Below are 110,089 nucleotides of genomic sequence, written 5' to 3' on the forward strand. Positions count from 1 at the left end.
AGCGTGTTCCATGTACATTTTAAATCATTTAGGAAACACGCTGGATTATCTGAGCTGCAGAAACTCTGCTTTAGGGCTGAATTATTTCAGTTGTAGAACACGACTGTCACTGCTCATCACACGTTCCCTAACCACTTAATACATGCAGATTTTGTTAACATTTCTCATTACAATTTTAGTAAAGGGAAACATCTGTTTCCCCCCCTCCTTAGAAAGTTACACTGCATCTTCCAAGCTGCCACATGCCTTTGAAACTCTGTGTTTAATCAATGCCATAAATCTCCTCTTCCACAAAAAATCTCCAGCACTCAGATAAGCAGCCTTGCAACAATTCCCCCCAACATTTCAGCACGTTTAAATGTTTCCAGTTTTCCTAAAGAAAAGAGCAGCACTGAAAAATCCACACCAAACCCAAAGGTTTTGCTGTAATGAAACAAATAACAAAGCAAACAGCACAAATTTTGAGAATACAAAATTTATTTCAAGCTTATAAAAGTCATCAGCATTGCAAATTCTGTCACAAAACTCAAACTGTACAATGGGTATTTTCATTAAAGTTTAGAGTAATGGTAATTACTACCAGATCTTCCCAGGTAAGATCATTTCAGATCCCACCCAGCCTCTCCCAGATGTACCAGTCTCACATGTGCCTCGCAGATCGCTGCTCCAGAGTAAAATATTTCAGTGCCAGCTCCCTGCTCAGGACAGGGAGGTTGAGAAGTGGGACCATGGAGCTCTCCTGGCTCCTGCTGAGGCAGGCTCTGGGCTCCTACTGCCTGCAGGTGTCGTGGAAAGCCTCGAGGGTTCGGAAGTCCCTCCACGTGGGCGGCAGCCCGTCCTGCAGGAACTTCCCGCAGCGCTGGCACGGAGCCTGGAACAGCTTTATGTAACTCCTCAGCCAGGTCTAGAAGGAGAAGGGAGAGAAATTAAAGTGAACTGGATGTGGATGTTCCCCTTGCTCATTATTCTTGTCCAACAGGAGCAGCAAGGACAGAGGATGTGCTTTGGACAGGCCCCAGTGAGGTGCAGGGTGATTTTATAAACACAAGCACACTGAAGGTTACAAGGTCACTGTAGAGATGAATTCCCACTTTATCAATCATCTCTTGCTTTTTTAGTCACTTAAATTTGTTAATAGAAATTCCTGCCCTGTGAGCAGGAGGCATTTGCAGCTCCAGAATGGTGAGGGGAGGTGAGTGCTGCATATTTTTCCTGGGATATAATTGTTCCTGATGGTGCCTTCTCCAGCTGAGTTTTGGTTTGTCTCTTGCCATGACCATCTATCACCCCCTGCTGCACTCCCACTGCAGGCTGAGCTGAAGACAGAAGGACTCCCACATCCAGCTAATGAACTTCCTCTCTAATGTGATTTTAGGATCAATACTCACTGGTCATAAAAATACTGAGCCATTTTAAACCTGATTACACTGATGACTGCACACATATATATAAATAAAAGGCTGAACAACACAGGGCAAGTTCAGATGTTCCTTCACCAAGTTCCTGCCTCTGGAATGGGTTGTTGCCATCATCACACGCAGCAATGAGCATTGCATAACCCAATTCCCCACTCAAGGAGATAACACAGCTAAAAAAGCCCTAGACCAGCAGATTTATACTGTGAAGGATGCACATGAATCTTGTCATTTCAAGTCCTATTGAATTACATCGATAAGAGAAAATTGTTCTCTGCAGAAGAGGTCAGCTGAGTTTATTGAAACAAATCCTTCCATCTTCATCAGAGTCTTCTCTATAGCAACCAAACCTTGGGCTGTCAATAACTCTCCTCCAGAAGAACTAGATCTTGTCTGGGTTGAGCAGTAAATATGGGGACAAGGGCAACACAACTCTACAAGTAAATTGCTGTTATTTACTTCAGCTTGCCTGGGTTTTGCTTGCACTATCAAGAAATCGAATTTTCCCAGCCATAATACAAAAATAGGTAAATGAAGTTAAATTGTGCACTTGAGATGTGTGTTGACAGAAAAGACAGGAATGGGTTCTTCCCAATCCCATCAGAAAAATTAGGGCTTCAGAAGATCCTGTCATGTGGATTGCACAAGTGACAGGTGAAAGGCCCAACATATTGACACTTGTGCTGGTTTTGCTTTGTTGCAAGTTTTAGTGTTTTCTCTGATCAATACAGCAGGGCCTTGGCTCACACAAACCACTTGTTCTATTAAACATTCATTTTCAAGACCATGTTGAACATGGATCTGACCAGTAATGGTTGCTTTCACCTTTCAAAATCTATTATTTTAAGATGCACTTTGCAAATCTCTCATCTCAGTGGCCTTTTTATTAAATAACCAATCCAGCACAGCAGAGAGGACAGCCTAGCTGTTCTGTTCTGAAATGAAGGATGTAGAAGAACTGGTGCTAAACTCCTAAAGATAGTGAATGGCAAAATGAGATTTTTGTTTCCCAAAGTCTCAGCTGCATTGCTCCAGGTGAAGGGTAACATAAAGGAAGGACATGGAAGAAAAAGCCTGAATTGTAAAGAAAATCTGTCCACAAATCCTCCACTGGGAAACTGTAGCAGAGAGAACAGCAAGAGCCTCCACTGCCAAAATTCATCTTGGTAGAAGGAATTCTGAATCTTAATTCTTTGTTCTCACCCTTTGATTAACAGGACTGCTTCTTATGCAAGTTTATTTCACAAATACCATTCTAAATACAAACAGAATTAAAGGGGATAAACTTAAATCTGTATATCAACTGGATTAATTTTATTCAGTAACAAAAGATCTGAATACTCCAGTATTCCCTTGCTTCTCAAACACCTGCTGCTGAGCTGGGTGAGTACACACAATCCCACAGGAACAAAGTTTGGATACAGCAAAATGGAACCTTCTGTAAATAATGCCTATCCCTTCCCAAGCTGCCTCAGACTGGGAATTCCAATTTCCTCCTAGCAGGGAACTTCCAGTGGAGCAGATTTTGTACCTGCAGAACTTGCACAGCAGGAAGAGTCAAAGGGCTGGGCCATAGGACAGGGTTTGGTTGAGGGAGTTTTTCCTCTTGTCATGACCCAGACCTTTGCAGAATCATCAGGCCAATGTTGAGACACAAAGAATCCCAGACTCCAGCTTGTTTGAACTGGGGAGATTAAAACTGCAGCAGAACTGCCTGATGTCAGGCACTGCAAACACACTGAAACCTGGCTGGAAAATTTTCCAAGACACTTACCATGAAAGACCTGACCACCACATCTGGCATCTGGGGCAGCTGGTAGTGCAGCAGGGCAGTGGTTGCATGATCTGTCACCTGCAAGGAGAAAGAAAATACCTTTATTCACTCCCCATTTCAGACAAAGCAGGGTCAACATGCAGGAAAATGATGAATTCCATGGGGAGGTGCAAACCAGGGAGTACTCAGTTTCATTTCCTCTGACATCAGGAATCAATTAATACGATTATGGTTTATAAATACTTGCCTTACTAAAAGATTTCTGATAAAAAGCATTTTAATTTCCCAGACAGAGCCATAACAAGATCACACATCTGGGAATTGCACATGGACACAATGCATATAAAATGTGTATTTATAATAACATGAATAATTAAGGAAAAATACGGAAAACTAACCAATGCTGACAGATTTTATTTTTTTAAAAATAACTACTGTTTTAAAAATTATTCTGGAAGGGGCAGTTTCTGACAGTTATGATACAATTTTCTAGCAGTATTCAGCCTGTCAACTGTTATCAACACTGTCAACAGCTTACTGCTTCTTAGAAATTCCAGGCTGAATGCAAGAAATTACTGGAAAAACTCTTTAGGTTGGACAATAAAGAACTCAAAACAACAACACAGCCACAAGAGCTCTTTCATAGATTTCAACTCCTGAATCTCAGTGGTCCTCATCAGTAATGTCAAAGCTTCCAATAAAATAGATGACTTTATGGAGAGTATTCAATTGTATTTTCTAGTTCTGAGATGGAGGAGTGGAGCTCTTCTCAGGGCCAGTGTGCAGACTACAGCAAACTTGGAGTAAGGAAAGTGAGAACTGAAATTGCCACTGCTATTCCCAGCTAACTCCAGTTGTTCCCATTTGCACTGGAGAAAAGAGAGGCTCGTGCTTGAAGCTATTCAGGGAGGTGGTTTTGCCAAAGATATATTCCTGAATAAATCCATGTATAGCCAGGCTCTCATTCACACCATCCAAACTTCCTCCATCACCTCAGCCTGTCTGAACCCAGCTCTGAGTTTTTCTGCTATTTTAGACACAGGATCTGCTCCCCATCATTCTCACACACCCAGCTCCATGAGCAGGGACTCACATGTGATTCTGACATTTGGAAAGGAAAACTTTCAGGACTTTGCACATTCTGGTGAGTTTGCAAAAATATTCACAAAATGGACCTCAGCCCATTTTAGCCATTCCTGTGTTAGCATGTAAAAATAAATATGAGAAATAATGTGATGAACTGTGCATTAACAGCACAGCAGAACTCAAAGCAGCCTTTTCTTTTAAACACATCTCATGTAGTGCTCAGAAGCCAACCCTAGCCCCACCAGCTATCTGAATTTCTTTTTGAGATGGTGCTTTTATAGGATAGTAGCAGACATGTCAAAGAATAGGAAGTTCTGAAGATATTTATGAGCAGCCGTTCTCCTTCTGCTGTATTTCTACTTCTAACAAACTGTGGTTTGTTTGTTGTTGTTGTTGTTTTTTTTTTCCCCTCCTGAACAACAAAGTTGTTTTCTCTTGGCACCGAAGGAAGTTGCTTAAAAAATACTGCTATTAACAAATTTAAATTGACTGGCCACTTTGGCAAAGCTGCCCATATGCTGTTGCTATTGTAATGTAAAGATAATGAGATTCCTTGGGGAGATAAAAGCCATCCCAGCATTGCTGGAACACTAATAATGCCTTCTGCACTGAAAAAAAGGCCATTTCTACCCTAAGCAAGAGCTGATAGCTAAAAAAGATTAAAGTGGGTGTCAAATTTGAGGAAGAAGAGTAAAGGAATGACCCCCCTCCCCTTCCAACCCAGCAGTGATGTCAAACAGGAGAGAGCTGGGCCATGGATAAACTGCCCAGGGCATGGGAGTGAGGGAGAATTTAACACCCCAAGGTAACAGAGATGATGAGAGAAAACACAAACTGATCAAGATTAAAAAAAGAAAGAGGAAAAAGGAAAAAAAGAGGAGGGGGAAAAGAAAAAAATCCCAAAAGATCAATACCCAGCTTTCCTAATGGCAATACAATTTCACACTGAAGCAAAGCAAAACAAACTGTGGATGTGCCAGCTCACTTAAGGGACACACTTTTTCTTCCAGCCAAGCTGGAATCAGAAACTAATTTATTCTGGGTGTGGGATGATATTCTGTACATCTCAGGGTTTTATTTTATTAACTCCACTTTTATCGTTGTGCCTTACCTACTGCTATCTAAGTTATCAGTCACTTTCTAATTTCTCTACTTCTTTTTATAGGGAAACATATTCAGGGGAGCACACATCGATTGGGATAGCTCTGCTCTGGACCTTGAAATGGATTTTCAAGAGATCTTGCAGAAGAGCTCAATATTTCACAATTAATCTATTGAAAAGCACTTGTGTTTCTTGTCTAAAAAAAAGGAGAAACAGGGCAATCTCCTGCAGCAAAATTCTGCTAAATAAAATTGCCATTGTTTAACTAAGCACTTGGAGACTGAGGAAAAGAGACTTCAGTGACAAGGAAAAAACAAATTTGGCAAAGAGACTCAATTTTCTTACAGGAAGAGTTGTAATGCATTGGAACTGAGTTTTCCAGAGGTGACACATCCAAAAATGGCTTTATTGGGCTTTGATGACACTGGTTAGTCATACACCATTCCCAAAGCTGGAAAATCCATTTTAAAAAGAATAAATTATTCAATTTACAGGTGGAGAAAGGCTGAGCAAGTGCTTCCTGTAACTGGGATAAGCAGCACAAAAGCAAAGAGCAAAGGCACAGCTTTGCTCCACCCCAGGCCAGGTGAATGAAGCTACACCTGGTCTAATAAAAACATCACATAACTCAATCATAAAAGCTCTCCCTCCCTCCATGTCTTTTATCTCACTGCCAGGAATATCCTTCTCAAAAGTAGGTGCAGAACTTCCTTTAAGAGCCACAACTTTCCTTGACACTTACTGGTTTGTTCCCTCAAGCATGACACTGACAACTCCATCTAATATAAAAGGATTCTTTAAATCCCCTGAAAGGTTTTAAATTCTTTTTTTATCAAACCCTTGTAAGTTCATGGCCTTAACAGTAGCCTGTAGCAATGAGCTCTAGAGGCTGATCACAGCACTAAGGGAAAGGAAAAAAAGGAAGTTATTTTATTAGTGTTTAGATCTTTTATAGCATGGAAAACTGCATGAATGCCTCTGTTCATTTCCAAGGATTCCCATTACTCAATCTTCTCTCCAGGAACACATCTGAGTCTCTCTGGAGGGAATGTGGAGCACAGAACGAGGTGCTGGGAAGGATGATGGATGGAACAGGCACTGATGAACTCACACAAATCTTTACACACCTTTCTCCACTCCAGGAAAACACCACCACACTTCTCTGAAACACAGGATTTATCAGAGCTCACAGAGTGTTTAGTTATTATTGTTATTATTTGGCTTGCTCTGCTTATTTGGACTGGCTCACAGAGGTTTTATTTCACTCAGGGAGGTCTCTGAAGGGAGCCAGGGACTGATGCTGCCCAGGAGAGCTGTGCAGGTGACCCTGGCACAGCCCAGCTCCTCTCCTTGAGCAGCAGCAGCAGCACAGCCCACGCTGTGTCTCATGCATGCACTCACCCTGCACGTGATCTCCCCGAGATTATTGACAGGAATACATCTTCATACATTACAATACTTATGTGCCCTTGTGGTGGTGAACATGGCATCACTTTGGGATGGCTCACAGCTTCCCAAAGTTCTGGGTAAAATCTGCTTTGGGGAGAAGCAGACTAAGCAAAAAATACAAGCAGTTTGTATTTACCAGCTTTGCTAAAACTGGTAAAACTGTTTAGGTGAAAATAAGGATGGGACTCTGAGATCAGAATGAAATATATGAGTTTAAAGCCTTTGCACATGATTTAAACTGCCAACCTCACCACAGTACCCAGCAGCACCAGCTATGCTGCTCAGAACTGAGCAGCTGCTTGACTCCATCTCCCAGTTTGAGCCACTCACAGCAGCTCCAAAATTCTCTGTTCTTCCCTCTTTTTTGAATGCAAAGTTATCAACATTGCACCACTCTTTATAATCAGAATTTTGAATCCTTTTCACAATGAGTGGAATTATGCAGCCTTCATCTCTACCAGGATTTAAGCCCCAAAATCTTTCCTTATTTCCTGTTTTATTCCTCTTCTTGCATTAGTGGATCAAGAGGCACAAGGTGTTAAAAGAAGGAGGTTTAAGATGAAAACATTTGCTGCTCCTGTGGAGTTTAAATGTCACACCAACATGGAAGCCTGAAAAACCTTTTCTTTGCTCCTTGTGCTTCTGCCCTTTCAGCATTCCCCTCTCATTTCCCAGCTCCATTCTCAGGATCTAACCCTGCTGCTGCATTCAGTGCCATTCAGAAGGCTTGCTCACCCCAGGAGCAGATTCAGGGAGTCTCCAGGGAACTGGGAAAATGACTGTACACTTGAACAGTAATGGGCCCTCCAGGAGCTGCCCCCCATCAGATCACACACACTCTGCTATCCTGCCTAATAAGAAGGAGAGAGAAAAGCCCTGCTGACACAGCCAACGTTTGCAAACAAAAAGTCAGGACAAATTTAGCTTCGTTTGACAGGGTTGGATTGAAGATCAGAGGTCTCTGGTCCTTAACCTACAAAGTTGTGCTGCAGCCCTGTGAGAATTTGACAGGCCTGCAGCTCCCCCAGGCAGGATCTGGGCAGCTCCAGATGTTGTTCTGTTATCACTGAAGACAGGGTTTGGGAACTTGGTCGGGGTTTTAAAGCCCAGCCTCCATGGGGGGAGCAGTTACTCATCCCTATTTTTCCTTCTTCCACATTGCCGTACTGGTGACTGCCATGAGAAACACATTTCAAGAACATTCAGATGTGCTCTGACACATTTACTCATGATTCTTTAGTGGCATGAAAACATTTGTTCAGAAAATCCTGCAGTACAGATCCTACCCTGGTAACAGAGTGTGATAGTTTCTCTAACACTATTTTATCTATTTCCTTCATTTTGCTCCTGCTAAATCACTACTCCTGGATATTACAAATAGACACAGGTGCAGCTTTAGAGAATAAAGAGGAAATCAAACCAAGCACTGCACCACTGAGAATTTACTATGCTGAACCACAGCACTTTGCATCATTTCTTTGAAAACTTGACGTGGGTCCCAGCCTTAACTTCTTCAACTATCAGCTCAATCTACACCACCTATTGATTAGAAAGTGCCATCACCTTGCATTTTTATCACATTTCTCAGGCAAGAATCTGAGAGCTCTATGGAACCAATTCAGTGAGAGCTCCTGTGAAGTCAGCAAATATTACCCCAGCCTAAGGGATGAGAAACTCAGCCAAAGAGAGGTGAAGTTGTCCAAGGTAACACAGTGACAGAGTCAGCAACAAAATCTATAAAACTACTATAAAACCCCCCACAGTTGTTCAGCAGGTTACAGGACACTCTTTCCATGAAGTCTTTCTGGGTTGATTTATATTTTTTGGTAAATATTAATAATTTGGTATTTACCAAGAGAAAACTGGACAACAGGAACTTAGGAAGAGAACAAAGATTCTCATTTATCCATGCTGCAGCCACAGAGGCAGCAGGAAGAGGAGTATTTTATGTTTTCTCACTGATCTCTTCCAGCTTCTGCTCTGAAAGCATCACCTGGACACGAAGGGAAATTTATTCCACTTATTTATGCACCCTGAGTCCTTACCATGGACATCTAAGCAAACAGGATATTTACTCTACTCTGTTATCTTGCTATAGACAATTATATCATCAAAACCTGATTATCATTTAACACAAATTTCAGCAATATGACTTTACCCTTTCAAGTTATTCTAAACCAAAACATCCAAGAGGACAACCTTATGCCCAAATGAGTGCACAACCAAACACACACACTGGGAAATTGAGATGATGCAGAACATTTATTCCACTGCAAAAAAATCACTTTAAAGCAGGCTGATAAACAAATGCAGTTTTACTTCCTGCTCTATTACCCTACTTGATGCTAAAATAGAAAGAATATTTAAACCACTAATCTCCGGGGTAAAGAATCAACTGCAGCAAAAATTCACTTTAATGCCAGACAGAGAAGGGAGAGCATCCCCCCAAAAGCTGTCCTTTGATCTCCAGCAGGGTAATATCCCAGGTCAAACACCTCCCCTCCTGACTGCCTCTGAAACCTTGGAAGGGAGCTGCACAAACACAGATTTGACCCCTGTTTTTCAGCCCTTTGGAGTCCCTGACCCCCAATCGTTTCACAAAGTACAAACGTGGATGAAAGGAGCCAGAGCAGCAGCTGGAGACTCCAGCTCCTTCAACTGGGGCTTGAGGGTAAGGAAACTGGAATTTAAACTCAGATCAATCTGAACTTACAGCATTCTGACAAGAGGCCTTCAAAGAGAAATCTTCCCTTCCTTGAAAATAGCAAGGTATAGATCTTTCTAAAATACACTTTAACCTTCTTAGCTGTTTTATTTTTATTGCTGCCATTCTCTCATCGGTCTTCTCTTACTTTATGGCATAACATTCATTCCAGTAAGTCCCTCCTCTTGCTTGCACCATCATGGGAAGAAGAGAAGGCAAAATCATGGAAATTATTTCCAAACTCGTTTTGGAAAGGGGGGTTCCACTGATAATTAAACTCAAGCCCTCAGGAATGTGAGGCAACCAACACCAATGAATACAACAAAGCAGAATCCAAATGAACCTGAATCACTCCTTTCTCTCCCAAAAGATTTAAACTGAAGAAAGAATGCTCAAAGATTCCTCATGAAATTTTAAGACTAGTGTAGTATAATCTCTGATTTCCTATTCCAAACCATGGACTGGAACTCTGATGGGAAATAAATCCAAATTAAGTAACACCAGAAGTGATCTTCTTTTCTACTCACAGTTTTCCATCATTACAGATTATTGTTTGCTATTTGCAAGTTGTGATGACAAAGAATAAATTCTGAATTATTTAACATAAGGGCCCAGATATTTTAAATCAATTCCAAAACCCAATATTTAAAATCAAAAAACATATGTGCCTTAGGCAGAGAGAAATGATGTGAGACTTACCTTCTGAAAAACTTGATAGCTGGATTTAGACCATATGTCAAGCTACAGTAGGAAAAAAAAAAGTTATATATTACTACAGATAAAGCAGCAGCTCTGGAGAGAAAATGGATTAACAATGATGTATTTCTGAGTTCACTCTTTTGACCCCCTGCCCTCAGCTGTTGCAGTCCAAGAAAGGGAATTAATAACAAAAGATTTCCTTTGTATTGCAATGAAGAATGAACATAGTTCAGCACAGTTTCAATAAAAAAAATTATACATACAAGACCTGTTGAATTAATGAGTTCTCTTTAAAAAAGCAAAATCTTCATTTGTATGGGGTTGTGGCTGATCTATGCAAATATTCATCAGCTTGAGTGTGTTTCTAAAATGAGGGCATTTTTATTAAGTTTATGCTTGTCTTGTGTTGAATAAGTGATTCAGTTACAAACGACACAAAGAGCGTTTAGCTGAATTAAGCCAAAGCTTTGGGTCTACTGGGGCTAAATAAAACATCCCTCAGGAAACTGCATTTACATTTGCAGACAAAAATCCCACTAAGAGAGACTGAAGGCTGTAGATAAGTGCACACATCCATGACTTAAACGTGTGCTCAGCTACAGGCAAACGAAAAGAACAAAACTGAAATTTGAGATTTATTAGCCCCCAGGGTGGAAGGTAAGGCTGTCCTTGCTGAACAGCCCAGTGGATCTGGAGTTTAACAATTCCTACTGACACCTTCATGCTCTCTTAGCCCAGCCCTGTGCAACATCTTGGTCTCTGTCAAGGAAAAGCAGCAGGGAAAAACAAGAGGAGCTTCCATCAATCCTGGACTTGCAAATCACTTTTTTTTTTTAACGGATCCCAGTGTACTCAACAATTCTGTATGCACAGAACTTGTCATGGGAAAGGTGTTTGATAGAGCATTAATCTCAGGAATCTGAGTTTAGACACAAGAACTTCTGAGTGAGTTTCTGAAGCAGGAGTAGCTCCTCCAGTGCCTGACACCATGGTGGGACACAGGTGTTCTCACAAGGGGAGTTCTCTCTTTTTCTGGTACAACTGATTATTTTCGTTCTGCCTTAGGTGCCCATACATTCTAACTGGGGGGATGAAACTCTTCAAAGACAGAAAAAGAGTCTGAAATGAAGGAAGTCACATGAAGTGAGTAGAACACATTAGAGGGAGGTGAGGGAAGCGAGGGGGGAGGATGCTGAGCCCAAGGATTAATTCACCATGCTAAAAACGCCAGAATGCTAAAAGCTCTCACTCTTTCAGGAGCAGCAGTGTGAAGTGGCCCATGTCCAAATCCTGCACAGCAGTGACTCCTGAGTGCCCAGTGTGGACAGGACATGATGCTAAAACTTCAGAAGCCACTCCAGGATCGATGTTTCACAGCTCAGCACTGCTGACCTTGCTGTGAGACAAAAGGCAGCCGATGTCTCAACGCCTTTTCCAGGCTGGATGGAGACATGAGTACCCTGAGGCACCTCCCTACAAACCTTTTAACATTTCCTGGCTCTTGGGGTGAGATCAAGAACCTGTGTGAACACCAACATTCAGGGTGCAGCCCAGGATTGGACCCAATTTACATGGTATGATCCCACCTGTGCCTGCTGGGAAGGCAGCACTGCACTTCCAGATTAGAAAAGCTTACATGTGAAAATAAAAAATTAATGTATTTTCTTTTTTAAACCTGGTGTAATGTAATTTACAGCTTTTTTTGACTGCAGAGTTGCTGTAATTGGAATGTATAGATGGTTTGCTAATCTCCAGTGATCAAACCAAGTATGTGATCCTCCCTAGTTAGGCTCAAAAGAAAAGTCCACTTTAGATGCTGCTTTAAGATGAGTCCAACAGGTTCTGAATGTTCATTAGTTGGCATGCAGATGGGAAAGCTGAAAAAGTAATGAATGCCTGTCTTACAGACATGATGTTATCCATGCTAAAACAGGAAGAAAGAAAAAAGGAAAAAACCACTAGCCCCTGCTCCATGCATACATCCTGAATGAGTGCCCACCTTTCCCCCCTGAAATCGAGGATTAAGGCACAGGCAGATTAAAGAATGCATCGTTATAGGTCTATTATTCTTCAACTTTTCACTTTCAATCAAGACACACATTTGTAACTAAAAAACTGCTGAAAGCACAATTTCAGGGCATCCTGTGCATGTGAATGCTTTCCCCAGTGCCCCTCTCCCCAGCCAGCCCCAGCAGCTGGAACAAGAGGCCGTTTGCTGAAGGTCGTCGGAGCGATTTCAAAGGCGATAACAAACCAGGATGTTCCCTGCATCCCATATCAAACAGGTCCGGTGCCAACACTTATTAGAGAAATCAGATTCAACCCCCCCTTCACCCAAACACACACACAGAGCCAGCTTTGAAGTGGTGAGAATGCAGGGATCAGAAATTACCCGAGAGACAGCTCTGCCTGTCTTTGAAGCTTTCCTTTGATACTACTATTTCTTCTCCTCTCTTACGCTAGGAGGCTAAAAGCTGCCTTTTCTTATTGATATGGGGTAATTAATGAAGCTATAGCATTAACATAAGCCAAGTTCCTGAACATGAGAATTCAACAGAGACACACTCATGTTGCTTTGGTTGAGTCTAAGGGATGCAAAATAGGAATTTGGCTAGGCAGTGATGTGAAGTGCCCACATGCCCTGTCAAGGTGGTTCTTGGTCTCTGCATCCAAAGAAAAAAATCCCAATTACCATGCCAAAAAAATCCCAGTATGATTTTGTTGTTGGCAGACCAATGGCTCAGCTGCCCTGTGAAGATGAGCTGCATAGCTTCATTTAGTCAGGAATCAGGAAAACACTGGTAATTAATTACTATCCATGCTTAAATTTCAATGCACAACAAGCATGTCACAATCTGAAATTAAAGGTGGCACTGTGCCACCACTAAAATCATGAGGGTAATTAAAATGCATCAGTCTGTGGTGGACATGAAGGGTTAGGATGATGAGCAAGAGCAACTGTGAGCAGGTCCAGCACCCACGACGTGTCAGAGCCTGCCAGATCTCACTTATTGTTTTTGCAAAGTGGCACCAAAAATGTCCAAGTTATGCAGCTGGCAGCTTGGCAAAGACATTTTCTGCAGGGTCTGTGAATAATTCACGAGAGAGGTACACAAGGCACTTAAGAAATGCCATGATTCTGTCTGTATAAGCAAAGCTTGAAAACAAAACCCCAGAATGGCTGGTCTTGTTTTACTCACTGCAAGCTTAAAACTTCTGCTTTTTCACCTTAATTTGGAAAGTATTTAAATGCTTGAGAGGGAGGACCCAATTTAGGGAGACTTCAGCAGAGACCACGTGAGGCTGTCATGTAAGCACCTGTCAACCTGCACAGCACAACACAGCAAGAGAAAAGCAACCTGGAAAATGCAATGTCAGCTTTCCTGGGAAACTGCTGGTGTGTCACTGTGCAGCTCCACAGCCAGGAGAAACACCAACATTTGGGGTTTTCTGCCAGACTTGCCTGACTGAGGGACCAGAAGAGTCTCAACAGCTCTGCTGTTTGCACTTGTCTCTTCCTTTTTTCTTCCCAGCAATGTAGAATTTGCTAAAAAACCTGTGTCTTTTCAGTAATAAATTATGACTACCCTGATCAGAGGGGAAATCTTGGGCCTCTTCTGTGCACAGTCCATTTCTCACTTACTGTCTGTGTGACCATTCTCCCAGTGATGGCCAGTTCTCCATTTTTAAATACCACTGAATCTGGCTGCCCCAAACTCCTCTCTCTTGGAAAAAAGTCTCCCACTGAATTTCACTTTTTGTCCTTAAAGGTCTTTCCAATGTGTGCAGTTTGGAGGGTGGCTCAACAGACCCTCATCCAGTTATTTAAGTGAAAAGAAGTACAAAGACTTATCCAGTGTCCCCTCTTCAATGTGCCTTACAGAAAAGAGGCACTTCAGCATTGCCATATTGCATGTTAGCACCTAATTCCTCATCTCCCTGTTGTTTACAAATATTAAATGTTTCCTAGGAATACATAAGCTAAGTCCCAAATCAACAATGACTGTGTAAACTGCTCCCTGGAAAAATTATCACCTCCTACTGTGTTCCTGAGGATTCTCCATATTTCTGTTATTTAATAAGGATGATACTCACTGATATTTTTCTTACTTTTTTTGGTGTGTTTTTCCTTAATGCTGGTGCATTTTTCATGCTATTAGGCTAGCAACTGAGAAGCCAGAATTGTGCAGAAACCTCACTGAAGTAACTTCCCAACAGCATCTGTTGTGTCAGGGAAGGAATTGCAATGGACTCTCTTTGTAACTGACTGCAATCACTCATTCCCAGCAGGCACAATAAGGAAAGCAAATCATTGTGAGAGCACAATCTTAATTCTTATTCTCCAATTACCAGAGTAGTTAATTAGTGACAAAAAAAAAAGGAGCTCACTGTTTGTCAATATGTGCTCCAGTTGGCAAAACTAGCAAACTACGCATTTATTTAATCTTCCAAGCCAAATTTACTCGTGATTTAAGTGACTCCAACTCCAATCCTACTTCAGTCAAATGAAATGTTCCTGTTTATACCTAAAACAGAGACCTTCAGGTTTGCAAAATCGCTGGGATGCCCACTGGAATAGCAAAGTGCCACGTAAAGGTCACAGGTTGGTGCAGCCTTGCAGGAGCAGTCACACAGCCCAGGTTTGGACACAAAGCTAAATGAGTAGAGAACAGACTCCCCTGCAGACTGGCTTAAAGCAAGAAATAAGCCAGGTGTTAACAGCAATGCTCTGGAGGAGCAGAACTGCTCCCCACTGACAGCAGGCAAAGGTTAGTGCCCCATGCCCAGAGCTGGCCTTGGCAAATCCTGCTGTCCCCTGGCAGCAATGATGGCACAGGAACAATGTGCAGCTCCCAGGAGAGTTCACCTTGAGCTGAACAGAATCCCAATGCCAGATGCTGAGTTTCAGAAAGGAACTCCTTACTTAGCTTTTCAGCATATATAGCATTATTGTATTTCAAGGGAGCTTCAAAGGAAACTGGATTCATCAGAGAAAACGAGCACACCCAAATGAAGTGTGACACGGGAATCCATCACACACTGTCAGTGCTCTCTCAGCAGACCATCATTTCACTTCCATGCAGAACTTGGGGTGAAGAGGGGCTGCTGCTGGAGCTCTGTATTTATATGCAAATATACAGGGAGTAGAGAGAGCAGCTGCTTCTGCAGCAAACTGGTATTTAAAACTACCTAGCTGAAAAAGGCAAATCAAAATTAAGCAATTTTATTTTACTACTTCTTAGGCCAACCCCCCACCCTTTGAGGGAGAATGTCTCACCTGGGAAATAGAGCTGCACTATTCCTTTCAGCAGCTCAGCTCCTGGCCTTTCCCAGAGAACAGAGGCTCAGACTCAGAGCTGCTGAACTCTGGGTCAGCACACAACGTGCTTCTGTGGACTGAAACACAGTTATCACTTCTGAAAGGAAAAGAAGTCTCACCTCATTATAACATGGCCTATGGGTGCCAAATACTCATCTTGATATAATGAACTTTTTATTTTAATAGGCTTCATAATCAGAAGAGAAAGCTCCAGAGAGACAATGTGAAACATGGAGGTATTTAGTGCTGTTCCTGGCAATGGACAGTCCTGGTGGATGTCTTGGGAACAGAGACCATTCCACCCTGGAAAGAAACCTGAGCTGAGCTAAGGCCGTCAGGTCCTGTTAGCATCTCCTGATGTGCTGAGGAGAGCCATATGGAGTGTGTGCAGGCACAGGAAATCTCAGGGTTCAAGCAGGGTGAGCTATTCACAAAACAAATCACTTGTGGAAACAGGTAACACTTGCTGTAGTAGCTGCTGTTCAAGATGTGCTGCTGCTGCTGCTGGCAAGCAAATTCTTGAGGAGCACCTACCAATGATCCTCTCTGTTGTGTTTATCAAGCCAAAAAAAACCAGCCCAAGATTTCTCAATGGCTCTCAGAAGAGAGAAAGCTGAACCTTGGGCTGTTGATGTGCTGGTACACTGCAAAAATGTTTTCTTAGCAGACACCACAAACACAGCAACTGAGGTCTAAGGTGATAAATCAGAAATTCAAGCAAAGGCTTCAGAGCTTAGAAAGAACTCAGAAATTGGGGATGCAAAACCCAAGTAAAGCAAGACAGATTTAAACTGGAACATTCTGCTGACACTCCAGTGCAGTTGCAGTGGGCTCCCAGTTTTGTGCCAGAACAGATAAAATTGAGATGCAGAGCTGCTGGCTAACCCACCTTGCCATCCTCGGTGTAGACGTTCTCGTTGTAGCCTTTGACGATCGTGCGGTCGATGAAGAGGCTCCGCATCACCACGATCACTTTTAACACCTTCCCCAAGGTGACCTGGGAGCAACAGCACAAGGACAAAAACGAGCTCAGGTCGAGTCCATGGTGTCTGAATTCATAAAACCATCGAGTTAACAGCTTAAGGTGATGCAATTCCAGTTTTCAATATTTTATAGAGAGACCGAAATAAAAGATCTAAAAGCAGTGTGTGTTATGAGGAGGAGAGAGACTATAAAGTGCAGAACAAACAAACATTCATTTGCAACTGAAAATGTATGAGTTCACAGAATTCCCTTGTGCAGACATGACACTGCCAAGCAATTCCCTCCATTTTATTAACACCACAACTCAATAACTTGTCAAAAACAATGGGCAAATGTGATTATTTTCCATGAATTTGATATTCTCCGATATAAGTCCACTTAGAGAAAAACAATTTGAAAGAAGAATCGGACTCTCCTAATGCTGGCTTGTAAAAGCATGCCATGAGTTTAATGGGAAACATTTTCTGTCCAATAAAAAAGTAAAATTATTTCAAAGGAAACTACAGGTTAAAGTAAAAATGTTACATTTTCAAAGGTTTCATTTCCTTCTGTGAAAGTGTTACAGGGCAAAGAATAAAACCAGTATAAAGGAAAACACAGAGGGTCAGTCAGAGTGTAACAAGAGAAACAAGCCTAAATTATATTATTGACAAAAATGCAATAATGAAGGCATTTTAATCTAAAAATCAATTTACATTTCAAAGATGAAGTTCTACTTCAATACAGTTAAGATGTGTGTCTAACAAGAATCCTGTCTTTGTACTTTGTTATGCAGAGATTATTAGAGAGTTTTTCCTCACCCACAAAAGCATAAAGCTGAGATAAAAAAGAAACAATTAGTTCATTTTAATATTTCCCAACCAGCAGCAGCTCATTTTCTGCCAGTGTTCCAACAGTTCATCCTGTATAGATTAACACCCACTAAAAACAAATGTGTTGTTACTGCTGACCTCAGCAGACAAATCCACACCTAAAGAAATCAGTCAATATGCACTTTGATTGATCTGTTGGATGTTATTCCTTTGTAACTTCTGTTAATGACTGCTGCCCATCACCTTGTTCCAACACCAGCAGCTCCAAGCTGAGCTGATTTAATCAGTGCAGAGCCACAAAGCCTGGACAGAACTGATGCCAAGCCTTTGGCATGGGACACAGAACTCCAGCAGGGAAGAGTCTGAACAGCAGGGCAGGACAAGTTCACAGCAAGAGAAAAGACAGGGGAGCAGGAAGGAAAGACAGTGACAGCCATCAAGCAGACAGGCTGCCAGGCAGAATGCTGCAGGAACATAAAAAGTGGGTCAGAAGAATGGGTAATTTCTGAAGAAAAAAAAAAGTGAAAGGCTGAAGGACAGGAACTTGTACCAGAGGCTGAGCCATGCACACACCAGGAACCATGAACATGCATGGAAACACCATGCTGTGCTGTCAGGTGCTGTGAATTTTGGTTTAAATGCAGTATCTTGCCAGGGTACTCTTAAACAAGACCTACTTGGTCCTCATATACAGAAAATTGGCAGAATTATTTCAGCACCTGACACTGTATTAATTAATTTAGAAATGCAAAGTCATGACCCAGAGGTGTCCAAGCTATGATGCTGATCATCCACTGGAATCACAGAGTTTTGTCATAATTGCTAAGAGGAGCAAATAAATAAACTTTGAGAAAAGCTGCCAGCACATTAAGAGTTAGTAGTTTTCAATTTATTTTTCTGCCTTATTAAAACTGGCACTTCAGTGGGATATTGGTCTGCTGAGAGAATTGACTCTTATTTATAACTTCACACCAGGCATCAACCATACATAATAAAATTGAAAGGAGGAAAAGACATTTTAAAGAAAAAGAAATCTTAATGGAAGAAGGATAAAGCTGCCCTACAAACACCCAGACCCAGCTTTCTGATAATATTTCCTATCCCCACTGCCTTCACACACTTCAGTTGATGCTCCCTTCTTTCCTCTTTCTCTTCACATTCTGCATTCACAGCATTTCCCATTGCTGCCAGGTAGAAATAAATCTGAGGTTGATCTGAAGCCTCTGTGGGATGTTCCTGAAAATCCTCAGAGTGAACAGTGGAACATAACTCAGGAAAAATCCTGTGTGTGGCACTCCAGCTTGCTGGAATGAACTTACTGCTGGCCTCAAACCTCCTCCCCACGATTTACCTGCACAAATATTCCTGCATTAGCTCCCTGCCCTTTTCCAGGTGATCTGACTTCCTACCCCTCCCTCCCCACCTCCAGAATCCATCCCAGCACTGAAATGTCACATCCTGCCCCATGTCCAGGACAGCACCTTGATCACCCACTTGCCTGACCACCAAAACTCAAAATTTCTGTCTCCCACACCTGTAAGGAGCTGTGAAAACCCAACCCTAGCTGGGCACCTCAGTGAGCTCCCTGAGAAAGCTCCTACTGCTGCACTCCCCCTTTTCAGGGGGCACCCTGGAAATCCAAACTTGGGCTGGGATGGTGCTGGGTTGTCTGAATTAGCTCTTACAGTGCTCTGGTACTGAAAAAAAAAAAAACAACTTTCCTCTTTTGTACCACTCTTGTTTTGACAAGGGATTCCTGCAGATTTTATTCAGGCTGGAAAGAGAGATCAAGACTTTGAGATGATTTCTGTAGGACTGTATCATTAGTTAAGTCTGACAGAAGCATGAATTTTGTAAAAGAGCAGCTCAGAGAAATTACAGTTCATGGTTTTAACAGCACTGAAAGAATGAGGGTAGTAGTACAAAGAATGAACAACAGCCTGCACAGACTGGAGGGTGCTGTGAGATGTGAACTTTGCTCCACAGCTATTTTCAGGGTGAAGCACGTTCCATATTGTACACAGCAAATGCAATACCCTTTATTTTTTCCTCCAGTAATCAAGATTTGTAACTATTTCCAGGGCTTAATGTTTATGTTCGACTCCAACATATTTTACAAATCATGCTTTTCAGCAGACTGTTTTATTCCAATCCCTACACAACCTGGCTACTTGGAGGCTGTGTTCAGAACAGATCTATGTATGGAACATAATTTACACTCAGTCATACAACTGTCCCTACAGATCACCTGAAAAAAGGTAATAAAGCACTAATGGCTCTGCTAAATCAGTAATTTGATAGTTCTACTCCAAGCTCCAAGCATACAGGTCTCTCCTGGAGGTCCAGACTCACCCAGATGGTCCCTATTTAATGGGCACTGAAATGTCCCTGCATTTCCACATTTCCAACTGAGACAAATTCCTTCCCTTGTTCAGAAAAGATACCTTTCAATTGTGACAAAATGGTAACAATTCCCTTTCTAAGCCAAGTTTTCCTATTAAATTTCAACTTCTCCTGTCGATATCCTGTTAAGACAGCACTTGGCTTTTTAATATTTTGCCTGAAGGATATATGCCAACTCGTCCTTGATGTTGAAAATTTTAATTCAAATCAATACATGTACAAGGTCACTTTAAAATTCAATTAATATGAATGAAAAAATATGCCCCACAGTTCTGTGAGCTGAAAATGGAACAGTTGCAAGTTAAATACTTCTGTAGCTTCTGTTTTGGGCTGTGTAATAATGTGCTTCTAACTTCCTTTTAACTAAAGTCTACTAAATTCAGACAGTTAAGTTATTCATAAATCCCCTGCTTCCTAAAATGGCAAGCCCCAGAAGAAGGTAGGACAGGCAGCTGATTGAAATCTGCAATATTATGCAGCTTTTCTGACAAAGACATATAAAATAAAAATCTTCTTGAAATATCCCAGTTTTAAAAATATTTTGTCTATCACCAAGATAAATCTCAAGGAGCATCTGACAGACACAGTATGCCAAGAAAGGGAGAGGGGGAAACAGAATAATCAGGGAGAATGACTTAGATAATTTCTTGTAAGGCTGCTAAAAGAAGTTCCCATTTAACACCAAGTATAATCAGAAAAGAAGAAAGGACCTTTCCAAGTAAGTCAGAATCAGGGTCCAAATGAGTTTACAAAATGAAAAGGATCAAAATTCATTCACCATGCCAGAACTCTGCCTGGAGGAAACAGTTTGAAATCCCCCCTTTAATTTTGTCTCCTCACTGAAACTATTATCAAGTGAAAAGCCCTTTTATGAACCATTTAAACAACACTGTAACAAAGATTCTTTCTTAAAATTTATTTAAGTTTGATATCAGGAAAATGTACGCTGACAACACCAAGCTCCCACACTTTGTGAAATGAAAAATTCCCAAAGCTGCAGATTCCCCCTCAGCATTCCAGGGAATTTGCTGCTGATTTGAGCTGCAGATGCTCTGCAATGCAGAGCTAAAAGAAAGAAAACATTATTTTCAGTTAACATGGGCACCTCCCTGCTTCTATAAAAAGGAGCACAAGTGTGTGTGTGGTTTTTATTCACCTCAGAAATAAGGCAACATCCAAAGCAGAGATGTAACCAAGCTACAGACTTCCAGCAAAAGGCCAGACAGCTGCTCCTTGCCATGGAACCAGCCATAAGCTCAGCCTCCCACTCACAGATCCTTCTTACTAATCAGTACAATGCATGGAAATCATATTTATATATGCTGGGGAAAAAAAAAAAAAAGAAAAAAAAAAGAAAAGGTTTTGCATTAAAAATAAGGTTAAAAAAACCCAAAAAACAACACACAGACTTTCAACTAGATTTTTTCCATTTATTTTTTATGTCTCATCTGCTGCTGGTATGGCTGCATTTTCCCTCACATGCTCATTATTCTTTAATGATGCCTATTTGTAAATAGCAAGATAAGATGCAATTAAGCCATTAGAGTCTAAATAAACAAACATACTAATTAGGTTCTTTACAAGGATTTCTTTTTTTATGCAAGGGCTGGAATTTACCTTTCATTAGTCTAACCTAATTGCAATAGTGCCTGATAAAAAGTCAACATAAATGAAGGACTTTAAATGCTTCCACCATATTAAGGATGAGCTGGCTCTTCTCCCTTGGTAACATTTCCTACTCTGTTAATAAGGCCAAAAAACTGGCACAGGAATATTGTTCAAAGGTTCAAGGACACATTTTGCCAGTGGCCAGTCACACTCAGGGAAGGGTCACACCAGTCCAGCACATAAAACAGATTTTGTCTCTTTTTTTCCTTTCTAAATTAGAGCACACCAGGAATTTCACAAGGATGAAAATGATGAAAATGATGTCTGATTTTCCACAACATAAATCTGTGGGAATATCAGCACACACCTGAGAGTTTTGGGCACAGTAACTCTGTGGAGGGAGCAAAGCTGAGGACATTTCTCACAGGTCTTTCTCTACTTCTCTCTGCTCTTGTTCCCCTTTCCCAATGGAAAAAGACTCTTCCTCATCTTCCTCATTCTTCATTAAACAAGCAGAGAATATTTTCCAATTTACTTGCTAACCCTTGCTCATATACTTTGTTAATTCAAGGCCCCTGCCCATGTCACCTCAAACACTGACTTAATGCCCTTTGAATGCTGATTTAAATGCTTTTAAAATGCTTTTTAATAGCACAAACTGTGAAGCCACTGCAGTCCTGAGTCCCACTGTGAGCTCAGGAGTGATTCCTGCTCACAGCAGATCCTGAAACATCCCAGGAATTCCCTCAAACACCAAAACCAAGCTGCTCTCTCCTGGGCAGTAAATTAATATTCATCCTCCAGGTCTAAAAATGAGGTGGCCAAGCCACCAAACGTGAGCAGCAGAGCTCCATCCCTGCCAGAACCTGCCTGCTTTCATCCCCTACTGCTGGGCACTGATTTCCTGATAAACCACCCAACACTGCAAACCACTTTGGAAATAAGGAATTGTTTTGGAAATAACAGCACTGAATTGTTGCTAATCAATACAACATCAATACAGACTTCAAATACTTTGTAAATTCTTCCTCACTCCTCCCAGTTCTCCACCATCAGGGTTTCATGCACAGAAATCAGTCTGGTGCCTTTCCTAATGGGCAAATAAGAAATTTCAGCATCCATTTCCCCCACAAAAATAAAAATGGTTTTATGTAAAACACTAATAAACAACAATGAGACACGAGGAATTATTCAGTTGCAGGGAACAGATGTCTGGCCTATTTGCAATTAATACAACCCACTGCCACACAATCACTGCTGCAAATGCTGGGAACAAGATCTGAAAGATCAAATGCAAATGTGGCTGGTTTTAAGGAGAGGGAATAAAACTCTATAAAAATCTGCTTCATATTTTTATATGATAGGTCTATTAAAAATCTAGGCAGCAGTATAAATTTATAAAAATTAATTTAAAAGCAAAAATTTGGAAGCTGGGCTGGAAAGAAAAAATGATGATTTCTATCCGGAGTTTGGCAGAAAGAATTCAGTTTTTCAGGTTGGAAGTTACTTACACATACCATTATGTTCTAGTAAGAGAAATACAGAAAACAATTCCATTATCTGCAAATATATTTACCCAGTGCTTGTAATTTCTGTAGTATTTCTTTACAAATATTGGGGATAAAAAGAATTTAAAGACAAAATAGTTCCCAGACATAGATAAGAAAATAAGCTCTTCCCCAAGTAGGACTGGCTGGGTAAATGATGCTAAGGAACTCATATTTCTGAGCTGAAAAAGTAGGGCTGAAGTCTACTGTCTTCTAAAATATTTCTATTATTACTGAATAAATTGTACAAAGCATTTGTTTCACACAAAAAATATTCTGAATTTTGATAATGGAAACAAAGTATATGAAATAATCACAAAATAATTTGATTCTCATAATAGATATATAATTATAAATTACTGTAAATAAATAAATAAATAAACATAAATATAAAAATAAGTATAGATTATTAGAAAATCTATTAGGAAATATAATGTATCTAGGAATACAACTAATCATTCAAGGAAAAAAAACCCTAGGTATTTTCATTCATGAAAAATTTGTTACTGTTTTCCAAATACACAAGATAAGGTTTATCTATTTACAATTCCTGGCATTTAACCAACAAAATCTCACAAAAACCTTAAGGAGCCCACAGTTCCCTGTGCTGCTGCTGGAAATTAATTTTGCATAACACAGTTATTAGAGCTGATATAATTCTATGTTTAGTCTATTTTATACATAGTGCTATTAAAAGATTAATTGAAAAAAATCACTGGTGAAGATTGGGATTAAACAGCACCTTGAAATGCCACAATCAGCTGCTTTTAAAATCAGCTGAGGATCTCACACAGCTCTGAAAGGTTTCAATTATTTATGTGTTTGGCCTGTGTAGCATAAATCCAGACTAATGAGGGACAATTGCTGTGTATAAATCCAGACATAAAACCCCTCCTCATTGTCTGGAGGCAGCAGTTCATTTTTCTCACTGAACTTTGCAGCTTCTGATCAGGGAGAGCCCAGCTGAGCACGAGGGTTACACCAGCAGAGTTTGACCAACAGGCTCACACAGCTCCTGATTATTACAGAATTCCAGAATTGTTGGGGTTGGAGGGGACTTGTGGAGATGATCCCATCCAAGCCCCTGCAAGGGCAGGGTCACCTGGAGCAGTGACACAGGAATGTGCCCAGGTGGGTTTGGAAAGTCTGCAGAGACAGACTCCACGCCCTCCCTGGGTTCCTCTTCCACCCTCCATGGGAAGAAGTTGATCACAGAACATTCTCAGTTGGGAGGGACCCAGCAGGATCAGGGTCCAGCTCTTGGTGAATGGCTCATGAGGAGATCAAACCCACAAACCTGGCATTGCTGGCACCATGCCCCAGCCAAGGGAGCTCATCTCAGGGTTCTTCCTCACGCCAAAGTGAAACTTTCTGTGGTTTCTTTTACTTTATGGCTGTTACTCCTCCTGTCCACTGAAGAGGGTCTGGCACTGATCCTCATCTCCCTCCAACCATTTACACATTTTTAAGACATGTACAGTGCTTACCAGTGCCTTTGAAGATGAATGGATGGGTTTTCTCTGGTAGATGGAATGACTGTTTAAAGATGTTATAAAAACTGCATCTTTGCATCAAGGAGCTTCCTAAGACACCAGGTGTTGTATGAACAGCCCAAGGATGAGCATGGTTGAGATGATAGAGTTAGTTAATTACCTCTGGGCAAACAGTATGGCTGTGAAATATTTTGAAATAAAATGAGCATTATCTGGAGCCTCTGGCACAGAGGTAAACCACAGTGCTGCAGGGGAGCAGCTCCAGATGTAACTTGGGCTAAGTTCAGAGTGAGAAATCACAAGTGCTGAAGAAACTTCCCTCCTTCTGGGGGAGGTGCTCTTCACACTGCCCATCCTGCAGCACCTTTTTCACAGAAGGATCTGTGGCTGAAAACAGCAAAAGCTTTTGTAGCAGTCAGGGCCAGATGGAAAGTGCCATATTGGCAACATCAACTGAGACAGATGGGGAAGAGGGAAAACCTGGCTAAAGGAAAAAATGATAAACCCATCACACAATCACACACAAAAATACTTTAAAAACAATCTTTCTGATCTCTGATCCAAGGAAAATATGCACACCACTGGTTCAACATGGGGCTGGGATCTTGTAGGAACAAAAATGTCCTTGATTCAGAGGAACTGCCACATGGAATTCACTCTGTTACTGCTGCTGGGGAAAGGCACTTCCTTTAGTTACCACCCAACCTTGTTCCTTGGCACTCACACCCAAGGTAATTTACTTTATTTTCTAATTGTGCCTGGTCTTGAAAAACATCATCTATTTCCTGAGCACCTCAAACAGCCACCAAAAGTGGAAGGTACTTCAGTATGCAAAGAAGGGCTCCAAGAGAATGGAAAGTGTTTCAAAGCAAGGAAGCAAAACCAGACATTTTTCTACAGCAAAATAGATAAACCAGTCAGCTTAAGAGGAAATGCAAAAACTTCTGAGACTTAGAACTTCTTAAGACTCCACTGATGAGTTCCATTCTTTCCTGGAATATAGTGTTCCACTTGGTGAATCCAACAATTGCAGATTAAATGTTTTAATGCCAGCTGTTTATTTTAACCTCTGACTCAGTTAATCTCTTGTGAATTTGTGGCTGTTCAAAGAAAGTTAATAATGACATGTTAGACAGTTGATTAATTAAAACTAAATACAATTAAAATACTTAAAAATTCAAAATAATCACAGCAATAGTTGATTGGGAAATTTCCACGAGAAATGTCAGATGGAAGAGACTGAACTGGCCTCAGTTCTTCATCTGTGTATGTGGTGTATTTTCTAGTTTTATTTAAAATTTGGCAAAATATGTGACTTCTGCCTTTCCCTAGAAAGAAATCAGCATCCAGTGCCACACCATGGACTCCTCTCCCACTGTGCTGTCTCAGAGCTTTGAAGACTTCTTTTGCTGTAAGCCCAACAGCTGCCTGTAAAAATGGATGTGAACAATAGTTCCTCTGCAATGAAATCTTGCTTGGTCAGGCAGAAATAAGTCGAATGTATTGGACTTGTTTATCTCAAATCCAGCCTTTACTGCTCATTTACTTCAAAGGCAAATTCTTAACTTCATCTTATAACAGAAATTCACTGACCCAAGAGCAATGTGAACAAATTTAAATCATATTGGTTTCCTTCTTCTTTTCTTCTTCACAACAGTCTCTTCCTTCTTAATTATCATGATTAAGGTACACTCATTGCCAAGTCTGCTGAAAACCACAGTGAATATTTGAGTGTGTGCTCATATTTCTACAATCACATTTAACAATAAAGCAATAGATCTTCTATTTAAAGGGGAAATTATTTTCATCACTTATTTGCCTAAGAGCAAGAAAGATGCTGCACTGCTGTGGCAAATGAAGAATGATATGTTTCTGGGGAAAAAAAATAAAAAATCTTTAATGATCTGCATTTTTGGGACAGTAATTCAATCTCTGGAGAAAATCAGCTGAAGGGATGAAGTGATCCAACTTACCAGGAGCATTGCAGAGGTTCCATTTGGCCGGGAGAGCTGGATGGACATTTCAGGGAACATCCTGTCGATGCGATTGATCACATCGTCAACGTACCTACAACCAAAGCACACAGCAGCATCAGCTCAGGGGCTCTCTCACACATCAGCTTATCAAAACTATGCTTTTCAAAAACATTTATCCTTTCTAGAAATTAGCCTTTAAAAAATATCCTTTTTAACCCTGTTCATGGGACTTTCCTGAATCAGTCTCTCTCTGATACCTGCATATCTTTCAAAACTACACGCAAGTAATAATTCAAAAAGTTATTGATAATAGGAAGCAAACCAAAGCCCTCTGCAAGTTATTTTGAAAATCAATTATTCAGCCCTTAAAAAAATGCACCCACTTAAATTTTACTCCAAATCTGTCAGCCTCAAACTCCTGCCACTGTATTTCTGTACTTTCCTCAGGAGGACTGAAGGACACACAATTAAAATTACTCCTCAAGTGTAGGAATTCACAAGCTGTCATGTCCTTACTCTCTCTTTGATAAACTTAACAGATAAAGGTTTTATCAAAGTCTTTGGATGATTCTTAGTGGTGATTTTTTTTCCTCCTGAATCTTTCCAATTTATTTCATGCGCTGATGGCTCTGAAATTGGCTGGTAAATTCCAGATGTTTCTCTGGAGCAATCAAACACAAAGGTAAAACAAAATCATTTCTGCTGGGTGCAATCCCTGTTTCTACAGGCCAAGGTGAGCTGGCACAGTGTTGTCCTGTTCCCTGGGATCAAATTCAGAACTGACCTCCACTAACACAAAACCAGAATTACAGAGCCCTTGTTTCCCAGGACACATCACCCCAAACCATGGACATGCCACTCCAGCCACACCTCTGAACACATTAAAATCCAAATATTTGCTTTATCAGAGTTTCCAGGACAGTCTGTATCATCTGTGCACTGATCTGTCCCCATTTATAAACTCTGTAACTCAATCAGATCCATGAATGAATTCATAAATAAAATTGTTTTCATGCTAATCCACATATGTGCTCTGCAAAAAAAAGACTTTGGGAAAATTGGTTGCCTGAGTTAGATTAACAAAAAAACTCAAAAAAACCCTCAAAAAACTTTAAAAAAAGGGCACTAATTATTTCCCTTTAATCTGCTTAAACAAAGGCAAAAAAATGTTGAATTCTTCCTCTTCAAAGTAATTCAGTTTTAATGTTAGTGCTAAAACCTCCTGAACAACAATAGGGTGCTATGCTCCAACTGCTACTTTGCAGAGGATTAAAACAATCAGAAAAAGTAAAATCAAATCAGGAAAGCTACACCTCCTCAGCTGGTAAAGTCAGCTTTTAAAAGTAACCAAGGAATGGAACGAGTTATGACAATTTTGCACAAAAACCTTAATTCACACTTGTCATTGTGCAGAAGAAAGCTCCCCCATTCACTGCAGTGACTCATTAACACTTGCTGCTGATAAGCAAAGCCAAAACCATCCAGAAGCCAAGAACTTCCTCAGCACTGGGAGAGAGGAGGAACATCAGCCACTGCTCCAGGAGGAATAAACTACACATGAACAGCACCAACCCATTTCAAACACTGCTGAACCCCAGACTGATTTCATACAGAGGACACTTTATGTTGTTTCATAAATGCCATTACTCCAGGATCTGCAAATAAATTAATCTTGTGCTTGTGGGGATCAGGGATGACTGGCTGGGGTACAGCAAGGAGAGATTCTGTTTTTCTGAATGTGTCATGATGCAGATTTTTGCATAGATTAAGTTTTTCCAATTTGCCAAGCTTTAGGCAATAAGTTTAAACAAGCAAAATAAGAAGTTGAAGAAAACAAGACACTGCATAGTCAATGCATTAAGGAAGGAAAATTCAAGTAATTTTAAATCATGTGCACAACAGTTGGACGTGGGCACTTAATCTGCTTAAGTCCTTCTGAAAATCCCAGGGGACATGTACACTCATCCTTTGAAAATGGGATTCAGGCTGGCTGGAAGTCATCCATTCTTTGAAGTCTTTCTTAGAAACGATTATTTTTAAATGTAAAACTTGTCTTGACCATGAGGCTTACAATCTGACTCAAACCCAACTGTCACCTTGTACCATGTGAGCATTGTAAGGCAGGACAGAGAATTCACAGGGCTGTAAAATCTTCCCTTTAAATGAAATCACACATACAGCAAACCAGAAATCTTCTAATTTGCATTAACCACCTTCTGAAAGCACTAAAAGGTGAATTACTGTGACTTTTTGGGCTTAGATGCCTGTTAATTTTGTACCACTTCTCATAGATCAGTTGACAGAAGAAGGAAAACGAAAACCACGTGCTCCAGGAAATGTGATGTTTTACTTTGGCAGCTCTATCAGAACCAGCACACAGGGAGCCTTTTCCTTCTCTTCTCAATCCATGGGATGGCAGAGAAAATCCAGACCAACAGGATAAAAGATCATTGATGTATTCAGCATTATTTTGTGTCCCTGTGCTTTTTTTCAAGCAGCCATCAGGTTTTCCTGGCACTCACCAGAACAAAGATTCTTCTAAAATACATATACATAAAATTCATATATATAATTACTTAATTAGCCTGACTAGATTGTGGCCTCAAATACAAAATGACAAACAACCTTATCTAAGGCAAAATTCTTCTGCAGATTTGCCCTTCTGAGAGGACATCTGGTAATAAGGGATGGACATGAGAAATCAGATGCAATGTAATCAGAGGTAAATGTAAAAGTGTAACTGGTGATGACTTCAGAGAAAACTGAGGAACACATGATAAGGAAGAGATAAAATGCACTCCCGAGGCTGTCTGGAACTTATTTTGTAGAACTGAAATACATACATTTACTGCCAAAATAAGCACTTACAAAATTTACACATCTCTGTCCAGTTTTAGCTCAAAAATACGACAGTTCCTATTTATTTTACAGAACCTCTTGCCCAGTCTGAGAGAAGCAAAGCACTTGAGGATGGAGAAAAGTCTAATTTTACTTTGCCAACAAGCACTTCTAACTTCTGACGTCCTTTGCACATCTCACTTTTCTTCTACATTCAAAGATGATGGTTGGAACAGGCATTGACAAACCCAGATGAAATAATGCAAAGTGCAGAAAAGCAAATGGCAATCGATTTGTTCAGACATTTGGCCTATTTTCATCTCAAGAAAAAGAAATTCATGGAATGTTCAGAACTAAATACAAGCTGAAATTCCATGTCCTAGAACAGGCATTGTTCCACCTTCTGAAGAGTGTCTAGACAAACTCCCATTGCTTCTCCTGGATGCAAAGGTGGTTTTAAAAAGGTCTGAGGCCAGATTGCAAAAGATTGTACCAAATAATCCCCATTTTGCAGCACAGTTTTAACTCTTTATAGACAAAATTTCATATTATGGACTATCCTAAATATAAAAAAAATTTAACAAATCATTGCAACACCCTGAGTTAGTCCCATTCTATTTAAAAAGGCTTTAAGTAAATTCATCAATACCTGCATCCTAATCCAGATCCCTGAAAATCCTACTGAGGAAAGAACAACAGACTCAACCAACAGGTTTTCACCTCATTAAAACTTATCAAGTACTAAAACAATTCCCCCAATGGAATTTTACTGGTCTGGGGGGAGATTTTTAAAATATCTTCAACAGCAGGTTTGTACCAACTTCCCCCTCCCATTTTTTCTACTTCTTTCCTTCATTATTTTTCAGGAAGTATTAAAATTGTATTTTAGACACAGAATCTTTAATTTTAAAAATGCTAATATTATTATTCAGAGGTTTGCATCTGAATGTGCAGAGCCAGCCAGTCCATCAGATGCTCTCAAAGGCTGTCAACACTATAAATCAGTATTTTTATTTTAATGTAGAAGAGTTATTTTTTTCCACAAACATGCCAGATTAATACTACAAAAGTCAAAACAAATCTACTTCATGAACATCAGCAATGACTAAAATTAATTCAAAATATTACACTTCAAATGAAGCGTTGTTATGAACATGCAGAAAAATCAGCATTAGAACAAAGTAATAGAGAGATTAGCTGAAAAATCTCTCTGCCATTTTGCCACTTAGTGCACACATAAATCCTCTAGTCCTAATTAGAGAAACAATGCCTGGGACATGCAGAAGACACCTCTGAAGCAAGTTAGAAAATACTGTTTAGAAAGGCCCAATTATCTATGCAAAACACTCACTGAAAAGTTTCACATTAAAACATCAGGCTGACAATGTAGAAATAATTCAGGACCCATTTTTGTAGGTAAATGCTCTTGTACCATCTCTTTGATTCACATAAAGGCCCCCCCAAAGACAGCAATATAGGAAAGTAATTCATTATAAATGCCTTTCAATTCCACACTGGACAGATGGCTTCACTCTCTAATGTGACCTCTCTTTTTAATTTTTTTTATTTTTACTGGATTAGATCCAGCAATCCAGTGTTAGTGTGATGTTTAACAGCTTAGACAAGACTTAAATAGCATTTATCCCACACAGTGTTTCACTTGGGTGCTGTTCATTTTTTCCACCTAATACAACAACTTAAAAATTAGAAATATAGGTATTAAGAATAATAATTTTCTTTTGGAAGAAAGAAAATTTTGCTAAGTGATCTTGGGAAGAAGGAGAGAAAAAGAAAAGGGATAAAAATACACATTTGTAACATGAAAGAAGTTAATCTTTCCTATACACTCAGCAGAAAACACCACACACAGGACAAAAATAAACTCTACAATTCTGTCGAATTTGGAATAACGATATTCTGGAGAGCAACAGGGTAAACTCTCCACACATCCTTTCACTTACCAGCACAGTATTTACTTGCTGACAGATTTAAATTTTTTTTTTTTTGGCTTTCAGTTAGTATTTTCAACCCAGTTAATAATTTCTTTTCACATGTGTGATATTTCAGAAGCATGAGCTGGCCCTGCTGCACATGTTGGGTTGGTTGATGGAGCCATCAGGGGACAGCATTTGCCTGCACTCATTCCAAGACCCATGGAACAGCTATTTTTGGCAGAACCAAGACTCAATAAAGATTTTAGCAGCAGCAGAATTTAAAGTATTATAGACTTATAAAGAGATTTAATAGTTTTCAGGCAGTCTGATTAGAGAAATAGTATATTTTAACACATACAGGGTAATCACAGTTCTGGTGTGATTTATTCACCACGGAATTTAAGTTTTAATTTGATTCAGCTACCTGCTAGGCAAGTCTCTGCAGGTAGCAAATTTGAGTTGATAGAAGGCTTTTCAGAAGCATCAATTAACAATAGTTATTAAAACAGTGACCTCTGCCAGCTTTGGTGAGATGACACTTCCTGCTTGGATAGGCAATGAAGAGCGTGAAAAGAAATTCAACACCACTCACGCTGAGAACGCGACTTCACGTCTCAAGACTAAATTAGACAGCTGGCACCATCCCTGACATCTGCACAACAATCCTGGAAGTCTCTGCCTCCTCTGCTAAATTCCACAGGTTGGTTTCTTATTTTTTTTTATTATTATTGTTAACACAGGGCTCTTGCTTTTCACTTCTGCAGAACCTCTATAAAACGCTCATGGTTTCCCGGCTCTTGTTTTGAGCAACTTCTCCTCCAGCTATGAGTTTCCTTGCCAGGCTGTTTTCTCACACAGTTGTTAACACTGTCCTCTTGTCCTTTCTGAACAAACTGCTTCAGCAGTTTCCTCTGTCTTCTCACTCCATTTCCAAGTTTCTCGTGGTGGAAGATTCCAGCCAGGATCCTCTTGGCTCATTTTTCTCTTCCCTTCTCATCTGCACACTGGCTTGGTCTCTGCTGCTCCTGCAATGCCTCTGCTCCCGCTGGAAAATCTTTATTCATGACACATCAGAAAGGAAAAATGCTCTTTCAAATAACTAACTGATTTCTAACTACCAGGAGGTGAGGAGAGGGCAGAAGGAGCAAATCTGAGTTGTGCACAGCTCTTCAGTCTTGGGGCTAAAGCACAGAATGAGCAGGAAGGAGTTTCAGCACTGGCTTGGCAGGATGAATCCACAGGTGAGGGAAGAAATCAGGATGTGTGGGCTGCAAGGAATTGATTTGCTAAGACACCTTGAACAAAAGTCCTAAGGAACAAATATGCTAATTTTTTTTGCCCAATTCCACTCTATTCCACCTTCAGAGAAGTGGAAGCACTGAAAGATCCAAACCTGAGAGAAGGCAGACTTCCATTGATTCTTACAAATCCACTTGTCTTCAACTCTGCTGCAGACATTATTTTGGTCATAGGGGAATTATGCTTTATTACTGAGTGGATGCAAAAGATTAAGTTATGTGCCTAAATAGTCTAGCAGTGTTTACATATAAACACAGGGTGGTCTGCTGCAAAAGCATATGCACACAGAGCTGTATCAAACACTCACCATCTGCACTTCTCACTCACAAAAGGCCAAACCTGGTACAGCACTTAAGGACACATGTGGAATCGTTTGGACAGTTCTCCAGAAGCCAAGACAGAGTGTTTAAGGGTTGGATTTAGAAAGACATTTAGAAACCTGAGGCTGTGATTCAACAATTTTCAGGCTTCAGCAGCAATAGTGACATAAGGCACTGACACATCCCCTCCTGCACAGCATTCAGCCCCCTCAGCTGTGCTGTGCTGGAGGAGCTGGAGCTCACAACTGAGCTGGCTTGGGAAAAAAAAAAAAGAAGTATTAGTTTAAATCTACACCAGTTTCATGATTCAACTCCCTGTGTGGCTGCACACACAGCCTGCCAGTACAATTCCTGCTGGCACCACACATCATGGGCCAGGAATGCTGCACACTGGGGTCATTCCATTACAACAATAAAATATTGGTTTATGGTAAAATGTTGTTACTTAAACGGCATTGTTTATAGAGCAAACACAATTCAGAATTCTTCAGTGCCACCGTGAGTCCACTGCTAAGTGACGTGGTGCAGACCTGCCTGGAATGTCCTCAAAGGTCTGAGCTGACAGTGATGGCACAAATGAACACAGGTTCTCCTGCTGAAAGCTTCTGCTGCTGAATCAAACAGTCTCTGGACATCTGCACATTTACATTAAATATGAACAAACAGCTCTGTAACACACTCTGAAAACACACGTTGTCAGTGCACACTTTGTTTTTTAAGGCAGAGCAAAAAGACATCTGTTCACAATGCTGAATTCCAGTGCACCACCTTCAAAAGCATAACTTTAATCAGAAAACTTTAAGTTACAAATAGAGACCCTGCAGTCCAATTCCCAGGGCTATTTTAGAGTAGTATCGAAATAGCTTTCTTTGTACTTATGTGGAATGCTTTTCAAAATGCCTTTAATTCACAGCAGTAATCACGAGAGGAATATGGATATTAGAATGTGTGAAAACTGGTTAACAAAACAAGCAGGCATCTACTTTACAGTCATCACCAGGATCCTGCCTGAGCCTGCACTGGTCTGTGCTTCATGAAAAAGAAAACATTAACTCCTTTATACACACCTTGGGAGGAAAACCAGCCCTGCCTTAACCATTCAGCATCAGTGGTAAAATAATTCCAGAACCAAAACTCCACAGCACAAATCCATTGTTCATATTTCCACTTCATGAAACACAATGTTGCACCACAACAATAATAATATTGTTATTATTAACAATGAATGCTAACAGGAGTAATTTTCAGGGGCCTGGGTAAGATTCAGAATTATTACATCAGTGTTTACCTACAAAGATGGTTCTTGAATTATTCCTAACTTTTCAAGCAATTTGTGCCCCACACATCAACCTAAATTTACATGTACACACACATTTCCATACAGCAGAGCTGTGTCAGAATTCCAAGGCAGAGTCCTTTAAAAAGGAAAACCAGAGTTTGCACACACACAGAGCTGTCCCCCATGGGGCTCCAAAGCTGGATAATGTCCCCAGCCTCTCAGGAACCACCTGGGGCTGTGGGTCAGTGCTGGGAGGTGTCCCCAGAGTCCTGCAGAGAGGGATGGGGGGATGAGCAGAGGGACAGGGGATCAACAGAGGGACGGGGATCAGCAGAGGGACAGGGGACCAGCAGAGGGACAGGGGATCAGCAGAGGGACAGGGGGCTCAGTAGAGGGACAGGGGATCAACAGAGGGACAGGGGATCAGCTGAGGGACAGAGGATCAACAGAGGGACAGGGGGATCAGCAGAGGGACAGGGGGATCAGCAGAGGGACAGGGGATTAGCTGAAGGGATGGGGGTGCTCAGGTGAGGGACAGGGGGTTGGGGCTCAGCAGAGGGACAGGGGCTCAGCTGATGCTGATCTCAGCAAACACCACACAGTGCTTTGACAAGGGCCACAAAGGAAGGCACCAATCTCAGTCCTGTTTCCAGGAAATGTGATGGCCTGGGCTGGTTTCTTGCCCAGCTGCCCAGCCAGTTCCCCAGGGAAGGCAGTGGGGCTGTCTCCCTGTCTGCACTGACCACCTGATGGGACCCTGGCACTGTGCATTAATCCTGAGTTCAGCCTTCTCAAGCTAGAATTCAGTATTTTATAACATTTTATTTTCAGTTCTGCTATTGAAGATTTACTGCAACAGCAAAGCCTTCTCACTCTCTTTCTTTGTGCTTTATTTCTCTCTCAACAGAGCAGAAATTACAGTACTTACCTCCTTTTATGAACAGCAACAGATGATGCATGATACCTATTAGTTATTCTATACTCATGGAAGCAGTGAGATTTTACCTTTGGGTGCAGTGACTGATGAACAGGAAACACAGGATGTTGTGCCCAGTTAGACTTTTCACACACTGGGCTTGACCATGACAGGCACTGCTGGCAGGAAGAGATCTTAGTGATCACTTCTCTTAGGCACATCAACTGCCAGAACTTAGTGAAGGCATCACAAATTCCAGAGGCTGGGAGGAAGAGGGATCTAACCCTCTGGAGAACAGCTAATATAGCCAAACAGGAGAGCAGAGCAGATCATTCCATACACAGCACTAAAAATACACAGAATTAGTGAAGATTCAAATTTCAGGCCTCATCAATAGACTTCAAACAGCCACTCCAAAAAAAAAATCATCCACTTCAGGATCTAGAGCTTTGTTAAAATTATAATTTGTGGTAGAAACAGGCAAGTGTTAATATCACTAGTTCTAAGGGTACTTAGGATACTTGATATCAGCCTTTAAAGATCCTTAAGATCAATTTGTTCTTCTGTAATTAAGAGGAAAGCAAAGGTGAAGAAAAAAAGCAGAAAAGATGATATATAAATGTTGTACAACCCACTGCAATTTATTACACAAGCTTTTACCAATTTCAACTTTTGTGATCACTTACTTGAAGCTTTCTTGAGGGAATTTCATAATTAGTCCTGGTTTTTAGCTCTTCAGAATTATGCTCTGACCAAGTACTTCGATCTGCCTGTGATACTACACAGATAAAAATCTATCTTGCAACTCAGAGGTTTATCAAAAGACTCCTTCAAGGTCATCTTCACACTTCAGTAGAAAAACTGGAGATAACAAGTACAATTAGGCATTTAGAAACTCAAGACTCTCCCAGTACAAACATCTAGGAGAGAGAAGCCCTTCAAAACACTATTTTATAAAAAATATGCTTTCATCACTTCTTCCTCCAGCATGACAAGCTGTTCCTTAGGTTGAGATTTTTTATAGGGCTTATGGAAATTAATTGCGTGGCTTCCGCTGAAAGTCACCGTGGGGGAGGAGGGCGAATTCCCTTGAGGGAACTCTCTGAGAAAAACTCCTTGAACAAGAAAGTTGGTTAAAGGAAAGGGCTCATCATGGCTCTAACTCCTGGGCTTGGTGAACACAGTGCAGACATGGCAGTAAAGTGACAGCAGAAATTCACTGCACCTTTCTGGCCATTTCCCCACTCCTGTAATTCCCTCTCATTTGTTATTTCCACTCACACAAGGATTATGTGCAGCCCCAACAGAGATCACACAGGTTTTAAGTTCACTGTGGCTTTTGAAATGTTGGAGCCTCTGAGCTGGAGTTTAAAGTCTTTCATGGGGTTGAGAGTTGGACTAAAGCCAAGAACCAGAGTAAGAAATACAGAAATTCAGAAGTGCAGTCCTGTACCTGCATCACTTGACATCACCTGCAGAGTTTCCCCAGAAAATAAAACCTAAGCTAGCATTAATGCCAAATACATCTAAAGTAGAATAAGCCCTGCAAAACTACCATGTCTGGAGCAATCTGGGAGAAAAGCTCAGCCTACTGAAAAATAATAAGATTCTGTTTATGTAGGCAGACTAAGAGAGAAAAGTGCCCAAGTGACATTCAGGGAATGAAAATCTCCCAAGGTAAGCACAAATATTACCATTAACACTGCCTAGCTTAGTCCCTAAATACATTGCCAGATTCTCTTCATGAATAGTGAGCTCAAAACCTGTGAAGAGCAAATTCTTTTAAGGCATGTCAAGTTGGGTATTCAAAGTCAAGAAATTTCAAGTTATCAGATAATTTCTAAGAGTGAATAGAAAAAGATTTAAAAAAACCAAAAAACCCACCAAAAACAAAAAAAAAAAAAACCAAAACAAAAAAAAACCACCCACAAAAAAGGACAATCTATGCAGTCCCAGTCCTTTCTTTAAAATAAATAAATAAATAAATGAAGCCTGTCCACTGTAATGTGACTGAGTGGTACGAAATAATCCACCTGTCCCTGGGTCTGTACTTGGTCAAAAGCCAGGGTTTGTGATCTGCCAAACATCTCCAAAGTGCTGCTAGGGAAGGGCCAATAAAACATTTCTTGCAGACCCTGCAGACAACAGGAGCCTGCTGAACCCTTTCTGATCAGCAGCCCCAGTGTCTGGCCTGTCTGTCAATGCCAGTGGCTCTCAGCAGGGAGTGGTTTATTATTCTAATAAGATGCTCCAATGAAGAGAGGGTCAGCTCTGAATCACTGCCATGAGAAGATTTAATTAGATTTTTACACTGACTAAAGACATTCCCTGCACACACACAAAATTTTAAATATGGAGATAAATGACAGTGTCTTTTAAGGCAAGGTTACTTTTGTTTTCTTTCTGTTTTAAACTCCCTGTTCATATTTTTCCTTTTCTTGAGACAACTGTTTACATTACGCAGTTACAGTGTCCAAACTTAAAGGTTTCTTGTGAAAGAGTTCAATAATTTTCTGATTAAAAACTCTCTGGGTAAACCTGCTGAAGTATTCCACCCAATACAGAGCTCTAGAATTTCCTAGGAAAAGGTCTGAAAACCCATACCCAATTAAAAATTAGAAAAAAACCCAACAAAACAACCCAAATTTTCTTCATCACAGAGTAAAACCTGCAGAACAGATTGATACTGAATACACGTGCATTATACATCAATGCATTATTGTTAATATGCTGCTTTAATTAAAAACACGCTGGATAAATAGGAGAAAGGGGCTCAGCTGTATTGATCCACACAGCTGCAAACTACCTGTATTAGCAGACAGAATGTTCATTAAGGGTAACCTCATATCAAAGATTTCTCTAAAAGCCACCAGAGGAACGTTGAAGTCAAGCACGAGGGCCAGGGCTATTAGGGCTGCTTCAATCATTAGGAAACCATTATCTCAAATTCATGCTGCTACCAGGATACAGGTTCACCCAGTAACATGACAGCAAATTATATGATTAATTAGCTCCCACATAGCTACTGTGAGTCAACCAGTTGAAACTGATGCCCTACAGAAACAGATAAAATATTACCCAATGGTAGCTACTGGCTCCAAAGATCTTCCTGCAGTTACACCCCCAAAAATCAGGGAATTTGCAGATGGGAGCTCCCCATCCATGCTCACTTTGCATTCACTACTCAATGTACAGACATGCATTTCTGATTTTTCTTTCACCACTTAATTATTTTCACTTTTTTACCTAATTGCAATCATCAAGTTTCCTGTAGATTCAAAACATAAACTACACTGGCATTCACCTAATGGTACCCACTCTTAAGAGTACTTCATAGGCATTTTTAAAAAGGAGACAAAATATTTGCTTCCTCTGGCAATTTGGCAAAAGACACAATGAGACAAACATTGCAAACAACTCTGAAAAGGATGATGGGAAAGCTGGAAGAGAAAGCTCAACTGAGAACAAAACAAACTAAATTACATCCACACTGAGAAGTTCCCTGCTCTCACTGGTGTCCTGCACTCCATCCCACCAGCTGAGTCAAGTGGTGAGAAGTCAGCAATAGCAAAAAAAACCAAACAAACATGGGAAACAAAACAAATCTCTCATTTTGTTCTTTTCAAGGGTTTTAAAAAAAACCCCAAGTACATGTGTGTACAAACATTACCCAGCATCACAGCAGTTAGTGCTCCCTGACACCTGGAGAGGCTCTGCTCACTCAGAGCTGAACTCTTCTCAGTACATTCTCTCCTTCACACTCAGGAGATGGCAATGAACTATTTATTTAGGATCTGAAAACAACAGGAGTCAACCGTGGAGAAATCTTATGTGAGAGAAAACAACTTCATCCTTGAAACTCTCCAAAACAAACCAGAGCAAGTCAAGAGAGAAAAAAATATTTTAAACAACTGAAAATCTAAGGACCATCCAATAACCAAGTTCTCTGAGTACCTTCTTCCCACCAGCATTTTAAGATATCTTGACAATTTCAGCAGAAGGTATTTGAGAGATTTGTAAAATGTAGTCCTCTAAGATCCAATATTTATTTACTGAAACTTTAACAAAGCAATTAATGCAAAAGCAAACTGTTCACTGGCATTAAGCGCTTTTTGGTGGAGGGTGATGCCTAAGACACCAAAAATTAACTGGCTTTAATACAAAAAACCACAGAAACAGATGATTCAATCATGGCACTGCTGAAAGATATAAAAGAGCAGGACAGAAAGAAGGATATTGCAACACTCAGGCTTCAATATCAGAATCTTTATCCCTATCGATGACTTAATAAAAAACTGAGGGAAGACAGAAATTGTGGAACAACAAAAAAAAATTAGTAGCAGCAGATAATATTTTAGTTGTACTGGGAAAAATTGTAATTGATTTTCTGTCTGTGGTGTTAAAGTTGCTATCTTTGCTCTGAAAATAAATTTTCATTTTAGAAGCATAATCACATGTTAAAATAGTTCTACCTGGCATTTTCTGTCCACAAGCTCATTTTACAAGAGGGATACAAGAGCCACCATTGCTCTGTCATGTCAAGAAATCCATTTCATTTCCTTAGGAATACCTAAGATTAGAAAGCATTAAATTTGCTTTTCATCTACTATGCTGTAAAATCAGCTTGTTGAAGAAGGAACCTTTTGTCTAAATGAAGAGCAACTTTCAAACTAGAAAAGATCATGGAAGCATCAACACAGAAACTGTTTTGAAGCCAAATTTCAAATTTAAAAAAAACCCATGCAACTATTACTTTAAATGCCAAGCACTCCTCCTTGTAGCACTCCTTTCAATTAACTCAGCTTCTTACTGTGGGATTTTAAAGCAGGCTACTATAATCTACATTATTACTTAATGTGGTTTCTTCAAAAAGATCTGTTTTCTTCCATCAGCCACCGCCCTCCAACCATCCTTCTCCAGGGTTCACAAGAAGTGGGCTCTCAGCTCTTTTCAAGACCTGTCTACATGGCACACACAAAATCTGTCATGAGCAAAGGCATCATCTTTGCTGAGCAACTGTCAAAATGCAAAAGTCAAAATGAAAGAAGATTCTGCATGTAAAACAGGGAAGCAGAAAAGCCTGAGTTTTGGTTTCAGGGGAGCTCAGCTTTACAGGGCTATTTTGGACACTGATATTACATTTTTACTTGAAACACATCACAACTGTAGGGTATTTTTTGCCACTCCTACAGCACATTTGATATTAATACCAAACACTGAATGCAACAATCAGCAAAAGGGTTCAACAATTTAGAGGCCACAGAAGTTCAGGCAGCTTGATACAGACTGACAGGCTCCAGCCAGGCTTGTGTGGAATTATTTCATGTGCTGGCATTTTGTCTTCCATCACTGAAATGAGCACCTAAAGGCAAGAACACAAAGGATACAGGATAATACATCAGCACTCATTTATCATAGGGAATGCTGGCAGTGGATACTGAGAGCTTCCTATCAGGCCTTGCAAGCAGGAATTATCTGGTCATTCCTTCATTCCTCACAATGTGTCATTCCCAGACTCTGGATTTTAAAAAATATTACCTGGTTTAGAACAATCAAAAATCAAGTCCAGACTTTTTCCCTGGATGAAGGCATCTGCTTTGTGGTTAATGCTTTCTTGTTCCCAGCATTCCTGCACAGCTTCCAGGAGATAAAATTCACCATTCCCAAAGGGAAACTGAGGCATGGAACAACTCCACAAATCAGTAATTTGCTCTTCAAGAACTTGTTTGGGAGTCTCTGTATCTTTGAGTGCTTTCAATCACACATGGCACAGAATGGAAAGGCTGAACAGAATTCCACAATCACATTTTGTGAGGGATGGAGTCAAAGTATTGCAGGCAACAGTGGAGCATAATGATCATACACAGAATACAATCTTCATTTCATTTCATTCCATTCCAGGTAAGCTCAGCAAATGTTAAATAAGTGATTCACTACTTCACCACAAACTCTGCCAAACTCTTACTTTCTTTCCCAAAACTGAGTTTCAAAGAACAATCTTGAGCAACACTAAAGCATAAATTTAATTTCAGTGCAAAACTTGCTGCATGGAGGTGCTTTTGGTTGCTAAAATTAGAGGGTTTACTACAGGATTCCCCTGGCCATGACTCACAGACAATAAAGACACGGTGTGCAGCCACAGAAAAAAAGCAAACCTGAGTCTCCAATGTTAACAAGGTCTTTTCTGTCCAGTTTTTACTCCCTGTGTTACCTATGCAAAGGTAAGAATGAGGTAAATTCACAAATCACGAGGTGAATGTATCTATGTCAATTAGCAATGTGCATTACACTGTTAATATTATAAATTACACTGATTTTCACAAAAACATACACACACTGCTGAGTAACATCAATGACATTGAAAGGATGGTGTTACTCCTGTGTAGGTAAAACCTACACAGCACAGAGCAAAATTAACCCATGGAGAATGGAAATAACAGCAGAGCAGCATCTACAAAGAGATGAAATCTGAGTCACTTCACCCAGTGAAACTTCTAATGGTTCAATTTTATTTATTTTTTTCTCACTATGTGTTGGGAAAATGAGATCAAAAATAAGTATCAAAATACTTCAAATCATTTTAAGTGAAGATTATATTTAGAGGAGAAAACTATGAAGTCATGAGCTGGAATTTGCTACTCCAAGCTTTTTTCATTTAACTCATCCATAGGATTCCTTGTAAACACACAAATACCCAGAGAATGCCCTAAAGTGAAATTAAAAAGTAATAACAGCTATTTTTAACTGCAGGTAAGGAAAGCAGAGCAAAGCAGTTCTGAGCAGTCAGAAAGGACAGTCAGGCATCCTCTGAGCCCCTGCACATGGCCAGGAGCTGGCACCACCACGGTCCCCAGGGATGGGAACATCCCCCTGAGCTGCCAGGACACCTCCAAGGTGCAGTTCAGCACTTGGGAGAACTGCACCCTGTGTAGAGTTACTGCTGAAACTAAAGGGGGCTTTATTGTCTTTATTTCCAGGTGAGATTTGCATTTTGGAAGTTTTTTGCTGTCATACACACCTAGAATTTCCTTCTCCTCAGAGTACAGGGGGGTCCCATTTGAAAGCACTTTTATCCCAACACCCAGTGTAGCTGTTTAGTTCTCCTCTCAGAGAGAAAAAGGTTATTTTGTAGAGAAACAGAAATAAAGCCATCAATTAATACAATCACAATGGGTTTATACCACATTACACAATGAGATTATACAATAAATCTAGTCTGGTTAAGCCACCAAAATATAAAGACCTTCTCATTCCACCTTATTCCAGCTGTGTTCTTCCTGCTCCTCATCTCTGACAAGAGAATATGCAACTAATGCAGATGGAAACACTTGCTATAATACATTTCTGAATTTGGCAAGAGGCAGTTTTAATTTATTCTTTTCAGATTGATTGTCTGCTGCAGTAAACCAGCCTCAAATCCCCATCCCCCAAATAGCAAAGCTAAAAAAAAGAGGGAATGGGGGGGTTTAAAGCAATCTTATTATAAAATCACAGCTCTAGCAAAAGCTTTGATATCATTATTAGGTTCATACAAATTTCCTCTCTTATCTAGCTTGTTCTTCACTGTCTTAATTAGTTTAACCACATGTAGTTTGTGTTCTTTTTAACTTATTTTTTGACACAGAAACAAGCAGCTAAACTAGTATTTGCAGTCTTTAATTACACATTAAAATCTTCATCCTTGTCTTTATTTTGTACTGAAAGTACAGGGATTCCCTACAGTACAGTATTAATGTTCTGCTCCAAATGCTGCAAGGGCATCTTCTAATGGTTGGGACTGTGCAACAACTTTTAATTAATTGTCACCTTTTAATGGCACAGTTTTCACACAAACATTACCTTTAAGGCAAACATACATCAAAGAGTCAGAAATTTGCTCTTTTACAACAGAGCTGTGGTCCCCAGTAATTCTAAACTCACTGTGGGTCTGCTGCTCTGGATCTGTGCATGTTTTGGGAACAGCAGATCAACACTGCTACATGGCCCAGAGTCTCCAGAAAGATTCATCTTTTTCACTTCCCAAACACAGAGTTCCACTTAATCTTCCTCTAAGTAGATGGGAATGATTTCAAATCACTGTGCTCAGTCACACAGGGCTCCACATCACACTCACAACAATCCTGTTTGGGGGGATTATTTGTGGGATATGACAACCAAATATCAACAGCCACCAGCCCCAGGTGCTTTTTGGCTCATGTCTCTGTGACAGGCACGTGCACAGAGCTCATCACATCAGTCCACAGTGGCTCACAACACACTCATAAAAAAGCTCCATACACAGTAAAGAAATTGTGAAATCTTAATTGCATGCACTCTCTTTCCACAGTACTTGGTTATAAGGAGCTGTTGAAAAGTGAATAAATAAAATAGATTTTTTTTCTCCATGTTAAAATACATCATGAATTTTTAGCTCCTAACCAATGTTTCCTGAAGAAACCTTTGCAGAGAAGCTGTGGCTGCCCTTGGATCCCTGGAGGTGCCCAAGGCCAGGCTGGACAGGGCTTGGAGCACCCTGGGGTTGTTGAAGTGTCCCTGCCATGGCAGGGGGTGGAATGGGATAAATTAAGGTCCCTTCCAACCCAAACCATTCTGTGATTCTTTAATGCATAGTTCAGTAATTTACTATGGAAAAAGCATCATCCAAGATCCTTTTGTATTGTATGGATACAAATTATTCTCCTGTTAATGAATATCATAAGGAACATTTAGTTTTAGTCAAAGTATTTCCTTTGGACAATCTGTGTTGATCAATGCCTGCTGTTTTTTTGTAATTACTTTGTAAGAAAATATGCAGCTGTATAGTACTTAATGGAATTAAATTAAATTCAGCCTATAACTACAGCCAAGAAAAAAAAAGCATTGATTTGGCATAACAAAACAAAGATGATTACTGCAGAACCCTGCTGTCAAATATATCAACATATTAGAAGATTAAATCAAGATTAAAATGCTTAAAAGAATTGTGTTTCTAAAGATGCACAGAGCAGCAAAGCTCATGTTCTGTATCTTTGGTATCTGCACAGGTTACAAAGCATCTGTAAAGTCCCAAAGTTAACATGGTACACAACCCAAGTGAACAGCACTGAAAACATAAAACAGAGACATCAAACAGTTTAACAGCACCTATTTTTAAATTTACCCGTTACACTGAAATAAAATTTCAACTGGATTACCCCCTTCTCTCTTTTTTGGACAGAATTTGGTAAGGTACCTTTGGCTACAAGTAGTGAGAGGACCATTGTTAAATCCCTGGTATGTTACTGGATTTGATCTCACTGGAGCTAATAAAGCCTTCATGAATCAGAACTGTACTGTGGAGCTTTTTCTTTCCAGCTCCATCATACTGAACCGTAAATCCACAGAACTGAGACAGATTGCCATTACATTTAACAGCAGACTGTTTCCCCCCCACCACATTTAAACAAAACACACCCAAAGCAGCAGGACAAAGCCACAGCCAGTCACAGAGCTCTGGAACATTTGTCCCTGCTGCTGACATGGGCAACTGGGAACAAAAAATACCTGTCTTTAAAAGCTTAGAATCAACTCTCATCCAAATGACAAGGACTGGGTAAAACTCACTTGTCACATGTGAAATCCAGAAAGGAACACCCACCCAAGGGAAAACTCAGTTCAATACAGGTTAATGATGTGTCACCACCTTGGAACTGTCCCTCAGAACTTGTTGCACTGATGGTCTCAGTCAGGGGAGGTGTCCTGGCTCCACAGCCCCCGAGCACACTGCAGGCAGGGGTAAAGGGCAAAACTGCAAACTCCCACTAAAACAGCTTCACTGAAGAGCACTGCAACAGCAGTTCAACAATTAACTAAAATTAAAAAGAAAACAGCCCAATGATGTGTTCCAAACCATGCACAAGACATTAAATACTAAAATTAATGTTCAACTGGCATGGTACATGGCTGCAAAGTAATTAAACTTATTCTTGTAAATACCATTGTCTTACAATATAAAGAAGTGATTTTTAATCTCTTTTTCTTTCATATAAAAGGGGATTAATTTGTGGAGCAAAAGGGTCACATGTTTCAGCAACATGTTCTTTTACAGTTCCTGTTGCACTCTCTTGCTAAAATCAAGCTAAAGAATTCCATGAGAAACTTAAACATGAACAGGGATATGAAATGAGCTCCCAGTCTTGACAGTTATTGGAAACTGATCTCTTCCTTATTAATACAATTCCCCATCATGTACCAAAAGATATCTCCATGTTCCAGAATGCAAACAGAGTTTTAATCTTTAATTATATTCCCAACCTCAGCTCTTCTGGAGAGAAGTACAGATGTGGGCCTGAGGATTATTGCTTTATTACATTATCATCTCCATGGTATTTAATGAATATTGATACTTAATGCAGCTTTGCCAGTACAGGCAAAGAAGAATTTCACAACTGCACAAAGAACTTCTGATGACTTTTCTCAAAACAGAAAATATAGCCACAAACTTCATTCTTCTACTCCTGAATACTCCAGGAGGAGGCCCAAAGTTTGGAGCCCAGTTCTCAATACTGAAATTTTGCAATAACAACAGTGCCTGTTAAATAACCCCACCCCTGCACCTTGTGTCACACTGAACTGAATCAGATTCATCAGGGAATTTGGGTTGGAAGGGACTAACAGAGCATAATTTAAACAAGTTCTCTTAAAAATTACAAAACTTAGAAACATTTATTAGCTTAAGCATGTTTTGCCATTACCTTTAGAAAAACCTGCCTCCTTCCTACATACTGAAAATCCCTGAACTTAGGAAGCAATTAGATGTTGTTTATAAAACAAAATGCCAAAAAAATGCTTTCCTCCAAAAAAGACTCTTGGCAAAGGACTCAGGATTTTTCCTTAATGCAAAAATAAGAAATTATACAAGTTAAGTTCCAGAGAATTTATACTGGCACATCTGATGACTGGGTGTATAGCTTTTTATACATACATATACATACATATATATAAATATATATATATACACACATATATATGTTAAAAACAGCAACTTTTTATTTAATACTAAATCTTTCCTTAAATTCGAGTATCCTGAGGAAAGCTCTTGACCAAAGCCAATAGAATCTGACAGTACTAATTATAAGACAGGACCATTAAACAGGTAAGACATTAATGCTGTGACAGAAGGACACTTTGAGTATGCTGGTATTGAATCAAGTTCCAATAAACACAGAGTTTGGGATATCTGCACAGTTCTGTTCCAAATCCAGATGAACAAATACCTGCTGAGCCAGGAAATTAACTTTTTATGGAATCCACTTGGAGCATCTTTAGCTAATGCAGCTCCAAAGGATGCAGAAAGTAGAAACTTCTTTTGAATATATCCTTCTTCTCTAGAAGAATCATGCAGATGAATTCTGAGATGTAAAGAGCAGATCAGAGACCTCTCACCCAGAACAATGAACAGAAATAAAGTGGCCATCCAGAGTTTCTATATCATCAAGTCCTTGTTATCTCCTAAAAGAAAAGTTATCTCCACAGAATTTTTTTTTACTCATTCATCTAGAACAGTATCATAGGCAGCACTGTCTTTTCCTTTATTAAAAAAAAACCAACAAAGAAAAGTAATTTTGCTGGCATGTTCCTAGCAATAGAGTACAAATTTGCAGAGATTTTTACTCAATCTATTACAGTATTTTCACTGTCAAGTTAGGGCATACATCAGACCACAAGAGATTTACAAGGCAACTTGAAGAGCCTTAAAACAAAGAATCTGGACTCTCTTTTACTCAAACCTCTCTGTTCATTGAGCCTGAAGTTGTCAAACAAGAACAAGACTTCAACTTGTTTATTGTTTATAGTGTGCTTATTTCTCCAAAACCACAAAGTGACAACAAATGACCCTAAAAGGCACCATAAAGGGCAAGAGTCTCAGTACCTTCTGTGGTGATCAAGTTCTTGTTCTGGCAATTTTCTTGCAGACAGAGAAGACAGATGATTAATCTGGGAGCACTGAGAAAGCCCCACACAACAGAGCTATCAAAATCACAGGGCTTCCCACTGAGACCCCTACAAATTCCCATTAAAACTGACTGACTCTTGTGTGTGCCACTGAACTGCACTGCAAGGACACAGACACACCCTGGGTTTCCTCTTTTCTCCCTTCTCCAGCTCCCAGGGGCTCACTGCTGTTGTTTTCCAGCTGGACAGTGACCCACCAGATTCCCTGGGGTCCCAGCAGGGTGGTCCAGCAGCAGGAATCACCCTGTGCACTCCCTGCTCTCAGCACTCCCCCAGAGAATTCTGCTCCCTCAGGGTCTCAGAGACAATTCCATAACTGCAAATTTGCTTTAGACATGTGGTGCCAAGCAAAACAATACCAGATTAATTAACTGCACCAATTAATACAATTCCAGAGGAAGAGAAAAGCGACGCCATCATTTTATTGTCTTTATTTCTTGATTCCCAAGCAGGAGCAGCCACCCTGGTTTTCAGCAGGGCTGCAGGCAGACGCTTCCCCAGGCACTGAGAGGAGCTGACAGCTCTCAGCACTTCAGCAAAAGCTGCCTTGAGATTCCTTAACAGAAGGAAAGAACCCGCAGCCAGATGAGAGGCATGTGAGGGAACGCATCCATTAGCACGTACAGGGAGATGTCTTGTTAATAGAAGACAGAAGGAGGGACAAAGCAGGCAGAGAAAGCAGCCAGCAGTTAGTCATTTTCTCACACAGATCATTTGGCTGGGAATGAGACACACATCAATCCAGCCTTCCTTTCTGCGCTTTCAGAGCCAGGGAAAACCGATACTGAAAAGCAAAACCGAACGCCAAAAGGGCTCTCATCAAAACTGCTCAGCACCCTCAGAAAGCCTCAAATAACAAACAGGGAGAAAATGCAGATTTTCCTCATAGTGGTTGCATAGGGCAGAGAACTTGCATTTTCAAAACCACCTTTTGGATTCAAAATCGCTGCTCTGTTTCAGATGTTTACTAGTGAAGAGTTAGAGGTTGTCACCTCCAAAGCAGAGCACATCACAAGACAGCCTAAGGCTGGGGAGGAAAAGGGGTGAGGACCCACCAAGAATCACTTTTACCATCAGCAAAACCCTTTCTCCAGCTCCTTCTGTGAGCATAAAAGAGGAAGAGATGGCTGAGCCTCCACAGTTTGCTTTGTTTGATTGGTTTATTTTAAAAAAGAAGGCATTTTGGAGGGGAAAGAAGAAAAGCAGAGCAGGGATAGACACTGAAGTCTTGGTTTTTCTGCTGTATCACCCCTTTATGAGGAGAAACACCATTTAGGAATGTTTAGTTTGTGGAATAGAACCCAAGTCTCACCCCAGCAGCACAGATCAAAGACCTGGATGAACAAGGAAATTGCTCAGCTGGCAGCACTGCCATCGAGAACGTGAAGTGCAATAGCCAAAGTTACTCATGCAGTTTCTTCAGGGAACAGGACCATAAATAAACAGACAGTAACCTGCCCTCTAATACTACCTTTAACTCAAATACAGGCATGTTTACTAGCAAACTAGCCATGTGCAAAATCTGCATGAGAATAAATTTGTTTAAGGAGATTCTTTGCCCAAATCATCACCTCTGATAATTCCTGAGCAAGTGTTTCCTGCATCCCTTTGCTGGCAGAAAGGATTTACTGCAGTGTTGATATTCACTCCAACCTGCTCTCCTGAAATGACATTTTGGCATAAAGCTGGTTTCAGCCACTTCTGTTTAAGAAAAGCTCTAGATAATATAGTTGCTCTGAACAACATTTAATAAACACTTGACTCATTGTTACTCAGCCCAATGACTTGTCACTGAACTTAATTTTAATAGCATACATCAAAGCAAAAGTATCCCTTTCTTGATGAATTAATAGAGCTAAAAAAAAAAAAAAAATCCTTGAATTGTCATGGGAATATTAGGATGCAGGATGCCCTTTCAAGGAGATCTGTAGCTTTGCATCTGGATGTTTTCTTCTTTTGCATTTTATAAAAATGAAGGGAAAAAAAAACCCCACTGCATGATTCATCACTATTTGCATGAAACTACAGCAAAATCAAGATATTAAAATCCATTTGTCACACCTTTTTTTTTCTTTTTTAATACTTTTCATAAGCCTATTTTCATAAGTCTTTTCATAATCTTCTTCTGTCCTGTGTTGGAAACAAGATATTGAGCCCAACAGGTATTTGATTTGCCTTAATATCACTATTATTCTCTTAAGACACACCAAGATAGCAAACAAGAACAAATATGGAAAGGTCAAAGAGAAGCCAGGGAGGAGGAAACCAGTGACAGATAAAGGGCCAGCTCAGCAGAAACACATTTTCCCTGTGAATAATGCTGGAAGTGGTAATAAGATACTGAAACATAATTCAACTACTGCCCAAAGTTTAGCTACCACACTAAAATTTCAGTCTGTCTGCAGATCCTAGGTAAATGCACCACTGAAGGAAAATCATCTGCAGATAACAGGACATGTAATACCTTTAAATATGTGTATTATGCATCTTAAATTAAGATTGATACAGCTGCAACTGATAAGGAACAGATTTTTCTAGGCACAAATAGAAGTTAGCTCTTTATTTGTATTTTTAGTAACCAGAGATGCCATGACTTAGAAATGAAACAAAAAACCAGCACAATACTTTAAACCTCTGAAAAAACTGTTTTAACTGATGTAACTCCAGTTTATAGACTTCCTGGAAAAGAAAGTCCAGTTGAAGCCCCAGATACCTGAACAAAGGAAAACTAAGCAGCCAGTTTGTCACAAGACTGCCCTGTTCCATCACACATATCAGAGAAACAACATCTGGTTTTCACACTACTGCTGGAGCCCCCTTCAAACCATTCTCCTTTGTCTGATCCACTGGTAAAACAACAGAGCTTTTATGGAATCCTGAATTACCAGCACTTTAAAGTTAATATACAAGGGGAAAGCTCTACTGACTCTGATTTTTTTTTCACATTTCTTTTAAGAAAAAACCATCTAAACATTGACCTGTGAAATCTGGTGACAACAGGGACTTTTATTATTGCAACTATGAGGTTTTTGGTAGCACAGTGTTTATACATCAGTGACTCTTGTTTTGTGAAGAAAAACAGAGCAGTTTCCACAAACTACAAGGATGCTCAGCATAATGAACAACTGCTTATAGCACTTCATTTTCTACATAATAATCATTTTCTTACATGGAACTAAATATATTTCAGGCAGTTTATTAATTTATAAACTTCCTCGTGTACGTCTCTGTGTTTCTGGCATCGCTACACACAGGCTGCTTAAAGTGTTGATACTCTGTGTCCTCAAACAGTTTCTAAGTGTCCTCATAATTGCCTGTCACCTGTAAAAGAGGTTTAGATCGATGCAAAATTAACATATGGTGAACAGATGGACTTGGAACAGACGTTTGCCGAGCAAGTACTCACACCAAAGACTTTTTGGCTTCAGTCTTTCAGGACCTTCAGAAAAGTCCTACTTGAAGCTCCAAGTCATAACAATCAGGTGAACATCATTCCTCAATGACAAGCTCGTGTTGCAAAAAGTTTTTTAATGCCCTGCTACAAAGAGAATGAGTACAAATGCAAGCAGGAGGTTGCTTATGATGATGATTGAAAATTAAACCAAAAAAACAATTAGTTAATAAGAAATATTGCAACTCCCCCAGTGTGGAAACTCTTCCAAATATTGCATTACTTACTGAGGAGGCAGGACAAGCGTTGTTGGCTGGGCTTTTGGTCTTCTCTTTGCAGAAACTCCCATCTGGTTGGCTGAACGTTTCAGAGACTGCTGATTCAAAAGGCCAGATGCCAGCCCAGCATGGTACTGCAACTGGATAAGAAAAAACATATATATATATCTATATATATATTAAAATACACTGCAGTACTCTCTCTGTGTCAGCTCTCTGCTACCTGTGGCACCTGATTCAAATTACAGCCAGTCAGGAAGTTAATGTGTGGCATTTCAGAGATATTGCTTGGTGGAAGACAATAGGGACAAAAGCACACGGAAAAAGTCTGCTGTGAAATGGGTGTGAGGAGAAAGTTATGCATTAGGGCAAGTAAAATGATGAATCAAGGACTTCCTCTCAAGTCTAACTCTGTTGAAACTTGGGCTTGCTTTTACATTGAGACTCTTTCTCCTCTCTAGGGACTAAACATTCTCACTTTAGGAAAAAGATAAGAGGAAGATAGATGCAGCCCTTTCACAATATAAACCAGCTTTTTAGAAATAACACTCATCTTTTTCTTCTTAAACATAAAACCACAAAACATTTGCAAAGGAGTTTCTACCACTGTAAAGAAAAATCTTGCTTTTAAAATCCCTGCTTGCACATCTCCACAGCACCGCAGAACAATTCACATTCAGCAGCTTTCTCCTCAAAACTTCTCTTTTCCTTGCCAATAAAAGACAAATTTCTGAAGGACACGACGTGAATCGGCAGGATTTGAGTGCACTCCCACAGCTCTCAGATTTAAGAACAGCTACAGGGCTCTGCCTGTCCTGCAACCACCTCCAAGTGCAACAAGTTCTGTTCTGAACACTTTCAATCACATCCTGAGCTCCCCCTTTTTGAACTGGAAGGGGGAGGAAGAGTCAGTGTCAGACAAATGTGATTTCCTGCATCATTCCAGTACCTGGATCTACGTGTTCATTACATTGTCTAAAGATTTGCTGTGAAAAAGCTGAATTGTTTCACACTTTAACACCTCTAACCCCATGGTCTGTACGTCAAAAATGGGTTATGGTCAGAAAGTATGATTTAAAATGTTCAGAAAATAAAGAGGTCTTAGACCAAGCTGAGTGAAAAGGAGGGAAGCAAAGCTTGGAATGATGATGCCAGTGTGACTCAGGTGTCACTGCCCAGCACATCCAGGATTTCCAACAGCTCCTGGTTCCTCTGGCTGCTCTGCCACGTGGCACAACATGAAGACACATCACATTCCTAATGGGAAGAGAGCTGTGCTCTGCCAGGGAAGGGGGAATTTTATTGCCCCAACCAATGGATTTTGCTCAAATGTGTTTTTCTCTGACAGTTTTCTGAAATAAAAAAAAATCAATGAGAGCGATGGAGGGTCCATGTTTGAAAGGTGATGTTTCAGTGTCAGGGGCTTAGTTTTCAATCTTCCCTGCCTGGATGTGCAGGGAGTGCAATATGCAGGGAATTAAAGGCAGAGACAGCTCTGGCAGAAGAGCCTGTTGACTCCAGAAATATGCTTTTCCTTTTCTTTCTTGCACCTATTTGTGCTGGTGACACCATTCCTGATGTTCCCTGTGCAGGTATTTCAGGTAAACAGCATTATCTCAGAGATGGAGGTAATCACCAGTACTAATCAGAGATGGATTTTAAAGGTAACCTCTTAAAAACATTTCATAACCTCCCAGCTAATGACATTTAGTGGTCAGGCATTAAAAAAACAACCAAAAAACTACAAAATGCAAAAAAAAAGAAATAGATTCTAAACCACAATTTTGTCCTCAAGGCCAAGTCCCAAGTGATAAAGTTATTTTTGTTAATTGTAAGTATTTCTTCATAATCTACCTTTGCTCTTAGGAATGCAGGTCCAACTGTCAAAACCTGTAAGGGCCATTAAATATTTACCAAACCATCTTTATAATGGGAGAAAAGGTCAAAGTTAATAAAACTGACAGGCAGCTTCTGTCCAGCTTGATTTATACATTATTAAAGCATCACACACTGTACTGCACAGAGTGCTCTCCTTTTTGGGGACAGGGGGTGTTCACTGAAGGGATCAGGAAATTGTTTCTTAATCATTTTTCTGAGGAGCAGAAGAAATACTGAAAACAGTGCCAAAGCAGGACCACAAAGTCAAAACTATGACCAGGAGATTCATGGTCTGATGGATAATCCAGGTGCCATTCAGTTCCCTTTTCCTCTTACAAAATAAACACCTTTATCTGCCAGCACTGACCATGAGAGCAAATCTCAGCTAAAAACACATCAATCCCCCCAAATTTTTGCTTGCTAACAAGAGAATGCCATTTCCAAACTCGCTTCAGGGAGAAGTGCTGAGATGCAGTGCCAGAGGATGCTGTGGGTGCTAAAAGGCTCATGCAGGGGGGCTGAGATGAGCTGGTGGGACACAAATCCTTTTTGGGGTTAATGAACACACAGAAACTACACAGGGCTCAAGGAGTCCTGAATCCAGGGAATGCTGGAAGAGCACTGGGGAGGAGGTTGTGGGCAGGTGCTACAGCTGGAGATGAGACAGGGGGTGGCAGAACTTTGGGCTGGAACAGCAGAGCTGTGTTCAGCCCCTCTGGGGGTCTGACACCCCAGGACCCAGAGCCACCAAAAATCCCAAAACTGCCGATGGTCAAACCTGCCCAACGCATTCCCAGCAACATTCCCAACAACCTCCCCTCTGCTTCTGTGCCCAGTGAAAGCAGAATGGTGAATACTCACTGAAATGAGCACTCTGCAGCACTAGGTAGTTGTGCAAATCATTCCCCTATCAGCTGTAAAGGAATTCCCCATCACTACTGCAAAGTGTCCACGTTTTCCAGCTTTGGGGAATTCCACCTGGCTTGTGTGAGGCTGAGCTCTTCCTAATGAAATCTTTTTCTGCATAATATCAATAAGATTGATCCATTTTCCCCAATACATGCAGATGAAATAGAAAATCTATTTCAGAAAACCAAGAAATCAAAACCAGCAACAACAAAAATCAATTTACAACGTTTAGCAGCCAGGACATACCCCAGTGCCAGCTTGTACAGGTTTATGATGCATCTCATGATAGCTGATATTTTTCAAAAACCTGCAGTTCCAAGTAGATGTGTGAATTTTACATTTTAAAATCAGAAGTGACTCTTCTTAGGAAAACAGGAAAGGTACTGAAAATAACACTTCAATATATACAAAAGCTTTATAGGAAGCTAAACAAAAATAGAACTTGGATTACTTCTAAATTATTTTTTTAAGATTAATTATTTTTCTACATTAATGGCCACATGGCTATATTTTCTACAACAAAATGCTATCATTAGTATTTCACATTTTTAGTGTTCCTGAGTATATGAAAATTATATTCATATATTAACAGCTTTTAATCTTCCTCACTAAGTGAAAAGCATCAACAGAGAAAGCACTTGGGAGTCACTTTTCTCACAGTTGTAATTGTAAGGAGGGCAATTTCTTCATCTACATAACATGTCTTTGACTTTCACAGGAACTATTTAAACAAAAAAAATTGTATTAAAGAATTTCAGATCTGGTTTAGCAGTGAAAGCATTAATATTTTTAAGAAGTTAGTCACATAGTATTTTTTCCTTACTCTACCCCAGTGACTCTTCTTACCAGAACTAAGGTAACACCTCCTAAAACAATGAAAATAACCAAAAAGAGCCTCCCCATCCCCCAAAAAATCCTGTCTTGAACAGATATCTTTTAGATTTGGAGCAGACAGAAAAGTTCTGCCAGAGCCAGAACCCTGCAGAAAATCCCCTTTGTTCAGCTGAAAAGCACCAAGCACATTGTGACACGTTTCCATCTTAGCTGTAGGGTTACTCTGCAGTTATGAAACCACAAACATGAGTACAGTGCTCATTTAAAACTTTGAAAACTAAAGCTTCATCATTAGAATCAAGCTGGGTCTAGAGGTCTTTAGTTTCCATAATTCATGGGCTGGAGATTTTGCATGTGCTGACTGCTGCCCAGACAAGAGAGAACACTGCACTTACTGACAAGGCCATCCAAAGTTGCAAAAATTGGTTGAAAGAAAGTAAGAATCAGGGGAAAAAAAAGAATAAGAGAAAAAGAAAAAAGCAATTGGAGCATTAGCAACTGGTCACATCAGCTCACAGTTGCACATTTACATTTTGCCATTAATTAAAGCTTCCTAAGCACCAACACTTTAAAAAGTGAAATCAGAAGAATGATTTTCTTTGTAATCACTGTTATTTCTTCCATTCTTATGCAAATACTTAGTGATCATATATATAAACAGAAAAACATTTTCTCAGATCTAGGTAATGTTAAGTTTATTTCCATTCCTCCAAGGAATGCCTTTTAGAGAGGTGGCTGCCACACACTCACCCACTGTGGCATTTTCTGAGTTCACTGCAATCCTGCACATTTGCCTCCTTTAGGATGCACAGTGCTCTGCCCCTCATCATTAAACAACTTCTCCCTTGCAGATGAAAAGGGATTTGTCTATTATGATAAAACTCTACTTGTTCTTTTGAAAAGAGCAACGAGCAAGCAAGCAGGACACTCCCACAGTTTCATCTCTGCAGACTACAGTAGGCAAGAGAGAAATTATACTACCTTAATTGATATTTTTAAGCTTTTTTCAGATAATGAGGCCTGTTTGGAAATTCTCTTTTTCTCCAAACAACGTTTGATCATTTTTAGGACAGCTGAATTCTTGACTTGACCAATACAGCATCAGTAAGCCAAAAGAAAAGTCTCCAATTTCTTTACTCATTGGTTTTCCTCTTGTTGAGCTGGCTTGCAGGCTTTTCAATTATTAGGAAAGTTAGACAGTGTGTCTTTGCTCCATTTTACTATTTAATTAAGACACTTTATTCTATTTTTTAAAAGCATTTATGCCCCCTGAACACCTTCCAGTTTACAAAAATATTTAAGCAAGAAACACCTATCCACGACAGGAGCAAAGGCTGCTCCCACCCTTTTCTTTTTTAAATCCCTGTGCAAAAGTTACTACACCTTTTGCCAAACACCCTGAGCTGACAACTGTGACAATAATGAGCTCACACTTCTCACTGTCCTTTCTCATGCCTGGGCTGGGTCTTGTATTGCAGAGAGATGCCACAGCCTCATCCTGATCAATAAATTGGATATGGAGCAGCCTGGGAACATCAGTCCTGCACAGGGCTTCTCTCTTAGGTCTCTCTTCTCCCTCCCTCCCTGACCTAGGGAGCTCAAAACCAAGTATTTTTATTGACACAATAGTAAGAAATGCATTGATACACATCCCTGTTTCTTTTAATGCTTTGTCTTTGCTACAGGTTTTATTCCATTGTCTCTGAACTCCTGTTTTTGCTGAGAGTGCTGTTTTAATTAGTGTCAGATTTCAGCCCTAAAGTGTGTTCTTCCCATACTTTTCTTTCTAAAACACTGAAGTTGTGCTGATGAATGACTGCTGATGAATGTTCCCTCATTCCAATACTGCTTGCAAGTCTTTGGCTTTTAACCATGCAGAGATAGCAAATCTCGTGGCACTTTCTTCAAGGAATTGGTCAAAACTTCAGCATCTGCATCCTTGCTGCCAATAAAATGACCTGCACTGTTCAAACTCTCTGCAAAAGCCACTACCTCGTCTCCATGTTTTTAAAAAAAGTCCTGAATCCATTTAATAAAGTGACATATTCTTGCTTTTTAGATAATGTCAACACAAAGGGACACTAGACAGCCACCAGGCTGAATTTTAAAGGGATCTAGTGCTTGAAATGGATAAAGAGGCAGAGTAATCATAATCTGGGGTTACAAGCTACTTTATTTACTCTTTAGAAGAATAACTGTATTTTATGCTTAAAATGTTTATACCTCCAGGTATTCTGAAGGGTTGGAACACACACAATTACTGAAAGATAACTAAATGAACTGGCATTTATTTTGTTGTATATGCAGCTACCATATAAACATAACAGAATTACAAAAAGCAGAGCAGAATTATTACACTGTGTTCTGCATCTAAATGACAAAATAAAAGCAGGTGCAGTAACAAACAGCAGCATTTTCAAGAAACCCTGAGCTGAAGGCTGGTGCTTGGTACAGAGATTGTCCAGAATAGGTAAATGGTCTCAGTGCCACTCTGTGGAGTGTATTCACAATTGTGTGCTCCTTTAATGGACTTCATTAAAGTCTAAAAACCCAAGAAGTGCACATGATCAATATCTGACAGAAAATCCTAATTCCTTTTTGACAGAAGCATTATCTTTGTATAGGACAAGTAATCTGTAGCAGGGCAAAGTCATCATTAAACTCCAAGATAAGGAGACAATTAGTACCTTCCCCCAGAGCTCTGTGCTCCCTTAAAGAGTAACCAGAACTCTGGAGACACTGCTCTCCTGCTAAAATTAGTATTTTCTAAAGCCCCAGACTAAATCTTTGGTGTCAGGGGCTCAGGTGGCAGCTGTGTCAGTATGAAGAATGACCTGCTGCCTCTGTGATGGGTGCTCAGGTGCCTAGATAAGAAATGGGAAGATACTTTAAGCCTAAATGGCAGAATAAAGGGCTGCAATCAGGTACAGAAACACTCCCCAAACTGTCCAGCACCATGCCATGATTTGCAGCTCTGAGGGAGGTATTCACTACAGCAAACAAAGCACTGTACAGACAAATCAAGAAATTAATACTCTGCAATAAAATGTCTAGATGGTGCAGTTTATGTAAATCCAACCAGCACAGTGCACAATCAGACAGGCAGTCAAAGCAGAGATGGGGAAACCCATTAGTGGGAAGGCAGTGGAACAATAACAACACCCAGTACTTGTGCTGCTGATTTATTCTTTCCCTAACTCATTAAATTTAATTATTTCAACTCCTGTTAAAAGCCTTTCCTTAGCTTTAGCCACTTGCACAATAATTAAAAGGAACAATATCTTCAGACTTTAGGCAGATTCCCATAGTGAGTGTCTGACAACAGCCCAGCTGAGGGTTTTCCTGGCAGCACAGGGAAACCTGGCTTTCCTCAGCCTCCTGTGCCTTTCCTGAAGGGGAAATTGGAAGATCCCAACCCCACAGTTCCTCCCAAGGCTCTGCTGAGCTACATCAGACATCATCACTCTCTTCTGCTCCAGGTGACCACCCTGCTGTACCAGCAGAAGGGGTTGAAGGAATATTATTTAAACTGAGCTGAAGGTGCCAAATTAGGAGCAAATTCTTTCCTAAATGGTTACTTTTGCTAATATTTTTCTTTACATCTAGCAGGCATCCTAAAGCAAGGCTGCAGGGGATGCTGATTTCCAGCCTGCCAGCAACAAGCAATTAAAGCTGGAGACTTCTGGAACAGAGTGCATGAGGCCTATTTCCCTATTAGAACATTCCTACTACAGAATTTTCATGATCAGATTAATTTATCCACCTTTTCTAGACACTATGAAGTAACCCACAGAAAATATTCCTCCACAAAGAGGAGCAAATCTTAAATTAAAGGTCACTGCTACCACTAGCTTGAATAAGAGGTTTTAACTCTCACCCTTCCCATGCAACACCAGGGACTTTTACAGAGACAAACCCTGGAATCTCACAAACCCACAGGTGTCTGGAATTTCTGAAAAATCAGATTAAAAGATATTTAAAGTTAGACATCCAAAAAATAAGAAGACAATTGATAGAGGTCTAAGGCAAATTATTTCTTTAGACATCAAAGAGTTAAGTTATGAATGTTTTTGGGAAGGCAAAAAGAATCTATCAGGCTTGATTGATAAAAGTGTAGCTTTTAACTAAGACTGAAAAAATGGAAGACTGGCAACATTCTTTTCCAGAATAATATGCTTCCTCTGCTTTTTTTCAGCATAGTGCACATAAATCAAAGAAATGTTAAAGAGGCCCATACATCACAAGCTGGCATTTCTAAACTATTTACAAAATCTGTAATAGTCAAGAGGATGGAAAACACAAAAGTGTGACCAGCAAAGTTCCTGAAAGAATAAAAGGCAGTGCTACCATCCCAGCAGGGTAAAGGCTGGAAACAATGACTGTAGACTTTAAAACCATCAAAGTGAGACAATCCTGATAATGCAAGCTTGCAAAAAGCAAACAGGATGGTTTTATCAGCCAAATCTGGAGCAGAGCACTGAGTGCCATGTCCAGGGATGGTGACTTCACCTTCCTGGCCAGCCCCTTCCAATGCCTGAACTCCCTTTGTGTGGAGAAATCCTTCCTCGTGTCCAACCTGAACCTCCCTGGCAAATGCTCCAGGGTTTGAAGCACAAAAGCAGGGCTGACCCCACTGCAGCCAGCCAGCCCCAGAAACAGCAGAACTCCAGTGCTGAGTTTTGCATCCATCACATTTTCACATCCCCACATCCATGCACACAACAGATTTCAACAGATTAGGTTTTTCCTCAACTTTTACAGATGAGAATCCCATCTCCCCTTCTGAAAGGAAAGAAGTGGATTATGGAAAGTTTATGTGTCCATCTGTTGGAGATGTCACACTCTGACTAGAGAGTGCAAAAAGCACAGAGATGTTTTACAACCAAATCCCCAACTTAGTGCAGTCTGAACGAGTGGAAGAGCCATATGCTTTACAAAAATACACCTCTTTTGCTACACATTTTTGTGCCACAGCACAAAGAGTAACAGTTCGGAAGCTGCTGCAATCTTTATTTCTGAAAATAGATCACATATTCTTACTCTCATCTGCCACACTCGGGTGAGTTACTGATGGGAAACAGCAAAAACAAGGAAATACTAGTGTGGGAAATGCAAACTAAAGACACTGTGCACTGCAAGGAGTTACCTGCAGCTACAGAAAGGGGCAGCTCAGAGAGCCTGGGACTGGGATGATGCTCAGCAGAAGGTTTGGTACAACGACACATGAAATGCTTTTACAGTTTTCTCTGTTGAAGACTTGCAGTGGGAGCATTTGAGATGAAGCCAGGGGACCTCAGAAATATCTTCAGGAGTTAAACAAATGGAATACACTTCATCCTATTTTCATGGGAGCTTATAATGATATTATAATTAACACAATTACACCACAAGATTAATAGCCTTTAAAACGCTCCCAGTCATTCATTACACTCCTAATTAAAACTCTCTTTTGGTGCTGAGCCAGCAAGAAATATGAAACAACACGCTAGCAACCATATAGAAGTATACAAGGTATTATCTTTACTGTGCTGGTGTTTCCATAGTCACAATTCAGTGAGCAGTTGTTTGGGTTTTTTTAAAATATAAAAACAACAAGAAAAAGGAACAAGATCCACTTTAGACGCTCCAACACCTGCATCAGCATATCAGCTCACTACAGCTAACCAGTTTATTTCCAGTTTTGCTGCAACAGTTAAGGGCTTCTACAATAGCAGATGCCTTTCCTCCCACACATCAATTAATTTGCAAATGCGCTCAGGTTGTAGAAATAATGAAGTGCTGAATGCTTCTCTATTGACAAGTTTTGCTGTCAGGAGGTGGATGCTGTAGGCGAGGTGCTAAAATCCTCTGCTTCTCTCTGCATGCCAAAGGAAAGGCAGCACATGAAACTTGGACATGAAACTTGCTGGACAGCTAACAGGGCACATCAATTATTTGATTTATTCCTCTCTTGCTGGAACCAAAAGGAAGGCATCCTCTCCAAAAGCTTTTTGTTGTATTTATTTAGGAATTTATAACACACATTTTTACAGGGAGGAAGGAGGTTTTGTGCTGACCCAAGAAACATTGTATGTTTGAGGAGAAAAGTAGTGCTTTTCATGTATTTTTAGGTATGCTAAAAAAGTTACATTAAAATTAAGGTTATAAATGAAGAATTCCGTAACTAGGAAATGCTTCATAATGCCTGTGCAATCTAAATCAGTCTGCTTGTGCTAAGGATTCAGACTTTCATTATGTGCTTCTTTCCAGACCTCAAATTCCCACAGTCTGCAGGATCTCATGGAGGAAGAGGCAGTTACTCAGCACCCTTTTCATGCACAGAATGTTATTTGCAGGATCTCACACAATGCCCACACTTCTCCTCTCAGATGCCTTCTACCATATTTTCCTGCTTTATCCTGCTTCTTTACAAATACTGTTAAATTTACCTTCACAATTCTTATTCCACTCATGCTGGGTGTGGATCTGAGGAATCTCAGATTTTTAAGAACACTAAATGTTTTTACTACTTACTATATTTGTAGAGTAGAGTTGCCATAGATAATGACTGCAGTCAGGTGCTGAGCAAGTCTCTGCAGCAGCCAGAAGAGGCTTTGAGCCAGGTCATGGCAAGGTTGGAATCTCTACCCCCACTTCCATCACTTGAAATAAAGGATCAGTCTGGAGCAATTCACTGTAACTTTCTGCCTGGACCAGTCACTAATTAGAAATAAAGCACATCCTGCCAGATATTCTCTGAAACCAAGTTAAAACCAGAGACACTGAGCTTTCAATTCTAAAGAAGGTAAATCCCAGAGTATTCCTCTCCAATTCTTGCCATGCTAAATTAAACAGGTGTTTAAACCATCCACCTCAGCAGCAGCCCAAATTTGTTAAACTTTTATTTTAAATTACTGACATTTTTGTTTGTTTTGTTTGCTGTAATGAAGAACCCTCTTACCCATCTTTTCCCCCACTAGATGTTGGTAAAAAGCAGGTGACCCATCCATTATTTTTTTCCTTCATGAGTGGAATAAATTGACTTGTTTGATCATACAGAAAGAGCACAGGAGCCAGTTCTCATGTCTCTCAACTAGAAAACTCCCTATTAATGAGCACTAGATAAATGGTAACTAGGTAGTTTTGCAATTAAAATGATGTTTTAAATAATTTTTAAGTATTAATACCTGAAAACGTTATTAGTAAAGGTACTACCAGGTAAGGAAATTTGCTGTTAAAAATAGATGATTTTCTGCTTTTTAAAATATGCAATTTTCAAGCTGACCTTGTACCTTTTAAATTTTTATAGCATCTTCAGTTCCAATTTGAGATTTTCAGATGGGGTAGGCAAACCTTCTTATGTTCTGTATTAAATGCAAGACACCTCCTTGGCATGATCTGGATTATTAATAATATAACAGTACCAATTTCAGGAGCAGCACTGTAGCATCAACACATGCATACCTACATGAATCAAAAATTAACCATGTACATCATGGAAATCTTTAATATATCACAAGAAAAAAGCAGTTCTAAGACAGCTCAAAGACAATTTGAAATTTCCTCTTTTGCCATACAAGCACATGACCTTGTCACGCCTCACAAGGTAACACTGATGTAGCTGATGCAAGAAAACATATGCTTGTCTTTACTGGGCTCAAAATAGGAACAGAGGGGTAGGAGAATGATACTCAGGGCCAAACCCAAGCTTCTGAAGACCAGACTTGCAGCTGTCACTGCATTGAGCAAAAAAAAGTCCCTGCCCACACAAGCCCCACAGGATTCCTAACACTGACTTCCACTACAGAATGGGGAAAATACTTTCTGGAAATTACAAACATTAGAGATTCATTACTTAGCTAGGAATCTGCACTGGTGTTATCACAAGGTTTTAAGACTTGGAGATTGAGCCATTTTTATGTTGCTGTGGCATACAGTTAGAGCCACGGGAAAATAGAAATTATTTTTCATGGATTTCAAAGGAGACCGACATATATTTGATTTTCCATGCACTGGCTGTCTTGCAGGCACTCTTCAACAATCCAATTACCACTTAAATGTTGGCCATCTAGCCCACAGCCATTTCAGATCCTCATTTAAACCTGGACATACCTTATTTCTGTATCTTGATAATCACTATGAAAATCCTACCAGATCAAAGCCCAGCAGTTTATCAGTACCTCAGTTCAAGGCACCAAGTAAACAGACATTTCTCTCACTGCTTTGTGGACTTTATTACTAATGAAGTAAAAATTGCAGGCATCAATCTATTGCTTCAGATGGCCATCATCAGAAAAATAAACAGAAATGTGGCTGCTCACAGTGGCTCATCTGGCACATTCACAGGAAGGTAAATTAAAAGCACTAATGACAAGCGAGGGAATAACATTGGATTGGAATAGAAAATGCATTTACACAGCTTCATTCAACCAAGGCTGTGTTTCCTCCCTCAATCATAAGATAAACAAATATCAGTGATTGTTTTAACTACTTCACCCATCTCTGCTGAAGGCCACACTGGCTACAAGACCCTAGAGAAGAATGAACAATTTTTTCTGAATGCACCCAATACTAAAGAAAAAATGAACGGAGGGGGGAATAAAAAAAATATCATCACAATATTACTTAACATCTTTAAAGAGCCAGTGAGGCTCTGAGGGAGTTTTCCTTTCTTGCACTGCATCACTCAGTCCACAGCTGTTATCACACCCATCCCTATGGAGCACGGAGCCTATCACTGCAGTACTGGGGGTGCAGAACACTGGAGAACCACTGGGAGTAGGAATGTAAAAATGCATCACACATGTAAGAAAAAAAACCCCAAACCTGTATCTTTTGAGCTTGAAGACAGACAAGGAAATCACATTTAAAAAAACACCTGATGCAACTGTTACATTCCAGTTACAGCTGGAATTTTATATTACAATTTCGAAGCAGACACGAGCCGATAAATTCAGCATTAAGTTTTCTGAAAGTATTCTAAACTCTTTAGCAGTGCATGTACTTACACAACCAAAAAGGATCTTTCTGTATGAGCTCACAGCACCAGCAATATGACAAACTAGTGTGCATTTAAGGAAACTGGGGCGGTGGGGGAGCGAGACACCACTTCTCACAAATGATGATTTTTGAACTTGTTTCCATCACTTCTCCAGCTACAGAATCTTTTTTTAATGAGGACATTACCTACCTACCTCACAAAGTTTGTTTTATCAAGCCAATAATTCAGCAACATGAACAACTGACAATTCTCTCAACTATAGTTTTTGCCTGAGGCGTTCACAAAAACATAAAAGAGCAAGGAGAAGTTAAAAATGGTGCTGGAGAGATGAAGCCTTGCTGGCGGCACGCTGAACAAACAGGAACAATTGAAAGCTAAGGAGCAGTCAGTAATTTATACTACTGAGCCCAGTGCCTGGACAGTAAGGAAAACAGATGGCTCTGCAATATGGAGATGGCTCCATGAAAAGCAGTCAGCACAGGGATGCTGCAATAGCTCAGCAGCAATAGTTTCTGCCTGGCTGTAAGAGCCACTGCACACCGAATTCCATCATTTCACAGGACAAAACAAAAGAAAAGTAAACAGGAGTAAAAGAAAACTTAGTTCTTATAACAGTTGGCCTATATTCCATGACAAAGCGTGGGCTCCTTCAGAGTTTTTCCAAGAGTCCTGCATAGACAGTTCTGTGCAAATAAATGAGCTCCATCCACCCGGCAGGAGCAGCGCTGCTCTTCCTGTCCCGGCCCCCTCCCAGGAATTCTGCATCACACCAAACGTCTCTGAACGTCAGCTATTTAGTTCTACTTTTAGCTCTGCTTTAAATAAAAGTGTGTGGAGTGCAAGCTGCATAATGAAGGCTCAAAACCATGGAGATGGCACAGACAGCACCGGGCAGCATTACCAAGCTGAGGGGGCTTTAGGGTTTGCTTTTCTTTCTGGCTGACTTATTTACATGGAACAAAACCAAAATTTGCCAAAGGAACTTTCCAACTCCATCCTAGAGGAGACAAGAAGCTGGTTCCAAATCGAAGTGGCCCTTTTTGAGCCTTGAGGAAATACCCAGAGGCAGTGGCAGGAAACACATCAACAAACACATCAACACAGGAAGAGCGGGTGAAGGAGTTCTTGACAAATGCGTAAGGACCTCAAACTAATTTTTTTTAAGTATTGCATTTCAAGGCCATCGTGACTAAGCAATATACCAGTTATGCAAGGACTTAAAATAAGCTAAAAATCTAGCACAAAACTTTTCAGAAAGGCCAAAACATTATAAACTCTTTGACCGTAAGAACCTCTTAAAATAAATATATACTCACTATGGAATCGGAGCACAGGTGAAAGCCTCAATTTAAAGCCAAGCATAAGATCCTTCTTCCTCTGCAAGTTTCCTGTGATAAATCAGGTTGTTTAAAGGGCAAGCTCTGTAGCTGGATTTAGCAGAGGAAATATCATCTTGCCTTGCACACCATGACAGGTGATGCTACTCAGCTACAGATTATGCTGACACATTCCTGTTTCACCTACAGGATTGTTCTAATTTAAAAAAAATCCACTAAAAGGAGTGTTTTACTGTAGAATATGTCTATTATTTTTCTTAAATCAAAACTCACTGACACAGTTGCTGATGGTGGTAAAAGGCCTCTGCACACAGTTTTTTTACAAATGTTTAGAATCCAGCATGAGCACACAATTGCCTGAACTTGAGGTAGGCTTGCAAAACTCAAAAGCACAAGTTTATCATCACTCTTAGGGAGTAACCAAATATTATTTTTCTTCAAAGTAATAACCAAATAGAAAATCAAAGCATTTTAAGTAAGATGCTTTCAGATGTATTTCTCTTTTTCCAGACTTAAGCCTGAGACACTGTACAAGAATTAGCACAGAATCTTTGTGTACAGTCCCAGCATCCTCCTGCCAGGACTGCGGCCACTGGCACTGCTCTTCTCAAGAAAGCAAATATTAAGATTGATTAAACACCTTTGTTCAAGTACTCTTGATAATAAAGGGATTATTCTTCCCCTCTTCTAATGGGTATTTTATTCTGGCAACTGATGGATCATATATTAAAGTGCTTCAATTCCAAGCAGCATCTGCTGCTACAATTACCAAACTGAAGGAAGAAGGGATATAAAGCCCTGTGATTTGAAGGAAAAAACAAGAGAAAAAGGCATAAAGTCAACATGACACTAACAATCCTACTGACAGGTTTTTCTGACTTTGCAAACTTCCTTTCACACAGAAGCACTCTTTCATAACCTGACAATTCCCTGCAGCCTGAAAAGCCTCATGAACATGTCACAGATTCTTGTTTTCAACCTCTCTGAAGTTCCTGCAAGAATCTTTCTAACCTACTGGTCAGGATGACATCCAACTGCAGACATGAAATTAATAACTGCATTTGTAGTACCCTTCTTAAACTACTTCTGCCCTTTACAAGATTTATTGTTTCCTTATGTACCCTTTCAATGAAGACAAACAAACATCAACAAGGGTTAAAAACAATAAATAGATTTAAGCAACTTGCAAGAAAAGAAAAACCAACTTTGACTTCATCAGTCACTAAGAAAACCACAAAGGACGTGCTGCTACTCCAGTTTGATCATGCAAGTCTCTGAAAACTTTCCCTGGTCCATTATTTATTTAGGAATAAAAACCCTTTCCATCTTTACCCTAAGAGTAGTGAACATGAGACATTAGTTTTCCAGGCTTCACAGTGGCTGACAAAGCAAAACACAGACTGAATTTAGGCAGCCAGCAGAGCAAGAATCTCTGCAAAAGGGCACCTTAAATAAATGCACAATAAATGTCTCCTCAGCCCACTCAAGCAGAGCCTTCAGCCACTGCTCTGTGTCCATGAAGGCTTTAAAAGCAGGTCATGGATGCTGAGAGAAAAGCCATAAACCTTGATTTCCATCCATCTGGGAATTCCTACATTTTGCAAGTTAGCACATATGAAAATGCACTGAGGACAGTACTCTCTGAGTTCATTTAGGCTCAGAGAGTTCTACTACAAAAACCTTTGTAAAACAGTTAACACGACCTATGACAGATTTTTGAAGGAATGTGACTCTTAAAAAGAATCATCTTTCCATGTTCTGCTAACACAACAAAACCCTTTCCATAGCCTGACCAGCAGAAAATATCCATTTACTAGCCACAAAAATAAAGTTACTTTGAAATTTGTTTGAAGATTAACTAAAAGTATCTGCAATGCTGTACTCTCTGATTCAGGAACAGCTCCCATGCCATTAAAGCCTATTCCATTTTAAACAACTTGTCCCCTGTTATTCCATGGAAGATCCACACAAGTTTATCGGTACAGGAAAAGAGCAAAACTTCATTAATAAAGCCCTATCACATCAATACAGCAATAATATGGTTCATGAGGGAACAAACTTTAACAGTCATGTGTTTTGGTTTAACCTAAATTAAATCTATTTCCCCCATCAAGCCCTTATTCATTTCAAGACTCTTTTACTTTGCAGTGAAAATTAATTTTATCTGAGCAGGTGAATATTCCATGTCCCCATTGCTTTTAATTCATGCAACCTGCTATGGTAACACAGTTGTTTCATTTGGGCTCTTGCAAAAAAATAACAGGAAATTTATTCACCTGTTTGTGCAGATATTGTTGCCTATTACATGGAAATACGACTTTGAAACACCGTATTTACAAAGAGAATATTCCAAAGCTGCCAGGTCTCTATGGACATCAGTACAACACCAAGTGCAGCATAAAACAGGAGTAATGAGAAGTTCTTTTGAAGGTCCCCAGACATGAAAGGGGGCTCTGCTGACTCTCTGCACCTGTGCTGCTCTTTGAACGGACAGAATCATCCCTGGGATGCACCAGCACAAGCAATTGTGTGCATTATCTAACAGGACAGCCAGACTGCAGCTCTCCTCACAGCTTTTCCCTGGAAGAGAGATTTGTTCCTTCCAAACCCACTGGGTGCAGTGAACTCCTCTCTGCTCCAGCTCTTCCAGAGGGAAAGTATTGGCTTGGAGGAAATAACAACTAAGTATGTCCCTCATCGACAGCAGAAAGCGAGCGCATTGACTTGTGCCCTTTCTGTATTGATGCTCTGGCTGAGTAAATGAAGATGTACAGGGGAAAAGCAAAGAGCACCACAAGCAGCTATGTGACCCAGAAAAGCACAGTAGCAATTTTATATCTTCTTCAATCTTCCTGAAATGTGATTACAGTTGACCTTTAAATCTAGTAGATCAACCAATCGATTCTGCTGGAACAACCCCGTGTGTGATCTAAGAGCCTGCCCATGCTTAAAAAACTTCCTGTGCCTGCCTGGCATAGTCATTTCATTTCCTTGTAAAAGTTACCAAGATTTGTCTAAATTGATTTTACTTGCAAGAAAAACACACCATCAAAACTGCAGCATCAGCAGACACTAAAGGTCTTAGATTCTTGCAGGATGAATGCAATATCAATACAATTAGGATGTATCCATATGAGGTACACAAGAGGGATGGAAAGAAGATGTTTCTAATCTCACTTAATCCTAATGCAGACCCAAGGCTGCTTTTTTAGACTGTGGGAAAAAATAAATACAAGGAAAACTACAAACACTCCAAAGTATTTGCCAGGCAAAACATTGAATTTGGAACGGAAAACGTATTTAACAGCTCTTTAGGAAGTAAAGCTTTAAAGCTTTCCTGTTGTGTTGGATGATAGTTTTACTTCAGCTGATAAATAGTCTTTAAAAAAAAAACCACCTCAAAAGAGACTTTAGGATGGTGTTTGTCCACAGTGGGCTTGGAGTGAGGAGCAGCAACACCAGGGCTGCTGCTCACGTGCATCCTCTCCCTCACATTTCTCTGAGCACTCACTCTGTAGCACAGCCCTTATTTTGTAGTTAGATATTTTACAGATGGAAAAAGTCATGCACAACAAAGACTTGTGAAACCTCATCCAGCATGCCAAGGCCAGAGGAAAGTGGAGGATGGATCCCTTCAGTCCCATGACAAACTTGGCAATGCTGCTGGTTCCCAAAATCCTCCCCTGAGAAGTGTTTTGGGAAGTCCACATCACACACTCGTGTTCACAGAGTCAACTTCACAGCAAGTTCTTCCAAGCTGAAAGTTATTAACTTCACTCCATGTTACATGCAGGGTGTCCAAAAGAAGCAGAAAATTGGAAATGAAAGGTTAGCTGGTGCTTTATCAGGCACAAGAGAGCTTAGAGACTTGATCAGCTCTGTGATCTATGAAATTTCTACAAACAGCTTTGGAAGAAGCAGCAAGCAGTGCAGCCAAAGGGAAAAAAAAAAGAAAAAAAAAAGAAAAAAAGAAAAAAAATATGGCACTGAGCAAACTGAAAATGCTACACTGAAAATTCTGAAAATACAAGATTTGACTCCAGAGTAAAACTGAAGCAGAAGGCAAAGCAGAGAACTTGTTAAGTCTGAGTGCAGAGACAACTGCAGAGAAGACTCTAAATAGAACCCAACTGAAAGCAGATGGGTAGGGCAGGGAACATCAGAATAAAAATCTAACTAATGGTAAAACACACAGGGATGTTTTTTCTCAAAAGAGAAACATGTACCCACCCTCAGTGAGGGATAACCTCAGAGGGAGCAGGAAGCCATTATCTTTATAACTGCAGCTTATCTGATACAAAAGTGACATTTCCTCTGAATGAGGAATTCTTTTTCTATAAAGAAAAGCCACCATCTGAAATGAGACAGAGCCCAGTAACACTGCAGTAGTTGAGAATGTCATGATTTCCATCAGAAAACTGTTTTGCAGAGATCAGGAACAGCTGTTTCAAACTGAATTAGACTAAAACTGGAAACAAGCTGTCAAAACCCAAAAAATATATTTTATACATAAAAGAACGTATTTGATTCAGCTGTTTTATGGTGGTGGTCAGCCAAAAGAGAAATAAAGTAACATTCTGAGATCCAGACATTGCCACAAAGATTCTCTCATTTTAACACTCTTTATGTAGATTTATTCCTTTGAGCATTTGGAATAAGAAAAATGTCAAACAGCTCATATCACAGATTCTTGAATATTTTCAAACCATGGGCAGTTTAAAACAGTTTAAAGACACCTGAGGACTCTTGTTGCTCCAGTCCACATTCTCTGCATCTTCTGTAGCAGAAACAGGCTGGTGCAATAAGGAAAATATACTGAATTGATATTGACATGAAAAGATTAAAATAATTCACTTTAACCCACCACTTGTGGGTAATAGCACATGCATCCAGCTCCATTTTGTGCATGCTTGCAGATCCTGGGAGGCTTTTAGTGGGTATTTTCAATATTGATTTCCACAGGAATTGCAGTTTCATGTAATGAGAAGTAAATACATCTATTTTAGAATATACTATAAAATGTCACATCAAGATACAATTCCTTTGTGTCTAATTGCCCATGCAGTACACAGAGCACCTTTAGTACTCTGCCACTATCAGTTACAGGAGCTTAGAGAATCCACATACAACAACCAAATTAATCAAGACTGCACTGGTTTTGAATAGAACTATTTGTTCCAAAGCACAAGTGAGAACATCAAAGACCTCTGTGATTTTATTAGGTGCTGTAAGATGTAGCCATTAGACCCTGCTTGCCAGCCAAGTCTGAGGTAATCTTGAAAATACCCTTAGCATTTCAACATGGTCATTACTTCTCATAATGATGATTCATGCTAATTCCATCTAATAAGGATATTAGTTATTACTGTCAGCTTGTCAGCAGATGGGCTTTTGAAGAAGAGGTATCTGAGAACAAGCAAATTCATGAGCATATAAAAAAATGTACACCCCAAGAAATGCATTTTTAACTCACTAGAAGACCAGGCAATCATGCAACTGCAGCCATTTCTCCTCTCAGATTGCTCACCCAGTACAGATTTAGGCATTTTAACTCTTGTAACTCAAGGGTTTAAGTTTCAGCACATCCAGTGCAGCTCCAAAGCATGACTGAATGCTACACACTCAGCCAAGAACTTCACAAAAGAGCACAAGGTAACTGCTGCTCAGGATACAGAAACTTTTGATCTTTCTGTGAAAAGATCAAAAATGTCAAAGACTAGCACCTGGTAGAATCAATCAGCTTTCATTAAATCTTCTTTTATTAATTCAGAGGACATCTTTTGCCACATATACTGTAACTGAACAAGTGTCAGGATAAAAGATTTATTCATGTTTTTTGTTTCTTCTGCAAGAATCATTACATTCAGGCATTTAAAATTAGATTAAATGAACTGCTATAAATGCTTGGGCTAATCTTGTATCAGCAAAGGACATGATAACATGTACTGATAAGTGACTTTATTTCCAGAAATTCAGGATTTGACAACTCTAGTATATTTAAATGCTAGCTCATACCCAGAAAATATATCAGCAGCAAATGGAGTTGGGAGTGAAGCAGCTCTGAGTGCAATGATCATATTCTGAACTTTTCTCTATTTTCCTATCAATCCCCAACCCAGCCCAACCACGGCACCACTCAGATTCCAGGAGAGCCAAGACATGGTTCTGGAACTGCTCCAGAAGCCTGAGAGCAGGCTCAGAGTTCCCCAGCCTACAGTTCTTACCCAGCAATGGTCCTGATGTCATGGTCTGTCATTCCTCATTCACATTTTTCAGCTGTCACAGAGCCACAAAACACCTTTGTCCAGGGCAGGGCTACTCTTCCCTCCCAGGAAAACAAAAATCAGTCTGCACTGACCCCAAGGGACAAGACATTTTGAGAGTCACCACAGACCCTCAGGTTAACAAACCTTCAGCACCAGCAGCTCAGTATTAACTCCAGCTGAACAAAAACCTGCTGCCACCTTTTTGCCAAATGCACATTCCCACAAAGCAGCAACCAGTGGTCAGAAATGCAGTTTTGATTACATTTACACAGACTAGTCTCAATTTTATTAGCTGTTAAACCATCTCCGTGTTTTGTTACCCAGTTATCAACAGCATGAGATCAGGATACAATGGGGAAGAACTGAGCATTGTTTATATGCAATTCCAACAAATAAATCCACTGTGAACTGTCTGGGGGAGGGGCAACTTCAGTAACTTCAAAAGAAAACTCAAAGAACACAGATGAGTGTACTTCTGCATTAAAAAATACCAAATAACAGTCACAATAAAAGAACTGAGAACAACAAAAGCAGAGAGCAACAGGGTGACATCATTAAATTTTCCATTTTATTTGATTTCCTCTAGAAGCTACAAAAAAAATCTTTTCCATATGAAGAATACCTGTGGGATGCTTATCACCTGCATCAGTTATTTTATATTAGCCTTCATATTCCTTGAATGCCCTTCATATGAAGGTCAGCAAATGCTTTACAAACATCTTTAATTTGCCTCAAACAAAGTGAGAAAGTCTCTGAAAACATTCTTTGTGTTTTCATGGTGGCACCCTCCACGAGATGGTCAGGCTTTATCACCAGCAGTCTGAGGCAGGGAGAGCTGAGGCAGCAGGAGAACTGGAAATTCAAAGGAACGCTGGGTCTGTGGCTTTCTCACAAGGCTGATCTGTCCTGCATATTCACCAATCAATCCCCAGACAACATGGATTTCCAGTTACACTTTGTTGTAATCCTCAGATTCTCAAAGTAAAGCCTTTTCTGCTGCTCTGATGGCTGTACCATGAGTTACCCAGGCCACGTTTCTGTGTCTGTGCCTGGCTTAGCTGCACTCACACTCAATACAAAGCAAGCCAGTTTTAACTGGGTTTGATGACCACATTATACAAGTGAAAAAAGAAAAGTGATCACTGCTTTATAAATTACATATTTGAGCCATCCAGGATGAATTGTATGAGGAGTTCTTGCAGGGGGAAAGAAGGAGTTAGAGGAGGAAGAACCAGGAGTGGGCAGAAATGTTTTGGTTAAAGCAGAGCCACATCAATCATTTCCTGAAACAGGCTAACAACTAGGACATTAATACTTATCAAAGAAACAGGGAAAGAAACCCACTCATTAGCAAATAAAGGTGTTGCAAAGCATTAAATAATTCCCACCAGCTGACAAGGGGGCTGTGATTTATTATGGTGTGTTATTGATAGATCACTTCCCATAATTAGGAAAAGTGAGACTGGTACTGCTTACAGCATTATTTTGATCAGAGCCTTGAAAAATACTGTTGAATAACAACAAACACTAGGCATAACAATAGAAAAACACCATATCATTGCTCTGAGGCTGCTTCAGATTTGAAACAAAATATTCTAAAAAAAATTTAATAAGAAAGGCAATTCTGTTTGGACATATAACCTTACTTCACAACATCATCCTGGTGTGAATTATTACTATGATAACTCTGGGAGGAACACAGATATAAAACATTCAAACTATGAAGCAAAAATAAGTCAGAATCAAAGGTTAATTATTTTTCATTTTTTAAGCAACAAGTTACTCCTCATAACTCTTCTCTTCCTGAAGTAACAGAGTAACCTCAGTCTGCTAAAATGTCAAAAAAATTCAACTAACTTCTCTACCAGCACAAGTCAGCATATGCAGGAAATTCTCACCTGCCATAGTGCAAGGAAAAAAAACACACTGGCAATTTTCATTTCCTTTCATTCATATTATCAAGTGTCAAAACCACTTTTATAGCTATAATATAACAGCAAAATAGTTACAATAGCCCTGGCTTAGACTTTTGTTGGAAAGCAACATAAAAATCAAAGGCAAAGAAACAAAGAGCCCAAAAGCTGCAGATTCCAGGGATTCACAGCTGAGGAGGGAAGATGTATTTCCAAAGAGGACACAACTGATGTTACCCATCCCTAATGCCCCAGACACTGATGTAGGCAGGATCTCCAGGGAAAACAAACCCTAAGAAGCAGTAGCTGGTGATTCTGCCTTTACTGTAGCTATTATCATAAACTTGTTTTCCTTATGGTTTGCACCATTTTTCCCCTCTCACTGTACTCACTTTCTTTTTTTTAAACTATCATTGCAGAGCTCAAAGAACCTCAGAAAAGTTTCATGGCCCACCTTTTTCCTTCTCCATGAGGACTACTGAAATTACATTTTGGTACAAGCACTTTCTTCCTCATCCCAGCTTTTCCAGTGCTTTTCTTCCCTCCATCATTATTATAATAAGGATTTATTTATTATTTAATTTCCACACTACCTGAATTTGCCATCCCTGCCATGGTTGGTCACTGAAACCAACCCTGCAGTAAGAAAAGTCAGTATTCTCCAGTAATTAATAACTGCAGCACTTGGAAGCAGAGAGGTAACCACCTGTTTCCCAGTCATACTAAAAAAAAAAAGGAAAAACCAGAACATTAATACAATTCTGAACAGCAAGGGCATTTCACCAGATACCTGCCCAAAATCACACAGAATTAAAAGCCCATAAAGGGCATTTTTCCAGACTGCCAGGCAAACAACATTAGTCACTGGCTATATAATACTTGGCACCTACAAAACATTTCTGTCCAAAGATCCCAATGCACTTGAGACACATTTAGACTAGAAACTCTCCCAAGAAGTAGGTTAAGTGATATTATCCCCTTTTATCTGCACAAAAAATGAGGCACAGTAAAAATTCCTGTGTCCTGTTCAAGGTTACAACAATTAGTAAGAAAAGCAGGAATAGAATCCAAGTGGCCCAGCTCCTATTTTGTGTCCAGTGTACAAAACCCACCAGTCTGTGCCATTCAATTCTCCAGTGACAGGAATATAAATTCCTGTGGCTGATCTGGAGGAAAGGAACCCACAGCTGGAGTTCCCAGTGCAGCTCCCTCTAGGAAACTCTAGTTCTGCTCTTACAAATCAGATTCCACCAGATCTGTGCATCTCCACATAACAGGATGGTAAAATATTATCATATTTTTGCATTTTTGCAGGAAAAAAAAGTCCTGAAAGGACAACACAAGTGCCAACACAATAATCCAGTTACACTGTCCATGCTACTGTAAAGTTACAATAAACTCACAATGCTTGAGCACACCCAAAATTCAAAAGTAATGTGCCTTGGAATGAACACATCCTTTTAGAATCAAGATGAAGTAATTTTTTTCCTGTTTTGCAGTGTTTCTCTACTATCATGGTTAACATTTAATGTCATTTATTGTCATTAAACTCAGTATTTGTGTCCAATCAATACTAAGCTACCAAGTGCAGCTGGAACAAGTCTGGTCTTTCTCTACATGCTCTATTGATTGCTTTTTTTTTTTTTTTTTTGAGCCCTACAATAAACACAATTTATACAAATAATTTATCAGGGAACATATCAAAGTAATTTAATAAACAAAATCTATCTATACCTTTTCTCTTCAGTCATGTGACAGAAAATCATTTTAACTCATTAATGGTAATCTTAACAGTTCGATTTTAAATTTATGTAAAAACAAGAGGAAGCTATGAAGCAACAAATTTAAATCCAAATATTTTTAGCTTATTTCCACATGCAGATCAACAGTAATTTTTTCCATTTTATACTTCCTAGCATATTACTTTCAAATAAATTTATGATAACTCCTGTCCAGCTTTGTTCACTTAGAAAACTTACCATGCAAAAATACTGTAAAGTTTATAAAAGTTACCAAAAGAATCTTTTCACAGATAAATAAATTAAATAATTTGATATAAATCTTACTTCCCCAAAAAGTTACAAAGTCAGAAAATTTGATTTTATGCTTCCTGCTTGAAGCAGTAGAAAACAGCCTTCCCAAACACATGGTTATCATGTTTTGTAAGCAGCATCTCATGAAGATAAAACAACAGCACCACCCCTCACACACACCTACACACGTGGGTTCAAGAAGAGTTGGAACTGGAGTAAAGCACAGGGAGAAATGCAACTCTGAAAACAGCAGGGGATACAACACTGCACTTCAGTGAAGTTAAAAATCAAGGAAAATATTTAGAATAATACACCACCTGTTCAAAAATACAATTGCTCTCAATTTCCCCACTTCTACTGCTGTTAAAAAATGACTTGAATGTCTGAACACAAAGCCTTGACTGCAAAGGAAGGGGAGAAGGAAAGATGACTTGCAGAAGACTATTTTTACTTGAGAAGTGAACTCAGCTGATGCTGCTGTCACTCAGCAATGCAGGGGAGACTGAGTTTGCTGCTCTCCAACAAACACAGCTTTCCATCACTGGCTGAAAGTAAATCTGGAGTGTTGATTTGGGAGATGATCCATTCTGCACACACCCTTCACCTAAACAAACAACAAACAGGCAAAAAATCTCTACAGTGATTAAAGATCAAGTGTGGGGCAGGAACTACTTAACAGCATCCCTGCAAGAGAGGGAAAACCTGCCCAAAAAAGCAGTTTCTTGCTCAGTGGACACAAAATACACTATTTTCTGTTCCACTGGAGCCAGTGGCAGCCCCTTAACAGGTATTGCCTCGGGCACCCACGGGGCGAGGGCATGGAACACTCCACCAAGGGCAGAGGAGGAGGAAGTAAACACTGCAGGCCACAAATAACCTCACTGCAGCTGCAGATGGAAACCCAAAGTTTACACCACTCAAAGAATGAACTGACACTCCTGCATCCCAAAAACCTGCACCAGCATTACTGCAGCTGGATCAAGTGAGCACACCACCACAAGTTTCATGGAATATTTCATGTGTGGGGAAGTTTGACATTGGATTATTCACAGCACCTACAAAACCTCTTTGTTGTCCAGTATTGAGAACAAATATTGAGAAGCTGGCAGTTGCTCACTAAAGGAAGCTGATATTCATGAGCTGGTGGTCTCCTCTCCTGTAGGAAACAAGCAGCACTGGGAGCAGGGGAGGGTGGCACAAGGGCACCTGGCAGAGAAGAATCCTGAGGAGCAAGAGAAGAGAGTTCTTGCAGTATCTATCACAAATCTGAAGTCACATCTCTTAAAAAAAAAAAATCAAAACTTAATCAGTATTTCAGTCTAGAAAGAGACTTTCAAAAATTCCTTTAATCTAAACTTAGCTGATGCCTTCTACTCTGTGGTGATTCCCCTTGAATTCCAAGATAATGGGAGAACAGGCAGCTGGTGAAGAGGGGTAAGGCAGAGCCTCTGCAGACCCAGTCCTGACTGCTGCAGGCAGCACCAGGCCACACAAACACCAACCAGGAGCCCTCCTGGCTGCTGCTGCCATCTCAGATTTCACCTGCTCAGACACAGCAGTATATCACAAAATAAAAATCAACTGCCAAGATGTACATAACTACTAAACCCAGAATTCAAGTGCAATGACTCAACAGAGACAGTCCATGAGAAAAAAACCTACTGCTATCTACAGACATCCTATCTTACCCATAATACTCTCTCTGCATTAACCTTGCAGAATGATAGCTCATTTTTAACTTATCTAATATTGTATCTTCAGTATTACATTAGAGGGGACATATGGATCCTTCTGTGGAACAGCACTTCAATTGTAATAAAGATAACCTCTTTTCTTAAATAAAATTGAAGAGGAGGGGAAAAGAAATTTATCAGCTGGACCTAAACACTGTTCCATGGCTACTACACATCTCCATGCACCCCACAGGCAGCAAAATAATTCACTTCTATGATTTCTACAGATACATAAAGTAGGTTAAAGCAAAGAAGACTGATCACTTAGCAGTTACTTGCAATAAAATAAACTTCCTGTGTTTTTCAGCTATGGTTTGGTGAGAGCTGTTAAACACCTGAAAAAGTAAAGTTCCTTTACAGCTGTGTGTGTATGCAATTAATGCATTTGACAAGCTGTTGTGTTCCCAAACAGCTGCTTCCATTACACAGACAACTTTACCATCTGCAAAACTATTGGATAAACTACAGTAAGTAAATATCAGGAGAGCAGGTGTTCATAAATAACAAGTGCTGCCAAGACAACACACTTCTGTTAGGGAAGTTTTCATTCTTCCCACTGGACTTCTTCTTACTCCTGAAGCAGGTAAACTTACAATTAGAAGTGGAGGAACCAGTGTTGTGGCTCACAGGAGCAGTAAAAAAAGGGTCAGGGCAAGTACCTGTGAAAGCACAGTTAAATGCAACTCATCTCCACTGCACTCAGCCAAAGAGGTCAGTAAATCTGCACTGAAAGAGGGTCTTCTCCAAATACACAACCAAGCACAGCTACAAGTATTAATTATGGCAAACAAACCAAGCCAGTAAGTGTCAGCTTGGTCTCATCTCCTATGTCAACACTCCCATGTTAAACACAGCATTTTCCATTTCTGTCTGTGACTACATCTTCACTCATTGCACAGCACTGCTACCTAAGCCAAAAACTTGTCCATGAATCCAACACCAGAACCAAATCAGGCATTTGCTGGACCCAACATCAAAACAAAGCTGCAAAGAGAAAGAAAGAGTTATTCTAATATCCAGGATCTCATGAACCACAGGACAGTGCTTTGATACACTGAATACTAATTTGCTTCTCATAGCTAGCCCAGCTATTACCAACCTTACTTGTTATTATCCTAAAAGTGACTTTTAACAGTCTCCTCATGTCTTAAAAAGAAGCAGAATGCACTGAGACATGCAGCACAGCCTGTGCACTCATTTTCCTTGTATTTGGTGAATGTTCTTTTGGAATGGCACCACAGCCCCAGAAGTCTCCTCCCCTGGCAGCCATGGGGCCGTTCATGCCATCAGTAATGCATGAACAATCAAAGGCAGAGGAAAATGCCCTTATCTCAGCTCATCAAAAATACAAGCAGGCAAGCCACAAAGGGGTCACAAATTAAAAATTACAGTAGTTTCACGAATACAAGCCGCACGGATTATAAGCCGCACCCCCGGTGCCTCGACAATGTTGCTGTCTTTGTCAATAGATAAGCCGCACCCCGAATATTAGCCGCACTTTCGTTCGTCGCGAGAATCCGTGCGCAGCTTTCACAAATTGGCCAATTAGTAACAGGATCGCGGCATAGCGGGCTTTACTGGCTCGGGGCGGGGCCAGGCAGGCTCGGCCCGCTCATGTTTGCCGACGGGGCCGGGTGGCCCAGCTCAGCGCCACGGCTCGGCGGGGCTGGCCGGGTGGTGCTGCCGCCGCCGCCGGGCTCGCTGGCCCCCCTCTCCCGTCAGCACCGCCCCGCTGCCGCGTTCGCTCGCCCGGCTGGCAGGGCTGCCGCCGCCGGGCTCGCCGCCCGCCCCGCTGCCGCTTTCGCTCGCCCCGCGCCGCGCCTCGCGAGCGCCGCGCCCGCCCCGCGCCGCGCCCGCCCCGCGGCGCTTTCGCGGCTCGCGGTTCGCGGCTCGCGGCGGCGCTTTCGCGGCTCGCGGCTCGCGGCTCGCGGTTCGCGGCGGCGCTTTCGCGGCTCGCGGCTCGCGGCTCGCGGCTCGCGGCTCGCGGCTCGCGGCTCGCGGTGGCGCTTTCGCGGCTCGCGGTTCGCGGTTCGCGGCGGCGCTTTCGCGGTTCGCGGCTCGCGGCTCGCGGTTCGCGGCTCGCGGCTCGCGGCTCGCGGCTCGCGGTTCGCGGCGGCGCTTTCGCGGCTCGCGGTTCGCGGCTCGCGGCGGCGCTTTCGCGAGCGCCGCTTTCGCTCGCCCCGCCGGCAGGGCTGCCGCCGCCGCCACCAGGCTCGCCGGCCGCCCCCTCCCGTCTGCACCGCCGCCGCGTTTCCTCGCCCTGGCCGGCACTGCAGGCCCCCGCACCGCCGGGCTCCCCCACGCTGCTGGCCCCGATTATGCTGGGCTTCCCCCGCTGCCAGGCAGCCCCACCCGCCGGCCTTCCTGCTTCTGCCATGCTCCCCTGCACTGCTAGCCCCAGTTCTCCCGGGCTCCCCCGCCATGCTGGCTCAGGCTCTGCCGCCCTCCCTGGCCCGCCCTGCTGGCTCAGGCTCTGCCGCCCGCCCCCACACTGCTGGCCCCGCCTCTGCCAGGCTTTCCCACCTCTGCCGGGGCCGGCCGGGCTCCAGCTTGGCTTGGGGCTGCCGCGGGCTCTCACTTCCGTGTTGGCAGCTTTTAGAATTTTGTTAATAGATTAGCCGCCCCGGAATATTAGCCGCACTTCCGGGTTTCCACCAAAATTTTGGTCAAATTGGTGCGGCTTGTATTCGTGAAATTACTGTAAATGCAGGCAGACCTAAAGTGTATTGACAGACCATCGCTTCCAAAGCATCCCTGTGAAGCCGCTGGAAACAAGAGACACATAACAAGAATCAAAGGCAGCCAGAAGAAGTAATGAAATAACTCTCATTCCAGAAGTGTATTTAGCAATGAAGAATTAAGCAGGAACAGAAAGATCTGTGCTGGTAAAACCAGCAGCTCACATCCTCACATTTCCTGCAACTTAGCCAGTGTTTTTCTTTTATCTCTGCTGTCTCTGACTTCTGCTTCACAGCTAAAATAAAAGGTAATGTTATTCTCCTGCAACATTTCATTGTGAATGTGAGAGCACAGGATACTAAAACTTCCAGCTTCCTGAAATCAGAACCCAGGATTACAAAAAATTGCTCTTCAAAGCTCCATAACACTCTAAGTTAATAAAAAACTACATTAGAACAGCTCTATAAAGCTATTTCATTACTGCCTGAGTTTACTCTGATAATGACCTAAAGAAGTAATTAAATCCCTGAAGACTTAACTGCCTTACAAGTTTGTAAGTTTTCCTACCTTTACTTTTGCTGAAAGTAGCAAATGAATTATTTTTTAATTCAGTGCCAATAATCATCTGCTAACAGCAAGGAACACAAGCAAACATGAAGTATTTTCTCGATTACCACATCCCCCCTTAAAAATTTTTCCTGTCCCCATTTTCCAATCATACCAAATTTCTCTCAATGCCAAATTAACACATATTTATATTCTGACCCATTACAAATATTACTGTGGTACTCATACAAACATTATTGCAGCATCCTATCTTCAATCTGAATAATATTAGCATGCTTGGCTCAATGTATAACAAGAATTTGCCTACAAAGTATTTGTGTACTCTCAAAGTTCTCCTGGCTCATGTATCATAATAAATAATTTAAAGTGGAACTGTTTCTTTTAATGCTCTAAATATTTTTAGATTTATTATTCCTGCTTACTCCTGCTGTCTTGCATAAGGGTATTAAAAGCTACAACTCCGGACACACTTACTACTAATAATTATTGTAACAGAAATGAATCCATCTTGATGCTTACAGCATAATTTTAAGAAAGCTTTTAAATACTTACTGACTTTAATACTTCTGTAAAAAGTAATAGGCATGCTCAAAAAAATCAGGATGGGAACAGGCAACCTGAAACATAACAGTGCTCAGAGGCCAGCAATAATTGCAATGCCACTTTTACTTATTTTTAAAAATTAGGTGAGGAGTATTTTTGACCCACAAGTAGATTGTTCAGAGTAGAAAAAGAAACATACCTACCCAAATCCTACAAATATTCAACATACAGGTTTATTAACCTGAATTATGCTGTTGAGAAAGGAGTTTCTTTCAGCAAAACCAAATTTTTTAAATATAAAAGACTGCATTAACATCATCTGCCTTTTTCCTTTACACTACTTAAAATTCAATGACATATATATGATATGAAAACAGGAGGGATGTCAAAGCTGCTGAATACAAATCTGCTTTTGAGACAATGGGCAGAAAAATAGTAGGGAAAAAGCTTCAAGATTTCTAAGATGACAACTTCCCTACAGGATTCTTTCCTACAAATAGTTTGGAGGTGACATGAGCTGTTGATTATCTGTTCTATAATCCCACTACAGTGTTTACTGCCAGATGCAAGGACACAACAGACTTTAAATTTTTATCTACATAAGATGCCAAATGTGGAAATGTTTGGGAGTTAATACCTCCTTTGAGATCAAGGGCATGCCTTTGGTATCACAGAAAAATCTCTTAATTAAAACAATTTTATCCTTGAAAGTACATTTAGGTACATATTATGTTCCTCAACTAAAAAAAACAAGTCAGCCCTTTTGATAGCCCCAAACACTCAGAGTCTGCTGTATGGCTAATCCAATGTGCAGTGGGAATACACAACTAAATGACAGGGATGGATTTTGTTACCTTGTTGGACCATTTGTAGGCCTGCAGCAGTTGGCTGTAGAGGGGGGTTTTGTCCTGCACAGGGTCCAGGCTCAGGAGCCCACTGTTGTGCAGGGGATGGTTCTCTGAGGGTTTCCCAACCAGGTTGCTCAGACGTTCCAGCTCCCTGGGACAAAGCAGAAGGGCATTTTTAGTGTCAGATCAGGGAATCACAGATGTGCAATCCTCCAGGGACAGCAGCATGCACCAAATCTATTTTAGTAGCTAAATGAGTTTTAAATACGTCCCAAATTTGATTTTAAACATAATCTCTCTTATTACCCAAACAATTTGAAGCAGTCTGTTGGTTGTTTAGCTCAGTTCTTCAGAGAGAAAGTACAAGTCAAGAGACTTTGAAAACAACCTGGAAAGAGTCAGAGTATGGCAGGTCCTGTTCACAGCCCAGGGCACCTCCTGAGCAAAGCAGCCCCTCAGAAAACACAAAATTCTGACTTCAGCACTGCCTGCAATACTAGAAGCATTTTTTTTAACCACCAAGCAAGCAGATGCCTCATCATTTCATTAGAGAATTCCAAATTAACATTGTCCTCATACAAATATACACAAGAACTGGCATCAGTCCTAAGCCTGGAGACAATCCTGCAAAGGCTGTGATTACTCTCATCAAGTGTCTGCCTTCCAAGTTCTCAGGACAAGGAAGCATCTTCTGATTTCCCTGAGTAATTTGTATATCTGTAGTGTAAAATACTCAACTGAAGCATAATAAGCACCATTTTCCCATGAAAAAATCCCTCACTGTGAAATGATCTATCATGGCTTCACATCTCATTTGTCAAACACAACATTTAATCATAACAAAAGTTAAACAATTTTTCAAACTTGCATTAATCAACTGTAGAAGAAAGACTGGCCACTTTGCAGAGATATAAAAAGCAGTTTTTCAAGTGACATGACTAATCAAGTGCTTTTCCTACTGATGCCCAGCGCTACACCCAAGCCTGAACTTCAGAATCTCCACTAAATTAAATGCAGCACTCAAAAGGCAGCTTATCAAAACATCTGTAGAGAAAAATCCAAAATATCTCAATTTACATTTAAGAAAGGTTACAAAAATAAACTCCACACAATCAGGGAATTGACAGTTAAAAGACTTGCAGACTTCACTACCACAAAATTCTCCTTTATTGATCATTATTCCTTGAAGTTTCCATGGCCTACATTCTTTCCAAGCCTGTGAACACTTACAAATCTGCTTAATACTCCTTGACAAAAGAATACAATAAACCAAGTGTGACTAGGCATAATAACTGAGGATTTGCTGAACAGAGATAGCAGTCAATATTTTCACTACATAAAAATCCTCTGGTAATATTAACTTCAGCACACCTGGGAGTATTCCCTTGCTACTTGAATAGTTCATGGAACACCTTGAGCTGGAAGGGAGCCACAAGGATCCAAGCTCTGAGTTGTTATCTATTATTGAACAAGATTTTAGGGTTATACCTGATTATTCTATAGGAAACCACAGAGCCAGGCAAGAAGGAACCAAAGGAACAGCTCAGCTTCCATGGAGGGAACTGTGAGGCCTCCTTAGCTTGAAAACTAAAAACCAAAGGGATACTGGATGATGCTGGGTGCAGCATCTTTCATGAGCAGGGTTATCCATCACCTTTCCCAACAGAAGTGGGTAATAAATCATATTACCATGATCACAGCTAAAAATTAGCAAGGTCTTTACATCAACAAGAAAGAAATTCTCCTACACAAGACCCTGAAGCAGAAGATGTTCTGGGAAGGGGTGGTTAAATACCTGGCCACCTCCCTGGACAGTGCTGATGGCTCCCAGGAGGACAGAGCCAAACCCAGCAACCCAGTGGTGGGACCAACATGGACAATCATTGAGTCAGTCAGGTGGAAAACGCCTTTATGGTCATTAAGTCCAACCATAAACCTCACATTGGCAAGCCCACCAATAAACCATGGCCCCAGGTAAGTACTCAGTTTCTGTGTCTGTGTCAGGCTTTTCAATTTAAATACACAAAACTGCTGAATGAAACTCTGTGCCAGCCTCTCTCTTCTGCCCATAACTTTCCTCCACATCTTCAGCCTCAGTAGTTTTTCTCTTACTTACACAAAACACACCTGCTGGTACTAAACAACTACACTTACCTGGGATAACTTTCCAGCCTGACAAGTTTGGGTAATAAAAGAATCATTCTTGAATCCCTCGGATGCTACTGAATAGTCTGCACCGAGGAAGTGTTTGAATTTTTAACAAAAACCTTCAAAATATAGAGATATCTCTCCCTGCAGCCAAACACCTTCACCTTGTCAATGCAATCCCACCGACAGGTCCTTCACAAACAAAACGAGAACAAAAAGCAGGTAAATATCATGAGCACGTTCAACCCTTAGGAGATCCTGGAGCAGAACACCACGAAGGGATAACGCGCACAGTGCTGGGGGAGGGCGGTGGGGAATAAAACAGAGCTTTAATTTACCTAAAACTTTCCCCTGCAGTGAAACAGCCCCACAGGGCGCTGAGGGGAGCCAGGACACCCCGGGACCCCCTCCCTGCCCGCCGGGATTCCCCCGCCGGCGCCGCGGCTCACCCCAGGTCGCGGCTGACGGAGTGCAGGCTCTCCTGGAAGGCGGCCACGAAGCCCTTCTCGCGGCCCTCCAGGGTCTCCTTGTTGCGCATCCCATCCTTGAGGCAGTCGAAGACCCTGGTGACGCTGGAGCGCAGCGCCTGGATGGCGGCGATGGCCTGGGAAAACGCCTCCAGGTTCACGCCGGGGCTCAGCGCCCCGTCCGCCATCTTGGCCGGCGCCGCCGGCCCCGCCGCGCCGCCGCGGTGCACGCTGGGAAATGTAGTCCGGGGGTGTGGGGGGGGGGGGGGTGGGTGTGCCCGGCCACGAAGTTATTTTTTTAGAAATTTTTATCTTCACGGAGTCGGCAAGGCTGGAAGAGACCTGTGAAATCATGGGATTAGCTCAGTTGGATAGAGCATGGTGCTGATAACACCAAGTTGTGGGTTCGTGTGTGGGTCATTTACTTGAGAGTTGCACTTATCCTTGTGTGTCACTTTCAGCTCAGAATATTCTGTGAATCCGTAAATCATCAATTGTTACCATCCAACCAGCACTGCTACCATAACCCCTAAACCACATCGCCCAGTGCCATGTCCAGATGCCTGGAATCACAAAATTACAGAATCACAGAATATCCTGCGTTGGAAGGGATCCAGGGACCATCAAGGCCAGCCCTGTCCCTGCATGGACACTCCAACAATCCCACCATGTCCCCTTTTCCAAACACTCCTGGAGCTCTGGCAGCGTTAGGACAGTGCCCAGCACCCTCTGGGGGAAGAACCTTTTCCTAAATCCAATCTAAACCTGCCCTGACACAGCTCTGTCTCATTCCTTCAGGTCTGGTCACTGGTGACCACAGAGAATCCTGCACTTCATTCCCCTCTTGTAGAAGCAGCAGCCACAGTGAGGTATTTGTAGGGTTTATTCCATCCCTTGGATGTTCTGTGCATCTCTAGAGTGTTTCCCAGGCACAGAAACAGAAATAAAACCATTTGGAATGGGAAGCACTGAGCTTGATGCAAACAAAAGCATTTCCATCATCCCAATGCTCCTGGGGACACAGGAGATGTGCAGGTCCCACATCGTATTTCCTTTCTTACTGCTGTAAAAGGTGTCCCTGCCCATGGCAGGGGGTGAAATGAGGTGACCCCTAAGACCCTTTTTAACCCAAACCAGCCTGTGGTTCTGTTTCTATATTTCAGTTGTGATTGTGGCTGAAAAAAGACCCTCACTGCCCAACCTTTGCAAAGCATTGCAAAGTTCAGGAGTGCTTTCACAGCACTGAACAGTACTGGTTTGATTTTGTAGGAGCTACTCATGTTTCCCATGCCACAGCCAGCTCTTTTCACCCTCAGAGTGCAGCTAAAATAAATAGAGCTAAAGTAAATGAAGCACTGCACAGGCCAATAGTCACTCCACACAGAGTAAACTGCAGCACAGGGATGGGTCTTTTGTTTTCTCAGCTTCTAAAGTAAATAACAACCCCTTTCATAAAGGTATTAATTAAAATTCAGTAAGCAAAATCCACACAGATCCTTTAGCCATGGGTTATCTCTTTTTTTGGTGTGTAAAATGGAAATGAATATGACAAGGAACAGCTGAGGTGTCAGTGGCCAAGTGAAGCGAAGCTTTGCCCTCCACTCAGTGACACTTTTCTGTCAAGTGATGGATTCTGAAAATTGTATCCAATCAATTAAATGTTCTCAGAACACCGTGTGAGGTATTGGAAAGTGAAACCCTATTACTTAGCATGAAGAATGAGAAAATGAAAGGGCTGCGGTTCCTCTTCTCTTGAGCTTAGGGGATGCTGGTCTGTCTGAGCACTGGGGTAAAGCAAACCTGGAAGCAATAAAGGCTGAAGCAATGGAGTTCAGCCTCCACAGCCAGTGAAATACATAGCAGTGTGCTTCAAAGAATCAGCAACAGACTGAGCACACTTAGTAAGGCAAATAGGAGCAAGGGAGGAATGGTTCTTTGAGTTAAAAATTACTGGACCAAAGAAAAGCAGCCAGAGACAGAAAGGACAGGACTTTCTCAGCAACCTAAACTGTTTATGGATCTGTAATGCTAGTTATTTTAAATATAAAGTACCTTTCTTTGGACTAAAATGGATTGGTCAAGAAGGTGTTGTGTTACAAGGGAATACTTGCAGGCTGAGAGATCATTCCTGCATGACAATATTTTTTTTCCTCCCACTACAAAGTTCAGACTCTCGGTGCACATTGCAGATGTCTGTAACTTATTTTATGTGTTATCACTTGGAAATGGATGATTCTTTTCCATTTAATAGTCACAATTTTAAAACATATATTTTTCAAATGCCAATATTGCACTTATTTTCATTATCTCCAAGAGCCCTGTCATTGTGGTGCCCAAATTCAAGGAGTTCTGATTTCACATCCTACCTGGAACAGTAAAAAAGATTTGACAGTTGTTTTACTATTTTTAAACAAACGACAAAACAGTGGCCTAAAAACAAACCCATAAATATATAGGAAACCATTTGGAACTTGCCCCTATAGAACAAAGTGCACTGCATAGCTTTGCCTTAGAAACTCAAAGGAGGGCATTCACAATTTTTTGCTCCAGGGATCTGCTTTTTCTTGCATAAATGAGGAGCCAAGTCCTCCTGAACAGAAAACAGGCAATTCAGAGCACTCAGAGCTCCACTGGCTCCGTGGGGAGTTAAGGCAGGCGCTGCTCCAACACCTACAGATAATGGCTGAAGAAGAGAGCAGGAGCTCCTTTTCCTCTTGTTATTCCTCCCTCTATTTTGCCACATCTAGATGGAAAAGGCTGCATCATTTTGTGTGCTCATTTGTAGGGCATTGCCGTGCTGGTATTGCTTGTTTCTTTTAAGCAAAATTCCTTAACTGGCAGCTTGCCCAAGCCAAGGCAGTATGTTCACTTTATCTTCATTATAGGTGCACTGTAAGGGGGCATTATGGAGAGAAAATATGTAGAACTGGGATATCTCCAAGGTACTGATAAAAATCTTCTTGCCTTAAAATCATTAATAAAACATAAAAGCAAGAATCCAGCTGATGTTTGGAACATCCAAAAATTTTATTAGCTGACAGCTGTTGAGTGGGCTCCTGCAAAATTATCTGGGTGGCTCGGTGTGGCCAGGTTTCCACACCTGAGCCAGCAGCAGGATTGGTATCTTTTATGCTCTCCACCAGAAGTTCAAGGACCTGGTGATCTCACACCAAAAAAAAAAAAAAAAAAAAAAAAAAAAAAAAAAAAAAAAAAAAAATCCCATTTAAAGCATAAGGGGATCTCCACCTGGCACAACTCGGTGGCATGTGCAGAGGTGCAAACAGCAGCCTCCTGCCCACACTAATTAACCCTGTGTCTCAGCCTGGCTAATTAGCTGTGGCAGACCCCTGTGCTAACACAGTGATGCTCCAGCCAGCTCAGTTCTCCCATCAGTGCTGCTCCATGCTGAGCAGAGACACCAGGAGATGGGAGAGGGAAAGCTGCTCCGAGCTGCCAGTTCTGGATCTGTTCTGTGGCTAAAGAGAGAATTTCATTTTGGGTGCTGTCACTCTCAGAACGCTCAGAAGCTCTGAACGCACTTGGAGAGAAGGGAGGGGTAAAAAGTAACAATCCAGCCTGGCATCACATGCAGCAAGAGAAGTTCAGTTCCCTTCTCAAGCAGAAGCTTGGCTGGGGGAGTGTGTAATTAAGATGAACATTTCACAGCAAAGTACGTTACTCAAATTGCAGCTACTAAGAACCACGTGGGCTGTAATTAATCAGCAACATTAAAGCAAAGGGATGACTTCAGAATCCTTGCAGAGGTACTGTAAACAATTTCTTTGGGAAGAAAGTCCAATTAGAAATGCGTTCTTGTTTAAGACAAATTAATGTTGTTGTCAGGAGAGACAATTAATGGCCACTATTGGGTTTCAAAGCAAGTGCAGATAATCTCTCACAAAACGTCCTAACAGGGCTCAATATTTGAAATAACTTATAACATAAGAAATTATCTTTATCTTCCTCTGACAGAGATAAATGCTGATATTTATTTTATGGCAAGCTGGACTGATATTCATCACCAGAACCTCTTCATTTCTTTATACTTCATTGCTACATTCTTGACAGCACTTCAGATAAATATAATAAACTGATTTTGTTGTTGTTGTTGTTCAAATAATTGTGATGCTCAATAATGCAATTGGCAAGATGTTCTTGCTATTTTTACATTCCTATTAATTTCTTTCAGGTTTTCAGTGTTCAGTTAGCCACAGAGTTTACTACACGATGCATTATTGAAACAGAAGAGAAGCTGAGGGGTTATCGACTCATGTTTGAGGCTTCTGCCAAGAGAAGGGAAGGAGTCCTGCCTCCCTCTAGAGAAGGCTGGAATGGCAAGACATTTTCAGATGTGGAGGAGACTTATTCTCCAGTTCTATTTCTTTCCTATTGTTCCCTGAATCAGAATCCCCCACTATATCCAACAATAGTGAGCAAAAATCTGATCTGAACACCCCTGCCAGAAGAAACAGTGAAATAATGAACTGAGTTGACAATGATGTAGTTATCATCAGATTTCCTGTGGGATGAATAGAGTTAGCTTCCTATTGTTTCATGCTCTCAGGTGACCAGGCTCACACTCAAAAGGATCTTCTCCCACATCATGGTGGATGGAAAACAGACCTGGAGTCCTCCCTGTCCCCTTAGGGGGTCCCTGTAACTGTAGGAACTACAATTTTCAGGTGGCTATGCAGTATTCCAGAGTGTTTTCTTTCAGTTTATGGCTAAGAAGTGTTCCCATGACACCCAGAGAAACCAGATTTGTCTGCAGAGCCACCAAGGGCTGGCTGGATCATGTCTCTTCTATTCCCTCTTGCCTGATGAAGCTGGCACTCTTGATATCAGTTTTAAGAAAATTGAAAGAGATCTGCTGTTGTGTTGTGGTGCTTCTGGAACTTGATTCCTTGGAGACACCAACTTAACACCTTATCCCAGCACCAAATTTACATGAGAAGTGTAAAGCAAAATACAAAAAGTAAACCATACCCAGCAAAACTCCTGGTGTTATTTTATGCATGAGGAATTCTGTCTCGAAATATGTCAAATTTTACTTGCAAAAATAAAAGGCTGCTGTTTTATTCTGCATGTGTACAATCTGCAGAGAACTCAGTTACTTCTTTTCTTTAAACACTCAGTGATCAAATGGGGAATCTGCTGTAAAACCGAACGGGAGGAAAGTACCATTATTTAAAGGCTACAGAACTGCTTAAAATTAGAGCTGTGAAGGCACCAAAAAATACCAGAAATCACAGATGGTTTGCAGATAAATTCACATTGCATTTAGTCCACTCAACTCTAAAAAAAACCCCTATGCTTTTGCCTTGCTTTTCAGTCTATCTGTTGATGCCTGCTCAAAACACACTTTCTTTAAATTAGGCTTTGAGTCATGTTCTGTTGCCCTACACATTCAGATCGCAGGAATTTTGAAAAATCTGCACAAATATGTATTTTTAAATAATGTCAATAACATTTAATATATTCTGCATATTTGCAAAATCACAACTATCCTGAGCAGGTTAAATAAGACATTAGCAGGGATGAGATAGTAGCAAGAACAGACAAGTAGTTCTGCAATATGCAAGTGGCTGAGACAGAATGACCCAGTTGTTTCTTCTTGTCTATACTGATGATTCTGCAGTATTAGAGTCAGTTAAACATTGTTTTCCCCACCCAAAAACTGCAGGATCAGGCTATTACATAATCCTGGGATATTTGTGTATTCTGTAATTTAACTAGTTAAAGCCTATTTCTTTGGGTATTTTTTTAATGCCTGGGCCATATTTTCAAATGCTCTCTCTTGTCCCCTGGGTTTTCTCTCTGATACTGGCTTGCTTTGGGGAAAATTCCGCTTCCATTATCAGGAAAGATCAGGATTTGGCACAATCATTCCAGCCTCAGTGCCTAGCAGCAGTCAGCAGAATTTGTTGAATACATAATGCTCCATTCTCCTCCTTACCAGGTTCTTGCGGAGGGATTTTGCAGCAGCTCAGAGCGTGATGGTCGTTCAATACCTGCTTGAGACATCCAGGAGCTCTTGCTCTTCATTGCACAGGCACAGGGAAGTTTTAGATGGCACTGTACCCGCTGTTAAGAGAGTAAATATTATAAAGTTCATGGTACAGTATGTGGCATTTCTTCTTGCCAGGAGCAAACTCTCACCTGCAGCCTGGAATAGCCGAGGCTGCTTTTTCCCCCGGCTCGTTGAAAAACCTGACACAGTAAAAATCCCTGAGACAAGTTCAGAGAGATCTCAAGTCCCTGATTAGTAAATATTATTTGTGCAAAGTGTAAACTCAGGACAATAAGGCCTGACACGAACCAGATTCAGGCATCCTCAGCTTTATTCCTTCTAAATACAAATGCAGCATGCCAAGCTGCAATCCTCTGACTCCTGAGCTTAGCTTTCCCCATTCCACCAGCCACTTGCCAAGAGTCATTTACTCCAGTACTTCTCACAAAAGCCAAGCTACTTCCTATAACTCTCCATCCTAATTAAGCTACTTGCTGGCTTTTATAATCACCTCTCCATATACCAATCAATCTCAGCAGGATTTTTAACAGATGAAACTTGGCTGATTTCCCCTTAAAGCACCAACCATCATGAAACAATATGTTTCACTCTTTTTTTTTTACTCTTTACTGCTTTTCTTGCAGGCCCTTTTCCTTCTCCACCTGTCAAAAGGGGAGGCCAACAACAAAAATAAATATAGTCAAGTATGCTTGAGGTTGAATGAGGGCATGGAAACCTGCTGTATTCCAGACAAGTCAAGCAGTTCTAGCAACTGCACAGAGCAGTATTTTCTTCAAGCTATTCCACACTCACTATTGTTCATCAGCCCATCAAGGAGGACAGACTGCCAAACTTCTGAACAGATATCCAGACAAAACAGGCAGAATAAAGCAAAGTTCTGGAATATTCAGAACTTTAGCATTTCAGAAATTCAGTACTTCATCTTGACCTTTACTCAGGAAAGCAGCTTGAACTAAACTTGGAGCACATACAAAGGGAGTTTTCAATCGATAAGTCCTTGTACAGCACTGCTGCCTGCTTCAGGACCCTACTCTGGAATCTGCAGGGCATCTAAACAGAGCTCAACTCACAGAGTCGACAACCAAGAGGGTATTGCCTCTGGAGGGGGTTTTGTGTGGAAAACACAGATCCAAAAAGTGCACAGAACATCCCTGAGTCACTGCAGCACTCAACATCTTACCAGGACCCAGCTGACACTGCTCAAATTGCCACTGGGCTGGATTTACCCAGAAGCTTCCAACCCCTCAGACACTGTTATGGAAAACATCCTACACCACAGGAGAATAAAACCTAACCAATTTGATGTCAAAGGCAGCAGAGTGTTCCTTGCTGTCTCATAATGAAAGGGACATCGACACTTGGAGATAGCGGAGGCGCCAGATGATGTGGAAATAAATTGGCTCAAACAAAAACCCAGCTTCATTTTGTGAGGACAGAACCAGAGCAGATGCCCTCACAGTGGGGCCACAGAGCTTCCAGAACCCCCAGCCCCCAGCCAGAGCAGCAAACCCAAAAGCCACAGGCAGGGCTGTGCCCTGTCAGTGTCTGCCCACTCCTCTGTGCCAGCTGACAGTGTCCACAGGGCAGGGATGTGTGGTGTGGGCAGCAGATACAGAATGGGCTGGATTGTTTCCAAAGGCTATTATCCCAAAAAGACTTTGCTTTATGCTTGGGCCAATATGGTAAACTGCATCCAGTTAGCTCAGGGAAAGGTCAGACATATTTTAAAGCAAAGAAAGGCCATCTCTGGCAGGTGTATCCAATTCAGAGAGATCTATTATCCCCAAAGGAACACGAGAAAAAAAAAATCCTTATTTATTTTATTTCTGCATATTCCACTTAGAGTTACCCTGGTGCATTCATGATATGGAATTGAGCAGTGTTTTCAAGCACAATCCAGCCAGTCTTTCCTAAAATGAGACACAGTTTATCTAAACAGAAAATCACTTCCTGGAATTTGCAGATCTAATTCCATACTTCAGTATTTAAGGCCTCCAAAAAAGTGACATCCATCTTCCTTCTTATAAAAAAATAAGAAAAAAAGGAAAGATTTTCCTTCTATCTAGAGATTATTTAGTGCTCTGTTATTGACACTGCTTCTATTGAAAGATTTAAAGATAAAAATGCAGTGTATTCAAGTAGTGATCATTTTTCACCGTCACTTAGTGACAGAACAGCCTGTAGTCAATTCCAACAGATTTATCTTTTCTGCTATTGATCCTGTGTGGGGCTGAGCTGTGCACAGGGACTTGGCTGTGGCACTTCAGAACTGCAGCAAGAAATGCAAAAGGAGTGGACAAGAGAGGTGCCAAGCAGTCTTGTTTTCATTCTCAAGCTCTTTCATTATTTCTCTCTAAGTGCTGAGACAGGCTGCTAGGAGATAACTTGTGTGTAGACACATGGACAAAGGGAACAGCCCATAAATGATATTTCCCTGTGTAACTCAGTCTGCAAGGTGTTCCAGAGAAGGGTTCAAGATACTGGATGCAAATCAAAACTTCAGGTACCAGAGGGACAGATGTTTTGTGAAAAGTAGGAACTGCCAGTCAGGTCCCTAAAGCAAAGCTCCCGTGACCTCCCGTGGTGAAGATGCTCTCTTGTGCTCTCATGAGGATTCCCATCACATCATGGAAAGAGTCTTTCTGCTTTTTGAAGCCCAAAGAGAATGGAAAGTATTATCCTGAGACTTTGGAGCGCTCCAGCCTCCAAAGTTCCACAACCAATTTTTATACTTAAGATACAAAGATTAATTCTGGTCACCTTCTGAGTCTATAGTGAAGCTGAAGGGAAAAAAACCAACGAAACATTTAGATGCAAGGTAGAACTTGCATCTTCTCAAACAGTTCAATACTGGATCCCAGACTATCTACTATTTTAAACAGAGCCAGACTTCTCTGCTCTTCTTCACTTAAGCCAAATACATTGGTAAATGCTGATACAGAGGCTGTGAATTTGATGGCTGAATAATGTTTGAATCCTTCAGAGACCAAGAAAGCCTTCTCCAGAAGCTGTCATGCACCTCCTGATGGATCACCCCTCACAAACCATAAAGGCTCCTCATGCTGGGAACAGGCAGGACCAGACCCCCAGCTTCCCACAGCAGCTGCTCTGTTGTGGAGCTAAAAGGAGCTTTTGGGCTTGTTTCCCTTACAGGGTTCTGCTGAAATGTGACCCAGACACCTTTAAAGTCCCTATACATTAGGTATAAATTTTAAATATAAGTTGGAAAAGAGAAACACAAAGAACTTGAGTGAATGAACAAACAATGATACCTCTGTGCTTTTTGCAGCTTTTTCATCCTGCTGATGCCATTTATCCACAGTTCCCACTGTGAATTTGGGTCTGTTTTTCAGACATGGGTTAGGAAATGGAGACACAAGCACCGGCTTGAATGAGGAGAGCTGTTCCAGTCCCTATGACTGGGAACACCAGCAGGTTAATTCTGACAACAGCAAAACCCCCAAAGATTGCAACTGCAGGAACTGCATTGAGATGAAAATCACAGACCATGTTCTGCAGTGACTTAACCAAAGCCAAGCAAACTACACAAATAAAACACATGTACAGCTTCCCCTCATGTATGGGCTTGACAGTGTTCTAGCCCTTCCCTCCTCCCTTGTTAATCATGAGCTTCTGAGGTTCATTTTCTAATCACTTCTGTGAAACACCTTCTTCTACAGAGACCTGCACTCCTCTGCAGCTCTGCCTGCCTTGTCATTTCCTGATCCAAACCCTTTTGATTAATCCTCTCTGAACAGGTTTATCAGTCTGTTCTGAAGCCTGCACACAGGAACATACATGTTCAGCAGATATTTCCTCCGTAACTTTCTCTGCTACACTATTTTGGAGAACAGTTCCAAACTGTGCCAGCTAACTCTTGCTATTTGCAGACATGGGAGATGGGATTCTGAGCCATGAGCATTTGCCAAGGTAGCTATATGGGTATACTAGCAACAGGATATTTCTCCTACTGTATAGCTCGTTCCTGCTCTTCAAATAAACTGTACTAGTAGAAAGACTCCCACTGCCTCAGCAGAAGGGATTTGTTGATAGATAATTTCACCTCTTCCATTGCAAACCAATGTAGCAGTGATAATGCAGCTTTTGACCACAGTGAGTTGTTTTCTCCTCAGAATTCACAGCTTCCAGAGAAGGAATATGTCTTAAAGAATAACAAGTGGCTTCATTTTGTCCCCCAAAATAACCTGCACCTAAGATCCATTATGATTTCTTTCTCTTGCAAGGCTTTCCTGCACGGACAACAACGTTAAACAAATTAGCAAATTACTCTCTCTGCAAGAGCCAGGTCATATTTCATCATTAGAGAAGGAGTCTGATTTTGGCTGGGTGAAAATAAATCCACAGTAACACCATTTGCTATCATTCATGTCTCAACATTTCCCCTCAAAATAGTTTCATTCCGTTGTATTTAATGCTCCAGCATTGCATCTTAAAATAATGCCAATAATTACAAATCTCACTGTTTTATTTTAGGCACTGTTCTCCTGAAATGACAGAAGCACACAGATTGAAAATGTTGCTGAAAGATTGCTGGAAGACAGGAAAAACACATCCAAGTGGTAAAAAGGAAAGATGCTCTTTGGACACAGCAGAAGGAGACAAAAAAGTTTGTAATATTCGTCATTTGCTTCAAGGCTGAAGAGGATTTTGGGGCAGCAAACGGAAGCACTGCAGTGTCGTGGGTCGTGGTGCAATATTTTGGTCCTTGTGGGATGTTACACTGCAATATTGAAATGAAGGCTCATCCTCTGAAGTCTGCAATCTGGTGCCCCTCTCTGGCTGTCATACCCAATTCTAGGCAGAAGAAACCCAATAAGGGATATTGATCAAACTGTCTGATGTGTCAGTTAAAAAATAGCCCTTCATATGTAAACAAAAAACTATGCAGAGCAAAAAAGAAATAAATTCAAAACTCTCCTCTTCTTCAAGTTATTAAAGCTCTGTTGCTATACAATGAGAATCTTTGTGTAAGTTTTATGAGCTCTATCACTGATCTATTCATTTTCTAATGCCTGAAAAATTACAGATCTTCTGCCTATTGAATGAGAAAGCAAAGCCCTTTACAAGCCTATTAGGAAAACAATATTTACAACAAAGCACCAAGGAAAACTCTCCCATTAAATTTTACAGCAATTTCCTTGGAAGAGTCCTTTCCACTGAGAACAGCTGGACTTAATTGCAGATGAGCTGACTGAAGGAAGTACATCTGATTGCAGATGTAATAAAATTCATGCTTGACACCTTAATTTTTTTAATATATATTGGCCACCATCAAATCACTGCATTTGCTGGTTTGCAGGCTGAATCTATCAAAGTTTTGGCAGGAGAATAGACACGGAACGGAAAAGCTTGTAGAGGCCTTCAAAGCTTGGTGCTTAAGACACAGCTTTTTAATGCTATTGATTCCTAACAATCAATATTTTCTTCAATAAGAAGGTCTCATATTACCCCTTTTCCCAACCACCCTTCACAATGAAGTTAGGATGAAAAAGCACTTAATGGCTTTCTTTTGAGATTTTTTTTTCCCCATGTTCATTGCAGTGTCTTCTCCCTTACAAAGTTCACCTTGGTCAGCCCTTCTGGTTGGTGCTACATGGTTGTGGAGTGGTTGACCAGATGTTTTTCAGCATAAAAACCTGCCAGGAGGTTAAACTTTGACCCAGAAGAGCTAATTTCTTTCAAATAAAGTATATTGCAATTACATCAGCCTCTAGCCTTTAAGGTTATTTGCTTAGACTCTACCATTAAATCAAAGATCTTGTTCTTCTTCCTCATCCCTGTTGAAATTCTCTGGATTATTTAATTCTCAATGAGATTCACAAAAAAGGTTTTTAGGTACCTTTTTACCACCACATTTGAATCAAATCAGCTATTTCTGTCAGGAGTCTTTTACAGTGACTTTTCTAAAAGTGGGGTTGGTCATCCTGTGTTGTGCATCACGAGGGTGTGGAAATGGCTTAGAGAGAGAACAGAGGGAGCAGGAACTGTGCTCCCTGCCACTGGAGATTGCCCAGGAACTGAGTTGCACTGCTGACTAATTGCAGGCAAATTGCTTCTGCTGGAATATATTGAGTGAACAGCAGCAGCAGAGCTGGCCTGGAGAGCAGCAAGTTGAACAAGGATGGAATGAACACTAAATGCTGCCTGAATCCTGCTGCAGGGGGGATGTGTAACCCCTTCCCTCTTCAGTCTGTGATGTGGGAGTTGGGATCCCCCTCCCATTTGCCCAGCTGTTCCATTTTCTCTTAAAGAAAACATTGGGATACTCCTCCAATTCTTTCCTGTCCCCTGACCTAGCAGGATTATTCCTGGATAGAAACATACATTTCTGTGAAAGGAAAAGAGTTCTATTTCATCCCTGCGTTGTGGGCTGAAGCTGGTAATCAGGACTCATTACAAACAGAGGCTGCTTCTCATGCCTGGGGGTTTTTTTGTTTGCAGAGTAACACTGCGTGGGCATCCCAGCACTTCAAAACCAACCTGCTGCTCCTCAGGTACCTAGCATGCCACTAATAAGAGCTTCATGAATGTTGCAGAATCTATAATAAGAAACTTAATTTTTTTTAAAGGAGCAGCAGTCACTGCTTGTTTCTGTAAGTGGCTGTTTAACCAGGCCTGCCAAACATTGCAGATGTACACACAACTGCATTTTAATCAACCACAAAAACACTCTGTAGCATAAGTAGTTAGGCAGCTATGCCCACAAGAGCACAGGTAAGTGGCCTAGTAAATATTTAATCAACTATTGTTGCATGGGATAGTAAACATGAATATTTAGTATAATATTTACTTACATTTATATCCCATGTTTAGAATAATATTATGTTTAAGGACAAGTATACATTCAGATGTTTGGTCTGGTAATGCTGCTTGTAGACACCTGCTTAGGGAAGTTATTTAAACACTGCCATGATTCAAGGAAAGGGAAGGATTAGTTTACAAGATACAGACACAGGCACACAGCTATATACATATTTAGTTTTCTTCGTGGAGTAAATTGCACTGTGAGAAACAAATGCAATGTACACATCAGAATCTTTGCAAGGTGGAAGATGTTGGGTTTTAACATCAGACTTGTCACCTGGCAGGGAATGACCTTGGGGGCTGCATTACAAAATGCTGGACTGGCAGAGGGAGGTTTTCCAATGAAGTGCAAATATCACTGCCCCAAGGCACAGCCCCAAGCACAGACAGACCTCCTGTCTTTCTTAGAGAGTAAAACGGAAGGGTTGGTGATTCTTTAGAGAAATGCAGGATCCAATCACTCCAAAGGAAAAAATCCCTCGCCAAAAGCCCTGGGAATGCACCAGCTCCCTGCAGGACTGCCACTCATCCTCCATCAGGCTGGCTTTTGCCTCCATCCTGAAATAGAGGTGGCATCCAGCTTCACACATTTACTGCAGCTTGCAGTGCAGCAACAGTCCTGTATCAGAGCTAACTCAGTTATAGAAAAGAGCTGCATTATAGTGAGAGGTGGCCCTTTACAGGGATTGGGGTTTTCTGCCTGAGAACACATTTTGGACTACAGAGTCTCTATATATATACATTGGAAATTTCCTGTTACAGCCACCTTGCATTCATGATGACAGCCAGCCTTTCTCTTCAGCTGGGGGCCTTCTGAAAGAGTTCCTTAAGGTCTTTTTTTATTTATGAACTAAATGAGACTTCTTGTAAAATACATATCTGTATGTGGATGTGCAGGCTTGGCTACTGGTTAGTGCCATTTAGATTGGACCCCTGACCAATGCCACATCAGCAGCTTGACTAGAATATTTTGTGCCAAAGTAGAGAAGTCATCTGAGGACCTAGAGAGTAAAGCAGTAAAAAGCATTTAATCACTATTTCATGGGCTTACAGACGGCCCCTGTTATTCAGGACGGGTCTCACAGCCGTGACCTCAGCGAGATGTGGCATGGCAGTGGGGCTGCTCTTAGGGGATACGACTTGTCTGTTGTACAAACAACATTGTCACTGCTGATATCTCTGCCAGAAGGACCTGTGTGCAGCACTGGGGTTTGTTGCTTTTTTTCCTTAGCATGCACTGCCTTTTTAGCAATATGCCTGCTGAATATTAACCACCCTAACGATCCCAGCGCAGCTCCACAGCACTGCTGCTGCCTTCAGCTCTGGCTGAAGTGATTTTCTGCTTTTGTAGCAGTTTCAGTGGAGGGGCCAAGGACTGGCAGAACTGCAGCAGCTGAGCAACCTTCCTCCTCTTCCCAGGCAGCTCACAGCCAGGCACCAGTGCTGACGCACAGGGCAAAGAGATGCTCTGTCCTCTCAGGCTTTTTTGACAAGGGCATGTGGTGGTAGAAAAAGGGGAATGGCTTTAAACTGGAAAAAAGAGGTTTAGATTAGATATTAGGAGGAAATTCTTCCCTGTGAGGGTGGGGAGTCCCTGGCACAGGTTGCCCAGAGAAGCTGTGGCTGCCTCAGCCCTGGAAGTGTCCAGGTTGGAGCACCCTGGGATGGTGGAAGGTGTCCCTGCCCATGGCAGGGGTTTGGCATGAGATGATCCTTAAGGTCCTTCCAACCCAAATCACTCTGTGGCTGTGATTCTGACTTACACACCCTCCTCTGGTGGCAGCTGGACTGGCTGATGTGGTGGCTGTGTTTGGATGCCCATCTCTGCTCTCCCACTGACCCAGCCAAGACCCTCCCAAACAGGGGCTGCTCTCCCTCTGACCTGCCCCCAGCCTCTCTGCAGGCACACTCCATTTTTCATTGACTGCCTGGTAGCATTGTGCCTGACTTCATTGAGAGGCTTTTAGAATCCTCAGCTTTGCTATTAGTATTGATTAGCTTTGTCCTCTTAGCAGGCTATTTTTTTTTTCTGTGTCTCCTGGCTTGTTGCATCATCAGGTTCTGTATTGCTCTTTAGGGTCCATTCCATGGATTTATAAGTGTGAATACAGCTGGGGACAGCTCTGGGAAGAGATGCTAATCCTCTGAACAAACCTCCCAGGTCATCTTTCAGTGTTTAGGAGATAATTCACAATGAGAAAGAGGACAAACAATCTGGTCATTGCATCTGGACAAAAAGTTAAAAAAAAAGAAGAAAAAGAGAAAAGAGGGAGAGAAAGTTGCTCTTCCAAAGGGAGAGAATGAGTATTCAGTAACTTTGTGAGCCAATGCACCAACTTCATTCCTGCAGCCACAAGTTCTGAGCTTAAAAATACAGGAGTAGTAATTAGTAGTTTGCACTTGCACAGCATTTTTGCAGATTAACCTCTCCACCAAAATTTCACCTAAATCTAAACACAGCCATTTCTGGAGTGGAAAATAGTGGGAGTTTAATAATGCATAGAAACACCATGCAAGAAATCAAGCCAGGAATGCTATACAGATATAAAAATGCAGGGGCAACGTTCACAGTGAGAGAATTCAGATACTCAGGCTGAAATTGCTTTGTTCTGTCCAGCTAATAACCTGCCTTACAAAGTTGTTGCTGAATTGTTAAAATATTACAAGTAGGTGTTACAAGCACACTTCAGTTCCATATCTCATCTTGCAGCCAGCATCTCCCAGAGCGTGGTGCCTCCAATCCAATCCCCCTGCATTAATCTGATATTTATTCTGAGGAAATAGAGCTTCTGAGCCACCCAAATAATGTTTTGCACAGAAGTTTCCATTGACATGTGTCCTCCAGCCACTGACCCAGCACTCCTGTAAGTTGTGAGAACAGCAAATGTCACTTTGCAAGGTGATGTGGGCACAGCCCATTGGTGAGATGGTCTCATCCTCACCCACTGGGAATGAATCCATTGCAGAATTCAGCTTGGATGTCAGGGAGGGACTGCAGGCAAGAGAGCTGCCCCAGAAACTGATGGTAGTTATTCTGCTTTCCCTACTACTAGAAAGTGTTTTTGTCATCTCTGTTCTTCATTCAATGCCCTCAGCATTGTTTGGTTGTCCAATGGAATGGGGATCAGGAGTCATTTTTAGCCTCTTCCTTGGGTGCTTGTGCCTGGGGTTTGATGCTGGGCTGCCTCCTCCCCACCAGCTCAGCTCACCCCCTGTTCCTGCAGACCCTGAGCTCCCCAGCAGCACACACCTCATCCTCCTGCTGCATGGAGCAGTCCTGTGACACCTGCATCTGGAGATGTTGCTGATGTGCAGCGAGTTCAGAGGGAGAAAATACTCCTTAGGGGGGGTTCACTCATTAGCTGACCCCAGGTATTCCTTAATTGGACTCTGCTTCCCTCAAAATTCTCTCTTGAGGGTTGAGCTCTAATCAAATTAATTTGTCTCTTGGCCAGTGAGGAATAACAGTAAATCTGAAGTCCCTGAAGGCGTATGGAAATTGGCCCACATGAGCCATATGATTTTTAAATATGAAGGAGAAAATGGATTTGCAAAGGAAGTTTCTTAGCTGGCAAAATAAGCCGTAACAGAGAGCACAGCAAAAGGGAGGAAGTAGTCAGAGAATACTGCAACACAGCTGGAACACAAGGTTTTGTCTGAGAAAAGCTCTTTCTTGTATTTTACCAGAAAGGCATTTCACTCTGAAAATGAAATCCAGACAGGATGCTACTGAAGGTCCACATCTTATTTTCAATAAATGATGAACCTTCATGTCCCATGAAATATGAAAGTATAAAGCTGCATTTCTATTATATTCAGCAAAGGTAGGGGCTTTTTGTTCCCTTTTGTTTAAATATATTCATTATCAAAGGTGTAGTGCCCTTGAGAAGCTGAGACAGTTGCTTGTATTGCTGTGCAAGGAATTTGAGAGACTCGGTAAAGTTTTTATGAAGAGTGATGCAGAGATGTGTAGTGTGTCTTTCAAGACCCCTGATCCATCCATCCAGAGCTGACACTTGAGCTGTAAAGAGACATACTTGTCAAACCACTTACACATTGCATATACAATGAGCTAGCCCTTCATTTCTAGCACACCAGTTGCAGCAGGTAGAATTTAAAGCAGAAAGGCTCCAGACCTCTTATTTCAGATTCTTGTGGCTCCAAACATGGAAATCACATTGGCAATAATGAAAGGTCAACATCTGAATGCACAGTTCGTGAGAGGGCATGAAAATATTTGGATGAAAAAGAACCTGGGCTTCAGAAATTGTCATTGTGCTACAAATCTGAGGGGTATGGAGGGACAAGGCTTGTTTGGGATGCAGGTTATCCCTGTACATCCTTTGTTTTGTCCTGCAGTTAGGAATGGCACTATGGAAAACAAACCCACCTGCCTGTACTTTAGAGACCTACAATATAAAAGAGAGGGAAAACTATCTCAAATGGCTGGTTTATGAAAGTCAGTAAGAAAAATAAGATTCAGTTCAGCCCTTGGATACACACCAATGGCCTTATCTTATGATTCCTCTGTACCTTTTACACCTCTTACTTTCACTATGATTTTATTTTAGTAACTTTTCTACCTTCTCCCTGTCCTTTAGACACACTGGTCACTATTTCATGTAATATTTCCATTTTTAATTGGTGTGATACCCTCACACAAGGTTCAAAATCAGGGAGAATCACCTATCTTCTCAAAAAGTAACAATATTGCTATTAAACAGATTTTGGTCTCAGCAGTGCCACTGGGAAAAGGTGCCTTGAGTGACTCCAGTTGTAACCCAGGCACTGAAGCAATGACCAGGTTGACAGGGAGCTTTCTTCTCTGTGTGATTCCAAGGAAAGTGCAGGCACAGTCATGCTGGGTATGAAAGGAGATCCATTTTATGCCAGTTTTTGTCCGTGACAATCTCATCAGCAGCCATAGAAAACGATATGAAAAATCTGAAGATGGATGTTAACAATTAATTTCCTAAATTTCCATAGTTAATATAAACTTAATAACTTCCACATCCTACCAGCTTGATTGTGCCTGCTGGAGTTCACTGCTTAAATAATTCTCCCTGGAAGGAAAAGGTACCAGGGGCATCCTCTGGACAGCTCATTCACTGCCAGAAACTCGGATGATTTCTTAGAATAACGATCTAGGCAGCTTTTTTACAAATCACTGCAAGTCCAGCTCCTGTGAGAAGGTTTTCTGAGGAAGAACTTGTGGGCACAGCAGGTTTGGAGGCAAGCAGGAGCTGAAGATTCCCCCCTGCCTCCCTGGGAATGGTGCCTTTCCCCAGGCACCTCTGAGAGCAGAAATCCTGCACAACATCAGCTCAGCCTTGCCCAGAGAGGCTCCAAAGGCTGCTCCAGCAGCTGGAAATCTTCAGAGGTGCTTTATAAATATGCCCTCTCTTACAGCAGGTGCCACATCCTGCTCCACCGAGGAATTTTCCTGCATCTGTTCCGTGGAGAGATCTGTGCGAGGCTGAAGGTCACAGCTCCGAGAAATCCTTGTCTTAGGTGACCTCAGCTGGCTGGGATGTGGTCCTGGCCAATGTCTAATGGGTTTCATATGACTCAGGTTTTTCTCCTTTGTCCTTCCTTCTCCTTGCCCAGCATTTTGCTAGTTAGTGGTTATGCAGCAACAGCTGCAAAGTACCCTTTCAAGGCAAATTATTATTAACATCGCTTTGCCAAATTGGCACAAACTACTGAACAAGGAGTCACAGAGTGGTTGGGGTTGGGAAGGACCTTAATGCTCATCGAGTTCCAAACCCCCCGCCACGGGCAGGAACATATTCTTCCAAGCAGCTTGCTCACTGCATCCCTCTAGGCAGAGCACGCATTTTTAGCAGCACAGCTTTTTTTTTTATGGTGGGAAAGGCTGAAAGGCAGGACCTTGGCTGGCTGCAGCCCCGCTCGGGGCAGAGCTGCGCTCCGGGAGCGATGCTCTGCGATGTGGCAGCTCCGAGCAGAGCTAATGCTCCGGAGCGATACTAGAGGGCACTGTAAACCTGGCAGTTTTGGCTTCCGAATGGGACGGAGCAAAAAATTGAAGTGTTTGCTATTTGCGGTCGTTAAAGCTCTGCTGGTATTTAGCGCGAAATTAGTGCTAACCCCCGGGTCCTGAGCAAATTAATTTGTGGAATTACATTCTGCTGTCGTAGATCCCCTCACAGCCCGGGATCCTTATTCATTGCCAGGTCCTGAACTGTTGCATCCACTGCTGGAGGGGCTCCTCTCCCAGGAAATGGGCAGGCTCGGAGGAAAGGGGAGCAAAAACCATTATGAGAACTCAGCAACTTTTTTTTTAAAGCTATCACTTAGCAGTAATGTGTTCATTAATTGGCAGCCAGACCACTGCCTGGCTTCATTTAAAACCTGATGGTTTCCTTTCATTGTGGTAGCAAAGGTTTCATCCTGCATCTTCCCTATACGCCAGCATCATTTTTTTTTTCCCACATGCCTGATTAAGGATACACATCTATCAGAGAGAAGGAAAATTCTTACACTGTGATCAAACAAAATTGTTTTTTAAAGAGTCTTTTAAAACATATTTAAAACCAGGAATGTGTTACTCTAAATTAAAAACTCCAATCAATGCAATCGGTAGATTAATAGGTTTCAGTACCTGTCTCCTCAGACAGTCCTCATACACCCATCACTGCAATTTATAATTCAGTGTTCAACTTAAATTAGTAAAATTTAAACTGGAACAACACCGGACTGACAAGTAAACAAGACTTCCCAATTTAAATGTAAAATGTTTACCCAATCTGCAGAATCAAGCTCCCCGCCCTCGCAATATCACCGCCACACAAAACAAACACAGAGCCACAGGCAATAAGAGGAAAAGGCATCTTGAGAGGTCACCTAGTCCATCTCCTTCCCCCAGGATAGGATCAACCCTGCCTAAATTGGTCTTGACAAGAGTTTCTCTAACCTGTTCATCCCTGGAGGTTTTAAAGGAAACTCCACGGGCTCCTCACATGGTCTATTCTGGGTGTCAGCTATTCTTATAGATGGAACATTTCCCCCAAAGTCTAACCCAAATTACTTTTACTGCAGTCTAATCCCACTAATTCTGTCTGTGAGCAACAGCTCATTACTTTGGTAGCATCTTTTATATTTGGGGAGATGATTACTGTACCTTCATCAGCCTTAGGCAATAGACCACAGTTCTTTCCCTCTTGGGAGGTTTATTTTCTCGACTGTTCTTTTCATTTTCTGTGTTTCTGTGGAAGTCTGGTGACAAAACTGCTCCTCCCCACCACTCAGCAGAGATGGGAGCAATGCACCAATGTACCACATCACCCTCTCTTCATGCACAGCAGTGTCAGCTTTGCTTTGCTCACACCAGGGCACCACAGTTGGTTCAGGGTTCATTTCTAGCCCGTGGTATTTTTGTCCCTTTCTCTTAGAAATGCTGCCTATGAAGCCATTTCTGGACACACATTTCAATCGTTTTCATACATTCACACACACCAATCTCTTCTTTCCAGCCTGTTTCTTCAGTTTGATGAGATTTTTGAATCTTTCTCTTGCTCTCTGAGAGCACTTACAGCCCCTCTCAGCTTGGTATTGTCAACAGCTGCAATATGTCTCCTCCATATTCCACTACCCAAGTCACTAATGAAAATATTGAGTAATGCCAGAGCTGCACAGACCCCTCCAGCACTGTATTAAAGCCATCCTTCCACTTGGACAGCAAACAGCAAACAGTTTTCAGCGTGTTTCCTGGCTGGTTTGGTACCTTACAGCATTTCTCCCCATCCCTATTCCCACACCTTGCTCCTGGAACACCCCATGAGTGAGAGTCAAAAGCCTGACTGCAGTCAAGCTGCAGCTCCTTCCCTCTCAGAGACCTGCTGCCCTGCCACAGGAAAATTAGATTGGTTTGACATGATTTATCCTTGACAAAACCACAGCTTGTGGGGCTACTGCATCCCTCATGCCAGTGCCACGCCTTGCCTTTGGATCTAGTGAGCAAAATTCTGTCTCCTTTGAAGGAAGGGACAAAACTCCCCCAATCCAGACTCCACCTGCCCAGAAGTGGTGTAAATACCTTCACATCTCTGCTCATTTTGGGTTTATTTCCACTGAGAGCTGCAGAGGCAGAACATAATCAGGGATATCAGAGCTGGGTTTGAGCTTTGAACCCCCCAGGTACCATCACTGTGTTGTGGACACACAGCCCCTCCCCAAAACTGGAGCTACCTCACTTCTTGGGACAGCTCTACAGAGATGGGAGCAGGGATATTTTACACTCTGAAGGCAGCTGCAAGGAGATATAAATTACTCAAGCACAAGCTACCTAAGATTCACTTAAAATTCACTCTGAATTTGGCACCAGAAATGTAGGAGATAATCAAGTTTTCCTTTTTGAGATCTTGTGTATTTAAAACCTGCTGTGTTTAATTTTTGCAGTCAAAACAATGCTCATTCATAAATATTTTCTAATGTTTGATCCTATTAGTATGTACAGCGCAGTGTTTGATTAATGGACTAGAACAATGCGATCAAATATATTTTGGGCTCCAGAATACCACTTTGTAATGCCTAATATTTGATGAGATATTACAGATAGGCTTGTCTTCTGACTAGAAGCGATTGCACTTGAATTCTGAGAAACCCAGATACAGATCCTGGATAAGATCTGAATTTCAAGCGAGTCCTAATTACACAGCACGCTGGACCAAAGCTCAAGGTCTGCACATTTCCAGCGCTGGATTCTTCACAGCTCAGATGCAAATGTTGTTTCTCAACCCTGTCTCTCAGGAATTCATAACATATTCATCAACTTGTAGTACCTAAGAGCCCTGCCCGACTGTATTTGGAAGACCTTAATTTGACTCCGGTAGGAGTTTAACAATATTAATAACTAATATTAAGCTGCATTCCTAACGGGGATGCCGGGACAATACTCTTTGATCACGGCATTAATCTGGCGCAATTGTGTTTATATCAGCCTCCTTCCTCCCATGTGAGCTCGGTGCCATCTTGGCATGAATATGAAACATGCAGATCTGGGGGATACACGTTAATAGTGGGTCCATCTGCTGGGATCTTTTATTAAAGGGAAGTGTGAATGCAGTTGCCATGCAATCCACTCTTACACACAAAGACCACGAGTTCCGAAAACAAGAGAAAACATCTCGTGCTTTGGCCTTCTTGGTATTTCACATTCGTCGTTTCTGCGTCCGGTTTTCATTTTAATTTAGAAATTTTCCCCAAAACGAAATTTGAGTGAAAAAGCTCAACAGTTAGCAGTGACTGTGCGTATACATGCACGCACATCTCTTCCTCTCTAGTGACAGACAGGATATTACTTTTCCACTGCATATGAAATTAATACCAGAAGCACAAGAAAAAACATGTAAATGCCATCCCTTAAAGCCTGATCTGGATCTCACTTCTATTGCCTAAGACATATATAACATCGAGGAAAAGTGGTTGTTGGAGTGAAAAAGGAAGTAATCCAGAGCTGGTCTGGGAGAGCCAAGCCCAAACATGATCCCAGCCTTGGCTGTGGAGTCATAGCCCAGTGCCTCCACAGGACATGGATGAGCTGCTGTGTTCTGCTATCCCACTTTCTCTGCAATAAACAACTCTCCCAGCTCCATCCAAAAGGAAAAAAGCTCGTGTGGCTTTGTTCCTGTGCGCTGCCGTGTCCTTAGCTTGTCTCCCTGGGGTGTGTGCTGTTCCATGCTAATGGTTGGGGGGGAGTGTGCTGGGATTTATTCAACATTTGGCAGGTCAGACCTCCGTGCCCCAGATATGCAAGTGCTGATCTGCATGTGGAGGGGAGAAGGTGCCCTGATGACAGAAAGGCAAAGTACCCACAGTGCTGAGCATTCTCAGTGCAGGAACAGCCCCTCATCCACCACCCTGCAGAAATGGAGAGCTCCTGGCACCAGTTGGTTCTGAGCCTCACACTCATCCCAGAAGGCTGGATTGAGCAATCATTTTATCCAAGGACACTGGGATCTGATGTACAAAAGGGCCCATATTCTCCTCCTTGATTCACTGATATCTGAGTAGGCAGCAGAGTAAGCAAGAGGAGCTTTTTCCATATCTTCAATATGCAAATAGATGAGTGAGCTCAGCTCTCTATTCATTGCTTCCAACATACATGACACAGATGATGCTGTTCCCATTGTCACGCTAAAACTGGGGGCTTGATGACAAGAAATTCACTGAGCTTCCATCTGCACAGAGCTGAGATGGTGGTGGGGTAGGGAAAAGTCACTGCATTGGATTATGTCAGCTCTACTGTCTGCATCCACAATTTATTAGCTGAAAAGCCAGTTGGAATCACAGTCATTCCTGCATGATCAGCTCTTGGTGCCACCTGGGGTGGGCCTCACTTGTCACCAGCCAGGACTGGCACCTTTGTCTCTAGCAGGGACACAGGGACTGTGATCTGGGAGCCAGCAAAACAACTGAAGGGAATGCTCAACCAGCACGTGAGCCAAGAAAAAAGTTAAGTGTTGAGATTTATTACATATGTATTTCTTAATAGCATCTTAACATAACTGGGTCAATTATCTGGGAATCAGCACGTGTGCCTGGAGGGGGGACATGTGCATGGGTGTGCTGGTTCTGTGCTGCTGAACACATCACCTGCTTGGGAGAGAATGAATGTGTGTTTATCCCAGTGCTAAGGAAAGAAGGAAAAAAAGAACAAGTCAACCTTTCACAGCGAGCTGATTATGCATTTTCCACATCAAATTGTCAGCATTTATTCAATTACTTCACTCATTACAAGTGTGTTCTTCAGCCACAACCTAAAGCTCCTCCCTGCTGCTGTCAGCTCCATTAGAAGTGACACGCTCCTTCCTCAGGTTGGAAAGGTTTTGTGGAAGGCATCTCCTCCCAGGACAGGGCTTGGGGCTGGGGGAGCACAGCCCTGCCCTGGGAAGGGAGCTCCTCTCCCTCTGCTGCCCTCCTTGAGCACAGGAATCCACCAGGGATTGAGGTGAGTCCTCCACAGGGTAGCAGGAGTTGTTTTTAAAGCCAGACGCTCTCTGAGGCAGGAATTAGAGGAATTCACAGGGCTCAGCCAAGGATACAGAGGAGATCCCCGGAGCCAAAACTGTATATTCTCCAAACACTTCCACTTTAATAGTAAGTTAAAAGGAAAGTTCCCCTTCTGATGGGTTGTTAATTACAGATCCCTCCTTTAAACAGTCCTCCTGTTTTTATCCATGCTTACACCCCCACAGCTGGTAAAGATGAGGAAAGCTCTACCTTCCCCAAAAAATCAAACACATCCGAAATGCTTTCTGAGCTGATTCACTTGGCTGGGCTCCTGTTTGATATATGAAACAAAAGACAAGGCAGCAGAAAGCAACATATTTTCCCTGTGTCAAGGTGAAGCGCTTCCCATCACCCAGCCCATCTCTGCTGGGGTTAATGCCCATCAATAATATTTAAATGATCAAAGTTTTTCAGCAGAGACAGAGATGGGGTTTTTTTTCTGACTTGTCATGCTTGTTTTCCTTAAAGAGGCAATGACCTGCTGTAGTCAAGGCTTGCAGCTTGGCACGCAGGAGCGTTTTGAGAAGCGTTATCTCCCGAACAGAACAGCAGCCTCATGTTTCCCTGCACAACAACCTTTCTTAGCCTAAAATGCTTTGCATCCCATTTCCTTGATCTGGCTAAGTGCTTGCATGCTGAAAATCCCACCCTCCCTCCAGCTGTCCTTCTGGCAGCAAAGAGACAGCATCTTCTCTCTGGAGAGTACAGTCACTGCTCCTTTGGTTATCTAATCAGGGAGGGCAAAATTCACTCAGGGCCCTGTGAAACCGGCTGAGCTGCAGAAAATGCATCCCGAGGTCTTGTGCGGGAGGGTGGGAGGAGGCAGCCGGGGAAGCCTCCCCTCCCAGAGCAGATGCTCTCTGCCATTTCCCCAGTAGCTTTCACAAAGGAAGAAAAATGTGGAGTACTCCAGGGACTGAAGCTTTTGCTCTCCTGCTCCCCAGGTCTGTGTGTGTGCCCTGGAGCAGGGCAGGGTCTGGCCAGAGCAGCCTGGGCAGGAGGGCAAGGAAATAAAAAAATAAATAAATGTCCCCCACCCACCCTCCCGGCCTGCGTGTGCCAGAGCTGCCGGGTGCTCGGTTTCTCAGGCTTTGTGTGGGTTTTCCAGCATTTCTCCTAACTACAAAATGTGATTCTTCTCTGCCTGCTAACACTCCCTGATTTTGCCTTTACAACACGCACTGTGAGGAACTGGGAAGCACAAACCTTCCCATCCTGATCAAGCTGGGAGCTTTCTTCACATTCAGCTTGCTGAGAACAAAAGGGCAGCACAAGGGTGGTGAGAAGAGACAAATCCCCCAAACGAAAACACCTTTGAGTCACTTCCTCCCTTTTCCTGGCAAACTTCTCCCCAGAGGTGCTGGTGGGCTGGAGAAAGCCACCAATGGAGCAAGGTTTGGGTGGAGCTGTGCTTGGCAGGTATCACCCCTCTCAAAGGGGTCTCTTGCCTGCTCCTGGGCTCGGAGCACAATTCCAAACCCTGTGTTCCCACCTAATAAAACGCTTACTCACTTGCAGGAGGCACTTTGACATCCTTGGCCACACATAAGGATAAGAATGCATTGCTGCTGTAGGGGATACAGCAATACCTATCCTCAAATGGAACATCCTTTACAAGCCTGGTTGTTATTCTGGCAGTGATCTCTCAGCGGGCTGGGCTCAGCTGAGGTGTTAGCAAGCCGGGACTGTGAGGTGTCACGTTTACCTTCTGTTGTTTCAGCACAGCCTCTATCATCCCAAACTGGGAAAACATTTCCCTCTTCCTCCATGCATGTCAAAAGCACCGTTTGCCATTTAGATTTAGGGAGCCAGACCTAGCCCGGGTGTAAACAGGTGCGAGCCCACATATGCCAATAGAATTACACCTGATTTTAATGGGCTTACATTTGGCCCCTGAGCCCTGGGGTTCCCTCTGGGAGCAGAGGCTGTATTAAATATTAAGGGCCTTATTCTCCACCCCTGCCTACGCTGGAGTAATTAAATCTCCATGCAGACCCATCGATTTTCAACCGCGCTCTCCTCGTGTGAGGAGGCAGCGCTCGGCACGAGGGAGGGAGCAGAGATGTCCCCTCGAGGAAAAACACATCCATTTTCCCTCCCCACAGAAATTTCATCCGGGAGAGAGCTATACCCAACATTAAGCATTTGCAAAACGTGCTTGGGCAAAAGAATGCAAGTGGTCTAAAATGGAACAATGAGTCCGAGTCTTCCCCATCACCTCCAGGCTGTGACAGCAGCACTGCCGCTGCTTTGCCTCTTCTTTCAGGGTCTGTGAGTGCCACAGACAACCTCTCCTTCCCAGCATCAGGACCTTCAGCCAGACCTGCGAGGAGCTGGGTGATTTCCCACCCTCCAAGCTGCCTCTGGATCTCAGTACAGCCTTGGATAAGCCCCACAGCTGTGCCGGCCTCTCCGGAGGTTAATTCCAGAGCTTTGCCTGGAGCCAGCGCCTTTTACCTGTGTCTAT

The 110,089-nt window shown here is 41.5% G+C and overlaps 1 protein-coding gene across 1 annotated transcript; it reads right to left on the reverse strand.

Annotated features, from left to right (window-relative positions):
• Positions 1 to 459: 459 nt before the first annotated feature.
• MED27 (mediator complex subunit 27) lies at positions 460 to 83,959 on the reverse strand. Its single transcript, XM_033077612.1, has 8 exons — positions 83,718 to 83,959; positions 81,127 to 81,271; positions 50,610 to 50,740; positions 26,370 to 26,463; positions 16,439 to 16,546; positions 10,230 to 10,271; positions 3,190 to 3,267; positions 460 to 904 (listed from the first exon to the last, which is right to left on the reverse strand). The coding sequence occupies exons 1-8, from the start codon at positions 83,921 to 83,923 to the stop codon at positions 770 to 772; spliced, it is 939 nt and encodes a 312-aa protein (XP_032933503.1). The 5' UTR covers positions 83,924 to 83,959; the 3' UTR covers positions 460 to 769.
• Between the last annotated feature and the right edge of the window lie 26,130 nt (positions 83,960 to 110,089).

This window comes from Catharus ustulatus, chromosome 21 (assembly GCF_009819885.2).
Source record: "Catharus ustulatus isolate bCatUst1 chromosome 21, bCatUst1.pri.v2, whole genome shotgun sequence".
NCBI classification, from domain to species: domain Eukaryota; kingdom Metazoa; phylum Chordata; class Aves; order Passeriformes; family Turdidae; genus Catharus; species Catharus ustulatus.

Excerpts from the sequence above, each read along its gene's own strand:
- MED27 (XM_033077612.1), bottom strand. The coding sequence starts at position 83,923 with ATGGCGGACGGGGCGCTGAGCCCCGGCGTGAACCTGGAGGCGTTTTCC. Across the intron at positions 81,272-83,717 it reads TCCGTCAGCCGCGACCTGGG|GGAGCTGGAACGTCTGAGCA; the intron begins GTGAGCCGCGGC and ends GCTTTGTCCCAG. Across the intron at positions 905-3,189 it reads TGGTGGTCAGGTCTTTCATG|ACCTGGCTGAGGAGTTACAT; the intron begins GTAAGTGTCTTG and ends TTCTCCTTCTAG.